Source organism: Triturus cristatus, chromosome 1_2, assembly GCF_964204655.1.
Source record: "Triturus cristatus chromosome 1_2, aTriCri1.1, whole genome shotgun sequence".
Taxonomy (NCBI): domain Eukaryota; kingdom Metazoa; phylum Chordata; class Amphibia; order Caudata; family Salamandridae; genus Triturus; species Triturus cristatus.
This window is the reverse complement of record NC_140580.1, coordinates 387,836,913-387,981,091: the sequence shown is the minus strand read 5'-3', so window position 1 is coordinate 387,981,091 and position 144,179 is coordinate 387,836,913.

Here is a 144,179-nt window from a genome sequence, read left to right as displayed (position 1 = left end):
GGCAAAGATGCCCATATGGATGCAGAAGTTCCACACACGAGATCAACCTAGCAACATCCTCATAGCATTCCTTAGCCCACAGCCACTCAAAAAGTAGCCCAATTTAGCACAACATAGCTGCTGCAAGTAATGAGGGGGCAGGGACAATTTTCAGTGACATTCCAGTAGGATCATGAGTAATGGAATAAGCAACAGGAATGGTGGAGAAGGTAACAGTCACTAGAAAGGGACAATGGCAATTATTGCAGTCAAATCAGTAATAGTCCAGATCCAAGGAGGAACACAATAAGGTATGGGATGAGTCAGAGAGCAAAGTCAGATGATATATTAAGAGAACTACCACTGCCATATAATTACAGGTCAGCCCGCACCCTAAGCAGACATTGAGAGGCTCATACCATACAATGGCAGACCATACCACATAATGACAGGCAATAACATTCATCCCTGTAGAAAACTTCAGACATGAACTGTAAGCTTAAAGGAAGTGGGCATTTGTCTCTTTTGTGTAATGCTGCACTAAATAACCCAATGTAAGTATGTCCTGTACAGCAATAACACTGCCTATCCTGCCACTCCACTTAACTCCTCCAAACCAACACTCCACATCTCCAAATGTAGCACTAAGTAGAAAATCAGGACTCAATGCGAATGTGTCATAAAGAGGCCATCATAAAAAGTGGTGCACATGACCTAAGACCCATGACAAACCTCCTCTTTCTCACACCTGCCTTCCACTCATGTGAAAAAAAATGAGCAATTGACTACATAAAGAGTCAGTGTGCAGATTACAAACCTTAAACTGGTCAGTCTGCATGTCATGATTCACTCTCTGCAAGACTACAAATATTCATGCTTTGCCTCTCCCAAAAACTGTAAGTCACCAACACTGTTAAGAACAAGTAAACTATTCAAAAGTAGAGGGACATGTGCAAGAAATTACTGGAGAAATGAGTGGTAGCATATGTTCATGGAATGTAAGAGGTCTCACATATGAGACTACACTTAGGACATCAATTAATCCATGTGTGGCACAGCGATTCTAATTGAATGATATCCTCAGTGCAGTATCACTGTGATACAGCAATGCAAGTAAGCCATTGGCCCAGAATGAGACCACTTGTCATTAGGCATCCAGTGATCAGCACAATATTTGTCGTAACTAATCTGTCATGTGTATGCCACTGGCACACTACTCATGCCTCACTGTGTCCTTCCCTGTCAGATAAACTTAAAAATACCTTTCACACACACATCCACCACCTTCCCTGCTCAACACCCGGCAAAATCGCTGATACAGGTGCCGATCTACTCCTACAAGTTCCCTTCTTCACAAGGCTTCACACTGGTGTGTACCACAAAATCTCTGAGCCCATGTCAAGGATGTCTGATGTAATCCAGTACTCAAGGCAATTACTAAAGACCTTTTTCACAGACCACACCAAAAGAAGTCCAACAAGCATAGGCATGTGCAGCAAGAGAGGAGATAGGAGCAAGAGAGGAGATAGCCCAATTGTCATGGTTCGAGATGGGCAGGCATGCCTGACGTGTGGATGCGGATATGTGCTTCTGAGTGGTCATTAGCGCTCGGTGACATCAGGACGTATGATGCTGGTTGGAGGTCTAGCTTCCAATTACCGGAAACTGACGCCAGTGCTACTATCAGCGCTTCCGGGGGACACCGCATAACTGCCTGCGGATCCTGCTGGACAAGCGCTTTGGATTATTGCCTTTGCCTTGGAGTCTGTCCTTTCTGTTCCAGCTGCTTCTCCCTTTCAGGTTTTTCGTATGCGCTGGAGCGCAGGTTTTCTTCTTGCCATTGTACCTTGCTGGTACACTTTCTTACTCTATACTTCGGAGCAGGAGCGCGTGTTCATTAACCTTCCAGCAATCCAGTACTGGCGCATTTTTAGCCGTTCTTGCTGTCGTAAGATATTGCAGGAGCGTTTATCTTTTCCTTGTTGTGAGACCAGTAGAGCAAGTGAGCTCTACTACTTTTTTTCTTGGCCGCACACGCAGGAGCTCCTTACATTTAGTTTGCATCACTCGCAGGAGCACTAGACATTTCTTTTGTATCACGCACAGGAGCGCTTGACTTTTCCATAACCTCAAGCGCAGGAGTGGTAGACATTTCTTTTGCCTTACGCGCAGGAGCGCTAGTCATTTCCTTTGCACCCCGCACAGGAGCGTCTCTTCATTTATCCATCCTTGCTGAAGACATTTGTTCTACCTTCATGGTGCCACATATAAGGTGACTACACAGTTCGCTGAGCATTGATGTGTATGTTGTATGAGCCCGTTTGTATGTTTCAGTGGTTATAGTGTTTCCCACGTTTCTCCTTCTAGACGGTAGTTCCGAGATATTCCGGGAACACAGTCAGTAAGGTCACTATTCTTTTCTTTAGGAGGATATCTTTTATACCACTAGCTTTCTACCCCGGTCCTATCTTCATCTTGGTCAGTACACACGCATTTACTAGGGTAAGGTGGGAGACGGTGGTGGTTGTTCATGTCATCTCTGTGAGATTGCTTAACAAGTAGAACGTAAGACTTGTGGGGTCCTGACACCAATCTGCTCCCAGCTCTCCCTGGAACAGATATAGGCTCTCATGTGGATAACTGCACAGACTGAACAAACCACCCAAAGCAAATTTTACATGACCAACTGACACATATAACTCCAAAATGTGCTGCATCCAGACCAATCTGGCAACACTGCCATACATATTCCACTGGTCCCAAAGGGATAATTGTGTCATTGTACCTCCCTAGCATTCCCAGACACAATTTTAACAAGTTATCGCTCGCAGATAGGGGGCCAAAGCACAATTGGGCACGCTAAACCAGCAAATCAACAAGACTCCACATTGCCTGATGTGACATGCCCACAAAAATGTACAGTACTAAAGCAACACCCATCTCAGTGCATTCAAAGACACACACTTCTTACATACATTCTTCTGCAATAACAACATAACACACACATGCACTTGTCTGTAGGAAGAGGCAATACAGCTATAAATCTGCATCCTACCCAAACAAATTCATAACCTATTAACATCCTAATATATCCCACAGCAAACATAGCTTGACATCAGGGGGCCTCACACTTGTCAAGGATAATGTATTGTTGCAGGGATTCTGCACAGATACAGAACTATGTGCAGGAAACCAGGACCTCGGTAGATAGTGGGGTACCAACCTATCACCTCAGTACCCAAAATCCCCAAAACCGACCAGCAATAGTGTCTCATTCATTCTCCGACTAACAGCGAAGCTACCAATGATTAGACAACCCAGAACACGACACTCCCGACTCTCTCAGGAATCGCGGGAGCAAGACAACTCTTTCGCTCACTCACTCATACTTGTCCACAATAAGAGTAATCAGAGTCACGGATATAGTTTAAAATGTTTATTTTAATTAACACGATCTATGGTACAGTACACGTGCCATTACTAGCAGCAAAATGCATAATCACAATATAGTCAGCATTGTCACAATTCCATAGAATACAAATGTGGATATCATTTTATAAAGACAGTGGAAAAGGGCTACAATGCCTAACCACCCTCCCCGTGATAGGAAGAAGTTTATTATAAAAATAAAGACCTCTGGGCTTTGTCGCAGACCCCATACCTCAAGGCCTAGATAAAAGGTTTACTTCTCAGGACAAGCACAGCTCTTCTCTCTGGAAAGGTCTCTCTCCAACTGCCTGAACAACATGCTTTGCATGCAATATTAAAGCATATGATTTTCAGTAGTGCAGCTGTGTGTGATGTTATGTCTAGGTGCGAGGGACTGACCAGAACAGAATAACAAGGGGCATTGTGGATCGACCTTGTACATCGTGTGCAGACTAAAACTCAGAGCACAGCAGAGAACGTGAAAAGCAGACAGTTCTCATGTGAAAAGGCCTCAAACAAAATCTTGCAAAATAAATGCATGTAGTGTTGTGAGCAAAAGCAGCCTAATGGCAGCGATGCTCATATTAACTTAGCGCTGTTGACAATGAGCCCACCTTCCATACTACACCCTCCCCCTGGTAAGTCCATAGTACATAGGCATAGGACGAAAACAGAGTTTAATTTATTACGAGCTGAGTTCAAAAGCGCCTTCACTCGAAAAAAATCAATGTTTTTCACAAAATGGGGTGAGCGAAAAGGGAAGGGAAAAGAAAAACATTGAGGAAGAGAAGAACAAAAATATATTGAGAAATACATGGGAAATGTAAGAACCTGCGATATGCCTGTGATGCATGAGCGAGGTTAATCTATCAGAGTGTGTGAGCAAAAGAATGCAACACCCTCCAAAAGGACATCATTGTCGTTGGTAGAAAAAATGGATGCTATCCAATTCAGCAAGCTGAACGAACAAGCGTGCTCCTCACAGTCGGGTGCCTCCATGAGCATCACCGGATAACTTGTGTGATATTCGATGTAACTTTGAAGTAGGAGATTCTGTGTAGCCTCACAGATATCCCATTGAGCCAAGACTCCAAGTGCAGCCACACGCACCATAAGGCCAATCCCAGAACAGTCCTGCTCATGGGCCACTAAGGGACCCATTAACTGGTCGAAATCTGGGTCTGAACATGACGTATTGAAGAGGCATAAATCCAACGCCCAATTGAACGGACTTCATAAGCATGAAAATACTGGTTGCAGGCAAGTGAAGTACGCAAAGCGAAAGGACAACCCATAAGACACACTGAGAGTAGCCAGTGGTAATGTACCGAAGCATCCATGCATACGGTCATGGAGCAATTGCAGCAGGCCCGGTCTGTGCAGCACTACTAGAGGAGCAGCCATTGCGCAACAGACACAGTAGAAGCAGGAATCCAGCAGCTAATGCCAGTATTAGAGGGAATCCTCCAAAGACACTGGAAAAGATAGAATGAATGAATGCAGGTATCACACCAAATACTGTCTGAAAAGAAGTCACAAGGCCAGAGCCAACAGCTTTAAAAAAATGTGCAAGGCCTTGCATATGAGACGCAGTAAAAATGAGATGTATTAGCCCCCCAAAGTGTAGTGGGAGTTTAGTGTTCAAAAGCATCTGCAGGGTGAAGGTCTCACGTGCTGAAGTAAGGGGGACTTCTTGTTGGAATAAAAGTGCCTTTACTCTGCTCAATTTGTTGAAATCCGTTTTCAAAGTTGGTATGGAAGTCCAAATTGAGCTATCGAGCTTCCCACGCGGGGGGAGGAAAAAGCAAATTGTTACAGCAAATAACGCGCCGAGAAACTGTTACAATGTACGGTATTCCAGCAAGCAAATGGCAGCATTCTTGGTTATTTAAAATAAGATAACTACCGTTGGTAAGCAGAGTGAATGTGGGTGTTATTGCGTGAACCGGATTACCTTTTAAAACCCAAGCAAGGAAACATTACAAGCCCTGTGCAACTTTCTGTTTTTACAAACAAGGGAATTACCGACTGTAGAATCACAATTTTCCCCTGTTAAATACACCTCCTTCTCATCCCATGAACATCCGTATGTGAAAGGCAAAGACCACAATTCATGCAGAAAAGCACTACCCAGGGGTTCAAAGCGTCCTAGCGGGTAATGTTTCATACAGGAGCTGAATTGAAACAAAGAAAAAGGTAAAGATATAACTCCATGGATAAGCCAGACAGCAGAGTCAGTCTCCGCCACAGAGAAAGGCAAAGGATCTATTTGTTCTATGTGTAAAAGAGTGTAAATTGCATTTCATGGACATAAACTGCTGTTTGTCTGTCAGATTAAATGGCAAAAACAAAGCAGCCACATTTAAATAATCCCATGGTACTTTCGCCATTTTTAGTTTGCAAAGTCCACGCAAATTGCATCACAGAACACAATTAATTTTGACTATGATATACCAAAGACACATCTTCTTGCACAATATTAATAACAGAAGAAACAATATTATCCAATGTGTAAATGCAGGAAGACAGTGTGTTAATACTATTATCGACAACAGCTAGAACCTTTTCTAAGTTTGCTTGGTCATTTTCCTGCTTCAATCTGTGAAAGTTTCCATATTTTATTGTAAGCTGCACAAATGAATCTCTTCGTTCTAGGAACACTGGGTCCCAAGACAATGTCGGCCAAATTAATGGTATTGGACATCAATGATAAATGTTGTTTAATGGATGATAGTGTAGAGTGCTGCAACCACTGTTGACATAATATCCCAACCGAATAGGTTGTTACCGAATGTGTATCTGGAAATCTTGGGTCGGGTCTGTCTTGCATATAACCTGAACTAGTGTTATGAAAACGGAGTAGGCAGGCATTAGAAATCATCTGCCAAACTAGCCAACCTAAAGGATCCATTTCAGATACATTAAACGTGTTATTTGGAAACAAAGATTGTAAGGCATCAATGGTATAATTCGTGTATATGCGCCAATTATTATACTCAGCTAAAGAGGGAATGGCAGGGGCGTTTAACTTTTTTGCAGTTGCCAAACCAAAACAAGTTATCTGGTACACTGTTTCATTTAAAACAAAATTTGTGTTGGGATGAGGACGGCACGATGTAATGCTTCAGTGCCTCGCACCTGCCAGGGCTTAGAACCCCAGATCGATTTCAAATCAATAGTGGCCTTCCAGTGATCATAACCCCTGACTGACAGATCATGTCTCAAAGAATTTGAATACATTTATTTCGTATGGGTCAACTTAACTTTGGAATTTGAAGTAACATTTAATTTAAAATAATAGGACTCGGGTTTTGACCTATCAAAATCTGTAAAATCTGTAAACTTATTTCTCAGTGTTCTCGAACTACCTTTTAATGATGTAGGGCAATGTTCCCACTGTGTTTAATTGACAACAGGACGTAATGTATTAGTCCTATTTAGGAAATGATGCCCATAATGTTGATAACAGAATAAATCAGCATGATTGGCAGAATACAAATCTTCAGCATTAAAAGCAGCATAATACTTCAAATCGGAAAACAATGATTGTATTACATGCACATCCCAGTCGTCTGAATGTATATCTTGTGTTACCACATCAACCATGGAGACACGAAAGACGTATGGAACGTTGATAATTTCCGTCGGGCCATGGACCTGAAAATCCACTTTATCCCAGATGATGCCATCTGCAACTGGGAATGCTGAAAGGTTAACATGATTCTGGTCACACTTCATGATGTCGGAAAGATAAGTGAGGGGCCAGAATACTATCAACCAAGTTCACAGCAGAGTGTTCTGGTAAGTAGTGACCATTGATGAGTAGGAAAAACACAGTTACAAAACCAATGGACATGGAGAGAGAAAATCATGATCAGTATTAACCAGATGTATGCCCAAGGAGGGACTAAATAAGTCTGTTTAAACCAGGAGACAAAAAAAGACAATTTGGTAAGGCCAATTGAAGTGGTGGAGGACGAGTCAAAAGAAAAGCTGCCATGGTGTAAAGGACTTTCTGGCAATTCATGCAAAGACTCGCTCATGGTATTAGTATATTCAACTTCCTCATTGCAGGAGGGAGCAGGAGGGACAGGCAAATGGTCAACAATAGGGTCCATCTCGATGACAGTATCATGGGGTGCGTTGAAAGATGTGCCAACCCCAGGATTTCTCAAAATTGTGGGGCACGAAACAGCAGACGCCACACTATTCAGAATGGGCCAGATTTTGTAGCTTGACATTGTCAATTGAGATGTATCTGTTGTCTTTGCGACCAGGAAGCGGTGGTAAAATGACTGTACGAGTACCCTTCAAGCCAAGCACTGGAACCGGTGCATGATAAGAGGCACCAAATTCTTTTTTGTTCTCCAACTTCTCTCGGACCAGATCTCCAACCTTCAGAAGCCAGCCGGCCACCGGAATCAGCAGTGGAGTATCAGTGGCAGAGGGCAAATGTTCAGTTGCAAGACTGTCACAGGTCTCTCGTAGGTCCTGTAACATAGTAGAATGATTATCTACGTCAAAGGTTGCGGCAGCCGCTGCAACGCCACGACCATCAAGGTCTGACACAAACATCTTGATGCCAAAGAGCATCTCGTATGGGGTCCCCCACCCAGAGGGCTTCTAGGGAGATTATTAAGTGCACGTTGGACTCCCTACAAATGTGCTAGCCAGTTCCTGCCAGTACATAAGACTCTAGCTGTCAAAGTTTCCATTAAGTCACGGTTCATTCGTTCCACAACCGAAATGCCCTCAGGCCTGTATGGAGACGAAAACTGCACAAACCCCCCACAAAGACTTTATCACATCCTTGCACGCCTTAGAGACGAACGCTGGACCTTGGTCTGAATGAAATGTGCCACAGGCAAAGATTCCTACAAAGACACACAAATCCCTGATGACATTCTGAGCTTCAGCACTGCGTTGTGGCCATACCCAAAGAAATCTAGTATATGAATCAACTGCAACCAAAATGTATTTAAATGCAGTATCAAAGAAAATGGACCGCAGTGATCAAGATAGACTCATCCAAAAGGACTTTTGGAAATGCATAGCTGAGTTTGTGGTGGGCGTGTCACCCTAGAAGGCTTAATTTGCTGACAGATGTCACAAAAAAGTACAGAATTACGGATGTTTATATAAACCACGCCACAAGTAACGCTGCTGCAAGATAGAAACTGTCGCAGACACGCCGGCATGAGCCGAAGCAAAGCTTCTGTGTGCTGCTTTGATCAATGAATTTCTGCAGTCCACGTTGGGAATCAGCCGATCACCAACGTCTGGTATTCTTTAAAAGGGAACTTGTTTGGAAGTTAACCGATAAGAATATGTTGAAGGAAAACCCTGTGGGTAATTAGCGTCCTTCGTAGTAGCAACTATAGCTGCCAAGATCTCATTATCAATCTTAGTTTTTGACCTTGTAACGGCTGCTACGGAACACGTGGCTACTGCAGATTTGGCTGCTTCATCAGCCAAAGAATTACTGAGAGCGTGTGCTCCCACACACTGATGGCCAAGAGTATATATAACATGTGTGAGGGGCAGATATTGTTTAAGATCTGCCACTCAAACCTAAAGCGTTTTATGCTTAATTGCGCTGCCTTTAGAATCTCGATAATCATTTTGAGACCAAAAGAATAAGTTGTCATTGAAAGACTGAACACAGTAATAAGAATCACACAATGAGAATTGATACATTTGGATCTGCAAACTCAAGAGCAAGAACTAGAGTGCGCAGCTCGGCCAATTGGGCGGTATAGTCTCCCAGTGCCTGTGTATGCACTATATTAGACTTGAACTCTCCGTTTACCATTATACCAGCCACAATGGCACAAGCCGCTGAGTAAGTTTAGAACCCTTGCCCAGTTGCGCCGAGCCATCGGTGTAGATAATACATGTATACTTCTCCAAAGGGAGCAAAGACAGAGGAGGTGGATGAACGTTTTCATACTGCAAGAACTCCTGTGTCTGAAGAGAGGGATCAAGGATAAATGTGACATCAGGAGATGTCAAAGAAGTAGCCCATTGTATCCAACGAGTATGTAATGCTAAGGGCCCGATTCACAGAACTAACTTAAGACAAAATCCTAAACTTACTACCATTTTGGTATTCACAGAAGGCACTTACTCATTTTGGTATTCACAGAAGGCACTTACTCATTTCGGTATTCACAGAAGTTAGGAGTCCTAACTTTAGGACTCCTAAATGCCTTCTGTGAATACCGAAAGTCTTAAAATTAGGATTTTTCTCAGTTTAGTAGTAGTATAGTTAGGACTCCTAACTTTAGGACTCCTAAATGCCTTCTGTGAATACCGAAAGTCTTAAAATTAGGATTTTTCTCAATTTAGTAGTCCTAAGTCTAAACTTAGGACTACTAAATTGAGAAAAATCCTAATTTTAAGACTTTCGGTATTCACAGAAGGCATTTAGGAGTCCTAAAGTTAGGAGTCCTAACTATACTACTACTAAACTGAGAAAAATCCTAATTTTAAGACTTTCGGTATTCACAGAAGGCATTTAGGAGTCCTAAAGTTAGGAGTCCTAAATTTAGGACTACTAAATTGAGAAAAATCCTAATTTTAAGACTTTCGGTATTCACAGAAGGCATTTAGGAGTCCTAAAGTTAGGAGTCCTAACTATACTACTACTAAACTGAGAAAAATCCTAATTTTAAGACTTTCGGTATTCACAGAAGGCATTTAGGAGTCCTAAAGTTAGGAGTCCTAAACTTAGGACTACTAAATTGAGAAAAATCCTAATTTTAAGACTTTCGGTATTCACAGAAGGCATTTAGGAGTCCTAAAGTTAGGAGTCCTAACTATACTATTACTAAACTGAGAAAAATCCTAATTTTAAGACTTTCGGTATTCACAGAAGGCATTTAGGAGTCCTAAAGTTAGGAGTCCTAAACTTAGGACTACTAAATTGAGAAAAATCCTAATTTTAAGACTTTCGGTATTCACAGAAGGCATTTAGGAGTCCTAAAGTTAGGAGTCCTAACTATACTACTACTAAACTGAGAAAAATCCTAATTTTAAGACTTTCGGTATTCACAGAAGGCATTTAGGAGTCCTAAAGTTAGGACTCCTAACTTCTGTGAATACCGAAATGAGTAAGTGCCTTCTGTGAATACCAAAATGAGTAAGTGCCTTCTGTGAATACCAAAATGGTAGTAAGTTTAGGATTTTGTCTTAAGTTAGTTCTGTGAATCGGGCCCCTAGAGTTTGGCACACTCACCTGAATCACTGCTTCTAAGGCAGGGTAAGGAGTAACCACCAAAATGCGTTTCCCCTGTGCCAGTGCGCGTTCCTTCAGGACTGTCATCTGTACAGCTGTTAAATCGTTTTCAACAGTGCAAAACCGCATTTCGGCTGAAGTGTACAAATGTGATTTGTATGCAATAGGAACTGTGTTGCCTTCATTGTACGTCAAGTAAGTGAAATCCACTGCGCCTGGCACGATTTGTATCACAAGGTTTGTGTGGTTGTCACGTGACAACAAGTACTTAGATTCAAGTAGATCAGACTGCAAAGATTGCAGTATTACAGAATGTTCCGGTAGCCAGCTGGCTTTTGAAAAAGTAGGTTGTATAAAAGCCTAAAGAGGCTTGATACACTGGGCTTAATCAGGAATGTAAGTCCGCCAGAAATTTAAAAATCCCAGCAAAGACTGAAGTTTCTTCAGAGTAGTTGGTGAGCGCAGACTTGCACATTTCTCCAGAAAGTGGGGTGCTAAGCCCCTACCTTCATTACTGAGCTCATAGCAAGCGATGTGAAATTCAGCAAAGTTAAATTTGTATCTGTAGTCCGCAAACATAAGAATGATGCAGTCATCACGGCATAGATGCGGCCAAAGTTCGTCGTCTATCAGATAAATATCATCAACGTACGAGTATGCATCAGGGTCAATGCTGTCTAACAAAGAGACAACACGGGCGGTTAAAACCACGGGGCTATTCTTATACCCCATATGAAAACGCCCAAACAATTTTCTGTTTTCCACCAGCTGTGAATGCGGTCCATTGACTGCATTCAGGGGACAGGTTATGGCTATAGAAGCCATTGGAAATGTCAAGTATAATTTTATATTTTTTACGAACAAGACTGTCTATAAGAGCAGAGCTATGGGTATTATTTACCGCAAAAGTACGACAATGGGAGTTCAAATGCCGGTAATCTAAAACTATGCAATAAGACCCATCAGGTTTGGATACAGTAAAAAGAGGATTATTCATCGGTGACACACACGTCTCAATCACACCTTGATATTCCAACTCAGTTAGAACATCAGAAACTGAACCTTTAGCCTCCCATAGGATGGGATATTGGGGTTGAGCTTGTGGCATAGACCTCAATGGATTCTCATGTGGCAGGGAATCTTTATCCCAGCCCACTTGATTACGGAACACTGCCGGTGCAAGGGCTAGAGCCCACTCAGCTGCAAAGGCCTCTGCATGCCCCTCGGGGACATAACGCGAAAAACTCGGAAGTATCACGTCCTCCCCTCTTGCTGTGGCCAGAACAAACGGTGGGGGCCTATCCTCCTCCGCCAACAAAATGTCGTTAGAAGAGGTCAGATTTTCAAAACAAATCCCTGTGATTACAAGCTCTATGTCACCCTCAATTTGGAAAACAACGTTATACAGTCTATCGGGGGGCAACTCTGGTGTCAGCTGTCTCTACTGTAACGAAAGTCTCAGTTGCTGTCGCCTCCAGTCAAGGACACAGTGCCTCCCATACTATGGTAACTTCCACTGCACTGTCGAGCAGAGTCACTGCCCAAGTCCGATCCAGCAGTCGTGTTCGCACCGTCTAAGGCATATCTCGCTGTTAAAGCAGCAACTATTTTCTTTTGAAAAGGAGGTCAAAAACGAGGTAGATCCTCTTGTTTTCCTTTAACGTCAAATTGAAGAGGCTGATCACGTCCCTGTGGCGCAAGATGACTCTTGCCACGATCCTGGCGATCCCCACCATCGACTTGAGAGCCAGATGTGTCCAGTGAAGAACGAGGAGAACGCTGATCAGGGACCTGCAAACTCTCAGCAGTCTTAATTTTCACTCAGTCGCGCAAGTCATAAGTGAGCTCAGAAGAGTCAGGTGTCAGTGAACCAGCACGCGAACCTTGCTTCTGTTGTTGCTGCCCCTGTTTTTTATTTTTCCAGTTCCTTTTAGAAAAGACTGGACGCCTGTTTTTATCAGACTGAGCTTTTTGTTGTGTTTGAGATTGAGTTTGCGTTTGCGTTTGAGTAAAAGGCTTAACTCCCAAACTGTTGCGTCCTATGGTCTTATAAGCTTTTGCAATAACTTTTAGTAATTCACGTGGTTTGTCTTCCTCAGGGATAGCCTCCAAGCTGTTTGCCACTTGAAAGCTTACCGCATCGCCCTTGACATTGGCAAGGATCATCTCAGCAACCACTTTGAACACCCCCACCAGCCGCATCCACAGCTGCTTCGGCTCCTTGTTCATCTTCAATACGTTAAATCATGGAGGGGAGTACAATCATGGAGGGAGTGCCGAAGCACTTCGAATATACCGCTGCGAACACCTTACCCCAGGTGTTACAATCAGCCAATTCAGGAAGTAAGTCTTTAGGCAAACTAATAGTCAAAATCCTGTGTTTCTCCACAGGGGAGGTATTTGGAAAGACAGCCTCATGCTGTCCAAATTTTTCATCAAGCCAATAAGGTAATTCATCCTTATTTGTGGGTTGCTTGCCCATTACCGAATTAACCATAATGGGACTGATAGTCACACCATCAGGACCCGCTGGTTGTGCAGCAGCGCCAGGTGGTCCCACCTGGACGTTATGCGTCACGTCCTGTATAACAGCTCTATGTAGGCGTATCAAAGACTTGTGCAAGACACGAAGGTCTGCAATTTGAAGAGTTAGATAAAGTGGGTGTGGGGTGTACCCAGCCAAAACGGGCCAAGTGACCCCTCAATAGATAAAGGACTTAAACGGACCTGCGATACTGGGTGAGGAAGTGGGCCATTCAACCAAATATGGTGTTGCAAAGCTGTAAGCGGAATTTCTAGAGCCCTGTGAGGCTGATAAATGCGAGAAAGAGCTGTGGAAGTGTATGTATGAAACAGATCATCCATTCCATCCACTGCCGGAAAGGTGACTCAAGAATAAAATACCTCGGAGTGGTAAGCTGGGTTTGCTCCACCGCGAATATAAGGTCTACGCCTTCATTTGGCGCTCCATAATGAGCCAGATATGTATGGAGGCCTGCGTGGATGTGAGGCGGCATATCAACTGCCATCACAGAAAACAAAGAGTAACAACTTAAAAGGCGGCAGCGCAATAAAGGGTTAAGTATATAGAGAGAAACCTTTTTAAAATATCTAGCTTGAAAGAACCTATACAATCATCAATATAGGAGGTTACACCATCACAGCTGTCTCCGGGAACAGAAGTGAGGGGATTGTGGACAAGCAAAAGCACTACTCAACCATCTCGCAGATAAGAACCAGACTAAATGTTGGCGGCACCATGTTGCAGGGATTCTGCACATATACAGAACTATGCGCAGGAAACCAGGGCCTCGGTAGATAGTGGTGTACCAACCTATCACCTCAGTACCCAAAATCCCAAAAGCCGACTAGAAATAGTGTCTCATTCGTTCTCCGACTAACAGCGAAGCTACCAATGATTAGACAACCCAGAACACGAGACTCACGACTCTCTCAGGAATCGCGGGAGAAGGACAACTCTTTCGCTCACTCACTCATACTTGTCCACAATAAGAGTAATCAGAGTCACGGTATAGTTTAAAATGTTTATTTTAACTAACGCGCTCTATTGAACAGTACACGTGCCATTACTAGCAGCAAAATAAATAAACACAATATAATCAGCATTGTCACAATTCCATAGAATACAAACGGGGAAATCATTTTATAAAGAGAGTGGAAAAGGGCTACAATGCCTAACCACCCTCCCTGTGATTGGAAGAAGTTTATTATAAAAAAGAAGACCTCTGGGCTTTGTCAGCAGACCCCATATCTCAAGGCCTAGATGAAAGGTTTACATCTCAGGACAAGCACAGCTCTTCTCTCTGAAAAGGTCGCTCCCCATCTGCCTGCACAACATGCTTAGCTTGCAATATTAAAGCATACGATTTTCAGTAGTGCAGCTGTGTGTCATGTTATGTCTAGGTGCGAGGGACTGACCAGAACAGAATAACAAGGGGCATTGTTGATTGACCTTGTACATCGTATGCAGACTAAACCTCAGAGCACAACAGAGAACATGAAAAGCAGACAGTTCTCACGTGAAAAGGGCACAAAGTCTTGTGAAATAAACGCATGTAGTGTCGTGCGCAAAGGCAGCCTAATGGCAGCGAAGCTCATGCTAACTTAGCGCTGTAGACAATGAGCCCACCATCCATACTATGGAATCTGCCACTGACAGCAGTGCATGTGCAGTAAGCAGTGTGTGAACACCACTACAAACAGGGACACACATATCTGAATTCACCATCATGAACAAGAACATCACTAATCAACACAGCACACAGATCCCTCCCCATTATCCAGGAGTCACTCTTAAGATAGCCCTCATTGCTGTCTCACACTCCTCTCTCCATATACATCCAAATGAAGATCCACATGTACAGCACAGCTGCTACCAAGCGGAAAAATATCAGCAGCACACTCATGACACAGCAGACCACACAGCAAATACATGTACATATCTGTGTTCCAGGTACACACACACTGACAGGTCTTCCACACCCTCTCCTCATCAACACACAAAAGGCTACCTCATCCTTAGCTGAGATAGCATACATACCAACACATAAGCAGGTGCTCATGCGGCATGAAAACTCCACCCTTGAGCATCAACACAGTGGTAAACATATTGAATCACACATTCATCCCCCAAAGAAATCCACTGTGACCCCGTATTCTACATCTCAATCACCAGACCATCACTAACATGTACGTTGGTCACCCTATGTCCACACATGTCACTATGGGCACACCGACACAAATCAACAGAACCACTGTGCCCACACCACAATCCCTTACTGTCCAGAATGCATCCAACAGTCCACATTCATTGGACATTAGCACAAATTAATGATCCTGCATCTTGTCACACAACCTCAAATGCATCTTCACATACGTCACATACTGAACGAGAGCACATATTAGGATGGGTGGCAGTGCCTCAGCAAACAGCTAGACACTTTAGATATCACCAACTTTTCCACAACTCTGGCAACCTCATATGCACAGGACACGCCTAGAGGACTGTAGTGTAAATTCAACTGTACAATACAAGATTACCCATCACTGCAATTCAGTGGACTCAATTAGCACATCTCAAATTGTGAAACAGTGCTGAGGGGCACAATGGCTTTGAACACAAAACATTCTGCCACTGTATAGTGTCACACTATAGAGTGGTGGGGAGTGTCAAACGCTGGCATGGCATAGAGTGGAATGTTGTTGAGTGAATTGGTGTACACAGGAGTACTGTACAGGTGAGGAGTGTACAGAGCAATAGTACATAGGGGAGTATCTCACATTGTGTTGGCCTCAAATGGCCTTCTGTTTACTGTAGTGTCATAAAGTGGTGACAGGTGCACTGTAAAATCACACAGTGGAGTTCTAGAAACTGGACTTGTGTACAGGAGTGGTATGGATTGGAATACCACATAGTGATGATGATGAAATAAGCTTTATTTCGATAAAAAATATCTTAAAAAGCACAAACAAATATAAATTGTACAAACATGTGATACCAAAAGACGAATCATATGAATATAATAACGACATATTCCCAAGATATACAAAGAATAGTGGAGTAGATATAGTGTAATGTGACATCAATACTAGGGTATGTTTACATATCAGGTATGTTTACCAGAGTCAACCAGCACAGTGATTCCAAAGGTAAGCAAGACCTATGCCTGATTCCCAAACTCTCACCTCACACATTGGAGTAACACACCCTGCATGCTCCCAGCTGATGTGGGCAACAAGTGGGTGTACCCTAGGACAGTGAGGTCACGCTGACACACTGCACATTGCACTGGCACCAACTTCCACATGTGCACAAGACTTGTTGCATGTGCCTGAGCTTGCAAACACACAGGGACTCACAACCGTGAGTGTATATGTGTGAAAGGGTCATGCTCAAGTCCACAATCCTCATTAATACACCTGTTTTTGATATAACAATCACACTTCATGAGTAGTCTAGTGCACACATGTATATGTACCCATGTGACTATGAAGCCATACCTATCAAAGATAACTTTACACCTCCCCTGGTGTGTACACATCCAGAAGGATCCCTCACATATGATGCACCGTGTCCACTTGTCAAGTCAGCCTGTAAATCTAAATAGCCGGTGTTGATGTAGACGATCCAAAGATGACGTGTCCAAAAGCAGAGCTCAGACAAATAATTGTAGAGGACAAGAGTAGACCATCACAGATAAGCATCTTGGCCCCATCAACCCTCTGACTCAATAAGCACATTACCTGCCCCAAGCTCTGGGCACACCTGCAACTGCAAATTTAGTACATGCCACTGTGAATGTTGCATTTAGAGCATGGAACAGATGATCATAAACACATACATTGTTATGCATCATTAGCAAGGCCAGCGACAAACCTCTAATCAAAAATATAACTTTAATATATAAGCTCTTTTTGTAAGTAATGTGCCAAACAACAAGACCAATGGCCAGTCCAAATTAGAGTCCACACTTATGTGCATGAAAACTTGCACTACAGTCCACTGTTGTGGGAATCTCCCCAAAATAGGGGCATCAAATGGGCAGTTCAGGCACCACTCAGGGAGGATAGGGGTGGGAAGGAGAGGCTGGGTCAAACTTGGGGAGAACTGGAACTGGGAGGGGGATGACTGTCTGGGATAGTGGTAGGACTGGACCAGGTAGGAGAGAACTGGCTGATGCAGTGGGATCACTGGATGTGTGAGGGCTGTATGGAGTTTTGGCTCGGGGAGGCAGAGGGCGCCGGGGGGAGGGTCAGTGGTTGAAGTGGCATGTAGAGGGCTGTGTTTTACTTGCTTAGGTATACAATACCCATTAAAAGGCTTGGGGCAATGGAGAAATGAGGTGGCCACAACAGCCTCCTTTGGAGAAAGTGGTGCAGGTGGTGGTGATTCTTTCCGGGGACATTTTCCCAGGTTTGGTAGTATGCTCTGGGCGGAGGTTTCCTTTTCCCTTTTCTCCTCTGTTGGGGAGGGACCTCCACCTAGTTTGCCTTGTGGCCACACTTCTCACAAAGGAAGCTTTGGCCAACCCAGCCCTCTTAACTTGGGGGCAGTGGTGGTAGGCCATAGGTCCAGGGCAGCCAGGGTAAGGGTCTTGGAGGTTGTGGGATGAGGTGTGGGGATGGGAGGGCTCTTGGAGGTCAAAGAATCAGAAGTAGGTGATGTGGATGGATGTTTTGTGGCTTTATGTTTCTAGGGGTCCTGTGATGGATTTGTTGGTGTGGTATCATGTGTGATTTGGGTGTGTTTTGGGGATGGTGTGTTGTGTCTGTGTCGTTTTGAGTGGTGTTGATGTGTGCTGTGGATGGATGTCTGGGTGCCTGAGTGCTCCAGTGTGTGTGCTCTGGTCAGATGGGAGCACTGGGAGGGTAGAGGTGGAAGGGACAGGAGCTGGATTTGGGATGTTGGTATTGCAGAATGGCTGCTGTCACTGGGGAGGTAAAAGACTGGACGGTTCTCTGCAGGCCACCCATGTCTGAATGAATGCCCTCCATGAACGCAACAACTTGTGACAACTTGTTGCCTTGATCTTTGAGTGCATTAAGAGGGCAGTCTGACACACAGAGATCTGCAACAGGATGACTATGGCCTACACACTGAGGGCAGCAGGGGAGACAGGGGCAGGGGCAGAGGTGCCTGGGGGAAGAAGACTCTAGCCTACTTAGGGCTGTGAGCCAGATAACAGTTTGGGGAGCAACTGGGAGGGTGGACACAGGAAGTGGTGTGGTGGACGAAGAAGCAGATGTTGAACTTCCTGTGCCCGCCAACACCATGGAGTCACTGCTGGAGTGTGAAGTAGTTGAGCTTGGTGTTTCTGCTCCAGACTTCTCCAAAGCACTTCTGTCCCCGTCCCCGTCTGAGGCACTGGTCCCCTTAGTGCCGCTGAACTCATGTGGACCACTCATGCCAGCATCTTCCCCGATGGTGTTGGGCCCCTCTCCTTCCCTGCCCTCGGTCGATGCTGGAAGAGACATAGACATAGGTTCAGTACAATGGTCTGCTCACAAATATGACATAAAATAGAAACAGAAATAATTTCACTTCAGAACCAGAATTTACTTGTACATGTACTGTCTGCGTAAATACAATCTTTGTCCTGATCACATGATGTATTGACACATGACTTGTATGCATTTATGCACCATGATGCGTTGTCACTTCCAAATTTCTGTACATGTGCCAACATTTTAACATCACATCCAAGTGTGTGTAGCTACACCTACATGCCTCATGAGAGCTACACATCCAATTGTGTAGTGTTTTTCTGACATGATGAAGAAGTTCCCAAAACTCCACACATACACCTACTGGTTATCATTGACTTCTGATTTGTAGACACATCACTGACATGGATGTGCACACCATAAATATCTCATTACTCCCTACCATGATGCTCACTGCTGTTCACTGCCAGTTGATGTCTTTGAGATTTACACTTCTGCGTACGTCACATGGACACATGTTTAGGGATAAACTGCTACGAAGCACCATGTACAAGTGTTGCCAAAAATCAAGGCACATTCGCATAAATAGGGCAATGTGACGCAAGGGCCTTGCATGTGGTGAAATGTCACATACCAGACACTTTTTGATGTGAGGGCAAGCCTGGAATAATCCAAGGCATCAGAAAGACGTTTTAGGTGAAGCTTGGAGTGGCCTCCAGAAGGACAGGGAATGTGTTGTAAAAGTTAGTGTCTGGTGTCAGTCATCCTTACGCTATGGTGATTGCTGACAATCAGGGCACATCAATGAACCAAGAGCTCGCTCACGGAAATCAGTAGCCACAAGTTATCAATGCACTGATGCATATGTACACCCCCCCTCAATGCAAACACAGTAAGTAGTGCCACTCAGAGTGACACTGACAGTTTGTCTCAGATTTTACAGTACAACACTTCAGATACATCACAATTTGCCATACACACTGATCACATACAACCATGTAAAACCCTAGTGCAAACACAAGCTCCTAATAGCCACATTTTGTACCATAGCTGCATGTATCCACGTGCACAAAGAGCAAATGTGGATCATCCAATGCATCACTGTACTCATCACCATCTACACCATCAGTGCATTTGTGCAGTAGCTGTCATTGTGGCAGGGAATGAAATAATGTGATGCCATTCTGATATTAAACAAAATGTTTAGCTGTGATGCTGTCATCTGTATCATTTGACTCTATTCAACACATGGGACAAGTGTAACCTCTGCTAACTCACTGCACCCAGAGTCCTCATTTGTCCATGACTCAATACACTGGCACATCATCACATTAGGCACAATACTCTGGGAGCCACACAGCACACACAAGTCTGACAAGTGTACTGGGCTAGACAATTCACACAATTTCTTTTCATGCGTAGGAATGGGTCAGTTCAGACTTCATTTTCCAAATGGAACAGGCAAACATGTCTAGATGATTTGCCCTCACACTGGTCATATAATTAATACATGAGATTCCAACTGTTGTACACATCCGGCACCTCATGCCATCCCACTGAGGCAATTTTGAACAGATTGCATCACACCTGAGACATCTCTGAGATTCTTGGGTTGCTAATGGTTGGAATTAAGGCAGTCAGTAATGCACAAAGTCACACTCAGCCCAATATTCACTCTCAACCTGCTGCTGTTGGGCCCTTAAGCATCCTCCTACTCTGGCTGGGTCACCACCAGGATGCACGCAATTATTGGGGGTCATGGTCCGGCGTGCCAACCTTCCACTTCAAGGGCCCAGCCCCAGCTGCATTTCCGCAGAGTTCTTGCTGAGGCGGCAGATGTCATCCCTCTTCTTGTGGCAGTAGTTCCTGCACCGGTTGGAGACCCCCAGGGTCCTCACCTTGTGGACAATGGCCCTCCAAATGGCCTTACGCTGATGGAACTTGAGATGTAGGCATTGGAGACAAGAAAAAGAATTTGTGAACAATATGTAGTGGAGCATTGTGTGCTAGTCCTGAAGCATTTATACACATATCACACACATTGATTAATGGAAAGCAGAGTTTGATAGGCCATGTCACATACTAAGCTCTGACCAAGCTTGATGAGTACAATGGCAACATCTATGAGGATAGAGCAACTACCTAGGCATCACGTACACATGCAGAGGGTGTGCACGAACATTAGGTTGAGCAAGGTCCTCATATGTGGTGCATGATGTGAGTGAGCCTGACAGACAGTACACTGTAATTGATACATTTTGGGAATACTCACTGTGTCTGGCACTAGACACACTGTTACGTCCTGGACCATTGCATAGCAACACATGTCATGGAGGACACAGTAAGGTACCTGACACTACATTCACTTACTTATATGACAAAGCAGAGGCCTGTATACTCTTCATACCTTTATATGATTCTTCCAAAATAGGAGGGTGCACTACTCAGATGTCGAAGCAAGTCATTTGTGAGATGTTGACTTTTTACATTGTGCATTCACAGGACATCCCTTTAGCCTATATTGAGTAAGGCTGGGCGTAGTTCGCGTAGCCGCGCTTCGCGAAGCTTCGCGAAGCTTCGCGAAGATGTCATTGCACTACGCGACCTTCGCGAGCTTGCGTAGTTGCTTGTGGCAACCTGTTCGCGATGGCTTTTTCTTGTTCGCGAGCGCGGTAAGCATGTTCGGGGAGCTGTTTGCATGCTCGGGGGATATATCTCGCGATCTTACCCATGCGGTCGCCAATGGGCGCGGCCATCTTGTTTTTCTATTGTCCCGCCCGCTCGCGATGCCTTATTTCCTCTTCCGGGTCGCGGATAGCGTGTTCGCGATGTGCATTGACGTGTTCGGGAGCGCATTTTACTTGTTCGCGATTAATAGTACATGTTCGCGAGAAATATCGCACAAACTTACCCACGCGGTCGCGAATGGGCGCGGCCATCTTGTTTTTCACTCTATGCTATGGTTCTGGGCCTACTTTTGTATCCTCCCTTTATCTTTGCCATCCTTTGTCTTTAAAACATTTTTTCTGACTTTTTTTAATTATTATCTATCTCTCTCTTTGCCTAAGTTTATATTTTCCATTTTATTTCTACTTTTCCTGTGTTTTTGTTACTTTTATAAAGTTCTTTCTATCTTCTTCCCCCTAACTTTTTTTTCCCCTTATAACTTTTCTTTTCCGCCTCCCACCCACCCCAGAGCCATGGCCAAGGGCACAGCAAGTCCCAGTGGCAAGGGCAAGGGACCTGCAGGAGCACAGAAGGCCCGCCTGCCTTGCGGCAGAATGCGTCCTGCAGGGGTGCAGGTCCGGCAACTATTTGGGGAGGAGGAGGTGGCCGCCCTTGTTTTTTTTATCCAGCGCCACCTCCCCTTGACCTTGGCAGCAGGCGGCAGGCCCGGCTCCGGCTACGCTACCCAGGAGCTGCACCGTCGGTGGGCGAAGGTGCGCCGGGCCGTGTTCCTGTGCTCTGGGGTCCGGCGCACCCACAACCAACTAGCCCACCGGTGGTCCGACATCCTGGACCGGTAGCAGGACCTGTTGGACCTGCTAGGTGTCGAGGTCGTCGGGCTTGGTGAGTAACTTATTGTGTATATTAAATTTGATGAACAACAAGATTACTGCTGCGTGCCAGGTGTTGCGGGTAAATTACGTTCCAAAAAGCAAAATGTTCTTTGATTTAAGGACCCAGGTGCTCGGTGGTACTCTCTTACTTGTTTGCAACTTAGTTTGCGCTAGCTTGTGCTGATGCTGATTATATAAGATTTTATTTTACAGAACTGAAGTTAGGTAATGCGATTTGTTAGAGAGACTAGTCCTTCCATTGTCGTACTGTGACATAGTGGTGGATGGATATTGGATACTAGGTTTAGTTTGTTAGTATTAGTTAATAATTGTTTTATGCGGTCTGCGTGATGCCTCCTCTGTCACTGAGTACTGCTTACCCCAGTCCTCCGAACGTTTTGTACTTTGTTTAGTGAGTGGTAGGCTTAGCATGGTCAGTCAGTAGCAGAACTAGATCAGAATCATGCAACCAACCCACAATTTGTTGTATCTTCTATGTATGCACTAATGTATGCATGTGTCCTCCATCTCATCTATGCATTTGATGGCTGAAAAAAATGGAAATGCAGACTTAGTGAACAATTGGCCCGTCTGGAATAGGTGGTGTAGGTCAGGTGGTACTTACTAGGCTTCGTTAGTATTTGTAATCAGAATGATTATGGAACACTGGAGTGTTCATAAATAAGTAGACGATCCGTGAATGCAGGAAGAAGCCAGTAGTTGATCCATCTGATTAGATAGTTCAATTTTATTGCAATAGTTGTTTCCTAAAATCTTGTTTGACTTATTTTTCAAAATGATTTATTATTATTTCTTTCACAGCACTCCTTAATGTTTGTCTCTTTCTTTATTATATTTTACATGATCATTAGCACCACCCAGGGGCAAGAAGACGGGGTCGGAGTCGGCGGGGGACCCACAGGAGAACCGCTCCTCTACCGAGGCTCCTGCTGCTGGCCCCAGTAAGTTCTCCAGTGGTTATATTGACATTTATATTTCCCTAACTTTTACTGCATCTTTTTTTTCGGAACTATAAATTATGGTTCCACTTTCTAATTCTATTTTTACAAAAGCTTACTTCTTTGACCTTGACTATCTGTTTCCAAATTCTGTTTATCCCTGCCTCTTACTAAGTTGCTTCTAACTGCCTCTGCTATGACTCTCTGTACTACTACTACTACTATTACTATTATATTACTCTGTCTGTAGCGAAGCTTGCACAGCTGCCCACTCTTTATAGAAGGTTTTCTTTGGAATAATAAAACTCTGATTGACCAATAGCTCTAGCCACTGTGTCCCCCTGTCCTTTGGGTTGTTCTCTTCAAGTCTTTTCAATGTTGAGGTTTTGACAATTACCACAAACAAAATGGCCAACCAGATATTTGACTAGTATTTTTGATCGGATAGTACATGATACTACTATTGTCTAGTGATTCTGCAGAGCCACATACAGAACTATGCACAACAAAATAGGATGTTGCTGATGGGAGGTTGGACCTTACTGATCACACCTCAAGTCCGAAGAACCCAGGATCCCCTGACCGACTAGCTATAGTGTCTCACATTAGGGTCCCACTCCCGAACCCCCCCACAAAGAAGATACAAAATGTTGATGATGACTGAGACAGACAGCCCAGAACATAATAATACCATTTTGCACACTCACTTGTGTAAGTCCACCCCACCACACCAAATACCACAGAGTCTATGTGTAAGTTCAAAAGGTTTATTTGAAACAAGTATCAAACTCTGTACATCGTTAAGATGAAATTAATTTTACTACAGCCATAGTCAATAAGCCAGCAAAAAGCCTAACATTAAAACAGTAAGGGCCCGATTCACAGAACAAACTTAAGACAAAATCCTAAACTTAGTACCATTTTGGTATTCACAGAATGCACTTACTACTTCTGGTATTCACAGAATGAACTTACTACTTTTGCGATTCACAGAATAAACTTACTACTTTTGGTATTCACAGAATGGATTTACGACTACTAACTTTACGTCCGCACTCGGGCCGGAAATTCTGGCCCGGACGCGGAGCTTCCGGCCCAGAGGCGGGGCTTCCGGGCCGGAGGCGGAGCTTCCGGGCCGGAGGCGGAGCTTCCGGGCCAGAGGTGGAGATTTTGGCCATGGCTAAATCTCCGCCACAGGCCGGAATCCCCACCTCCGGGCCGGAAGCTCCGCCTCCGGCCCGGAAGCCCCGCCTCTGGGCCGGAAGCCCCGCCTCCGGGCCAGAAGCTCCGCCTCCGGGCCGGCACTTCCGGCCCGAGTGCGGACGTAAAGTTAGTAGTCGTAAATCCATTCTGTGAATACCAAAAGTAGTAAGTTTATTCTGTGAATCGCAAAAGTAGCAAGTTCATTCTGTGAATACCAGAAGTAGTAAGTGCATTCTGTGAATGCCAAAATGGTACTAAGTTTAGGATTTTGTCTTAAGTTAATTCTGTGAATCGGGCCCTAAACATTTACAAGTGCATGACAACAAGAACAAGAGCCAAGATCTTTAGAATACTGGAAGACCCCTCACCGTAGAACGTAGAAATACTGGTTACATAATCTTGCATCATAATATGTTCTGTAAATCTCTGGTAGAAGGGAATCATCCGCCTATTATATGAGAAAAATGCTGCGAGTTAGCCGTTAGATAGGATACTGGTGAATGGAAGCATTTTGCAGTCATGGCAAAAATTGTAACATGTATGTGATGGCTAAGTAATATGAACTAAACAAACTCAATTAGTGTGTTTTTTTCCGACCTCGTCACTTGTACGCAACAGTCAAGTGGCCTCAAAGGCATCTACTCTACTGCACATCTCACTAAGCTTGCAGGTATAATTAAATATGCGCCAAAAGAGTAGTAGTGGACATGATGAATCTAAAAGGGTTACACATGGCTCAGGCTAACTTTCAAAAGAGTAGAGTAGGACTAGATGACCCTAGGAAGTGGAACCATATCACCACTAGTGTCTGTCTACTGACTGTACATACTGTCTAGTGCTGATGTATGTTGTATTAACTTTTTTTTCAATGTTCCAAGTGAACAACACTTAAAATAGGGGGAGGTTTCCAGGCATCTAAAAATTTGTGATTTTTTTTATAGGCACACTACCATCCACCAGTGCCGTCGGGGCCAGCGATGCGGCCATTCCGGAGGAGGCAGGCGAAGTGGCGGCACCTGCAGACGAGACAGGGGGGGATGCAGCAGCAGTGGCCGGCGGCGGTAAGTTATATTCATTAATTCTTGACATTACTACTAGATGGAAGTGTGTTCACTATTTCACTGTACTGTGCGACTTATTATTATACAACGGTTGAAGAAGACACCCTTTACTTAGCATTAGCAGCGTGATTAGAGTAACCAATGGCCTCTTCGATTTGACTCCAAAATCAGCTGTGTGAAGGTTTTATGGAGAAGACAAACTCAGATCAGATGACCTTGATGGATGTGTTGAACAAAGAGGGAAAGAACTAAGGGTGGAAGGACGGGCGAGATAAATAATATGACTGACTGGCAGAGAAGGATATGTTGTTGGAAGCATGCATAGGTGGCTGATAGTAATCAGATCAGATGCAAGGGTTGTTGAAGGATGGGTGGAAGGTGGGAGAATGCCTGCCTGGGTGGGCGACAAAGTATGGGTGGATAGTGCTAGATAGCAAAAATCTGTGTTGTTTGGTTCAAATTCAAACTCAAAGCCAAGGCAAGCAAGGAAGGAGCGGAAGCATGGGTGGTTGTTGGTGAAACCAACTAAGTATGAGAGATATAAAAAAGAAGGATAAACGTTTATTCGAATGGATGTATTCCTGGATGTACTATAGACAGAATAGGATTGGAAAGTGTCACTGGAGATTCTTACTTTGAAGAAAATGTAAAAGAAACTGCGCGACAGTAGCAAAGCCTAGAGGAATATAGGTAGTATTATCAGAATACAGTACACTTGCAGTAGTTTGCAAGCACGTCATATATATTTATATATATATACATTATCAAGCGGAAGCCCCTTCCTCCCACTCTGTGGACCACTCCCTACCTATTATTATTAATGTATTTTCGAATTGTGGCAGCCAGCCTGCAAAGGGTGGCCTATCTGTTGTTTATGGTTATTGGTTACACAATCAATGAAAGCAAAGTACCCTCTGCAGTAGCGGTTGGTGGTGGGAGTGTTTGCGGGCGGCGACATGGGGAGGGGACGGGTGGGTGGCACTGGCGAGTAAACTGTGTATTACGGCCAAATACAGGTAATCAACATAAAACTAAATAACATTATTTTCAATGTGCGCGCTGCACCGCCGAATGCGATGCAGTGCGTGCAACAATTTTTTTTTTTTAATGTATTGTTTAATTACCTGTGATTGTCCTTAATCCATAGTTTACTATCCCCACCCTGCACCTTCCCACGTCACCGACTCACCGCCCGGCAGCACTCCAACCACTGACCGCTACTGGCCTGATGTCGTATCGTATTAGCATCTATAATCTGAATTTAAGCAATGATCATTGGATCAGATAAATAATCAGCCTTTTTGTAGAACCCATGGCAAGGTGTAAGTAAAATTGTGCATGCCATTTGCCCCCATGTAACAGAGTATGGCCAGTGCCAACGGCCGTAAGGCGTCATGCAAAAATATGAGCTTCCCCACCTGCAGACAGTAGTAGTAAATAAAACTAACGTGAGTCTGCATCAAGTGGCTCATATCTGTTTCTCTTGGGTGCAAGCTTAGCTGACTGAGCTGGCATGCCGGCTACAACAAGGTTATGTAATTGGGCTAAATTACAGATAACAACAACACGACTGGTGTACCGGAGTACATAGTACGATTATATTTATAATGTCGGAAACTCCCACAAATGTTAGAGTCCAAGGAAGTGGGAATAGAGATACTTACCACCAAATCACAAATGTTATGAACTGTGCTTGCTAGTGATACTGTGACACTATGTGTTGAATGATTTCATTGTTAAGAGTATTGGCTACAACATGTTTTTTCTTTCTTGATTCTAGATACTCCTTCCACACCAACAAAACCATCTTGGAAGGAGTTAACCGCTAGGGCCCGGTGCCGGAAACTGGAGGCCATCTGTGAACATTATCGCCGGCTGGTGGCTCAGGCGGAGGAGGAGGAGGAGGCGGCTGCAGCTGCAGCCTCCTCCAATGCCCCGGGCCCCAGTCAGGCCCTGCCTCCACTTTCACGGCGCCGTGGTCCGGCAGCTGGCCGCCGGCGCCCATTTATTTCAAGCACTGCTGCCCACACCCTGCATGTAACTGCAGGGCATTTCGCCGCCAGCTGCTCCGCCGGGTGGCCCGCTTGGAGGAGAACCTGGAGGAGCGGGTAAAGATCCTGGTGGATAAACACCTCAAGGCCCGCCGACGATAGAGGACCTCGTCATTTGCCCCTTTTTTAATTCCTTTTGTTGGTGGGTGGGTTTGTGGGCGTTGGGGATTTTTCCGGACATTTGGGACTCGCAACTTTCGTTTTGGACATTGGTTGGGGTTAGGGAGTGGGGTGGGTTAGGTCAGAGTGGGCTAGTTTATTTTTGTTAGGGGTATTAAATATATACTATTATTTACTTATACGATGTTAATGTTTTGTGGTGGGTTACAGTTTTCTGAATTCAATCTAAGTTACATGGTTGTTTACTTTGTTTCCGTGCTGCTGCATGCCAACAGCCAGTGTTTGATTTAAAAGATCTGCCGATTTTGTAACACGCAAACCGATAGATGCAGTACCCTTCACTGAGTTATTTTAATCGACATAATAGTACTGTCAGTCTCTCCTCCTAGTCCATACCTCCCACAAAACTTATCTTACCTGCAATTGATGATGAGGTTCGGCACACTGATGGCTGCATGGTTGGTTTCCCAAATTAACGGACAAGATGCCATTATTGTGGTGGTAGTAGTAGACACTGGCAATAGCATTTGAAAAAAGAAAGAGAAAGTCACTTGACTGAGAGACTGTGGGAGGAGTAGTAGAACAGAACACAAAGTAAACTACAGCATGGATGGGCTAGCAGAAGAAGATCCTTGCACAGCCTCAGTTGAAATTCAATTAGTGTTGCTTTCTCCACATCTGCCCCAGCAAGCGTGTGATCAATTGGTGTACATAATGTAGTCATCACATCACACCTCAATATAAATCATACAGCCCGGTGGAAGAGGGTTAAGGATTGATGAATGGATGGGAAGTTGGGTTTTGGGAAAGGTTTGAGAAAGAAAAACAGACAGTATGCATGGACGCAACAAAAGTAAAACACAATCTTGTAAGACGACCATGATCCATTATCAAAGAAATCAAAGTATAAAGTGAGAAAAAGCAAATGCATGCATGCTGAGGAAGAGAACTTGATGGTAATGATAATGAGTTGTACTTACTATACCTATTACCCAATGAGACAGTACAGTCAGGGAAGAAATTGAAATTTGCCTTGCCTGTCTGCCGCCCTCAGAGCTCAGACCGAACCCAATTACATGCTGTACCGGGCTTACTTTTATTTTTCAAGCAAGCAAAGGAAATTAAAAAATAGTTGTAGGGATCAATTACCAAACAAACCACAAGACACAGTTGTAATGATTGAAGAGAAAAAAGCAAACAAATAAATTTAAAGACGAATCATGATTGATACTAAAGTTACTGTATTATCCAGGTCCAAATGTGGAGTTGCATCATTATCGTCATTCCTCTTGGTCCTCCCTTCCATGGACACTCCGCACATCAATCTTGGGTACCACTGCCTGCCTGATGCGGATTGGTATGGTAAGTGTGAGTCGTTTCTCCCACTATAGCACAGGTTAAAGGCCGGCCTGTAAGTGTAGATGGAAAAACAAACGGGGTATTGAAAAATTACTGCATTTAAAACAATAAACTCAATTACAGTGGAGTGCAAGACGAGAAGACAACACTCTGGAGAGAACACTTTCAGACTGAGGCAGCTTGGATAGGATACATAAGTGTCTACTCTACAGCATTAAGGTACAACAACAACGGGACAGGACTCAGGAGCCAGCACAGCCACAGAACAGGAGAACCGCGGCACAGGCCAGGCACCCTACCCCTTAATTACATTTTGAGCGAGCCAGAGAAATGTCATATGCACTGCAGCAACCGAGCTTTTTCCAAACGAAGTGAATAAATCAATGCGCCACTGTCCCTCATGCCACTACACTCTACTCCAGTCCACACCACTACACGGACATCTAGCCTAGGTCTGTGCTGTAGTCCTTGTTCAAACTGTTTACCTTTTAAGTCAGCCCATGAAACGCAGTTATTCCATCAATTTTCTCCGATCCAACTGACTGTGTGCAAAGATAGTATGCTCAGCAGCATCATGATGATGACCGTGTGGTACGTCTTCTCCAACACCAACTCAGTCTGTAGTGACTGATTAAGTTTAGAATATATTCCATATTACTAAATTGCAACGGATATTGGCCGGCACCTGCAATGGTAGGAGTACAATGTGGTTATTATTAAACAACAAGGAAACATTAACTGTCACCACACCTGAGTCACTTTTACTTTGTCGATAAACTAGTCTAGTTCTACTTCATGCACAATTATTCGTAGTCAGCCAGCATCCAATGCAATGCATGCCACCATCATTCACAATAATCACTCATTACCTGTCTTGGTGTTCTCTTTGGCTGTCTGATCTGATGCCTGCCTAGCCTTCTGCCAGTCAGTGATGAGTTTCTTTCGGCTTGGAAACAAAATGGAATATAGCTGGAGTTACGTTTCATTTCTTATGGTGGTACTGTTAGAGGCAACATGTATTGTACTATTTTCCATCTCCATCCAATGTCTGGCTTGCTTGAAATGTACTTAGGGAGAGTAAGGAAGATGGAGCAGGACCCTGAGGAGTGGAGTGGACAGTTATGCACAGACGTGCAATATCAATAGGGAAATAAAAAGTGGAGACTGTTGATAGATTTGTTGTGATAAGATTTTGAACCAGAAAAACAGATACACAGTCACACACAAATAAAGGAAGGGAGAACAATTTGTAAGCCTAGTTGTCAGGGAATAGGAGCTCGTCCTCAAACTCTGGTGGTTCAGACAGAAGTATGTCTAACAACCCACTACTCATGTCATCGAAGTCGCTCTCCTCTTCCTGCTGTAATTCACGTATTTTGTACTCCGGTGGTATAAGGTGTTGATTCATTTTGATCATGGTTAACCTCTCAACGCTTTTGGGCGAGAGACTGGTCCTTTTAACAGTAACAATGGCACCAGCAGCACTGAAAACACACTCTGAAGAGACACTTGCAACAGGGCAAGCCACATACTTTATCGTCAGCCTGCTGAGCACTGGCCATTGGCTTCTTTTCCCATGCCAATACACCAATGGGCTTTGCTCCATGAAGACCTCTGTTGTGTCATCTAGATAGGCCTGAACCATCCGCTCAATGTTCAGGGGTGCTCCGATTTCCTGGGCCTCTTTTGCCTTTGCATCAGTCATGGACGTACAATACCCTTTCCGTAGAAACCAATCACCTGCCGTTTTTTTAAATGTGCCTGATGATCCTGTTGGTTCTGTTGATGTTATTGCTGGCAGTGTTGTTGACTGCTGGGAGGCAAATGCACTGCTCTTGGCCTCTGAAGTAGAACTTGGCTCTGGGTGCCCTGCAGTACTTTTTCTGCCCTGGGAGGGGCGGGCCTTTAATGAAGATCCTTTCGTTTTCAAACTCAGTGGCTTCCTCAGCTATCAAAGTTTTGTACTGGGCAACATTCACTTCTGAAAAAGGAATGACTTCATTACTGCGCAGCAATAATTTGTAACGTGGATCCAAAGTTAAGGCAGTAATGTAATGTGGATGTGACACAATGTTATTTTGAATCCTTGTATTGTGAGATAAGCGAGCGGATAAGGTGTCTGCCAAATAATATGCGTCTACTTTGTCATCCACACCTGCGTACATTTCTGACACCTCCTTCAGCTCTTGCTCTAGCATGTACAACAATGGGATAGCTTGGCCCATAGTACAGTCCTCCCTGCTCACTTCACGCATGAAGACCTCAAAAGGAAGTAGCATCTCTGTCAGGCTTTTGACAAGGTCCCATTGGGCCATCTCAACTCTCATGCCTTTCACAGTAGGATCCCCTGACCTTTTCATGACATAAGCATTAAGTGGTATGTACTGCTCAAACAGACGCTCAAGCATGTAATACGTTGAGTTCCAAGGTGTTGGCACCTCTTGGATGAGTGCTTTGACTGGTATTTTATGGTCACGTTGAATGACCCTCAGCTCCTTCCGGGCTTTAAAAGAATGGTTGAAATGTGTGCATATTCTTCTGCAGGTGGTCAGTAAGCTGCTGACTTTGCTTTCATTTTTCAGAAAGTCTTGAACAACAATGTTAATGCAGTGTGCCAAACATGGCACCCTGAAATAGCCACCATCTTTCATGGCCCTAACTACATTACTGCCATTGTCCGTGGCAACAAAACCAATGGTAAGACCTCTTGGTCGCAGCCACTCAAACACCTTGCTGTTAAACTCATCCAAAATGTTAGCAGCAGTATGAGATTTCTCCATAGCAAACATGGCTACAGTTGCATGTTTGCGAGTGTCTTTAAAAATCTCAGCGGTGTCAACAACACCGTCAGATATCTTATCTTTAACACCCGAAAAAGAGACCCAGTGTGCAGTGATGCACATGTAATCAGTGGCTTGGCAACTGGTCCACATGTCTGTTGTCAGGTGTATACTCTGAACAGCACTCTGTTTTAAGGCTTTTCCAAGCAATTCCAGCACGTGGTGATGTAGTGCTGGAACAGCAACTCTTGCGAAATAGTAGCGGCTGGGAACTTTCCATTTTGGGCAGATGGTGGTCACAAACTCAAGAAAACCCACCCGGTCAACAAAAGAAAAAGGGAGAAGGTCCAGTGCTAACATTATTGCCAGCTTTGCATTGTACAAACGTGCTATTGGGTGGTTGCGTTCGTACTGCCCCTCCGGCCTACTAAACATGCTAAGAATGGTAGGCTGCATGGTATTCCTTCCTGTGGTCAACGTCGCACTTTTTGGGCCAGCAGTACTCCTTGGTGTCTCAGGCTGACTCTTACTCTTGTGCCAATGAGATGTGGCTGAGGATGTGGGCGTTACCACTGCAGTGCTGGGGACAGGGATACTTTGTGTACCACTACCACAGAGAATGTCTCCCTCTTCTTCCTGTTCCACCGGGAGCGGACTTTCTACTCGTTTATGGCCAATGATTCCAGTTTTGAGAGACTAAGGTGCTCCTCCCACTGGATTGCGTGGTGTTTTCTCAGATGGGTCATTTGGCCTCCGGTACCATAGTTTGTACCAAGCTTACCACGACTAACAGAGGTATGACAAACGGAGCATATAGCAATGTTCTCCTCCTTTCCGCTAACCGTAAAGAAGTCCCACTGAGGAGCTTAACTTTTGTCTCCTGCTGGAGGTGCCACTCCCACTTCCAATGCCGGATGAACTGGAGGGTGTGTGTTGAATTTGACTCTGTGTAGGACCACTACCTACTTCTGCTGAGGTGGTGCTTGTTGTGCTGGATGTAGGACGCTGCCGGCCCTTTGCTAATGTAAATATGGAAGCTGGAGGTCGTGTTGGTGTTACCTGTGTTGGAGGTATGCGTGCTACATCCCTCGCATCCATATTGGATAGTGTAAAAATGTTGGTCTCCATCTCCTCAGGCCCGGGAATGATGTTTGTGATGACTGGCTCATCATCATCATCATCATCCTGCTCTTCTACATCAACATCCATAAGTGTAAGGCTTTCTGGAACCTTCCTTTTCCCATGCCTGCTCTTGTGATGTGTTTCCCTCTCAGACTCAGTTTTTGGCTTCCAAGTGGCATCTAGATCATCAGAAGGGGGCTTGGTGAAGAACTTGATGTACTAACCCTCCTTTTCCTTGCTGGGGATTTGGAAGCCAATGGAACTTCTAAAGGAGTGGCTTCCTCTTCTTCCTCTGCATGAGGCTCAATTACCTGAACTGCCCCTACTTCGGGAGGAACAACAGCTACTATTGCGGGCGGTGGCTGTGGCTGTTGACCACTTATCTGCTGTGTTGATGATGTTCCCTCCTGCGTTGATTGTGTACTACTTTGAGATAGCGATAAGTTTAGTTCAGGCTCAGCATCACTGCTTTCCACCATAAGGCTGGCTACCTCTTCCACACTCATCTGCTTGGGCCTGAGTTGGTGGGTTGGACCCACTGATGTGGAGGGGCTGCCCCCAGCTTGGGCCCCCGACACCGCTGATGCAGGCGTCATTTTTGGTGTACCAAAAAAGGTTTTGGGAGGCACACAAGTCTTAAGTAACACTTCCTTCTTCTTCTGTTCCTTCTTCTCCATGGCAACTTTCTTGGTACCGGAGGACCTGCTACCTGCTTTCTTTGGGGGCATCTTCAACAGATGTCACAACAGCACTCAGTTGCACAAGTTGCAGAGATGCCTGGTCAGGTCACTCACACGTCACGTTGTGTACAGCAGCAGGACGTCAGTCAGGCACCACAACAGTGGATGATGATGACACACCTCCTCTGTCTTTTGTGCACCTAAAAGCAAAAAAGCCAGAAGAACATCAGTCAAAAGATCCATAATATAATATATAACTTATTAGTGTCTGGTGGATGGTCATCACAATTATTAAACTAGGCCACAAGCTTGGAGGCCTATGCAAAAAGCACAATGCCTGCCTTCCTAAAATGGCCGCCACACACATGCACAGGCCACCCACCACAAATAACCAAAAAGTGATTACAAAGGACAGGAACAGGAAGTTTTAGTGTCTGGGGAACTTACTTCCTCCCATAAAAATATTTTGAAAAAAATAAAAGCTTCTCCGTGCTCCAAACCTACAGCTCAATGACAGCCCGAGGAGTTTTTTTAGCAGAAATGCACAAAAAAGCGTTTTCGAGAAGGATCTATGTTGCTCGCGAGATATTGTTTGCCAGATTGCAAAAGCTGCGTGTTTGGGATCGCGAACTGTACAAAAAGGCTTTATCGCGTGCGCGAACACGCATATTGCGAGCGCGAAAATGACGAAAACTGTAAGTCCGCGTTGTCGCGCTGTGCAGAGTTACCAAAAGTACACGAGCTGAATCCCTAGGCTTACATACTGCCTAAAAAGCCCTATTTATTTAACACACACCCAAAAAATGCTATTCCACCCCAAAAAACACCTTTTGCAATAAAATCCAAAGCCATCCATGGTGTAAAAGAAAATCAACAGACAACACAAACTGTAAATTTAAATAACGCACCAAAGATTTGAGGATGACTACCTCTGGGCCTACTGGCGGACTAGGCCACAAGCTTGGAACAGAATGGCAAAAGCAAGCACACTGCTTGGATGGCTCCACAAAATGGCCGCCACACACCCACAACAACAAGAAATGGAAGACAGTCAATGTACGCCTATGGCAAAAGCACAATGCCTGCCTTCCTAAAATGGCTGCCACACACATGCACAGGCCACCCACCACAAATAACCAAAAAGTGATTACAAAGGACAGGAACAGGAAGTTTTAGTGTCTGTGGAACTTACTTCCTCCCATAAAAATATTTTGAAAAAAATAAAAGCTTCTCCGTGCTCCAAACCTACAGCTCAATGACAACCCGAGCAGTTTTTTTAGCAGAAATGCACAAAAAAGCGTTTTCGAGAAGGATCTATGTTGCTCGCGAGATATTGTTTGCCAGATTGCAAAAGCTGCGTGTTCGGGATCGCGAACTGTACAAAAAGGCTTTATCGTGTGCGCAAACATGCATATTGCGAGCGCGAAAATGACGAAAACTGTAAGTCCGCGTTGTCGCGCTGTGCAGAGTTACCAAAAGTACGCGAACTGAATCCCTAGGCTTACATACTGCCTAAAAAGCCCTATTTATTTAACACACACCCAAAAAATGCTATTCCACCCCAAAAAACACCTTTTGCAATAAAATCCAAAGCCATCCATGGTGTAAAAGAAAATCAACAGACAACACAAACTGTAAATTTAAATAACGCACCAAAGATTTGAGGCTGACTACCTCTGGGCCTACTGGCGGACTAGGCCACAAGCTTGGAACAGAATGGCAAAAGCAAGCACACTGCTTGGATGGCTCCACAAAATGGCCGCCACACACCCACAACAACAAGAAATGGAAGGCAGTCAATGTACGCCTATGGCAAAAGCACAATGCCTGCCTTCCTAAAATGGCCGCCACACACATGCACAGGCCACCCACCACAAATAACCAAAAAGTGATTACAAAGGACAGGAACAGGAAGTTTTAGTGTCTGTGGAACTTACTTCCTCCCATAAAAATATTTTGAAAAAAATAAAAGCTTCTCCGTGCTCCAAACCTACAGCTCAATGACAACCCGAGGAGTTTTTTTAGCAGAAATGCACAAAAAAGCGTTTTCGAGAAGGATCTATGTTGCTCGCGAGATATTGTTTGCCAGATTGCAAAAGCTGCGTGTTCGGGATCGCGAACTGTACAAAAAGGCTTTACCGCGTGCGCGAACACGCATATTGCAAGCGCGAAAATGACGAAAACTGTAAGTCCGCGTTGTCGTGCTGTGCAGAGTTACCAAAAGTACGCGAGCTGAATCCCTAGGCTTACATACTGCCTAAAAAGCCCTATTTATTTAACACACACCCAAAAAATGCTATTCCACCCCAAAAAACACCTTTTGCAATAAAATCCAAAGCCATCCATGGTGTAAAAGAAAATCAACAGACAACACAAACTGTAAATTTAAATAACGCACCAAAGATTTGAGGCTGACTACCTCTGGGCCTACTGGCGGACTAGGCCACAAGCTTGGAACAGAATGGCAAAAGCAAGCACACTGCTTGGATGGCTCCACAAAATGGCCGCCACACACCCACAACAACAAGAAATGGAAGGCAGTCAATGTACGCCTATGGCAAAAGCACAATGCCTGCCTTCCTAAAATGGCCGCCACACACATGCACAGGCCACCCACCACAAATAACCAAAAAGTGATTACAAAGGACAGGAACAGGAAGTTTTAGTGTCTGTGGAACTTACTTCCTCCCATAAAAATATTTTGAAAAAAATAAAAGCTTCTCCGTGCTCCAAACCTACAGCTCAATGACAACCCGAGGAGTTTTTTTAGCAGAAATGCACAAAAAAAGCGTTTTCGAGAAGGATCTATGTTGCTCGCGAGATATTGTTTGCCAGATTGCAAAAGCTGCGTGTTCGGGATCGCGAACTGTACAAAAAGGCTTTACCGCGTGCGCGAACACGCATATTGCAAGCGCGAAAATGACGAAAACTGTAAGTCCGCGTTGTCGTGCTGTGCAGAGTTACCAAAAGTACGCGAGCTGAATCCCTAGGCTTACATACTGCCTAAAAAGCCCTATTTATTTAACACACACCCAAAAAATGCTATTCCACCCCAAAAAACACCTTTTGCAATAAAATCCAAAGCCATCCATGGTGTAAAAGAAAATCAACAGACAACACAAACTGTAAATTTAAATAACGCACCAAAGATTTGAGGCTGACTACCTCTGGGCCTACTGGCGGACTAGGCCACAAGCTTGGAACAGAATGGCAAAAGCAAGCACACTGCTTGGATGGCTCCACAAAATGGCCGCCACACACCCACAACAACAAGAAATGGAAGGCAGTCAATGTACGCCTATGGCAAAAGCACAATGCCTGCCTTCCTAAAATGGCCGCCACACACATGCACAGGCCACCCACCACAAATAACCAAAAAGTGATTACAAAGGACAGGAACAGGAAGTTTTAGTGTCTGTGGAACTTACTTCCTCCCATAAAAATATTTTGAAAAAAATAAAAGCTTCTCCGTGAGAGAAATACACCACAGCCACATTTAGCATTACAAATAATCCTATGCCATCCATGCCCTACATGATGTTGAAAATTCTACAGACACCACGAAACATGAACCCATGGGTACCCTACTGGCTGAAATTTCAGAGAAAAACAACAAGGCCCCTATTGAAAGCACAGGCCACCCGCCACAACAATAATTTTAAAAAACAATGAAAAACCCAGAAAAATGTAGGTAATACAAATACAAGCCCCAATGAAACAAACACATCAATTCTCTAACTTACTTGTAGTAAATTAAATCTCAAATCAAAAAGTCCTCAAATAAATCCAATCCAATGCTATGAGCAGACAGACACAAAAAGTGATCCTTCCAGCTCTAAATCCAAATGAAAGTGAACAGCACATGCACAAAGCACTGGGAGGAGCCTGCTGGACAGGAACAGGAAGTTGTAGACTCAGGGGCACTTCCTTCCTCTTGAAAAAAAGAGTTAAAAAAATTAAAGGACTCCTCCTTACACAAAAGACTACAGCAAAATCACAATCTGAGGAGTTTTATGAGCTAAATGATCATTTTATAGAAGGTTTTATGAAGATCGAGAGATATTCTTTGCCAGATTGTAGTTTTTGCATGTTCGGGATCGCGATCTTACCAAGACAGCCGCCGGAAGTCAGCTTGCGCTCCCGAATGACGTGTTCGCGTTCGCACACTCTCGCGGGATTGGGCAGCCATAGTACAAATCTCGTAGCGCTCGCGAACGGACAGAAAAGCAAGTTGGCGATCGCAGAATCACGGTAAGACGTTACCGCGCGCGCGAGAATGAATATTGAGCGCGCGAGGAAGCAAAACTACTACGCTACACGCTAGATTGCGTAGCAATCTGCAACTTCGCGTTCTATGCGAATCGCGAAGTTGCGAAGTGGGTCGCACACCGCTCGTCATACTAGCAAATAGCCCCATAGGATTCTGGAGAATGTAGTGACAGCGGCGGGTACACCTATGCCACGAGTAAAAAGTTTAAAATGCCATCCCTGGACACGTGTTTCGAGGTAATTGCCTCTCGTCAGCAGGGAGCAGGTACGTATGCGGGGTGCTGTAGACTGCCAAAAATTATCAGGTATAGTACCTCTCACGGGCGCGGGTGCGGGATCCGGGCTCGTCAACCCATAGCTCAGGGAGCTTTAAATACAAAATGCGAAGTGGGTCGCACACCGCTCGTCATACTAGCAAATAGCCCCATAGGATTCTGGAGAATGTAGTGACAGCGGCGGGTACACCTATGCCACGAGTAAAAAGTTTAAAATGCCATCCCTGGACACGTGTTTCGAGGTAATTGCCTCTCGTCAGCAAGGAGCAGGTACGTATGCGGGGTGCTGTAGACTGCCAAAAATTATCAGGTATAGTACCTCTCACGGGCGCGGGTGCGGGATCCGGGCTCGTCAACCCATAGCTCAGGGAGCTTTAAATACAAAATGCGAAGTGGGTCGCACACCGCTCGTCATACTAGCAAATAGCCCCATAGGATTCTGGAGAATGTAGTGACAGCGGCGGGTACACCTATGCCACGAGTAAAAAGTTTAAAATGCCATCCCTGGACACGTGTTTCGAGGTAATTGCCTCTCGTCAGCAGGGAGCAGGTACGTATGCGGGGTGCTGTAGACTGCCAAAAATTATCAGGTATAGTACCTCTCACGGCGCGCGGGTGCGGGATCCGGGCTCGTCAACCCATAGCTCAGGGAGCTTTAAATACAAAATGCGAAGTGGGTCGCACACCGCTCGTCATACTAGCAAATAGCCCCATAGGATTCTGGAGAATGTAGTGACAGCGGCGGGTACACCTATGCCACGAGTAAAAAGTTTAAAATGCCATCCCTGGACACGTGTTTCGAGGTAATTGCCTCTCGTCAGCAGGGAGCAGGTACGTATGCGGGGTGCTGTAGACTGCCAAAAATTATCAGGTATAGTACCTCTCACGGGCGCGGGTGCGGGATCCGGGCTCGTCAACCCATAGCTCAGGGAGCTTTAAATACAAAATGCGAAGTGGGTCGCACACCGCTCGTCATACTAGCAAATAGCCCCATAGGATTCTGGAGAATGTAGTGACAGCGGCGGGTACACCTATGCCACGAGTAAAAAGTTTAAAATGCCATCCCTGGACACGTGTTTCGAGGTAATTGCCTCTCGTCAGCAGGGAGCAGGTACGTATGCGGGGTGCTGTAGACTGCCAAAAATTATCAGGTATAGTACCTCTCACGGGCGCGGGTGCGGGATCCGGGCTCGTCAACCCATAGCTCAGGGAGCTTTAAATACAAAATGCGAAGTGGGTCGCACACCGCTCGTCATACTAGCAAATAGCCCCATAGGATTCTGGAGAATGTAGTGACAGCGGCGGGTACACCTATGCCACGAGTAAAAAGTTTAAAATGCCATCCCTGGACACGTGTTTCGAGGTAATTGCCTCTCGTCAGCAGGGAGCAGGTACGTATGCGGGGTGCTGTAGACTGCCAAAAATTATCAGGTATAGTACCTCTCACGGGCGCGGGTGCGGGATCCGGGCTCGTCAACCCATAGCTCAGGGAGCTTTAAATACAAAATGCGAAGTGGGTCGCACACCGCTCGTCATACTAGCAAATAGCCCCATAGGATTCTGGAGAATGTAGTGACAGCGGCGGGTACACCTATGCCACGAGTAAAAAGTTTAAAATGCCATCCCTGGACACGTGTTTCGAGGTAATTGCCTCTCGTCAGCAGGGAGCAGGTACGTATGCGGGGTGCTGTAGACTGCCAAAAATTATCAGGTATAGTACCTCTCACGGGCGCGGGTGCGGGATCCGGGCTCGTCAACCCATAGCTCAGGGAGCTTTAAATACAAAATGCGAAGTGGGTCGCACACCGCTCGTCATACTAGCAAATAGCCCCATAGGATTCTGGAGAATGTAGTGACAGCGGCGGGTACACCTATGCCACGAGTAAAAAGTTTAAAATGCCATCCCTGGACACGTGTTTCGAGGTAATTGCCTCTCGTCAGCAGGGAGCAGGTACGTATGCGGGGTGCTGTAGACTGCCAAAAATTATCAGGTATAGTACCTCTCACGGGTGCGGGTGCGGGATCCGGGCTCGTCAACCCATAGCTCAGGGAGCTTTAAATACAAAATGCGAAGTGGGTCGCACACCGCTCGTCATACTAGCAAATAGCCCCATAGGATTCTGGAGAATGTAGTGACAGCGGCGGGTACACCTATGCCACGAGTAAAAAGTTTAAAATGCCATCCCTGGACACGTGTTTCGAGGTAATTGCCTCTCGTCAGCAGGGAGCAGGTACGTATGCGGGGTGCTGTAGACTGCCAAAAATTATCAGGTATAGTACCTCTCACGGGCGCGGGTGCGGGATCCGGGCTCGTCAACCCATAGCTCAGGGAGCTTTAAATACAAAATGCGAAGTGGGTCGCACACCGCTCGTCATACTAGCAAATAGCCCCATAGGATTCTGGAGAATGTAGTGACAGCGGCGGGTACACCTATGCCACGAGTAAAAAGTTTAAAATGCCATCCCTGGACACGTGTTTCGAGGTAATTGCCTCTCGTCAGCAGGGAGCAGGTACGTATGCGGGGTGCTGTAGACTGCCAAAAATTATCAGGTATAGTACCTCTCACGGGCGCGGGTGCGGGATCCGGGCTCGTCAACCCATAGCTCAGGGAGCTTTAAATACAAAATGCGAAGTGGGTCGCACACCGCTCGTCATACTAGCAAATAGCCCCATAGGATTCTGGAGAATGTAGTGACAGCGGCGGGTACACCTATGCCACGAGTAAAAAGTTTAAAATGCCATCCCTGGACACGTGTTTCGAGGTAATTGCCTCTCGTCAGCAGGGAGCAGGTACGTATGCGGGGTGCTGTAGACTGCCAAAAATTATCAGGTATAGTACCTCTCACGGGCGCGGGTGCGGGATCCGGGCTCGTCAACCCATAGCTCAGGGAGCTTTAAATACAAAATGCGAAGTGGGTCGCACACCGCTCGTCATACTAGCAAATAGCCCCATAGGATTCTGGAGAATGTAGTGACAGCGGCGGGTACACCTATGCCACGAGTAAAAAGTTTAAAATGCCATCCCTGGACACGTGTTTCGAGGTAATTGCCTCTCGTCAGCAGGGAGCAGGTACGTATGCGGGGTGCTGTAGACTGCCAAAAATTATCAGGTATAGTACCTCTCACGGGCGCGGGTGCGGGATCCGGGCTCGTCAACCCATAGCTCAGGGAGCTTTAAATACAAAATGCGAAGTGGGTCGCACACCGCTCGTCATACTAGCAAATAGCCCCATAGGATTCTGGAGAATGTAGTGACAGCGGCGGGTACACCTATGCCACGAGTAAAAAGTTTAAAATGCCATCCCTGGACACGTGTTTCGAGGTAATTGCCTCTCGTCAGCAGGGAGCAGGTACGTATGCGGGATGCTGTGGACTGCCAAAAATTATCAGGTATAGTACCTCTCACGGGCGCGGGTGCGGGATCCGGGCTCGTCAACCCATAGCTCAGGGAGCTTTAAATACAAAATGCGAAGTGGGTCGCACACCGCTCGTCATACTAGCAAATAGCCCCATAGGATTCTGGAGAATGTAGTGACAGCGGCGGGTACACCTATGCCACGAGTAAAAAGTTTAAAATGCCATCCCTGGACACGTGTTTCGAGGTAATTGCCTCTCGTCAGCAGGGAGCAGGTACGTATGCGGGGTGCTGTAGACTGCCAAAAATTATCAGGTATAGTACCTCTCACGGGCGCGGGTGCGGGATCCGGGCTCGTCAACCCATAGCTCAGGGAGCTTTAAATACAAAATGCGAAGTGGGTCGCACACCGCTCGTCATACTAGCAAATAGCCCCATAGGATTCTGGAGAATGTAGTGACAGCGGCGGGTACACCTATGCCACGAGTAAAAAGTTTAAAATGCCATCCCTGGACACGTGTTTCGAGGTAATTGCCTCTCGTCAGCAGGGAGCAGGTACGTATGCGGGGTGCTGTAGACTGCCAAAAATTATCAGGTATAGTACCTCTCACGGGCGCGGGTGCGGGATCCGGGCTCGTCAACCCATAGCTCAGGGAGCTTTAAATACAAAATGCGAAGTGGGTCGCACACCGCTCGTCATACTAGCAAATAGCCCCATAGGATTCTGGAGAATGTAGTGACAGCGGCGGGTACACCTATGCCACGAGTAAAAAGTTTAAAATGCCATCCCTGGACACGTGTTTCGAGGTAATTGCCTCTCGTCAGCAGGGAGCAGGTACGTATGCGGGGTGCTGTAGACTGCCAAAAATTATCAGGTATAGTACCTCTCACGGGCGCGGGTGCGGGATCCGGGCTCGTCAACCCATAGCTCAGGGAGCTTTAAATACAAAATGCGAAGTGGGTCGCACACCGCTCGTCATACTAGCAAATAGCCCCATAGGATTCTGGAGAATGTAGTGACAGCGGCGGGTACACCTATGCCATGAGTAAAAAGTTTAAAATGCCATCCCTGGACACGTGTTTCGAGGTAATTGCCTCTCGTCTCGCATTTTGTATTTAAAGCTCCCTGAGCTATGGGTTGACGAGCCCGGATCCCGCACCCGCGCGCCGTGAGAGGTACTATACCTGATAATTTTTGGCAGTCTACAGCACCCCGCATACCTACCTGCTCCCTGCTGACGAGAGGCAATTACCTCGAAACACGTGTCCAGGGATGGCATTTTAAACTTTTTACCCGTGGCATAGGTGTACCCGCCGCTGTCACTACATTCTCCAGAATCCTATGGGGCTATTTGCTAGTATGACGAGCGGTGTGCGACCCACTTCGCATTGCGAATCGCGAAGTTGCCTAAACTTCGCAAGCTCCGCGAACGGAGCGTAGTTCAACGCCCAGGCTTAATATTGAGTCCCAAAATATGGGCCAACATAAGATTCACTTGCATGTGGAATGAGAATGATAACACAGTATATACACATGTGAGACAACACATTTTGGCACCAAACCAAGGGTGACATGTCCACTGTAGATGATGCAGATGTATAAGATGTGAGTTTCCACTAATCTAGACACATTCTAGATACATTCTTTGGAGTCTTGGGCAGACCGGACTCATCTCCATAGTGTCACTGTTACCTCTTTAATCCACTTATCTGTACCCTCTGCCAATTGACATGTACCCTCTCCCTAATGTTTTGAAGTTGACTTACTGGTGTGTTTGCGTGAAATTTCACAGGCTAAAGTTGCACAAAGTGACAATTGCTTCAGTCATCAGTGTGACTGTACAATTGCTAAACATCGTTATGTACAAATCATCATTGCATGCAGTCAGGGATCAGGGCAAATAATGCTCTACACACCATTAGTGTAAAGTCATTCTGCAAGTCTGAGACTCACACATTAATCTTGGACAGACATAAACCAATATCTGTAATTGAAGTGTCCAAGAGAGCTGCAGTAGTGACAATGGTGCCATCCTCCCCACCATACTAAAGTGTAACAACTTTAACATCATGTATGTGCCATGCAGAGGTCCAAATGTAAAGGTATATGCATTGGCTTGCACTCTGACGCACATACAAGTGTACAGTCACATATGGTGGGCATACTAATCACTCCAAAGAAGTTATGAATTCACTTACCAGTACCTCTGGAGCACCATATAGTTGCCCGTACTAGCCATGGACCTCGTCCACCAGGAGCTCCAGCTCAGCTGGCGTGAAGGGACAGACTCTGATGTTCTCAGTACGAGCCATGAGTGGTCCCAGAGATGAAGAAAATCATCAGGTGATGGGGAGGAATAGCAGGCAGCAGTGTCTGTAGGTAAGTGACAAGTGTAGCCATTTCTCACCCATTTATAGGTTCCTAGGGTTGTGTCAGGATTATTCTGCAACTGCAATTGGTCTGCCTCAGTCGCATTTGTCAATTGTGTCCAATGCAGTGCTTAATTTGTGCCGGTGCTTGCCGGGGCTTAGCACCAGCACTTATTTATCAGGGCCGGGTCTAGATCAGATTGCCACTGCCATCTCACATCAACAGCGTGCATCAAAAAATTAATAAAATCGACAGTTCACAAGATCCGCACTCTCACGTTGTCCCTCTGTGAAGAGCTGAGACAATTGTAAATCAATGCCTTGATTTTGTGTTGCCGGTGGCCGGGCCTCTGATTGGCTGGATTTGGTCATGTGTGGCTGCGGCAGGCGAGGCGGCAGCGTGAGTGCGTAACCTTTTTACAATTACACACTGCCAGCCCGCCTTATGATCATGAAGCACACACGCACCGGCAGTCTGCCACTATTATTTGTAGCAGGAGCATATTGCGAACTGTGCAGCACCAGGTCTCGGGTAGGTATTTCTCCAATGTCCAGTTTTACTGGCAGTTAGACACAACTTTTCAGAATAAGAAAGCAGACATATTTGGTGTAACAGATATGCTTTCTCAGCAGCAAAGTTTACAGAGGTCAATTTACTTAATGATTTAGGCACATTTAAATGTATTCCGTGTACATGCTCTGTCCTTCCTCCCGCTCTTAAACTCCGGTACGTCTCCATGGACGTAACAAAGACCGCTGAAGCCCCCGCAGTGTGGTGGGTCTCCGAGCTCCAGGTGGCCCCCTCAGCAGCGTGTGCTGTGCTCACTGACTGGATTTGGGACCAGTTCGTTTTACAGTTATTCTCCTGCGCACATGTACCAGCGATGTGCATCACAACATTCACATAAGCCATTACACAGGGTGCACTGCAAGCTACGCAGTGTGCACCGGTGCGTGGTCTTCAGGGCTGGGCGCAGGTTGTGACTATATAGTGTCAGGCTCGATGTAAACTGCACATGTGCGGGGTCCCGTGGACCATAATTTGGCCGCAGTCTGTTCCCGCTACAGAAGCTGCAGGTCACAGGTGAGACTAGTAAAATCAACTAAGTCATCACAATCACGTCTAGCGGTGGGGGGTGCTGTATTTACAGACCCCAGGGTAGCGAGACTCGAGCCATTGCGATATTGCTACTGTGAGCCTGAGCCCCACGATTGGCTTATTGGTAATGCCCGCGCTCGTGGGTATGGATCGCTTCCAGCAAGCTTTCCGTTTACTGGCATACACGTGGCATACACGTGAAAATCTCTGCCACTTCTGAGATTTGGAGCCCATTAAAAGAACACCTCATTAGCTGCATCACTGCATTAACCACTGCTCGGGTTTCACACCAACTACTCGGTGGAACTTCAGGTGTTTTACTGCCAAAGGAGGTGTTAAAACCCGTCCACCCAAAGAGCAACAATGCTTGGGTTAGCTCCATTTGTAAACTGAATATCAAGAATCATATTTGCTGATCTACGCAGCCCTTCTTTCAACTCCATGTCCTTGCCCATGTATGTTAGCAGTTTTAGAGGCCACTATGTCGGTCTGTGTAAATAGTTTTCGTATTGGATTTATGATATTATGAGGACAGTTTGAAATCCTTCTCCAGCCCCTCTGTAATGTAAATAGAGAAGCATGCAGAATTATTTACATGCATACAACTAATTTAAGCAGTCTGATGTTAAATGGGTGGTTAAATCTGCATGAGACGTAGTGGTTGGTTGTGCATGAGGCATGGGTGTCAGTCATTGGAGGGTGGCAATTTCTGGTTTGAGAAAATGAATAGTCAGTTATTGTGTATTCAATTTTGTGCATCTGACTATGCACTTGCCTGTACTGTGCTCCGCAAGCACCCCGGCCGCCTCTTCATTTGCTTTGTAGCCACTTACAATGCATGACGCCTATTACAGCATAGCTTCCAGTATCTTAATGGAACCATAGCAGGCAGTTTTTATCTTGGGCAAGAAATGAAAATGTCAACTGCAGCCCCAAGAATTATGAGCCCGTTTTGGATAAGATGTATTTAAATAAGGCAGCTGTTCTTTATTTTAAGAAAGTTATGCGGTGTAACGATGGGACCTGCGTGGCATTGGGAAGCACATCTAGCGACGTGCAGAACAGAGTCAAAGACTAGCCTGGAGTTAGGCATGGGGTATGCGGGGCACTCGGGATTGTATGTGGGAGGGTTCTGGCTTGGAGAAGTGGGGTGGGGGCTTCAAGCCTTAAACAGAAGTGCATTGACAGAGCTCAGTGTGAATTTTAGCATGGCAATAGTAGAGGGTTCAGGAAGCCAGGTTAGGCCACATGAAATACCAAGGCCTCAAGCTTCTGTACATGGCCTTAGCCAGGAGTGTAGGTTTTGGGGAGCACAGCCGCCAGCAACTTCAAATTAAAAGGGGGGTCAAGAGGAGATGGAAGGGTGATTCTCAGCTTGGATTTTTTAAAACCGTTAACAATGTAGAAAGATAATACATATGTAAAGCATTTTATTGTTATTTTTGACAGTCATGTTAATATTTTACTTATTTGGTGGAAATGGCACAATTGGCCAGTGTGTTTGGTCAAAACTGGATGGAGCTTAAACAACGTTGCAGACGATTTTGGGTCTTGCTGTCCCTCAGTGGCATTCTAAGGACATCTGCGGCAATCTCAAATACTTTTTTAGGTGCATAATAAAACTGCTAAATTTGTGAAAAGAAATAGGATTTAATCAATGTTTTTAAGTAAGGTTTGGGGTTCTCCCAAGATTGTTAGAGGCAAAGTAGAATCAAACACTGCATTTTGAAGCACTTTGCACCAGAAACATTGGTAAATCTAGAAGATTTGTGGTATGCCCCAAGGGATTTTGAGAAACAATATGTGGCAAAAATACCACATTACAAGGAACCCTGATCTAAAGCATTTATGAAAATCAATGATATTAAAGGTGGATCTGAAATACGTGCCTCTGTCTCTGTGCAGTGGCATAACATTAGCCCCCGTGGGGCTGCCTCCTCCGGCACTGTGCGTGGGCGGCAGACCCATGGCTTGAGAGCTCCTGACTGGGTTCAGACTGTGGGCCCCACATGTACTTTGCAGGGGGCCCCCTCAAGCTACGTTACGCCACTGTACGTCTCAGTATGTAGCCTCCTTCTGAATGGGAGCCTTCAATCATGTGCTTGTCAGAAAGATAGGTTCGGCTCTGGCTCTGTGTTTAAAATCGTACTAAAATATTTCCATTTGAAGTATTTTGCATACTGGAGCAGTTCTCACTTGTTAAAGAAGCTAATGTGCATTTTTTAATTGCTATACTTGCTTTGCAATTGGAAGTGTTCTCTTCCTTAGTTTGCTAATGCTTGATTGAGGAAGTCTTTATTTAAATTTGTGGACTCAGAGCTGTAAGCATTAACTATAGTGTTATGGCAACACATTTCTTTGCGAGCTGGAGGTAACTTGTGGTACGATCAGTGCTGAATCTACTCATATGATAGCAGGTGGTGGTGGACTCAGGCACTCAATTTCGCCAACCAGGGCCAGTAATGTGTACTGAGTACACTGCGCTGTGGTGCACCTTTGCGTAACATAGGTGACAATGTGCAAAATATAATCCCTCAGGGGAAATAATCATGCCTTACTCATTTCCTAGATGTGTTGAAACAGAATGTTTGTAAATGTTCATCACTGAATGATGCTGTGATAGAATTCATGACTATCAGGGCAGAGGAATATGGTCCGAGAAACATATTTTGATTTGTGTGCCTACCTACCAGTTATTTTAGAGGAACCAACAGTTGGCTGAGGCTATAGATTTGTGTGTGACAGTGTTTAGTGCTTAGAATGTTTACTAATGCCTGTGGGTTTGAACATTATACTATGCAACATACAGAGAATGGCATTGATGTATTATACAGTAAAAATAATGTCATATTGTTTGTTAACATGCATGAATCTGCCACTCCAGGAAATAGTTGTTCTTTCAAAGAGCATTCATTGCCAGAGAGAAAAGGCTGTGAAGACATTTGCTTCATCTAAATAAGCATTCAATGTGGCATGATACGAAATTTCCAGATGGGAAGGCAATTTGCATTTTTTGTGGCATGTTGGAACATTTTGAAAACGTGTCCAAGAGTGGTAGTATGTGTGCAGGTTTAAATTCCATGTGTGAGAAATAAGCAAAAGAGCAGTTGGACAATTGGTGCTGCTAGTGCTTTGTTGAGAGGACCCTTATACTGAGGTTATGAATTCTGGAATGCATCTTGATTTCAGATTCAGGATTCAAATCGCCATTAATTTAGTCAAAATATTTCAAGAGGAGCTGGATAATCTAGAAATGTCTGGGGACGTCTAACATTGGAAACATTGAGGTTCAAAAATGCGGACGCCTCCCAACACCGCGAGGACGCCAACAACGCTGACAGCGTGGTTGCCGAGCAACCTGCAATCCCGCTTGTCAGCTCAACAGAGGAGGCATTCGCACAGCCAAGAGCGGACGATCCAGAGATGCTGGGGGTAAGCGACTCTACGAGGCCAAGGGCTACTGCTACTGCTACTGCTAAACAAGGTGTGGGGGCCGTCGAGACTGAGGAGCTAACAGGGGAAACAGGGAGCATAAGAAGTAAGGGCAACACCGAAATGATGGACGCTCTGCTGCAGGTGGAAGCGGGGTTAAACCACGATGTACTGACAATACTGCATAAGGGCGGGGGGGAAAAAACCCCTAAAAGCCCTAGAATTCATCTGGCAGGTCTCCGCCCAAATACGGATAATAAGGGAGCAGGCTCCCCAGAGGGAGATCGTTTTTTTTCACTAAACGATGATTCTGAGGCAGATGTCTCTAGTGACGCTAGTTCATATGGGGGTTCTGGCACTGAGTCCTCCTCAACAGATGGACAAGGAACTCAGAAAAAATTATCTAAGATAGGAATACAGAACTCCCCGACGAGCACAAGTAAGAAATTACTATGGGATTACTCGGCTACTTCAAGTTTATACCAGGAAGACACTCAGGGATCGACGCAGCAAACACCACTGGATTTGATACTTACTACCCTGAAACAAATGCAAGGGGAGGCAAGGGCAGTGAGTCGGAGGGCTAGACAAGACACTAAAAAAATACAATCTTCCCTCAAAAAAATGAATAAGTTGTATGAGGAGGTCGCAGACAGAGTGGCACAGGTTGAAGAAAGGACTGGGAAATTAGAAGATGATATGGCTGTACTGCGGTCCTCCAAATCTAATCAAGAGAAACTAGTAGAAGATATGCAGTGGAAGCTAGAAGACTTTGAAAATCGACAACGTCGTAACAATGTTAGACTTTTGGGTCTGGCTGAAGGGGTGGAGGGGCAGGACCCGAGAGGGTTTGTTGTTAATCTACTTAAGGGGGCTTTTCCTGAGGCCCACTGGCAATGGGAGCTGGAGATACAGCGGGCGCACAGGTTCCCTCTTACACAAAGGAAAATAGGGCAAGGGACCCTACCCAGAGCTATGCTAGTGTACATAGGGAACTATCTGCTGAGACAGGAGATAATTGATAAGGCCAGACCAGACTCAAGAAAATCCTTCAATGGTTCCTCATTCTTTGCAAGACCCGATTTCTGTCACGTGACGGTGGAGAGGAGATGGAAGCTAAGGCAATTAATATCTCCATTCCAAAAGTTAGGCTCAGAAGCATACCTACTCTTCCCTGCTAGGCTGAAAGTAATTACAGGAGGCCACGTAAGAATGTTTTTTTCGGAAAATAAGGCAAATCAATTCCTAGAAGAGTTAAAAGTTCAAAAGGGGTCAGCTGAGTAAAAAGGTAGAGGGAAAGGGAAAAAGACCCAGCTCTGGGTAGAAGTGGGGCCTAACAAGAAGTATTACCAAAGGTAGTTATTCGGGAGTTTAGTGGTGAGAGAGGCGACAACTACAGCTCACATGCAGTCACATATAGGTCATTGTTGACCTATTTGCCTGTACTAGGGGGGGGGGAGGGTAGGGTGGGGAGGTTGGGTGGTACGGGTGGCTCGGGAAGTGGGAGGGGGGGTAGGGGGGGGTGGGGAGGCGGGTGTTAATGGTCAAGCACTTGGTACACTTAGATTAGTTCAGCACATTATAATGTATTGCAAAATAATTTCATTGTTCAACTGGCAGCATGTTCATGACTGTATGGTTATCCTTTTTGAATTACAAACATCGGAGGTACTCATAGTCAGGTCACTTGTTCCTAAAAATGACTTGTAGAATTGCTACAATGAATGTCTGTGGGCTTAATGACTCCAATAAAAGAGTTAGAGTTGCTGCTTTACTAAAGACATTCCGTTTAGATCTGGTGTGCCTCCAGGAGACACATATAGAAGGATCAAGAGGGTACATTCTCGAGCAGCTCGGTTTTTCACTCTTGGCTAAAACTAAACAAGGGACAAGAACGAGAGGGGTGGCAATATTAGGGAGAACTGGAGTTGGGACGGTGGGGAGGAAACTGGAAGATCAGTGGGGGCGCTGGGTCATAATGGAGGTAACTGTCAAGGGGGTATTGTTTACCATAGTCAGCATTTACGGCTCAACAGAGGATGACCCTGACGTCTTCCAATACTTAGATATAGAGCTGGCACAGTGGCCAGAGCCAATTGTTTGCTGTGGCGATTTTAATATTCATGATCATAACAGCTCATTTTTGAAGCCAGGTGGACAATATAATGGGAGGAAGAAGAAGACACATAGGGCTCTTAAAGATATGGTTCAACACAATTCCCTGGATGACCCCTGGATTGCATTACATCCATATATAAACGGCAGTACATTTTACTCAGCCCCCCACAAGGTTCTGGTTAGGCTGGATTATTTTTTAATTTCCAGGTCCTTGATGCAGGGTTCACAGATCGATAGATATCCTCGGGCTGTTTCCGATCACAATCCATTGGTTTTAACAATTAGAATAGGGAAGCAACAAAGTAGGTTGTCCCACTGGACGTTCGAAAGGAAATTATTAAAAGATGAGGTGTACCGAGGGTTCATGGAAGTCTGGATTAGAAACTATTGGGATATTAACAGGGGATCAGCTCCTCCAGGCGTGGTTTGGGATTCCTTTAAGGCTGGGGTTAGGGGCGAAACCCTGAGCTTCGTTTTAGCCAGGAATAAAAAGGAGAGACTTATGGCTGAAGAAGCCCTAAATAGTTTACGGAACGAGGAAGACGCACTGGCCCTTGCTATACAACATCATCGCCCATTAGAGCAGCACTTGCTTAAAATTACTGTACTTAGAGCTGAAATCTCCAAATCCATTTCCAGGAAGGCTGCTGAAAATTTTCTCATTAGAAAAGAAAATGCATACGAACTGAGTGAGAGAGTTGGCCATATTTTAGCTGTTCGAACTAGGCAGAGGTTAGCATTTTCAGATGTACAAGAGATCATTAATAGTCAAGGTACTACAGTTACCGAATCCGTGGAAGTGAGGGATGTTTTCAGGCAATTCTATGCAGATCTGTATACCGCGGATTTGGGAGATCGGACAAAAGAGATAGAGAGCTACCTGGGAGACATTCCTTCCCCTTCACTAACAGTGGAAGCTAAGGAGATGCTAGATGCCCCATTCCAAGGGGAAGAAATTATGACAGCCCTCTCTACGTTACCTTCGGGGAAAGCAGCTGGACCGGATCAGATCCCAGTAGAATTCTATAAAATCTTTCAAAGGGTACTCGGAAAGGATATGATTGATATAATGTTGCAAGCTCAGAAAGGTGAGGCTATCCCCGAGTCATGGGGAGGGGCAGACATTATTGTGATTTTAAAAAAAGGTAAGACCCCGTCACTACCAGGCTCGTATAGGCCAATCACGTTAATGAACTCGGACGTGAAAATCTACTCAAAAACGCTGGCAACTAGACTGGCCGGCATTATTGAAACTATGGTAAGCCCCGCACAGCATGGCTTTATCCCTGGGAAGGGAACTACGCTACATGTCAGACAGGTTATTACAGCGTTCGATGCAGCGAACACTCTAGGAGATCCAATGGCAGCCCTTTTTTTAGATGCAGAGAAGGCGTTCGATCGGGTCTCCTGGGGCTACCTGTGGTTGGTTCTGAAATGGATTGGTATAGGGGCGAGATATATGGTAGCTATCCAAACGCTATATAAAGATCCGACAGCTAGTGTAAGAGTCAATAGGGGAGCTTCGCACCCAGTTAAGATCACTAGGGGGACTAGACAGGGGTGCCCTCTGTCCCCCCTTCTCTTTGCTCTATATATAGATCCCCTATTAAGAAGGATAGAAGCTAATCACAACATCCCTCCTATGAAGTACAACACTGTCGAGGTTAAAACCCTGGCATACGCTGACGACGTGGCCATTCTGACATCTAATCCCATGCTGGCTATAACGGAGGTGGAAGCAATGACTCAAACGTTTGGTCAACTATCAGGATATAAATTGAATAGACCGAAGACACAAATAGTGGAGAATAGGTATTCTGATTGCCATGATTCTAGAGTGGTTAGTTCAGCAGTATACCTCGGGGTAACAATTACAGCTGACTTAGACAAGCTGGTAGAGGGAAACATGACCCCACTTTTAACCAAGGTAAAAAAAGATTTGGAGAGGCTGAACAATCTACACCTATCCCTGGTTGGCTGCACGAACGTTATTAAAATGCTAATTTTACCCAGATTCCTGTATTTTTTTAGGACCATTCCTTTATCATTTGAAATTATGTGGTTCAATATGCTGGAGGCAACATTAAATAGATTCATCTGGGCCCAAGGCAAGACACGGAGGGCATATAGGTTTATTTCTCTCCCTAGGGAAAGGGGTGGTTGGGGTGCACCGGACTTTAGGTTATATTATTGGGCGGCAACATTACAATATATACAAGGGTTGATAGGAGGGAGTGGAACTGATTCAATATCGATCTTAAATTCCACTAAAATTTATGCCACTGTACTAGGGGATGAGCTGGAAAATTGTTTTTTGAACTGTATCGACTATGGGTATTATAAAAGAACGAGGTTCAAGACTGTCTGTGCGGCTCTTAAAGTGTGGAAAGCCTTCCTAAAGAATGCTGGGTTGGGAAGATACAACAGATATACTAAGTTATATAGGAATAAGTCTTTCCCTGCTGCAATATTTGCTGACAGGACAATGGCAGGCTGGGCAGACAAGGGAATTACTCAGATAGGAGATATTTTTGATTCTAACGGTGTGTTGCAGTTTACAGATCTATTAAAGAAGTTTGGTATTGATAGACAAGACTTTTTTAAATATCTCCAAGTAAGAAGTTTTTTGAAGAACAAAGAAGGGGGACCAGCAGGATTTGCAGAGAATGAAATATTAGAGAAAATTAAGATGCTGGGGGACTGCACAATTAGTAGTTTATATGCAAGTCTTATTAAGAGGAAATCAGACGACATTGAGAAGTTTAGTAAGAAGTGGGCTGTGACCCTCAATGGTGTAGAGCACTGGTTTCAGGATTCACTCGATTTGGGTCGCACAATTCTTTGTTCAGCCCCTTTGCAATCGCAACATTATAAGACTTTATACTGTTTATATTTTACGCCTGCCAGGATCCTCAAATGGGGGGGTACTGCAGGAACTTTGTGTCCTCGTTGCAACCTGGTAGGTGCAGATATTGTACATATTTTTGCGTCTTGTCCCCAACTGTATACTGTAATAAGAGACATAGAGGCGTTTATAATTAGATCTCTAGGCATACAAATTACACTGACGCCATTGTGGATATTATTGGGGATTAACCCAGATGCTGATACATCGCAGAGGGAATTTATGTTTATGGCTATGGCAATTTATAGACTTATGATAGCTAGGGCTTGGCTGGATAAGAATCCCCCAGATTGGCAAATATGGTTGGCTAACCTCTTGGCAGCATATAATTTAGAAAAACCTATATATGAAAGAAAGGGTAAGAGAAAAAGACTGCTTGGGCTTAAAATATGGGAACCTTTAATTAGGTGGAAGACAGGTTATAGTCAACACTAATTAGTTGAAATTGACCATATTATATGTTATAAATATAATGGTGGCTAATCTGTTTTATTGATAATTTGAAGTATTAATGCATTTTTCTTCAATGTTATGAATCTAAGGATTATATATCATATTGTACTGTCGCTGCCTAAGAACTTAATGAACTTGATAACAAAATGTATTATATGTGCTAAAATGGTAAAACAATAAAGAGAATTAAAAAAAAAAAAAAAAGGAAACATTGAGGTTCAAAAATGTTTCCTCCAATATTTTTTTGACCAAGTGAATTTTAAGAAACACAGTGCATATAGAAAATATGTGCCTCTTTTGTAATCTCTGTCTTGTCTGTGATACCGAACTACATTTGGAAACTCCAGTTAAGTTCTATGTTTTTTACTATTTGAATTTTAATAAATGCAGATATATTGCTCCGGGTGAGTGAGTAATAGTAACAAGCACAATTGGTAAATTAATCGCTTTCACAGAATACTGAATTATTTATGATCCAAACGCCTTTGGCCACTAGAAGTGATAAATGGCTCAATCAAGTGTACTATATGATTTTATTTTCGCAGGGCGGGGAAACTCCGGTCAAAAACTTACTTGAGCAAGGCTCCCTTGCTGAAATTCAGATCCGGTATTACATCTGGCTTTCAGCAGTGCCAGTTGAGTTTATGGGTGGAGCCAATAGAACAAGTGGGTGGAGCAGTGGAGAAGTGGGTGGAGTCAGGAAAGTGGGTGTGGCCTCCAACAAACATTTGAGCACCTGGACTTCATATTTTACAAATTAAGCACTGGTCCAATGGCTGTGACTGCAGGGGCTGAGCACGCCTACTGCGATGTTCAAAATCTCCAAACCCAACCCCGACGACCGGTCCCATTGGCTGCCATGGTATTCGCATAGGCGGTGTCACTCTGCGGGGCTCAGTATCGCTCCACTGCAAGCCTGCATTTTTCAATTGGGGACAAAGAATGGGACCGCAGGGGCTGAGCACACCTAACGCGATGTTCAAAATCTCCAAACCCGACCGCAATGACAGGTCCCGTTGACTGCCATGTTATTCACATAGGTGGTGTCACACCGCGGGGCTCTGAATCGCTCCACCGCAAACCTGCTTTTTTCAATTGGAGCCAATGACTGGGACCGCAGGGGCTGAGCACGCCTACCATGATGTTCATAATATACAAACCTGACCGCGACGACATGTTCAATTGGCTGCCATGTTATTCGCATAGTCAGTGTCACACCGCAGGGCTCTGAATCGCTCCACCGCAACCCTGCATTTTTCTATTTGGGCCAATGGCTGGGACTGCAGTGGCGGACACCTACCTCATGAGTAACCACATTTTGCTTTTGCGGTTCTCGAGTTGAAAATTTGATGCACTAATCTCCACACAATTTTCTACATGCAGTGCACCTTATGAAGGGATTAGAGAGTGTGACATTTATCTGTTCTCTTCCCACACATGGAATGGCATTACACATGGGATAAAAAACATAGATTTGCCCGACCTCACAGGTCATTGACATCCATGAGGGCATGTACACACATTTCCAGTGGATTTGTGTTTCATTGTGATTATGGAAATGTGTGTAATGAAGACTCCTCGCACAGGCATGATGGTCTGCCCACAAAATGTGCATATATGCGCTACAAAGTGCTGTGAATTAATTAAGTCTTGTCCAGCTTCCAGTCACTGGCAGCATATTGGTATGATGTTGTTCTTTTTTTGCCTCAAGGTGGGTCTGGTTAAGTGACAGCAGCTATTTACAACTCTGCGTTTATGCTGTTTGCCACCTGTGATGTGTCATCTACCCACAGGGCTGTGTACACATGATTTAGCAATGTACCATATGTCTGACACCTAGGCAATTTTTTGAATTTTTTGTAGTTAGTATGTACACCCTAGCTACCTAAAATACTACAGGGTGCCAAAGTGTGTATCCATGTCACTTTTGCATTACACTGATTCAACAGGTCTGTTAATGTTGTGCTTTTCTGAGTCATTCTGTACGCTGTTACCAACATCTCATCTTTGCCGGTTTCCACACAGGTGTCCCCTGCCGGAGTGCAAAGGAGAAAATCACCTTTCTATCAGCCTTTCCCAGACCTTTTGACAATGTTGCATAGGGACGTGATCAAGAAGTTCTGTCTAAATCGCCTTACTCCTCAAGAGTTATGTGGTCAGCTGGAGCCCCATTTAAGGCCACACCAAACCTATCCAACAGCTTTAACACCAACAGTGAAGTTGATGGCCACCCTGCATTACTTTGCCACTGGCAATTTTCAATACACGGTGTCCATTGCAGGTGAAATGTCTCAGCCTATGTTCAGCATGGTGTTGTGTGATGTCCTGTCTGCATTGTCAACATACATGGACAGCTATATCCTGCTTCCAAGGAGAGATGAATTGCCAGATGTGAGGGGTTAGTTTTATGAACTTGGTTGCATCCCAAATGTTGTAGGAGCCATTTACGGAACACACATTGACTTGTTTCACCTCAGGCCCGTGAGCATATCTACCGACTATTCTATTGATGTGCAAGTGGTATGCCTAGCTGATTTGACCATATCCCACGTCAAATTTCCTGGCTCTGCACATGACTCCTATATAATGCTGAATAACAACATACCACAGTTGATGGAAAATCTTCACCCACAGGTGGCCTGGCTTGTTGGTGAGTGAGATGTGGCAATATTTTGGTGGTATGTGTGACATGCTGGCCTCCTCCTCCTCAAATACTTCAATTAGATTGTGCCTCTGTGTCTCTCACAACTAGGAGACTCAGCAAATCCAACCCAGCCTTGGCTGCTGACCCCACTGAGGAATACAGGGATGCCAGGAGAGGTCCGCTTCAATGATGCCCATGGGAGGGCACGTCGGGTAGTGGAGCAGGTTTTTGGGCTCGTGAAGGCAAGATTCAAGTGTTTGGACAAGAGCGCTGGCACACTCCTCTACTCCCCCCTAGAAGGTGTGTGAGATCACAGTCGCATGCTGCATGCTCCACCACCTTGCCTTGCACAAGGAGATCCCCCTAGTTCAGGACAATGATGACCAGCTGGAGGCCCCGCCTGCAAATCCTCACATGTCCAGTGAAGATGATAGTGGCGAGGAGGAAGGTCTTGACCTGCATTAACGGCTCATCAACAACTACTTCCCTTGTGTGTAAGTATACATTGAGATTGTATGACTGTGACGTTTTGCTTTGTTGTTGAGGCAGAAGCATTGATGATGTATTGGGATGCTGGCTGTTTTTAGTACACTACTGTGGGGTACTTTGTGCCACGCTGTATTTCCACATAACTGATGTCTATGTTGATGCTGTTGTTTAGTGTTATCTGATATGAATCTTGTACAGTGTTGAACAGTAGTGTTCTGCTGCTGTAGTCACATCATATGACGACTCAATGTTATCTTCTTGTTGTATCGTTCTAGGTCCCGCCACCCTATCAATGGATTGTCACAATATCATCTGGTGGTATATTCACATTTAAGTTTACATTGTACTTACTCTGATGAACATACAACTTACTCAAAGGCAGGGGTGATATTTGTGTTTATTTTCATGCATATGGTGTTTAAAGAAAAAGTGGATAACATATTGATTGTGAATACAGAGTGGTTCAGTTGTCAGTGATGGTAACAGAGAAAATTAGAGTAGTAACCACAATAGTGGAATCCCAAAGTCCACTGGACTCCTGCCATTAATATGGCAATGTGGAACAGGATGGTCAAAAAAGTCAATGTTCTGTGCAACCGTCTTGACATTATGGACGGCTCAGCTTCCTGGCTTGGCTTGATTCTTTGACAGTAGATCCTCCTGTGGTGTTTCTTGGACGTCCCCGACGGTGTTTGGTGGGGGGACACTGCTGGAGGCTCGGAGGTGTCTGAGGACACATCGTGTGGATGCGCCTCCCTCCCTGTGGCCGTCGCAGAGGTGCCTGAAGTAGCAGCAGGCTGGCCACTAGATGAAGCGGAGGCGTTGCTTGAGCTGCATGTATTACGTTAGAACACCCATGAACTGGCCCATCAGATCAACTAATTGTCCTAAACGGGTGTCGATGGACCTCTGCAGCAGCAGGATCTCACTGAGTTCCTCTACAACCTGGCCCATCTGCCCCTGGTTCTGCTGATACGCCCCAAGGAGTCTGGCGATGGTGGCCAGGGCTTAAATCTCTGTGTCTTCCTGTGATTGTCCCCCAGTTGCCCTCCCACTTGTCCTGCACACCCGGACCTATGGCCTTGGCTGAACAGACACCTGTACACTGTCCCCAGCTACCTCAGTAAGGGTGGTGGTATTGGTAACCTCTGCAACAGGGACAGTAGTGCAGGCAGCGTTGGTGGTGGTGCTGGTTGATCTACAGGTATTTAGTGCAGGGCTCTGCATTGTTGTTGCAGCTGTGGTGGGAGTTGTGATGGTGGTGGGGCCAGGGAGGCCCTCTGATTGAGTGCACCCTGGCAGGTCAGAAGGGCCAGGTTGGTCCTCCATGTCCGAGAATCGTGGAAATTCTGCATCAGAGAGTTCCTTTTCCAAGGGGGGGGGGGGGATACTGGCTCTGCCAGTTGTTGGTGGTCTTGCCAGCTGTTGATAGCGATCCGCCTAGTGGACAAAGGTTACATTGTCAGGATGTTGAGTGCATTACCCAACATTGGTGACACAGTATTTGATGTATTGGAGGAGAAAAGCACATTTTTGGTATTGAACATACTAATAGTTTTTAGTAGTCTTTGAGCAGTATGACATGGAGTAGGGGTACATCCATTACTTGTTGGCAAGATGACATGGAGATGTCAAACAGTTGACATGTTTTTATTGGCTGTTTCCAAGGACATGTAATCAGTTAGCAAGTTTGTGCTCACCCACTATATTTTAGGCAAGTTTATTGTTGATTTTGCAAAACCATGTTATACATATGCAGGCATTTTCTAATTTGTGTTCTGCATTTTGCATTGACATCATGTGGGCTGTGTTTTTTGAATGAGTGTCCATGCATGTACTGTGGCCATATCAGCTTTCATGCTTTACCAAATTATGACTTACACATGGCATTGTGCGCATCTTGTGATTGGGCTATGCATTTCTTTACATGGGCCTTTGTGATTGGATGTGTGAGTTTTCTGACATATAGGCAAGCATTGCTGTGTTCGCAGTGGAGGTGACATGTGGAGCATTGTAGACTTGGCTAACAAGTGAGAAATGTGGTGAGCGGATTGTCCCACCCTGTTCAGAGGTGAGGCAAGAGAGCATAATATGACTACCTACCTGTAGGTGAAGCAGAGGAGCGAAATGGCTGCCACATGGTTCTGGGGTGGTAGGGTGTTTCCATTCTGTTCAGCTGTGAGGCAAGAGGGCCTGGTGGGAGTTGGAATGCTGGCTGCTCCCATCCCTTGGAAAGATGTCTACCTTCTTGTGAGGAGGTACTGAGTAGTGAAATGGCTGCCAAATGGTTCTGGGGTGGAGGGATCATTCCATCCATTTCAGAGATGAGACAAGAGATCATAAGATGGCTACCTACCTGTAAGGTGAAACAGAGAAGTGAAATTACTCAAACATGGCTCTGGGGTGGGGGAGTGTTCCATGCTGTTCAGAGGTTAGGCAAGAGGGCCTGGTGGGAGTTGTAGTGCAGGCTATACCCATACCCCCTGGAGAGATGGCTACCTACCTGTAAGGTGAAGCAGAGGAGTAAAATCGCTACCACATGATTCTGGGGTTGGAGGAGTGTTCCATCCTGTTCAGCTGTGTGGCAAGAGGGCCTTGTGGGAGTTGGAGTGATGGCTGTCCCCACCACCCCAGGAAAGATACCTACCAACCTGTGAGAAGGTACTGAGGAGTAAAATGGCAGCGACATAGTTCTGGGGTGGGGGGATTGTTCCATCCTGTTCAGAGGTGAGGCAAGAGAGCACAAGATGGCTACCTTCCCGTAAGGTGAAGCAGAGGCGTGAAATGTGACCGTTGGATATTCCACGGAACCTGCAGGCATTTTTTTCCAGGATCCACAGCAGTCGGAGGGCTTTACCATCCGTCATCGTAATCAGCCCCTAAGTATTCAATAAAATAATTTTTCATAAATTAATTATTACTTAAATAACGTTCCAGCCTATTCACCTACAAACCGAGCCACCCACACCTAAAATATACCTAAAAAATATAATAATTACACAATTTACAGAATTATCAATTAAATAATTAATAATATTTAAAAATTAAATATTATTCAATTTGTACTCATCTTCCTACACCTTACCCCAACAAACTCAACCACCCAGACCTAAAATATACCCTAAAAATATAATTACACAATTTACACAATTAATAATCAATTAAATAATTAATACTAAATAAAAATTCATTATTAAATAATTATATTAATTAACTTCCCACCCTGTACCCTGTAAACCTCACAACAAGCTACAACTCTATCATTTACTGTTAACAATCAAATTACAAATTATAAATACCTTAAAATTACAATCCATATTTAAAAATATTCACAACAATTATACAAACAATATATAACATATGCAATTAAAACTAGAACTAAAACACATAAAGATAATTTAAAAAAAAACAGTATTTCTGGCAATTATATTATTGTAAAAATGAAAAATACAGGTATTTTTAAAAACAAAATTAATACATGGATATTCTTGTAAACGATAATCCGTACCTAAAAATCGATACTTTTGCCCGCAATATTTCTGCAGCACGATATTAATGTGTCCAATATAAAAAAACGTGATATTTGTGTAGCTTGATTAATGTTCCGATATTATGTCCAAATACCATGTAGAGTTAAGGCTACAATCTTGGAAGGGACCCTCTTCCCTTTTGCGAAACAAAGACTACAAATATCCATGGAAATTACAATAAACATTATGAAGGGCTTCTCACAAAAGAAACCTACTTTATACATACTTCATGTATTGTACTGCAGTAGAGATCATAATTTATATAATTTTCCATGTTAAACAAAATATTTAAGAAACTATATTTTGGATGAAGGATGTGATAGCGTGGAAAGAGTCCACATTTACTCTCCAGTACTGATTCAACCTTCAACATACAAGAATGGACTCCAACTCCATGCTATATCCTCTTCAGTAAGGTGACAGATCTTTGCCGCTGTATATGAATGGAAGCTAAATCAAATAAAATCAATCATCAACCTAATTTAAAGTTTGAGTTCAGCCAATGATGAGAATTTTGAGAATGTTTTCAAAAGTTTATTCTCATTAAGAGATTAGTAGTTATTGTTATTTATCTTTTTATTCAATTAGTAAATCAGGTAATTTGATTACAGGAACTATCAAGAAACAATATGGTTAGAGTCATCAATAATGCCAATTAACACTCATGTTCCATAAAGGAATACATCCCTATTCTATCTAAAAGCAACCTAACCTAATAGCACCCATAAAGATATTTTGGAAAAGAGCAAGATCAAAGGCGCATCAAAATCCAATTCAGAATTACACAGTCAAAGTTCCCATTAAGAGTAGTTCTTGAAACCCAGCCGAGTCTCATCTTTACAAATGCATTAGCATACAGTTGCAGCAGAAAACTGTACAGAAAAAAACCCAATCAGGAGATCATGAAACAGATGCATCAGTAGCTACACCTATCATGGTAAAAGGATAATAATTATCGCCTACAAAGTGTCAGGCAACAGCAATTGCAGTCAGCAGTAGCTTACAGCAAGTAGCTTTGGGTGAAAGGGAAAGTAAGGGTCTCCATCAAAAGGTAGAAGCTAATGGCGCTAACTAACTAGAAACACGCACTAATATAAAAGAAATGAGAACATGCAAACAACAAAGTTGTGGATCTGGTCACTCTGGTCCAGTGAGAAGACATCTTTCCATGGTGAGCAGCTTTGTTCTTCCTTTCCCACGGTAAACATGGAGTTCATGGTCCACTATTCATTTTTATCCGACAATACTAAACATTTGTATAACTGGGAATGTGTAATCTTGGTTCCGAAGTAAGACTGCTACAGAGCCTATTCTATCATTTATTTAGTGTTTCACTGAAGAACAATGAACTACACTAAAGACACAATCATTTCCTTACAAATTTCTAGTCAAACATGGCATTCATATTTCTTATAAGCATAAGTTTTTTGTTCAATGCGCAATTCTCTGTTTAGTACTATATGAACATGAGATAGGAAGCTAAGCATGGTTCATCAAGAATATGTAGCCTAAGAAAGGAACACATTTTGTAAACTCAGCATATTCTGCATTTATGGCAAAATCCAAGCAAGTCGCATCGAGGTGAAGCTATTGAAAACATTTGTGCATGGTTCAGCACTTCCTAAAAACATCTATTCATTAAAGGAAAAGCCTAGTTGAGGCCAACCTGTAAAAATTAATGCCTGGTGCATTTTGCACATTTTGCCTACGTGTCTGCTTAAAATGTGTTTTTTCTTATCTTATCTTAATATCGAAGGCAAGTTAGCATTGTCATTTATTAATTCAATGTGCACATTTTCTACTCTAACAAGTACTTGATTTCCTGTAGAAGTCTGGACATATGCCATGTCCAATCGACTTTCTCCTCTGTGCATACTGCACCTTCAACACCACTTTGCAATAGTGGCAGCAGTGCTATGGCACTGTCCTCTATTGTGTAAATCCTTCTTTAGCTCTTCAGTTCCTAGTTTCTGAGACTTGCCATGAAGCACTCCATCTGCTGTGCAGGGATGCTTTGCAGGATACTTCGCAGGGGCGCGTGACACTGTGTTGGGCTAGGGGGCATAATTTCTGGTGTCAGTGACAGTACCAGTGCCAACGAGGGCTGAAGTGAGGCATGATCCATGCGTAGCACAGTTAACCTGGGAGTCACAGGCCAACTATTGATCGAGAGAGAGGGTAGGTAGATGGGTGACAGTGACTAGTGAAGAAACCCTCTCTACTCTAGAAGTTGCATAACTAGTCCATGTGTCCAGCCTACTTTGCCCACTCATCATATCCCCATTATGCATCTATAGCACCAGCCGATTTTCAGGGTACAAGTATAGTAAGGTATAAGGAACAGTAAAAAGGATGCATTCCCCATCACCATTTGCTAAACATATAACCCCCAGTAGTCCTCCATCATGAAGTTTCATCCCAGAAGCATTACACAGGCAGAGCACAAGCACCAATTGACAAGGATGCCATTCTCATGGATGTTGGTTCACCAAAATGCCAGGAGTAGTGGAAGTGACATCACACACCCATTGTCATCCCAAGAAGTTAAATCATAAGACCCATTGCCCTGAATCATTCAGAGGAAATGATGTCACATAGCCTTACCCTCTGTTGGTATCACAATAATTAACAAATGTCTATTATAGATACCACGTCAATTGGGGTACTAACATTATCTTTGAAAGTGAAATGGTTGTAATTCTTGCCTTGAATTGTAGCAAGCAAGTGAGCCAGGCTTTGTGATCCTCCACCCAGTCCGACCAGCAGTCTCCTCCACCCTAGCACCTTGATACCCTCAAGGGTGAGCCTTCACGATTTACAATTCCCTGATTGATGGATTGATTGATTGAGAAGGGCTCAGAATGTTCTCTCACTGAGAAAACCTTGAAAGATTTGAGTCAAAGAGACCATTTTAAAAAGTGCAATGTTCATATCAATTTGCTAAAATGTGACTCATTCATTATTCTAGTCTTGTCATAGTGTCCCAAGCCAATGAAACTAGACCTTAGTGACATTTTAGTTATGCTGGAGCAATCAGAGTCATTTCAGTAATTATGCATTTCTATTGTGATGCATAATTACTGAAATTACATGATTACAATAATTTGGGGCACATATCCTACCACAGGAGCACAGGAACAGTTAACTAAGAAAGAGTGAGTGGCTGCTGGCTACTACTGTCTGTCTCCTGTAGCATTTTGAGCTATTTTCTTAGCGCAAAAAGCATCTTGTGGCCCATTTTGGATGCAAGGGTGCATTTTGCACTAAGAAAATAGAGCTAAATGCTGATTTAAACCTCTCACATAATTATGCATACCTACAGGTAATTTTGCAGTGATTACTCTGGAGAGAATTGCACCAGTTATGCCCACCCCTAAATGAAACCTGACACTCTGCCGGAAGAGATGACCCTGTTTTTTTGAAACATGCTATGAGTGCCCCCTTCTGTCAAAAATTATCTCCATTACGCCAGGTCAAGCTTTTTATCATGGGTGTCTCCCTGCTGCATAGGGCCACAAATATACATAAACTATGCCAGTGCCAAACGTTTGCTATTAATGCTGTCCATATACCAAGGGTGACCCTTCCATTAAAAATTACTGCTAATATATCAGGGCTAGCATTTTTTCATGGTTCCTCCCTCCCCTATACGTCACAGTTGTCCTGCCTTACGAAACCAACTAGTAAACTATGGATTTAAGAAGTCTTTCTTTTGAGCTGTGCGTGAACTCCCTTACTGTCAAAAAAGAAAGACCAAAAGAGGTCTTTTGTTCTGTATGAGGTACCTCAGGGGTCAGGATTCTCAACTACCATGTTTAATGTCTACGTGGAACTGCTGGTGGGTCTGATTTCAGAGAAGAATAGAGCCATTGACCAATATGTTGACAACAGCCTGATATTCTCCGGATGATATTGTGAGACTGAATTCACTGCTGGTCATGCTGGGACACTTCATGACCTATTTTCCAGTGTAAGAGAACAAAGCAAAACCACCTCATGAGGAAGCAAGACCATCCATCAACACAAATGGTTGAAAATTGCAAAAAGCTCCAGGACTGTCTCACACTAATGCTTACAGCCAAATCACTTGAATCTCTCTTGGACCAATATCAGGATTTTGATGACAATATATGAGAAAATCCAATAATATGGAGTACCGATTGCACCTTTCAATAAAATTAGAGCTAACGATTCCCTGTGAAGACTTGAAGTAAGTGGTTCAGCTATGGTCTTGTCACAGCTATACAGAGAAAGGAAAGACTCTGGCTAAGCAAAGAAAATGAGTCGTCCCAAGATTTCCTTCAGAAGAGCCTTGAAGGATCATCTCTTTAAGAGCTTCCTTGCTCCTAACTGTTAACTGCCTAACTCCACACACCACAAGATGCCCATTCTTCAGATTCTATGTACTTCTAAGACAGTATTTGTTGGTGCTAATTTTTAGACTGTAGCTGGTTGTACTGTATTGTGTTGCATTTAACAATGTAAAGACTCCAATCACTTTGCCTGATGCCCCAAATAAACAAATATAACTATTAATACCTAAATCAATAAATAGAGAATTAAATAATTGCATCATTGGCTCATATTTAATACATTGGCCTGACTAGTAAATTAATCCACAAACAAAATTGCATGAGATGTGTGTGTAACAACCAAACAAATGTTATAACAGTGAAATGTGATTTTAACATTAATACCCTTGCCAAGTTTAAGCAAAAATGATGCGTGTCACAATAGAAATATCATAAAAAGAAAAAGAAATCTTATAATGGCTCAAAAGTAACTGTAAAAGGAACATGTTTAAAAAAAAAAATCATATTATCTGTTGCAATTTAAACAATAGACAATAAATAAATATTGTAAAAGATTCTGTCCAATTGTCCTCTAAAATGTATATTAGGACCAAGGCACCCATGTGGCTGAACTTCACATGCAAGATGTGAAATACAAACAATGAAAGTTTCTGCACTTGTCTGTTTTCATAGCCAACCATACACATAGTAATATGTTGGTTAATTATAGACCTGGGGAAAGTGGAATGGGATAAGAGAGAAAAGGCAGACACTGGATAGGCTCAGCGGCATGTTTGGGCACTTATGCCTGTGTAGTTAATATCTAAAGGCAAGATGAACATATTTATACAACAATCTATCTCTTGCAATGATACACCTTTAGAGTACCTCTAAGTCTCGGACTCTGTGTTAGTAGAAATGCTGCTATTCTTGAAATGTCGCCTTTCTGACTACTCTCTGTGTGAATATGTTATACATGCATAAGCTTAACTATATTATGTGCACAGTAAAACTAACAACAGCCTTTGGAGGGAAAAAGGATGCTGTCGATTTCTTCACAAAGTTTAGATCTGAGAACGTGGATCAATAATATATAGTTCTCAATATTTCTTCAGTGTTTCTCAGAATCAATACTTCAAGTTATTTAGGTTCATAGCAAAACATGGTTTAAATTCATAAATTACATCTCTGTGTTAAAACTTTTCAAATTCACTCCCAAGGAAAGATGAACAAACTACAAGGCTTCTGTAAGTTTTGACACGAAGGTTCTAAGTGCTCCAACAAAGTATCCAGACTGCCTAGCAAAGATGCCATGAATAACAAGTGGTAGGAAAGTTGTATGCTACATCTATGAATGAAATATTCTTGGCAAACGCTCTGTTAGCTGGTCCTTGGCTGAGATAAGCAAATCCGTATTAGCCCCACTACTGAAATGTGGTCATAGCTCTAGCCCCCATTCTGAACTTGGATCAAGCAAGTCTTAGAGCAGGACTAGTAGCATGAGCTACCTGGATTTAGCAACAGCCCACAGAATGTAATTATCTCTGTAATTCGACTCTGAAAGAAACAAATATTTGAACTTCAAATAGCTCAAAGTGTAAAACAGACAGACAGGCACTATTATTAGATTTGTGCATTTGAAACAAGCCTCCTTTATTCTTTCAATTGTACTTTAATTACTTCCATGTGAGTCTAGTTAGTTTGAGAGTTTGTCTAGTTCAAGTTCTGCTAAAAAGTGCAACACTGACATCTAACTATTTGCAATTTTAACATAATTCTCATCTGCCAAACAACAGTCACATTTTTCACAGGTCAATATTCCATTTTAAGGAGCGTCTGTAATATTTCAGACATTAAACTACAAGTTCAAAGAGATTATGCAGCTGCAGTAGAAAATATGTAAGGGTTTTCATCCAACAAGAATACCAACCCACATCTTGACAAATAACTTAAATTTCAGGTGCATTTTCTTCAACATAAAGCCTTTCTGCATATCTGTGACTCACTTTGGTGCAGTTTAATATCTATTGATGACATCCATTCTTCTGTTCCATAACTCAGTAGTTTAATTGTCTCTAAAAATCTAAACATTCTTGAGCCTACAATTACAGGCTTGCACAAAGTAGCTCTGAAGCATGCTATGATTTTCAAGACCTCAGTTTATAGAGCTCAGGGTAATGATTGCATTGTGAATAAATAGACATTGGCCCTGATTACTCATGTCGGCGGTTTTGACATCGCAATTATGATGCAACGACACATGGGGCCTCATTATGATGTTGGGCGGAAACTTTCTGCCCGACACCGGTTCGGATTCGGAAACCGACCGACCTATGGGAGCCCGTGTTCAGCCCGACAACACAGGCTTCTATGGGGAAATAGGGTGAGTGTAAACCCTGCACCCTGTGGCAGACACCCCATTATGCCTGCCACACAGTCCAGGGTTTTATAGGGGTTCCCTTAGGTACCCCCTCGGCCCCCAACTGGAGGCCGCAGGATGAAGGGGGCCCTGCTAGGGTTCCCCAAAGTCACTCTCCGACAGCCTTTTTCGTGTCGGACAGGCCGACTCGGAAAGGCTGTTGGAAATTGACATCATAATCGGTCGGTCAGAAACGTTGTTCGTAGAGGTGCACAATGCGGTGCCGACCGACACGGATACACCGAGAGCCAGTCGTAACCGATTCGGAATGGCCTCGCAGTTTACTTTTCGACAGCAAACTTTGTTATTGGTCGGGCGGATTGTAAGGCGACCGAGTCGGTCGGAGGGTATTCCGACTGTCGGGCAAAGGCTTTCCGCCCGACATGGTAATGAGGCCCGTGGTACGGTCGCAAACTGCCCGCAGCACAAACTCCAACTGTAAAATGGAAGTTTTAAAACATCCTTGCACCGTGTGGCAGACACCTCACAGTGCCTGTCACAAGGTGTGGGGATGTGTGCCCCCCATGACCACATGCGGAGGTCCAGGGGGAAGGGGGCCCAGCAAGGGCCCCTAAAAACACTTTCCGACAGCAGTTTCATGTCGGAAAGGCCTACAAGGAATTGCTGTCAGAAAGTGCTATCATAATCCTGACAGCGGAAACGCCATTCTCAAGGGATTATGAGGCCTTTCTGACTGCCAGACGGGCTCCTTGAGACCATCGGAACTGAGTCTGGTTCCCCGTCCGATTTAAACACTGACCACTATCATTGTAATTCAGCGGTCGGAGTTTAAACCTAAAATGGCAGTCAAAAAGCCTCCGACCAGCGGGTGGAAGCTTTCTGACCGACATTGTATTTAGGCCCTTTGTGTTCAAATCAAATGGTAAATTTGCAACTAGATATCAAACACCCTGCTAAGGGCATTTGGTAGCTAAAGAAGTGAACTGATCATCAGAAAAATGTAAAGAACTTGTAGGGATTTCCTAGGTGGGACATGTCCAAAATGTGGTGGACTGATGGGGCTCTCTGAATTTGGAAATGTTTCATAGTGGTTTTAGTTATGAAATATGTTTTAGAAAAGATTTCCTTTTAATATTTTGACTTATGATATTAAAGATGTGGTCTATGGCATTATATCTTAAATTAAGAACCAAGAGCCGAGCCACTCTTCAGAGGAAACCTCAGACCCGAAGACCATATGGACCATAAAGAAGTGCCAACCTTTTGGTTGATTTGAAATCTGTGAAATTGATTAGTAAAAGCCAAAATACAAAAATACTGGAGCTCGCCATCTATTCCTAGAACAGCATACCTATTTCCTACCCAGATACCCCGTATGAATATATTAGCAACCAAGGGTTGGACAAACTTTAGTATAGTATAGTGTGGTTTGCTCGTTAGGTGAAAGTTTGGTTACGGTACAGCATGATCTGTAAGTGGCATAGTCAATGGGCTGGGCCTGTCTTTCAAATTTCACAGTGGGTTGGGCTTTGACTGCAAAGGTCAATCCTTTTGTTTAGTCTTTTATTACAGTGCATGGTTACCCACAGGTTTCCTGGCAGGGCAGGATTTACACTCAGAGTGGGTATGGCCAGCTGCCACTTTTACTTTGGATGAATGATGTTCTCTGTGCTCACTTTAGCAGTTCTTTATGTGCCAAAAGATACATTCGTTTCTTTTCTCACACCAAGTCTATAGCTAATGACATATTTTGGTGGAATGTGCCTCGATTGCTCTTATGGCCATCATTCATTCAATGGTGGTAGTATTTCGAGGTCAGTAATCATTTGGTCAATCAAATGTCAGTTTCTCGTAGTCTCGTAGAATTGTGAGTGCAATTTCTATAAAGCAATCTATCATTAGAAATTGCTATATTATTGTAATGAAGCAACCTATGATTGCTGACCAATAAATGTGTTTTCCTAAAAGTTGTAAAGCGTTCACGTTATCCAAGCTTAGAGAAAAGGGCATTTCCATGTTTTTATGACCTATTGCACTGGATCACACTGAACTTTCCACCGGATGGGGCCAAGGTTCATCACGGGATCACGAAATATGACACTGGGTTGTGGCATCTACTGTGGTCGGTGCATGGTAACAGGAGATCGTGGCGTCTGGGTCTAGCTTGGCATTTGGTAGGATGAAGGAGAGAAGTTGGTCTGAGATGGACACTGTTGGCAGAATTAGACCCAATTCAGGATGGAAGTAAGGCTGTGTGCAGTGTCTAGAATATTGTATATGCCTGTCCAAGATGGCGCTTGTTTGTCAGTTCCCTTAAGTACGTATGCTTCTGGTCATGCATAGCAAAGCAATGTAAATACAGCTCTAAGTGACAACTAATTCTTTCCTGGCAACATTACACATTGATGGGATCTCCCGTCTCTGTGTAGTTTGCAGACAGCCTTTACAGCTCTCTTTTTAGGTTTCTTGCATTTATTTCTCTTCTTGTGTTTTGTTCTTTCCATCGCTGAATATTGACCCTATTTCCTGTTGTATTATCTGGTTGCATCATTTCTGAACTGCCAAAATCCAGCAGCACTCGCGACACACCTGTATGTACTGTGACTTACATCAACTTCCTAATTGCAGGACCTGCATATTCATCTTTTGCAACCCTCTCCTCTCGATTCCTGGTTCCACACAGGCAGACTTCCACTTTCTTTGTATCCAGAATATTGAGAGACTGGGGTTGTTTGGAGGAGCGGGTTGGTCTATGTCTAAATAGAGCCTATGGTTGACACATTCCCTGGTGAAATCAAATATCCACCCCTGGCGTATTCACACACATTTCTACAAAGCGCCTCCAAGAAGTGCACATTTCTAAGTACCTCAGAATGAATCGTGAATAGTGATGAGGTTTCCATTCCTTTGTCTTTGGTGACTAAAGCATGGAAAAACAATTAGAATAAAAATTTACTGAAATTCTCCTCGGCGGGAACTTGCATTTGTAATAACATTAGATGTTCTACAATTAGATAATAACATATTTGAACATATATTTTAGTTTATCTAGTTTCCACAAAATCCACTTTTAGGCATATAGCCTAATAAAGAGTTTGTAGCATTGTCCTTCGATGTGTTAATGCCTCCTCTCACAAAAGATCTTTTATGTGCTCCCTTCAGCAGAGCTATAATGAGCCTCTTAGAAAGACCCATTAACGCAGAAGTCTGCTTCATGAAAATTTGCATAAAAGGAACACATTTCAAATCATCAGGATAAACAATGCATCAAAGGATCGTGAAAGTCTCTATATGCTGCCCTTTTTTGTCTTCCTGGTACTTCAACAGTCTCAAGAGTTATATTTAATTTTAGAACACTAGGTCTGTAAAATCTACTAAATGGTACATGAGAAAAGATGGAAGCCTGCGAAGCTCCCCCTGAAAATTAGATAGAACACGTTTACTAACGGAGTAAATTGTTTGAAATCATAATCATTGGGAAAATATTAAGGCCCTCAGTATAAGTTGTGCAGAGTGCGGGTGCAGGTATGTACCACACAGTAAATATCATTACCCCCGGGGGTTCATTAAATTACCAGGTGTGGTAAATACCTTCAATTCTCCCCAGCTGGAAATGAGGCATAACATGGAGGTTCTTCGTAGATCATCCTAGATACTTTCTTTGGTCCTCCCCATGGTGAGTTGGAGAGGTAGGAAGTAGTGCAGAGGTCCAGACTCTGGTCATCTGTCATAGTGTCGGTCCACAGTGGTGCCCAGGGCAGCCCCTCTCCTCTGCCGACGATCCCAATCAGCTCAGGCATCTTGCTTGGTGCCGGTAGCTTGCTCTGGCATACAAGGTCACTGTCTCTCTACTGCACACAGGCTCCGACCAGAACAACACAGTAGTTTTCCTGACAGCAGCCACTTCTGGCAATGGGGTCACCAGCTCACCACTACCACACAAGGGCTACAGCCTTCTCAGTATGGCAATCTCTTCACTGTAGAATACCTTGAAAATGGGTCGCCGGTTTTCCACCGGGCACACAGTCTCTTCACGGCGGCCCCTCATGGTATACTTGATTGCTGGTTCCTCACTGCTTATGGGTGATGACCCATTCAGCACAGCGATGATCATGGTTCACTTCAGGGCGGCCCTCCTCTGGCATACAATGGTTGCTAACTTTCCCTGCACAAGGGCAACAACCTGAACCGTGCAGCAGCCATCTCCTCACAACTCACTACAGGAATCCATTCAACAGGATTTCGGCATTGGACCCGTTTCCCTCATTAACCTTGCCTTCCTCACAGAGTCTACTAGTTTTGACAAGCAGGCAGGCGCTGGTGCTCCAGAGAAGGTGTGCTTGGAGGCTCAGTGACATCCCCTTGCCCAGAAGGGAGACAAGCTGACCTTGGACCCCAGTCCTGATCTCAGGCTGAAGTTTTGCAGTGCTTACCCTCCTCACACAGCCCGCTAATGAATATGCCACATTGCCCCACATGCTTTTGTAACGCATGCCATTGCAATGTAGTCATTATAATGACTGTGTTGTAACAGCGCATGCCACTGCAAAGCAAGTCGAAACAAAGACTTGCTCTATGAGGGACGCTGGATGTTGGAACAATATAATTTACTATTCCAACTCCAGTCTGTGCAACAGTAGGGAAGGTGTTGGATGTTCTGTCCAACACCTTCTGACCCCTAGAACAAGTCTAGGTCCGACTTGCGGAGTAATGGCATGCATTGTACAACACGGTCATTGTAACAACCGCGTTGTAATGGCATGCGGTGTTCCAGAATCGTGGTAAACGATGTTTACCCCCGCTAATTGCTTGACAGATGACAATTTTGGGGTTCTCAAGCTGCCCTTCTAATAGTCCATTTCCAGACACCAAAGGTAATTTAAAGTCTGAATCTTTTAAATTTATATTGCGGTTCTGTTCCCTTATGCATCATCCACTCCTCTACACTTTCTTTCTCCAGAAAGCAGACATAGTAGGAGCAACTCCAATGTCGATAGTCCCACAACACAGCCACAGGAGTGACTAAGAGTTCACACCTGGATGTCAGCCCCATCTCCTTCCTGAGATGTTCACAGGCCTCTTCCTTGTGACCTCTCTCTGAATCAAAGAGCACCCTTTGGAGTGTACTCTCTGTAGTGAATCCCAACCAACTTATAGGAATGAAGTCATTCACAAATCTGTCAGGGGGGATTCCTCTACTTCCTCATGTATCACCATGCAGCCCTGGGTCTCTCAAAATGGAACCCAGTGTCAGCCATGTACTGTACCACTCACAGGCACACATACATCCAGCACATGCATGCACTTCACAGTACTGTATTATCGGTGTGCAGACAAAATCTAGAGTTGGAAATTTCGAACTACAGGAATATCGAGTCATAAATATCGTCAGTGAGAAATATTGACAGCAAGAATACCGTGGTCAAGAATATCGATTTGAAGGTAAGAAATATCGGGCCGGATTCACAAAAGTAATCTGATACAAATCCTAACTTTACTACTTTCGGTATTCACGAATTGCATTTAGGAGTAGTAAAGTTAGGAATCCTAACTTTACTACTCCTAAATGCCCTTTGTGAATACTGACTGTTGTAAAGTTAGGATTTTGTCCCAGTTAAACTTAAGTTTTGGTCTTCTTAAGACCAAAACTTCAGTTAAATTGAGACAAAATCCTCAAGGCAAAATCCCCAGGCAAGTAAGAAAGAGGGTCACTGCATTCCTCAACTTCCTCTGCCGTAGTCATGCTAATCACTATGTAATCTCTCTGGAGGTAAGGCTTCAGCCTGTTCTCATGGACCACCCTCCTGGATTCCCTTGTGGCACCTGTGTCCGCTAAGTAGTTAACCTCAGAATTCTTTTGAACTGCCTTGTATGGCCCATACCATTTGTCCTCCAAATCCCTGGACAAAAAGACTTTAGCACCAACACCTCCTGGCCTTCCTGATACCCAGCCAGTGGTGCTTAGTTGTACTACCATTCTTTTATCACCACTTGGCTGGCCTAAAGGTTTTTCTTTTTCTGACTCGCATTGGGCCGTCAACTTCTGGAAGCAAATCACATAGTCCACCACATCCTTTTGTTGAGAGTCTGGGGTTCCTTCTCTCCCTTCTATGACTAAGGTGAGTGGACCCCACACAGAAGCTCAAAGAGAGAGAATCCCCTTCTGCAGAATCTCTCAGAAGACAAACAAGAGACATGGCAGGAGAAAATACCACTTCCGTCTGAGATTCTCTGGCAGAGTTCCCATGGTACTTTCAGTGTTTAGGTAAACCGCTCCCCCAACCCATTGGTTTGTTGGTGGTATGCTATGGAGAGGTGGTATGCTACACCAGCTTGATCCCATATCTCTCTCATGTAAGATGAGATGAAGTTGGAGCCCCAGTCCTAAATGACCATCCTTGGAACTCTGAATCTAGAAAAGATCCCCAAAGAGAGCTGTTTTTACAACCCATGTAGTCATGCTTCTCAGAGATATGGCGTCTAAGTACCTGGTGGCATGATGCACCAAAACCAATATTGACTTGTTACCAGACTGTTTGGGGGGGATCAAATGGACCAATTATGTCTATTCCCACCTGCTAAAATAGAATACTTCCAGCTGGTAGAGATACAAACAGTGCCTTGGTCCTTCTTGCTGTCTTACCACTCATCTGGCAAGTGAGAACAGTTCTACATAACTTCTATGTATCTGTGTGCATCCATGGCCAATAGAAAAGAGGGTCCAACCTATACTTGGTTTTTCTAATCCCTAAGTGTTTTGCTAAGGGCATTTCGTAGGCCAGTGACTGAGGACGTTCATTTGCACTAATGGGGCCACTAGCCACTTGCTAGTTCCTGGCTTATAATTTACCAACTCATTTTAAAGTAGGCCATTCTCCCAGTCAATATAGTGTTTCCCAACCACTCCTTGGCTGATCTGTTCCTGGGCATCCTTCTAAATCCCACCTGTGAGGGGCACTCCGTCTGTGCCTTGATGAAATCTTCCATGGTAGGCCCTCCAGCAGCTAAGAAATCCCGCAGCTGAAGTGACCAAGACTCCAGCAACTGGTCCACTCGGGAGCCTTATCCCCGTCCCTCTGGAGCAGAAGCGATGAACCCCATGGCCTTTTCCTTCCTGGAGTCTGCCCTTTCCTGCAAACTACCTTTTCCTGGTCGCTGCGAAACAGGAATGTTCCCAGTTTGACTCTAAGTCTGATGTGCAACCTGTGCTCTGGTAAACACAGCTGCTGTTATATAAAACATAAAGGCTTCTGGTCCTGGTACCTAGCCAGTCGCAATCAAATCGCCTTGCTTTTCTCCTACCCCAACTTCGGCCACAAATACCTCACCATTTAGCTCAATCTCAACCCTGGAAAGCGGATACTCCATTCCGTCACTACTTTCGACAAAATCTATATCCTTGGTCCCAGAGAGTATTTCCTCAGGCTTAAGGTACTTCCTCTCAACCATATTGCAGAAGGCTCCAGTATCCCTTGGGGTGGGCACTTTCCTCCCCATCTGGGTCTTTTTCCCAGCTGTCCATAGCTACTATGTTGATTGCAACTAGACCCTCTCAGGTTGTTCACCTGCTAATAACATGTTAACCGTCCCAAGTTCTACTGGATCAGGGTCTTTTGCCTGACAATCTCTCATGCAGTGTCTCACCTTGTGGCCCTTGAAGCAAGTCACCACCTTGAATTTAGAAGGACTTCCCTGTCCTCCCTTTTCATGATTCTCCTTTGCTGACACATGTTCCCATTTGCATTTTTTCAGGGCCCTCTCAAGTCCCATGGGAAATACTCTTACCCTTACTCTTCGGTTTGGAATCAGTCTGTGGAGTGTTCTTCTTCCACTTTGGCTTAGAACCATACTGCTCTATTACTTTGTGAACCCTGTTAGCTAACCACCTGACAACTAACACTGCAGGTTTCTTTGGATCCCTCTCTGTCAAATGAAACTGGTATTGCCTTGAAGTGCTTTGTCACAATTAAGTGTTTGAGGGACTGAAAGTCCTTGGCCTCCATCCCCCTTGACCACTCATTTCAATCATGCAATACATCATGAATTAAAGTTTGAAACAGAACACCATCCGCTCTTTTGCAGTCCCAGAATCTCTAAAGACACATGCGCTTGCTTTAACCCAAACCACCTAATCAGATCTTCCTTCAATCAGTTATAGACTATCCTGCCTGCCACAAGCATCTTTCTAATGACGGCTGTCCCTTCCAGTGGCATGTACCCCATTAGGACAGCTGCCTTAGACACCTGCACTTTACAAGTGACCTTAAAACCCATAAACTATTCTAAAATGTCCTGACCTTCCACATACACATCAATGAGATCTTTTGGAAGCTTGGCAACAACCTGGCATGAACTGCATGTGGAATTACCCATCCCTGATGGAGTTGACGATGCTGCCATCCTAAGTTTCTGTCTCTCCAGGGCTATCTTTTCCCTCTCCAGCCCTCTTTCCTTTTTATTATGTTTCTCATCCCACTCAGCCATGTGCTGTACCATTCACAGGCACACATTCACCCAGCACATATATGCAGCATACACGCAGTACACTGCATTACATACTTCATTTATTGTTCCACTCGCAGGCACACATACACCTAGCACAAGCATAGAACATACATGCACTGCACAGTACTGCATTATCCCTGTATTGTACTATTCACAGTCATACATACACCCAGCACATGTATACCACACATGCACTGCATAGCACTACGCACCAAACTGATATAGACCAAGGATGAGTTAAGCACACAGCAGTTGAACATTAATGGAGTGAGACTGTAGGCCTCAATCCAATTACACAGGTAAAAAGGACCTGTTAACTCCTACTGATCAGTCTATGGTATGCTACCACCAGTGTGCTCATGCTACCTAACTCCTGGTAAAGGCAGTAGCCTTTCACCACAAAGGGGCATATCATCAACAACCGGCAATAATTATCGCTAAGCGCACATAGCGCTAGGATAATTATCGCCGGCTAGTGTGGATTTTTATCGCTGAGATAGTGTGCTATTAGCAACGCTTATCTCAAAAGCGATAAAAATCCTCACGCTAACTGCAATGTGGCGTTAGCTTGATGATAGGGACTCACAAACTTAGCCATGATATCCACCTTCCATAGGATATATCATCGTCAGTCCTGAAGCAGGTGTAAGGAAAGTAGCGATAACAGGGGTTATCGCTACTTTTCTTGCCGCTATGCTTCATAGGGTGCGGCTTGATGATAGGAGAAATGTCGCTTAGCGACATTTCTCCTGTCATGTCAGGTCAGGAACGCCCACTTTGCATCTCATTAGAGATGCAAAGCTGGGCGTTAGGAATTCGGCCGCAAAAGCAGCGATAATTCTATCGCCTCGCCTGCTGATATGCCCCTATGAGAGTAAATCTTTGGGCACCACTCTCGGTTTAACAAGACTGCAATCTGAAGACAGGACCATGTCATAACACACATGCATGATCTGTGTTTACCTCTGACCACATAAATCAGCATAAGGGATTCAGATATCAGTACAGTGGGACACTCAGGGCATGGGTGCACATCCATTGCCGTGCGGGGGAGGACTTTTCCTTCCCAACAACATGTTATAGTATGTGACAGTCAAAAAATTCGAAAAAAATGTCCTTCGGCTACAGATTCCTTTCTAGATGTTTGTGCACACATTTGGAACATTGCATATTGCACTGGCACTTACCCGGGTCATTGATTAATGTAAGAAAATAGATTATACCAATGCCTTAATGAAGGGGCTCCCAAATAACAGAAAATACAGGCTGCAATATGAATAAAGTACGAAAGATTGATTTGCTCTCAAAGCAAGTAAACATGACCATGTTTCAGCAGACTGACATCGCTACAATAGCTACCTACACAAAAATGCTTTTTCTTCAAAGAATTGACGAGTAAGTGTGCCTACAAGGGATTTCCTTATTTAAACACTATTAGGCATTCAATATGCAAACAATGGTGACAAGCTCTATCTAGTAGCTCACATTTAATCAATTAGAAGTTAAATTGACTTATTTCAATTAGAATAAATCTACTACAAAATGTCTTACACAGGTATATATATTTCAATAAAGTGAATTTATATTAGGAAAATATTTCAAAGGGTACAAAAGACTAGTACAAAAATCTACATAAATCAACGCATATCAACTAGGGATTTCCACTGATTTTGATGTTAAAGACACCTCATTGTTGCAACTGAGAGCACCTCTTTCAAATAATATCAGGAAAATGTAACTGATTTCACAGAGAACATACCCTTAAGTCAAATGATTCAGAATGAAAGTAGGCGCGATTGCTTTGTTTTCACCACATCACACATCAATAGAATAGGGAGTTTCATGCAGGATAATGTGAAATTTTATTTCACAAAATGTAATGACTTAGTGAATCTCACAATTTTACCCAGGCCTAAATTTCGAAAAGGAAGAAATGTTTCCTTTTGCCAAATTTCACGCAGATTCGTGAAACAAGGCAGAAGTAGTGGTGTGCGAAATTCATGTAATTCGCTTTCTTGGTATTACAAAATTATGCAACATTTATAATAATTATGCAAAATACAAATCTGTTATTTTGCTCTATATTTTTGCACTTAGTTTCTCCTTGCATGAATTTTTGTTACGAGGACACAGTTAAACAAATACACAACAAACAACAGCCGCTCAAGTTCTGTTGTTTGCATGTGTTCGTAGTAAATTTTCAGTATGAATTTCACATTTGCTGTACATTTTTACTGCAAATGCTGCCTAGTTACGCAAAGTGGCTTAGAGACGTAATTTCAGGATTTTTTCATAACAAACCCAACACCAAATTTCCGAAATTATGTGAATTCCGCACATGCCATTTACATTTCGTCCAGGCCTAGTCAGAAGGTTTTTACCATATTAAAACGGTTCATGTTTTAGTACAACTCAACCATAGCTACAGATTTGTATTGATGACTCTATCTTTCTACCTACCTACCCGCCTTTCATTTCTTTCTTAGTCTAACCCGAGCAATTTGTAAAGAAAAGAAGAGATTGCTGTAGTAAACAACGTCATGTTGTTATTTTAATTATAAATTGTAAAGTTCACAAAAGCTTCTTATCACTACAGGACACCTAACAAAAGTAAGAGATAAGTTTTGACTAACTCCTTACATTTAGTCCTGTAAAGAAATATCCAACTACAATTAGTAAAGATGGTTTTATCTTATGTTAGATCCCCCCAAAAAATCAGTAGCCAATGCAAGAACCCAGATTTACTAATCGACAAAATATGCCTTTCTTATGCCTTTTTGGCACTCAGAAAGGGATTACTGGCAGGCATGAAGGCATTTTACTACGGTTGATTTCTCAGCTAGAAATGGGAAGAAATTTGAAAAAGTAAATGTAATTCAAGAGGTCGGAGGTAGCTCCAACGTGTGGTTTGCCATGGAGGTTTGGGAACACCCTTGAACATGTATATTAGTGGGTATTCTCCTCTCTGACCTATTGCCACCATGAAAGTGGCCAGAGATTTACTCCAGCCAAATTTTCAAACAACTGGCAGTTTTGTATAGACCCTTTGGTTTGTCCATGCCATGATGGGGAGAGTTGCCACTCTCCACATTCCTCAAAGAAAAACAAGGGAATGCACAATCTGCTACAGCAGGAACCTTCAGCAATAACATATATTCTACAACAATGGTCTGCTGTAGACTAATTTTCTCAAACAATATTTTTAGAATAGATGAATATCCAGCTATACACACTGACAACACTACTCATTCAGAATTATCTGAAATATATGCACCAACCATATAATAGGTGTGCCTGTGAGAAATTGGGTTACTGGTTGAGGGAGGTGAAGCCCTTCTCAAGCAACAACCGCAAGTCTTCTCAAGGTGAAGTCACAAGCAATCCCCAAACTTACCTGCGATCAACCCTCAGGTAGCTTGGCACAGAGCAGTCAGACACTGACACAATCAAAACACATCACAAAAGGAACCCACAATAGAGTTAATCAAATCAGTGGAACCAGAGCTATTCAATTTTAAAGATTTTGGTAAGAATAGCTCCAAATGGGGTAAAGTGATAACTGTGGATATCTTGACATGCTGGACGGGAACAAAGTCACAAGTTCAGGCCGACCACGATGGAGCATGGGCCAAATACAGGGACCCAGTTTTGCCCGCTGAACGCGGTGAAGCATTGTGAGGATCCGCAACGTGCAGCTGAAGCGATGCATGGTTCCGAGATGCGACGAGTCTGAAATTTGAGGTCCTGCTGTGTCATGACTGAAGATCCCCTCAACGAGGGCTTGCAAAGCGAAGTCCGGAGTCGAAGATGCATCACGCAGTCGAGGAGATGCATTGGTTATGAGGAGCTATGAGGCTACAATACAGAGTCTGTTGTTGTCGTCGAGGCTGCCGTTGACGAGGGATGCGAGCGCCTGCACCAAGGCTTCATCAGTGCCACAGCAGTTCCAATGCGGTGACAGCCTGCGATGCGTGTCTTTCCGGTGGTTTAGATAAACGAGCATTGGCAATGTGTCGGTTCTGCTTGGGGTTGAGCCATGCAGCAAGGAGATAAGTTGGTGTCTGAAGTCCAATATTTATACCCAGTTGTGTCTTTAAAGTGGGGGAGCTTCTAGACGGCACCCCTTGGAAGTCTGCAGGAATCCTGCCTTCCCTGTCCTGCAGTGGCAGCTGGTGACATTTGAAAGTGGTGGGGTGTAAAATTATTGCCGTACTGCACTATGGCGAACGAGCGTAGCAAGTGTGCCCGAACAACATAAGGGGGACTCGGGGGGGTTCTTCCCCCGAGAAACTTTTGAAAAAAAGAGTGGACAAATGGTGCATTTTGAAGCAAACTTAAGGAATCAGGAAGGCTAATAAAGCAATACAATTGAAATATTTATCATTTAAGAAATTGCCAATTTTTATGAGTTATAGAGGACAATCTTTGCGTATTTTACCAGCGGAGTGCCCGTGCTTTTACTAAATGGCCTGTTAGAACTAAAATGGGTTTCTTCCTGTAAACGCTTTTCAATAAAGAATCTTCAGTCTGTTCTTGTTTTCCTCAGAAGATCCCTCAGCATTCTGGTCTGTTTTAATGCAATTTCTAAACCATTTTAATATGCAAAGCGAGAGTTTCCCAATATTTATCTTATTTTATGGTTATAACTGCTGTATTCAATTCACAATAAAGGGTCAGTCAAAGTCTCACACATATGGCCTTAAAATGTCACAGATAAGCAAACCCAATCACTGGAAATGTCACATGTAAGCAAACTGGAAACTTGGCAGCTATGAGGAGGCAAGGGGGGGTTTCAATAGAAAGACGGAGAGAAAGAGAGGGGGATAGAGAGAAGACCATCAGAGGGAGAGAGAATGAATGGATGGAGAGAGAGGCAGTTTGAAGGTCCTTGATATGTTCTTCCCTCTCACAGAGGGAAGAACATATTGCCAGGTGGAAGCACCAAACATATTGCCAGGTGGAAGCACCAAAACTAGCGAAGAGTATAGTAAGGGCACCTTCAGGGAATGTAGCGTTCAGGGATCCTTCATGCGTGCCTTTGTGTACAGGAGGGAGGATGGATTGCTGGATACAGCGAGAGCAGGTCCTGTTGAAAGTAAAGTGAGGTGCTGGGAGCTGCCCGGGACTCTCGCCATATCGCACCCTTCTTAGACTTTCAGAGTGAGAGCTGCACTATTTTATGAGTGTCGCAGGCTTGTCCTTCAGAGCCAGTCATGGTCAAGAGACAGGAGCCTCCAGTTATGGCACGCTGCGGGTATCGGTGCCACTTTGGCGTGTGTGGAGTAAAGATGTGGCTGCCCAGGTGCACACTCACGCATGCAACATACACACAAGGCAGTGAACAGCGCTGGCGGCACCTGTGAGTTCTGAGGTGCACTGGGAGGTGACACTGGTATAGTCCCATTAAGTGCTGAGAAGCACATTGGGGAGCCATGCTGACAGGGTAAAGCACTCCCTACACACAGATGAGGAATGTCACAGGCATGGCGCACAGATGTGGGCAGACCGGGCCAGACCCCATAGACGTTCCTGTGCTGTGTACGGAGGCACAGTGAGAACAATCACCCCCCCTCATTGCTCTTTTGTTGGTGTTGTTATAGCAGTAATTTCGGAAGGGGCCCCCTTTGCCCCATTGATCTCTGGCCTTCACGTCTGGTGATGGGAGGGGCATTGGGAGTTTCGGTGCCTGGTACTAGATGGGCTACATCCAGGTGGGTGGGGTTCGGTAATTTTGGCTGCTGGGGGAGCCTAGATTATCAAATAGCTGCCCTGTACTTTGCTGCACCACACATTTGTGCCCGGCACTGGTAGTGGGCCGGATTGCAACAGGCAGCGCTGACATGGGAAAAGAAGCCCTAGCCCCAGGTGGAACATTCTGCTTCTCTTTGCAGCCGCACTGAACTGTACTCTGTTTGCACATGAGTTGGGCTTGTGGGAGCCTTAAAGCTATCTACACATCCGGAGAATGTCACCACAGGCTGCACCAGCAGCGGCATCACGCTCTTATGCAGTGGTATCCCCGGGCTGGCACTCTTCTTGTCCATACATAGCCTGGTGGGTGCTTCTCGGGGGAGTGTGTTAGAGGGAGGAATCCTCTGGCCTCCAGAGCATTGATAGGCAACTAGCAGAAAATCGAAGACTTCAGGAAAGAAAAACATTTTTGGAAATTCTTTCCAGGAAAGATGTGCATTAAATGTCAAGCACATTGAAAAAAAAAATATTTTCTGGTTGAAAGATATCAAACATATTAATGAATAACTGTGGAACCCTTTCTGTGTTGAGTCTCAGATGTCTGCTGAGTGACAGGGATGCTGCTCCTGTGTGAGCCTCTCTGCACCTCCCTGAGAAATCAAGTGACAGAGTAGAAGGGGAAATGAGCACTTAGAGGCAGTGGACAAACAGGGCTGGGCACCGTACACACAGCCCTCTGTGCGGGCACGTTCTAGGACATTGTGTGTTATGTTATGCTATGATGTCACACCTTCCTGTCTTATACTATGTTGTATTACGATGAATGCTATTTTGTGTTATGCTATGCGCTTATTTTATGCTGATCTGTTATGTTATGTTATGTAATGTATCGTTATGATGTCATATATGCGTGCCATTTTATGTTCGGCTATTTTCTTACATTATGCTGTTATGCTATGTTAGGCTAAGCACTCTTGGCCATACTACAAAGTGTTTCTATATATTGTAGCGTCTTTCCGGTCACTTGGCCTCTTGGCGCTTGTATGTGTTCTCAATGTTGTGCAGCGGGCTGCTGTGTTTTGGGACCTGAGTCCAAGCCCTGGCTCCTATAACGTCTGCAGTCATTGCGGGATGCTCGATATTTCTGATTTCTAATGAATGTTTGCACTCACAGCTGCTTAAGACATCCGTACCAGCAGTCCACTGAGATGCCTGAGAGCCAAACATGTGCTCCTTTTCTCATCTATCTAAAGACAGGTTGCAAGGCCTGTGGTGAATTGGACCCCAGTGAGAAACGACAGAAGGCTGTCATGGATCACATGGAGAGCCCATATTAACCAGTCCTACGTCATAGTAGCCGATATAATGGTGTTGGAATCAGTTGCGGGTCGCAATACTCGCGGGAGGAATCAGTCGCGGGTCGCAATACTCGTAGGGGGGTAGCACGGGGGTGGGGGAGGCCAAAATAAAATATCTCTCGACTTGAAAAAGAAAAAGAAAAGAAAACTTACCTGACCGGGTCTGCACCGCTTCTGCTCCTGGGCCGTGGTCCCGGGGGAATTAACTTCTGAACAGGAACAGGCATGCTGCAGCTCCCTCCCCTCCTGTAAGCCAATCACAATGCTGCAATGGCAGCGTTGTGATTGGTGGGGAGTCCCGGACGGCACCCATCCGGGCACCAGTAGGGACGCCATTTTCTCTATGTAGACTGCATGCAGCCTACATGGAGAAAATGTAGAGAGCGCATAACGGCTTAGGTCAGTCAGGGCACTCAGAGTGGTGCAAGCCACTCCTCCCTGACCCGCCCACCCACCTGCCCCAACCAGGCATACGCTCCCGCCCGCCCCCAACCAGGCATACCCCGGCAGTCTGCATTATCGCAGCGCGAAAAATAGAAAATAAAATAGTATTTAAAATACCATTTTATTTTCTGCTTCTTGCACTGTGAGAAAGCAGTGGGGCAGCGCACCAATGCCCTAATGGAGTGGCCGCTACTGCTGTCCTGGCTACAAACTAACTGTAGTCCTTTGTGCGGAGGCAGGGCACAGCCTATGCAGTTGTAAGCTAGGTTGTGCTCAGCTCCTCCCTCCCACCCTGCCAGTAATGACTCATCCAGGCACACCTACGCTCCCTATTGTGTGTGGTTAAGAGGAATAAACAAAGCCCACATGTCAATTACACCTATTCATGTGACCCAGGCTACAGGCTAAAGTGCTAAGGCAGAAAATTGACAATTGTCTAAAAGTGGTATTTTCAAAAACGTAATTTTAAAAAAAATCCGATTTCACCATATGTTAGGATTGAACATGAACTGATTACCTTCTCCCATTAGGAAATTACATCTTATTAAATGTAATAAGGTAACTATAATATTATTCTATGGGGGGCATAGACTTTGCAGTAGTGAAAAACAAATGTAAGAGTTTTTCACTACCAAGACAGGTAAAAACGTAACATTACATGTCCCACTTTTTAAGTACCCTGCACAATTTTCTCTGGGCTGTCCAGGGCCTACCCTTGTGGTGACTTATGTATCAAACAGGACAGTTTGAGCTTGGAAAAGAGTTAGTTTTCTACGTCAAAATGGCAGGCTCCAATACTAGATTTGAGACATGTTTGAAAGGTCTAGTTAACTGGGTGGCACAATTAGTGCTGCAGGCCTACTAGTAGTGTTTAATTTACGGGTCCTGGGCTTGTGTAGTCTCACTTATTAGGGACTTACAAGTAAATTAAAGATGTCAGTTGGGTATAAGCCAATGTTACCATGTTGTGAGGAGTGAGTGCATGCACTTTAGCACTGATTAGCAGCAGTAAAGTGTGCAGAGTCCTAAGGCCAGCAAAAACAGGTTCTGCAAAAATGGAGGCAGGAGGCAAAACGTTTGGAGGAAAACTACTCTAAGGTTGACAGGTCTTAAAAGTCCTTAATGCAATGTAACTACTAGCTGATAATCATCAAAAGGAATTTGATTACGAGAAAAGAAGTGCTCAAATGGTGAAAATGCGCAAGGTGGATAGAGAAGTGACAAGTGCACTAAAAAGGGAAAAAATAAACATATGACTCTTGACTCTGCGGTAACTACAGGAGTAGGGTCAATCAGTCTATAATGAATCTGCAGTACATGGTGTTTTGACCTCTCCTTAGTCTAAGGTCATCATCAGGACTGCGGTGAGGGTATTGAGCACAATTATGTGGGGTAGATCACCCTGGTGAGTAGCGATTGCTCAATGGTCAGCTTGATGGACCAAGGATTAGGGGTGGGCGGAATTCGCGTAGCCGCGTTACGCAAATCTTCGCGAAATGGTTTAAAATCTCCGCGAACACGCAGAAATTCCACGAACTCGCGGAATTTTTTGTTCGCAATACTTTTTTCCTGTTCGAGACCGCTGTTTGCGTGCTCGGGGGGAAATATCTCGCAGACACGAATTTTGAGATCGCGAACAAGCAAAAATTCCGCAAAGCCACGGAAATTTTGGGCAATTCCGCGTTCTCCGCGGAACGCGAAATTACCTAAATTCCGCAAATTCCGCGAGCGGAAAGGAATTTACCGCCCAGGCCTACCAAGGATATACATTTTGCAGAACCATGTAGGAAGTTCCTGGTAGGCTGTGTAAGCCTAGAGTACCCGACCAGATCGGTAAAATGTAAGGCTGTCAGCAGATCTCCAATAACCGAGACAGGACTTAGTAAATACAAAGAAGCACTTCTTGTTTCTGGGAAATGACCTCAAAACCAGCAAGTGCTTCTCATTTCAATCCTGAAAAGCAGACAGAGAGGAGGTGGTGCACAGCTTCCAGTGCAATTTGCAAATTTGAGGAGCAAGCCACAGTTTACTACACCAGCTATGGCAAGCCAAGTACCTGAGAAGGAGGCGGGGGCAGAAAAAGAAAAGTCAAGTTCTCTGAAAAAGAACTTTAAATTTTTAACAGAATAGTGCTGAAACAAGCATGACCTCCTGTTTGGGAGATCTTACATGACTGTCCTGGAGGCGCATATACAAAACTATGGCAGGAGGTGCAGCAAAAAATGAATGTTGTTAAAGTAATTCAGTTCTCCATTATTAAAAATGAAATAGATTGTATGACATCAGGTCACAAACAAAAGTAAAGTTTACGACTCAGCTGAGTAAGTCCTGGGCAACAGGGTGTAGCCCCTCTACTGTCCCCCCACCCACTGCACTCGAGGCATTGGTGGAGACTACCATTGAGTCAAAAGCTGTTGTTGGCATTAGCAAAGATTGATACATCTGCTCCGGATCATCTCAAAGTGTAATATTTTTTATTTACAATTGTGTTGCCTTAAAACTGTCTTCTACGTGCATTAATTATGTAACATAATACAGCACGTAAACTTTACACAACTGTCATAGTGCATTATGGGACATGTAGTCAATAATTCACTCACTATTGTCAGTCTCAGAAATGCATTAAATACATTTCTGCTAATGGTAAGAAGTGCTTTTCACTCATGCAGAAATAAAATTTAAGTCCATTCTTTAAACAGATCAAACCGAGGAAAAAATTATGGCCCAATGTTATGGGACAGGATGACTCACACGTGGTGATTTAAGATCCCATTGACATAGACCGTCATCCAACCATACCTCATGGCCACCTTAGCAGTGCACCACTCTCCCCACAGCCACCATCATTGGATGAGGCTGATGTCCAACAGTCTCATAGTCCAATTATTCAGCCAGTTGTGAGGTCATGACACCAGTATGTCACAATGCATGCTCAGACACGTCATCGGGAGGCATCTCATGACAACCAATCATTGTTGGCACAACATAGAGCTGCAAATACCCAGTTGTTTAGTGTGCTCGAGGGTTACATTTTTCCAGTTCAACATCTGCAACATCAGCAAATAAAATTTGGTAGCAAAATACTGCAACACATGCAGCAATGCATTTCATTTAGCCTCAATAATGCGGTCTCCAATTGGCAAAAAACAAGAAATAATAGACACAGAAATGGACAGCCTCACCAATACTCTTGAGAAATTATCTTTACAACTGACAGACGATAACACGGATAACACCAGTCAAAGGCGTAGACAGAGAAGCACTGCAGCATACATTGATGGATTGGTTAACCCATTCCATTGGGATATCGGTACATGCCCCTTATTGGGGCGGACAGTCAATCTCCAGGTGGAAATAGGCCACTTTAGTGGGGACATCTCAAGAGGCTTAGGGAATGTTTCCTCTTCAGTCGAGGGACCAGTAGGGTACCAATGTTTGATGTGAACATAACATATCATTTAAATGTTCAACTAAACAATTTCATAAAACAATTTAAAAAACTGACAATAAAAGTTGCTATACTTTGAAACATTAAACAAACATTGTAAAATTGATCTTATTTGTACTTTCACATATCACTTACCTTGAAAAGTAATTGTTGGCAATGTGGTCCTGTTGCCGTCTCCCCACCACTGCTCTACTCTCCTCTGTTAGCTCTTCAAGATGTTCATCCTTGGAATCTGAGTCAACCTTGGTGATATATAGGCCTCTCCTGGTTGCAATGTTATGTGGAAGGGCACATATCGCTTCTATTTTACTTGCAGTTTCCAGAGCTTATTGTAAGACACCACCACTGTTATGTAAGCACCAGAAAAGACTTTTCAGCAAACCAAATGACCTCTCAATCATACTCCTGGTGCGAAGATGTGCTATGTTGTATCACCTTTCATTTTGGTTGGTGGAGAATAGGTATGGCACCAAAATCAATGGACGTAGGGCATATGTACTATCAGCTAAAATAAAGAATAACTTACGTTTTCTTTCATTGTGCATTTGATAAGCTCAAACATATGTGCCATTATTTGCTACTCAGATGGGGTGAATTAATTCAAGGAGAAATCTGGCGCTAACATTAGACGTCCTAATCAGTTTTCACATTAATATTTATGCGGTGCTACAGAGGAGGGGAATCACCCTGACCACTTCAAAACCAAGTCAATCAGGTCCTTACAACATAAATTCAATCCTTAGCACATGCTTAATTAAATAATCGTTTCATTAGTAATGATCACACAACGAGATTTTTTCTGGTCTTTGTCTTAAATTTTCTGTGCCCAGCCAACACGTGTCTCGTCGATAGGGGAATACCCCGCGACTTCTTCAGAGCTATAGAGATGTAATAAGACCAATTTCAATTTACAGCAACGTACAATGTATTATACAATATATTCAGAATGTGGTGTAAAACATATCACCACTGTGAAGTACCACTCCAGAAACCATATCAAACTGAATAAAACTTTCTCAAAGTGGAAACCCATGCACAATGTAATCCTTTGTGTGTATACACTTTATCTTTTCAGAAAACTTTCATAATTATTTGAACCATCTGTACTCTCTCCGCCCGTGTGCTTGAGAGGGCAGTGCCCAATCTCTCTAAGTTCCAAGTCTATCTGGTATTTATTGTGACGTGAGCTAGAAACCACTAAGGGACATGCCCCTTCATATCCCATTTGTATTATAAATGAGCCTACCTGTTAAACTCACAAGTTATACTTTCTTGTCCCACTTGTAATGGAAAGCAATTAAAAACAAAACCAACTGTTTGAGTCTATTCATAAAATTTCCCATTTAAATATATAACCCACATATCCACATCCTCCTGTTAAATCTATCTCATTACCTCTCCGCCGGTTCTACTTCCGTCCCGGCTGTCTGAATATTTATCCTCTATCGCGTGCCGTAGTCACATAAGTAAAGTATTCTATTGTCAATAAAATGTAATATATCACTCTCCTTGTTCATCCATCCTACTTAACTGCTATTAGCATCCAGATACTACAGTTTGACTTATCAAATCTTCCCTGTTATAAGGGTGACGTTGCAACAATATTCGAAAAGGTTATTTGTTTAGAATCCTGATCTCATATATGTCCATATCTTTCTCCTGCAAATACCACAAATAGCCCTATTATTACCCGCTAACCTCACTTTGCCGTCCCAAGCCCTGTTTCAGCTCCCCTCACATACTTGTCTGCGAGTGCGCTAACAGTATGTCTCCCGGCGGTCGTGTTGCCGTGGGTGTTGACCCAGAAGTACAGTATACTTCCTGATCCGGTCTGTTTGAATTCTCACCTCTCTCAATACCTAGACCAACTTACCCTTGTCCGTTTTGTTATTGTTCTTGCATAAACGCAATAGCTCCCAATGTGAAGGTGTCCACGGACTTAACCTTTGTCTTCCATTGATGCGCTACATATCCATGTATAAATCCCTGCCATCTTTTGGGCACCACGTTTCTACCTCTTTCCATGTGTGCTGCTAAACTCCCGCTTGCCAAACTGTCACAAGTGTCGTATATTGAGTTTGTCACGACCTTAAGCGTATCATTACATTTCCGATCAGACATCCTCATTGTGAACGTATGTATCAGATATCATTACACATGTCCCACATTGCGGATCTCATTAACACCAGTGTATTATGAATATATGCATCAGCTATTATTATATACATTTTTCCCACATTTCGGATCCCATTATCACCAGTTTCTAGAGTGGTACTTCACAGTGGTGATATGTTTTCCACCACATTTGTGAATGTACTTTATAATACATTGTACAATGATGTAAATTAAAATTGGTTTTATTACATCCCTATGGCCCTGAAGAAGTCGTGGGGTATCACCTTATCAACGAAACACTTGTTGTCTGGGCACAGAAAATTAAAGACAAAGACCAGAAAAAATCTTGTTGTGTGATCATTGCTAATGAAACGATAATTTAATTAAGTGTGTGCTAAGGATTGAATTTATATATGTGCCATTATATTTAGTATTGTTACCTAACAAATAGTGATCAAATTTGGCTCTTTCCAGCTGTCTGTATATTCCACTGTGCCTAAACATGGAGTCATGGGTGCTTTCTGGGTATTGTGACACAATATCAGTTATTATATTGTTTTCATCACACACCTCTTGAACATTGAGAGAATGTGTGTTTTTTCATGTTTCTACACAAATATTCTAGATGAGATGGAGGACAAATAGGAACTTGTGTTGCATCTATATACCCTATGACATGGGGACATTTAGCAAACCTGTCAAATTTAAATTTAGTGGATTGAATTTCCTGTGCATTTGTGGGTAAGTAAATGTAGCGATTGATATAGAGCAGTATGGTGTTTAGCCAAAATATCGAGTTTTAAATTTCGACCTACAATAATATCGTGTTTTTAATATCGTAGGTACAGAATATCGAAGTCAAGAATATCGATGGACAGAATATCGATCCCAAGGTAAGTAATATCGAAGTTAATAATATCGAAGTAATTAATATCGATGTAAGTAATATCGTAAGTAAAAATTTCGATGTCAATAATATCGATATTTATTTAGTGTAATGTCATTTAATATGTATTTTATTTGTATGTTAAAGATTATTGTAATGTATTTTAATACATTTAAAAATAAATGTTTAGAGATTTATAATTATTTTACATTTAATTTAGCGTTTTAGTATCAGAGCGGGTTGTGGGTTTATAGGGGAATAGGGTGGGAAGTAATTTAATTATAATTAATGAATTAATATGTATTGTTTAATTGGTATTTATGATTAATTAATTGGTAATTAATTAATAATTGGTAATTAATTGATTAATTAATTGTTAATTAATTATTGATTGTAAAATTATTTTATTAATTGGTTAATTATATACATTATAATTAGTTTATTATTAATATTTATTTATTGTTATTGTTAATTAATTAATTGTTAATTAGTAATTAATTGGTGATTTAATTTTATTAAGTGATTAATTGATAATTAAATTATGTGAATTTTTATGTGTATTGGGTTGTGGGTTTATAGGGGAATAGGGTGGGAAGTAATGTAATTATAATTAATTAATTAATATGTATTGTTTAATTGGTATTTATGATTAATTAATTGGTAATCAATTAATAATTGGTAATTAATTTGATTAATAGATTAATTAATTTTTAATTAATTATTAATTGTAAAATTAATTTATTATTTGGTTAATTATATAAATTATAATTAGTTTATTAATAATATTTCTTTATTGTTATAGTTAATTAATTAATTGTTAATTAGTAATTAATTGGTGATTTAATTTTATTAAGTGATTAATTGATAATTAAATTAATTATGTGAATTTTTATGTGTAGTGGGTTGTGGGTTTATAGGGGAATAGGGTTGGATGTAATTAAAATAAAATAAATAATGATATATTTTATTTATTTGTAATTATTATTAATTAATTGTTATTAGTTAGTTAAATATAGTAAATATAAATAATTGATTATTGTATTTTATTTGTTGTTATTGCTAATTAATGTATTGTTAATTAATAATTAATAGGTGAATATTTGTAATTTCGTAGTTAATATGTATTAATTAGTGAATTAATAACTATATTAATTATAAAGAATGTATTATTAATTGTAAATAAGAGATAAATTGATATTTAAATCTATTGTGTATTTTGTATGTGTAGTGTGTTGTGTGTTAAAGGGGGAATAGTGTGGGATGTAATTTAAATTTATTTATTTAAATATTTATTTTACATAATTGGTATTTAATAATAATTATTTTTTTAAAACATTGTTAACATGCAATTTTTTTATAACAAATTATTGAATTGGTTATAATGTTCATAGAATCACTATGCTATCTAGTGCTTTCCCAACTGTTTTACTATCTGGAGTGGGAATAGTAATTTTTACCCCTACGCTATCCAGCGCTTTCCCTACTGTTGCACTCTCTGGAGTTGGAATAGTAATTTTTACCCCTACGCTATCCAGCGCTTTCCCTACTGTTGCACTCTTTGGAGTTGGAATAGTAATTTTTACCCCTACGCTATCCAACCTTTTCTCTACTGTTGCACTGTCTGGAGTGGGAATAGTGAATTTTACCCTTACGCTATCCAACACTTTCCCTACTATTGCACTCTCTGGAGTTGGAATAGTAATTTTTACCCTTACGCTATCCAACACTTTCCCTACTATTGCATTCTCTGGAGTGGGAATAGTAAATTTTACCCTTACGCTATCCAACACTTTCCCTACTATTGCACTCTCTGGAGTTGGAATAGTAATTTTTACCCCTACGCTATCCAACGTTTTCCCTACTGTTGCACTCTTTGGAGTTGGAATAGTTATTTTTACCCCTACGCTATCCAACGTTTTCTATACTGTTGCACTCTCTGGAGTGGGAATAGTAAATTTTACCCTTACGCTATCCAACACTTTCCCTACTATTGCACTCTCTGGAGTGGGAATAGTAAATTTTACCCTTACGCTATCCAACACTTTCCCTACTATTGCACTCTCTGGAGTTGGAATAGTAATTTTTACCCCTACGCTATCCAACGTTTTCCCTACTGTTGCACTCTTTGGAGTTGGAATAGTTATTTGTACCCCTACGCTATCCAACGTTTTCCCTACTGTTGCACTGTCTGGAGTGGGAATAGTAATTTTTACCCTTACGCTATCCAGCACTTTCCCTACTATTGCACTCTCTGGAGTGGGAATAGTAATTTTTACCATTACGCTATCCAACACTTTCCCTACTATTGCACACTCTGGAGTTGGAATAGTAATTTTTACCCCTACGCTATCCAACGCTTTCCCTACTGTTGCACTCTTTGGAGTTGGAATAGTAATTTTTACCCCTACGCTATCCAATGTTTTCCCTACTGTTGCACTCTCGGGAGTTGGAATAGTTATTTTTACCCCTACGCTATCCAACATTTTCCTTACTGTTGTTTTTGTTGAAGTTGGACTAGTAGTTTTATTGTGTCTGATATTAAATATGTTTTGTAATATTTTAGCTATTGTAATATATAATTAATAATAAAAATTATTCAAATTAAAATTATTGATTATTATTTGCTATATGTAATTATTTAATATTTATTAATGTTATTGTTTTATGTGTATAGATGTATTGGTAATATAAATAAATATTTAATAATGTATATGTTACAGAAATTATTATTAAAAGTAATTATTAAGTAAGTGAATATATTATATATTATATATATATGTTTCATTAAAGTTTCATTTAATTATATATATTTATTATACATTTTACATATTATACAATATATTTAATTTTGTTTCTTTGATTTATAAGTATTATTTGGTTTATTTTACATATATTTTTAAACTAAAAAAACCCCGATATTTTTGAATTACGATATTTTTGACATCGATATTAAATTATCGATATTTTTGTACTTACCATGTTGTAGATAGGATGTCGATATTCTTGACCACGATATTTTTGTTGCGATATTTTTGTAGGTCGAATTTTTGTCTTTCGAAATTATGTCATACAATCGAGCAGTATGATATCTAGAAATCTGTGGAAAAAAATGCAAAATCTCACTTTGGAAATCCCCCACAAGGATCAGCAATCACACTTTAGTACCTGCCGGAGGCCAAAAGGTGTTAAGAGTACAACACCTGAACATGGGTGGGAAAAGTAATTGCTGCACAGAGTAATGCTTTCTAGATGTGGCTTTAAAAGTACAATAATCTCTAATATTACAGTGCTACTTAGCTTGTGTTTGTCATAAATCTTATCCTCAGTTTGTTGGAAAATGGTCAGCCTCACTCTGAAAATCCTCTACCGTCTCTACCTCCTCCTTATAAGAGCAGTCAGTATTCACATCCTCCTCGCCATCAAATCCAAAGCAGCCATTGTGAAAACCACTGATGCATTCTGCGACAGCTTTTATAGTTTGTACACCATTACCAACTGGAATGAGTTGACAGTAAATTGCATGTGCATATGGGCTTTTTGTGACTAGTTGCTAATTGTGTGACAGCCTTTAACAACAGGTTTGTGAGTCGCAATTATATCATCTATAAGTATAATTCTCAAAATTGGGTCACAAAAAATAGCAATTACCAAAATGGCTGCATCCCAAAATAAAATTGCTTTCGTACATCTCAAAGCACCACCTTTTCTGTTCCAAAGCCATTTGCAACCAAATTGCAGTTTGCAAATGGTTCTCATAACTGGCCCCCAGTAGTGTAAATGTTGTATGTGTTTGTTATTATAATTTTTATCTTGGTAGTTGTATTTTAAATTCGAATTATTGCTTGACTAGTGGTGTGTAAAGGACCACCTATTTGTGAAGCCTTTGTGTGTGGGTCATCTGGTCTTTGTTCTCCATGCCTTCATCTTACCAGCCATGAGGCAACCACCATTTTTCAGAGAAAGTGTGTGTTTCCAATTTCTAATCATTTATTTGCCTTTTAAAAGCTTTAAACGAAGGCATTGATTGGTATGGCCCTTTATTATCCCATATTACTTTTCTTACTTTTTATATTTTTATAATATATTTTTCTTGTTATGTTTATTTCTGCCTGTGGTTGATTGTTTTAGTCTGCAGAACACAGTTGTTTTTTAAACTATTTTGATTTGTTAATTCCTACCTTCCCTGGCCACCCATGTGGGTCCTATTGGCCCTGGTGGGAAACCAGTCATTTATTAAATACTTTTATTAATTTTGCCTGCCTCTCGCTCTCCCATAGTGGCCCCATAGGTCCTGGGGAGACACAAGGTATTCCATTATTGTATTATTCATTTATTTAATTTTTGGCTGACCCCACCTCCCAATGGGCAGTGAAGGGACACCAGCCATTTATTAAATAATGTAATTGAATTTCCAAAGGCGCCCCATGGGCTCTTGAGGAACCAGGGATTTTCTTATTAGTTGGATCAATCAATATAATGTTGTGTTGGTGATGATGCGATGACTTGTGTTTGCAAGAATTGCAAGTCTCACTCTCTTCCTTCTTATTTGTTATTGCCTGCAGGTACACAGTGACAAAACCATACTGAGCCAGAAAGAAGTCTGTGAATTTGTTGATACCAATTCCAGAGACCCCTCTGCTTAGTGCTTCTATTTGTGCTTCTGGCCAACAGTAGAACTATAGAATGTGGCCTCAAAAAAGCAGGCGTCTGCTAAGAAAGTGGTCAGTGAGGAGAAGTTTGTTGCCATCACTGAAATGAATCCCTCATCATTTTTCATGGAATGCTGCATACCTGCATACCTCTTCTGAGGAGGAACATGCTGGGAGGAGGATCCTCATGTGATCAACAAAGGTGCCACCACAAAACCCAAGTAGATGTCTTTCAGTGCTTCAGTGACTGCACTCACAGCTGAGAACAGAAAATCAAAAATTCAATTGTCCCAGAAGCAACCCTAACCTGCATTGGAATATCAACAACAACTATAGTCTGCTATACCTGATCTTTCGAACGTAAGAGAAGAGCAGGAAGTTGAGCTTTCTGCACAGCTGGCTGTTGTGACTGCTCTTAGATTGGAGACCTTGTCTTAACTACCACATCCAAGGAAAGTAAAGAGAAATCCCCCATCTTCTCTAACACCAACATCAGGTCAGCGTGGCATGAACTGGAACTCAGACTCCCCCATAAAAGAGAAAGGAAAAGGAAGATTTCCAAAAACCTTGAGGTCAAGGAAGATGAACCAGTCATGTAGGAAGTGACACAGAGTAAGTGCATATCACTTCTATTCAATCTCCTCCAACTCATGTAGTATCACCAACCCCACCTACTTCCATCTTCTTAAGAACCCAAAGACCTGCAGCACCCACCATCCTTAATGCAGCCAGAAGCTGCCCAATAGAAACGCAAACAATACTTACTAGCACTACCACAACAATTTCTTCTGAATTTGGCTGTATGAAGAAGCTCTCCAATGTGATATGGGATTTCTTTACACTTAGACCTCATGAGGACTACATCACAGATTGCATAACTTACCACAAACTATGCATTGTGGAAAGCCAGATGAGTATTACTGTACTGGGAGGCCAACTTTCCCATCTGAAAAACAAACAAGAAATCGTTCAGCAACATTGGTATGGCACAAGGAAAAGGATATAGTTACCACATAGGGTTCAAGCAGCCTACATCTTCCATGTAGGCAACTTGAAGTGGTATCCTCACAAAGAAACAATTGCCACAACAGCCCACTATCAAGTATACGTTATTCAAAGAGTCATCGTTCCTCCAAACAATAATTTATCCCATTTATATGATAGGAAGCTGGCCAAAATGACCTCCTCTTTATTTCTTTGTTGGAAAGGGGAGGAGTTTCTTGAATTTGTGGAGACTCTCTGATCAAAAAGGAAAGTCCCCAGCAGGGCCTATTTTTCAAGTGTTACTGCACCAGGAAGTGCTGGAATTGGTTAAAGAAGCAATGAAAAAGAGCCCTGGTCAGTCTATCCACTTCTTTAAAGACATGTGAGCCAATTGTCAATCCACAGATTACATGTGCATCACAAGACACTTGATTGCCTTCAAGCATGTCCACTGCTCTATCCATTGCTAAGGGTCTTCAAGGCATGACAAGCAACCATTGCAATGTTCTCCAAGGAGATATTTTATAAAGCGTCCAACTTCTTGGGCTCTTTACGGCCATGAACAGGACAGTTTGTGCTGAGACTAGACCACCCACGACAACCGCCAATGCGAAGCTCTAATGAACCTGACTCTTTGACCTATAGTGACTACCAACGACAATCAGCAACGCAAGATGTGCACTTCGTGCTTCAGTAACATGAGCCTGCAGTGTCTATTAAAGTGAAGCTGCATAAATGACTGTCCACGACACCCGACTGGATCCTCGCACTTCGGTGACAACCATCAATGACACCTGACCAGCTCCTTGCAGTACAGTGACAACCATCCACAACACTCTCCCTGCTCCTCGTGACCTACTCCACCACAAACTGATGTTTTTGTGCCGGACTTTGAGAAAGATAACTTTTTCAGCAGGAAACTTACACTATTTTACGAAATTGGTTTGGGATTTTTCTTGTGTTGCGTTTTCACTTTGCTACTGTCTGTGTGCTGTATTATAACTTTACACATTGCTACTAATTTTAGCCTGACAGCTTTTATGCCAAGCTTCTGGAGGGTTAAGTACGTATTAATTTAGTGCCTTTCGTGGATCACCCTGACAAGGATTGTCCTAGTTGCTTGAGTGGGGCTCCCCCTCCAACCAATAACACCATTTATTACACATAGTGATAGCAACCCAGGCTGTATGATGTATGCATGATCACCTTTAAGAAAATAAATGCCAAAAACAAATACCATTAGATGCTAGGATATATATTGTTCAGGGTGCACAGTGGTTTATTCTACATAACAAACACCCATCTCTGAGTTCTTATAATTCCTAAAGGTTGTTCAGGGCATAATAATGGAACATGAATGAAGCATGAGTACTTCCAGGGTATCATGCTACATGGTCTGTGATTAGTCAGTCTGAATTACATAGGGGCATATTATCAAGCACGGTGTTAAAATTATTGCCGCTTTAGCGGCAGAAAACCGCTGCTAAAGCGGCGATAATGGGCTTGATAATATGCCGCAGAGAATTCCAATAGAAGCCCATGTTGACACCAGAACATGGGCTTCTATTGGCATTCTCAAGGGCATATTATCAAGTCCATTATCGCCGCTTTAGTGGTTAGTTTTCTGCCGCTAAAGCGGCGATAATTTTAACGCCGTTTCTTGATAATATGCCCGATAGTGCTTGTAGTGTCCTTACCAATGACCACAGACACTATATGTACTTTTGTTACGAGCTTTATTCTCTGACTTCTTGCTCGGTCCCCGTCCCTGCTCTAACTAACTCGCCTCCGGCTGTAACCCCGCCTCTTCCTCCTGGCCCCCTTGGCTCCGCCCCCACAACTACTATACCGCTCACTTCTACATCTCCCCCTTTGTTAACAAAACAAAATAACTGACTTGTTCATAGTTCTTCAATTAGTCGTTTTGGCCGTCGAATGTCTCGTCGAGGTCAGAGAAGTACGCTTCCCGATTCAGACTCAGGCTCTACGTGAGTATCATGTTGCTGAACCGCAACTGCCGGTTCAGGCCGCTCTCTCTCCTCACTCTCTGGTCATCCCATCATCTTCTGGAGCGACTCTCTCATGCCTGGGGTGCATTTTTGAAAATGTGATACATTCCTGGTGATTCTCCTGCTGTCAGACTCTGCGGTCATCATGGTACCCTTTTGCTGGGTAATCGTCAAGGGCTCAGCTCTGAACTTGCAGTCCGTTTTCCTTTGCTGCTCCTGTTTAACTATGACACAGTCCCCTTCATGTATGGATGGTGATTTTGCTCTCCGTTTGGCGTCCGCATATGACTTCATTTTGTCTTTTCCAATTCGGTCTGCTGTTGCTACCTCCTGATGAACCCGGGCAGGTGAGACCGCTCTCAGCGCACCTTCCCAGGTAGGTATCCGAGTTCTGATTGGTCGCCCAAGCATTAGTTGGCAGGGCACTTTCCTGTGGTGGCATGCGGTGTTGTTCTGTAAGCCCTTAGAACTTCGTTGAGAGCCACTTGAAGATCCCTTTTCTCGACTGTAGCCTGTTGAAAGGTCTTTTTGAGAGTGGCCATGAACCTTTCAATAGTCCCGTTGGCCTGCGGCCACAAGGGCGTGACTTTACGGTGCCTGAAATTCAAATGCATTGCGAATTCACTAAATTCATGTCCATTAAAAGGAGGGCCATTATCTGTCTTGAGTTCTTTGGGAATACCCCATGCCGCAAACACTTCGTCTAACACCGCAATGGTGCTTGATGCACTGGTGGATGATACGAACTGGGCGAGTGGAAATCTTGAATATTCATCCATTATTGCCAGGACATATTTTCCCGACTGAAGAGGTCCATAAAAGTCCATGGCAAGTTCTTGCCACACTCCACTGGGCAGTTTTGTCATTTGCAGAGGAGCTGGGGGAGCTCCTTGACTGACAAGTTGACACTGGGGACAGTCTTTGAGGGTGAGTTCCACCATTTGATCCAAAAGCGGAAACCACACCCGCTCCCGGAGAGCTCTTTTTGTCGCGACCACTCCCCGGTGACCTTCATGGGCGAGATTGATGATGCCCTGGCGCAATTGTGTCGGAATGATGATCCGTTGGTCTCTCAGCAACAGACCTTCTGAGGTGGCAGAGAGTTCATCACTCACATGTCGGAATGCTTGCATTTCTTGTCGAATTGTGGGATCATTCCCTTCTTCTTCACTGTAATGTCTCCACCGATTAGTCTGCAGTCGGCGTAATACTTTCTGCAGGACGACGTCTTGCGCAGTGGCTTCTTGAATGGCTTCCAGAGGAACTGCGGGCGGCCGAGCTTGGCCCACCACAAAGTGGATGTATTCCTCGGCCATCGATGGTCGTGATGCCGGTGATGATAGAGGGTGTCGTGACATGTAGTCAGCCGGATTTGCTGACTTTCCCGGCTTGTGCAGTATTGTGTAGGAATATTCTTGTAGACGCAAACCCCACCGCTCAATCCGAGGTGGCATCTTTGACCTGGGGTTTCCAAAGATGGTGACAAGCGCCTGATGATCAGTCACCATGGTAAAATGTTTGCCATAGATAAAGACATGGAAATGTTCGCAGGCCCATACAACTGCCAGACTTTCCTTCTCTGGTTGAGAATATGCCTTCTCCGTGTCCGACAAACTGCGACTGGCGTAGGCCACAATGTGCCGTTGATCGATGTCATTGTCATACTGAGCCAGAATTGCACCCAGGCCCACAGGGCTAGCATCCACGGTTATCTCCGTCTTTCTCTTAGGACTGAAATAAGCTAAGTTGTCGGCAGACTCAACTGCACGTTTGATGTCTTGAAACGCCCGCTCACACTGAGGAGTCCAGACAAAAGGCTGTCCTTGCTTCATAAGCGTTCGGAGGGGATGACTAATTGTGGCATAGTCCTTTATGTATCTGGCACAATAACTGGCCATGCCCAGAAACGATCGAATGTCACTGACATTCTGGGGACTCTTGGTGTCATTGAGCGCCATCACTTTTTCAGGGTCAGGCTTCATCCCAGCTCCAGAGAACACTTGTCCAAAGAATTTGAGAATGGTTTGATGAAATTCACACTTGTCCTTGTTTAGGGTTAGATTAGCTTCCAAGAGAGCATGACATTCCCGATCTAGAGCTTTATCATGTTCCTGAACATTTGACCCATACACGAGAATATCATCGCTGTAGTTCAACGTGTTGGGTATATGGTGTATAGTCTGACAGATAGCCTCTTGAAAGATCTCCGTAGCTGAGGAAATACCAAAACTTAACCGTTTGTATCGGAACAGCCCCAAGTGAGTTGCAAATGTTGTTATGTATCTCGACTTTTCATGCAACTCCAACTGATGGTATCCCTTATTCAAGTCGAGTTTTGAAAATACCCTGGCACCATTTAATGCAGAGATCATGTCACTCAGATGGGGCCCGGGGTGACGTTCCCTTTCGATGGCAGTGTTAGGAAGCCGCATGTCAACACATAGGCGCACCTTCCCTGGAGTGCCTTTCTTCGGCACGATAACTACCGGCGATACCCATGGTGTGGGCCCGTCGGTCCATTCAATCATGTCAGTTGCTAATAATTCCTGAGGTTCATCCTCTACTGCTTGCTGAAGGTGGACCGGCACTCGCCTGGGATGTTGTGCTACCGGTCTTATCTGTTCATTAAAGTGATGTCGAATTTGACATCTGTTCATCTTTCCCAGCCCGGTGAATAGCTTGGGAAATTTGTGTAAAATGTCCGGGTCATCCCTAACCCTATACAGAATCTCAACTAGACGAAGGCGCTCTGCAGTGGGTAAGCTGAGAAGACAATCAGCCTCCGGGCCATCAATTACATGTATGAATGCCGGTACAGACATGGTCTGGTGCCTGAGTGTTGTTGGGAATTTTCCCAGACAGGGAAGAGGCTTCTTCGACATCCAGGTAAATACCTTGATGTATGCTGGACTCAAAGGCGACGGTGGCTTCATTTTCTTGTATTCCGTCACGGGGATATAGTTCAGTGACGCTCCACTGTCCAGAACAAATTTCGTGGCGTGATTCCCTACACTTATATTTAGTCTCTGGTATTTCTTGAGCTGGTCAGGATCCGCGACCATACTTGCATATTCAATAGTGTATTCCGATTCCCGCGACCCTGATCGGGAATCCCTGGACAACGACCTCCTCGACCATTGGGTTCTCTTTGATTCTCTGCTGGAATGCGAAGAGCCAGAGGACGACTCCGGTCGATCTTGTACGGCTTTCGCATGGTGTCGTCTGGTGTCAGAGCGGGTAGGCCTTGTCCTTTCACTCCTTCTTTCCCTGCGATAGTCTCCACACATTGCTTCAAAATGATTCATCCGTCCATATTTCCTACATTGCTGGCCCATGGCTGGACAGGCATCCCTGTGCAGGAAGTCGTGGCCGCACCGATAACATTTCCTCAAGCTGTTTTGTTTCTTGTCTCTCCAGCCTGACTCATGACTTCTACGCTCAGTGTATCGCTGGCAAGAGGACGGTCGCGATCTGTGTTGTCGCTCTTTCGAGTGCCAGCGACTACGACTGGCCTGCACTCGGCATACCTGCTCCCTTCTATCAGTGCGCCCGGTCTCCATGCTCTTGGCGTGTTCCTCTGCTTGATCGTAAGCTCGGGTCATTTCCTCAATCTCCTCCAGATTATGACTCTTTCTTAATAGTCTTCTCCTAAGCGTCTCGGATTGACAACCATCGATTATTTGTGATCTGATGGCATTGCTGGAGCAGAGTTTTCTTTTAGAAAATTCTGGGGCTTTTGAAGCTCTGGCATGTCTATGCGTTTTATTAATTTATTAATAATTAACAATTAATTATTTGTCTTGTGCAAGTGTGTTTTACTAATCAACCCGTTTGTCCTAACACAAGAGAAAGTTACATGATGGTTAGCTTATTTGTGCTGTTCTTGTATTTACAATAACGTGCAAGTTTTCATGTTTAAACGTTGCTGTGTGCTATTTATTTTGAGCACAAACGCTGTCTGAATTAATGCTTTTTATGTCGCAAAGCTAGATAAATGCATACACATAAGGGTATTAGTGGGGTTTACACTGTTTAATCATTATGCTGTAGTAACGTTTATTTTGTCTCTTTAATTAAGATGGTCTATTGTGGCCTATGAAGGCCTTAGCCGAGCTGACAGTATTTCGAAGCCTGGCTGTGGTATATTTCTGTGATGTGGCAAGAGAGACCCCTGCTGGAAAAAGGTCGAAGATAACTGACCATGGTCCTTCTATGAAATTTTCCATGAGGACGGCAGCAGCTTTGGGTGTTCTCCAAGAAAAGTGAAAGTGTCCTTGGCAATCTCGAAAGACAAAGGAGCCTTAGAGGGAAACTCTGAACTGTGGCTCGATGGCCGAGGAGAAACCGGATTAAATGTGGTACATGTTTTATTTTCTTGGTTCCTGTTCCGTAGTTCACGTCTTGTGACTTTTCCTGAGCGGAGATTTCCAGATGTAGCAATGTTACATTTCTTCCTTCTTGTTCTGCTCAGTGATACAGTTTATCCTGCCAACTTTATGTGTGTCTCTATTGTATTTTTCACTATAAAAACTGTTAGTTTAGGGAGGGCTCTCCCCACTCTTTTGGCCACCCTTTCGCCACTTGCCATTTTACCTTTGCCGCGTGAACTTGCGTTGCTGAGGATCGATGCTGAGGACTCTGTCCTGAGAGACTTTACCGAGAGACTGGTCCTGACCCGTTCTGACACTTAGTTAGAATAGGTAACTATGAGAAATGATTTATTCTGATTTACTTTGACTAATTTTAGATAAAGCAATATAACTTTTAAACATGGTGTTGAATATTCTTTCTTGTCAATTATTGAGTACATTTTGATCATTGTTGTATAGATTGTATAGAGTATGATTAAGGATAACCACTATAATTAGGTCCTATCGTCCTAGATATAGATGCAGGGTTTTCTTCCCACAGGTCTTATGCTGGTAGAGTATTTGAGCGTATGTTAGTGAAATGGGCCCTAGCGTATGATGAATGTATGTGCGTGTAACTGTGAAATTACTCTATCCGTGGTAGTGGGTTTATTTTAGGTACCCTGATCTCTATCAATTTCTCTGGTAGCAGAGGATGGTTATAGATGGTTGTCTTGATCTGATAAGATAAGATTGCTTGTATATTGGCTTATTGATTATTGATTTTATTTTGATGATGTTGGTATATGTACTAATATTAAATGCTGGAGTTGTCATGTTGAGTTATATGTAGTGCTTCTGGAATTTGGAAGCTGGTAGCAGTTCCGTAGTAGAGCAGAGGAAGGTGTACATGCTGCTCTCGGGAAAGACGGGATTGTAAGGAATAACGTGTGACAATTGAAGTTGCGCGTTCACATTGTCTGGGTTCGGAATCAGTGACATCGTCGTATGTTACTATTAGATATTTCTGGTATATAAGGAGTGTGTATCGTAGTGAAGGTTATCTGTGAAACTCTGGTCTTAAGTCCCAGGGATCCGTAAGGATTTCCGTTAAAGCTTATCGCGGGAGGAGTAATAGGTATTCTCTGAGCTTGTTTGAGGAACTGGGCGAAGTTGCTTAGTTAATGTATGTTATAATTCTGTAGTGGGACAGATTGTGCGCTGCTTCCCGAAAACAGGATTCTGTGTGCATGTACTATATTTTTCTCGTGTGAATGTGCGTGAATGCATATACATTTATTGACTGTAAGACTCTTTGGATAAGTCCTAGAGGAAACAGTTATGCGATGTATGAAAGTTGTTGATTCTTGAGAAATAGACTCTCTTATACTATTCTGTGGTTAGCGAAGCAGACAATGGAGATGTTTTTATGTTGTAACTAATAGATTTTGTAGAAATTTTGACACACGAAGTCTACTGAGAGTTTTTTGTAAAGGAGGGGTAGACGAGTGACAGAGACAGGAGACAGAGACTGCAGCGACTGTTGACGTCAGAAGGTCCGCGCACTGATTGGATAGTGAATCAGAATAGGGTTCACGCTAGGATTGGTGCGTTAGTGTGAGTCGCGCAGGGATTGGAAGAGCTGTTTAGTGACGTAGACGCTCCAGGATTGGTGCGTTAGTGTGAGTCGCGCTGCTATTGGTTGAAAAGCTCGTATTGTATATTTATAATACGGAGAGAGTAGAGAGTTTTAGTAAGCGCTAAAATGTATTACCAAGAAGAGAAAAAGAAAAAGACGTTCTTTGGGAAAGTTAAAAAGTGGTTTAGCAAGGATAAAGAGGTTAAAACGAGAGAGGGTGAGTTGCTACCTCCAGCGAAAACACCTGCATCCTTCATGGTTGCGAAATATGGATTACATACCTGTATTTGGTTGCAGAATTGGGTTAGGTATACTAAAGAAGATGGTGTTCTAGCATTTCCAGAACATGGTTCATTTAATTTGGCCGTGTTGAGAAACTTACGGGAAAAGATGTTATGCTTAGACCCGAAGCCGAGACCTACACAGTTTGAGGCTTTAGTGGAATGGGAAGAGGAAGTTCATGACCGAGAAAAGCAAAGATCTGGAGGGTATTACAGGTACATGTTTGGGAGGAGACATGATCGTGAAACACATCATGATCGAATGAAAAGATGGCGAGATGCTAGTATGACAGAGGGATTATATCCAATGAGAACAGTTGAAGTTTCTGCTCCTTCAACAGAAAGGGTTCCTGAGTCAGATATGAGAAGATATGGAGAGTATGAGGATGAGGTCTTAAATGACATGATTTACAAGAGACCACCTCCGTATAGACCAGAACCAGATGAGAGTACACCAGTTGTTTCTCCGATAAGAGATACAGTTGAGAAAGAAAAAATGACACCTGAATCAAGAGGTAGTAGTTCTTTCAGGGAGAGAGAGAATCGAGGTAGTGAGGAAAATGCCAGAAAATTAGCAAAAACGACAACAGAACTGACTGAGAAAATTAGGGAGTTAACGAAGAATCTGGAAGCTGTTACGGTGCCTGTAACAATAGGTCCAGTTATGCCTGTGTTTGATAAACAGAGAGCAGGTGAGAAAGGACTGGTAATTCCATATATTGCAAATGAATCGACAAATTCAGTTGGTCCTTCAGGAGATTCAGATAAAAGAACAGGGAGAAGTGACCTGAGACAAACCAGACATGATACATGTAGTGAACTATTGGAAGTTAGTGAACCTAGTTGTTCAGGGATGCCAATTTTAGAACCGCAGAAAAAAGTGATTCCAGTGAGAAAAACTGCTGAAATAACAGTTGATGATTTGAATGATTGGATGAAGGTTCTTCAGAAAAAGGATAAGGATTCACAAGTTATTGATGGTTAAGTTACGTATAGAATTAGAAGAGCTTGTGACAGGAACAGTTCCAACAGAAATCCTGAAGAGTCTTCATGATGGTGAGCTAATGTTCATGTGCAAGAACATAACATGGAGAGCAAGAAATACACATGATAGACTAAGAGCAATAGCAAATGAGCAAGGAGTTGACATTGATAGAGTAAAGGCTTTGCAGAAAACGTACAGGATGGATTTCACAGAGAAAGACATTGAAAATTTGAATACTTCTGGTAGAACAGGACAGATTAAAGAAATGGTGGCATTATTGAGAAGATGGGGTGATGTAGAAAAGTGGAAGGATAGGTGGTATAAGAAAAGAGAGGAATCTGAGGATAGAACAACTTATTCAGCATTTCCAGTGAGAGAAAAGGAGAAACCAGTGGAGAATTATCCCATGAGAGAAATACCTGGAGGAGGATATGTACATGTTCCATGGACCAGACAGGATATTTTATCATTTACGAATGATTTCCCTCGATTGAGAGAAAAGCCCGTCGAGTGGTATAGGCAGGTAGATAGGTTTGTGAAATTGTCAAAAGTGCTGTGGGTTGACCTGAATAGTCTGTTTGATATAATTGTTCCAGCAGACTTGTGGACTGAGTGTAAAATAGTTGTGAGTTGGCCTACTGAGGAATATCCAAGAGATCCAAGAACAGGGGCACCAGATCCAGAAGTAATGAGGAAGTATGATCAGGTGATGGTATACCTGAAGAGTAAAGTTCCTCCGAAAGAGACAGACTGGGTTAAAATAGATCGAACACAACAGGAAGCAAAAGAATCAGTTCATGCTTTTTACGAGAGGCTGATACTGGCTTTTAAACAATTCAGTGGAGACGAACACCTGGGTGACAAAGATTTGAGTCATTTTGTATACAGATTTGTATATGGTTTAAGACCTGAAATTGGTGAGAGAATTCGTGAACACACAGTGGATTGGCAGAGTAAAAAAGTAGATGAGATTCTGAGACATGCAAAATACTTTAGTGATGAAATTGAAGCAAAACAAAGAAAGCTGAAAGAGAAAGCAATGTGGGCACAAGTGAAAGTTGCAGAAAGACAGGAAGCACAGTTGGTGGAACAGGCAAATAATCCAGGAAATAATGGAGGAAATAGACCGAGATTTGCAGGAAAAGGGAAAGGAAGTCTTGAGGAAGCCAAAAAGAGGTTCCCGTGTCACAACTGTGGCCAACTGGGACATTGGAGATCGGAATGTCCTAATCCACCATTAAATGAGGGTAAATCCTTAAATCAACAGGTGCAGAATGATGGGAATATCCAGCAGCAACAACAGCAGAAAGTTGTGAGACAGCAGAGTCAAGAGCCAAAACCGCCCTTACCGCAGAATAGAGGGGTACAAAAGTACAATCAGGACTCAGGATTCTTCAATGATGAGCAGGTAAACAAACCGAGACGTACTAACAAAGTACAACAGTACTTGTTAAAGAGTGAAGGGAGTGAATCTGAGGGTGATTATTGACGGTGCCGAGGAGAGGAAGAAGAGTGCATACTTGGTGCAACTCTAGAAATAGACCAGGCAGGACCATTTGTGGATGGGAAAATAAATGAGGAGGGTGTTACTTTTTTGGTAGACACAGGTGCGACAAGATCAACTGTCAGGTCAACAGATGTTAGAAATCTTCCTCTCTCGGATGAAGTAATCCAAGTAGTTGGTGTAGCCAATACACAAATCAGAACACGTCTTACTGAACCAGTAAGAGTACAGATAGGGAAATTTTCAGACATGCACAGATTTATTGTCTGTGACACGAGTCCAGTGAACCTGTTAGGTAGGGACTTATTGTGTAAAATGAATTGCACAATTTTTTGTACACCAGATGGAATAGCTTTTGAGACACCAGATGATGATGTTTTCTACCGAATGACTCTAGAGAATAGAGAAAGTGAGTTAATTGGTGCATTTGCAGTGTTTAATCCGGAGGATTTGCCTCAAGAGCTGAGAGACACAGTGAAAAGAGCAGTTTGGGATTTTACAGGAGAGGATGTGGGATTGATGAATAATGTAGATCCAGTGAAAATTGCAGTGAAAGAGGGAATTACATATCCTAACATTCCTCAGTACAAAATGACACCAGAAATAATTGAAGGGATAACTCCTATAATTGAGAAAATGATTCAGCAAGGAGTCCTAAGAGAACTATTGAGTAGTCCGTGTAATTCACCGATAATGGGACTGAAAAAGCCCAATGGCAAGTTCAGGATCGTGCAAGACCTGAGAAAAGTTAAGCAAATTGTGGTGGCATGTTGTCCCATTGTGCCAAATCCATCAGTGATTCTGTATCAAATTCCACATGATGCTGAGTGGTATACAGTGATTGATTTGTGTCATGCGTTCTTTTCAATTCCATTGCATCATGACAGCCAGCCGATTTTTGCATTTAGGTTTGGCCAGCGTATTTTAGCATGGTGTCGTATCCCACAGGGGTATACGGAGAGTCCTTCGATATTCAATCAGTTATTGAAAAAATCGTTGGAAAGTCTAATCATGCCTGAGAGCTCAGTGTTAGTGCAGTACATTGATGACCTACTGGTGGCATCAAAGACACGTGAAGCTTGTGAAGTGGATACCATAGCTTTACTGAATCATCTGGCAGATGGAGGGTTAAAGGTATCTCCAGCCAAATTGCAATTTTGCAAGAAAGAGGTTCATTATCTTGGACACAATATTGAAAAAGGTCTGAGAAAAGTGACTACTGACAGGATCAGAATAATCAGAGAAATGAAAGCTCCAAAAACCCAGAGAGAAGTGAGAATGTTTCTGGGTATGGTGGGTTATTGTCGTCAGTGGATAATTAATTTTTCCCTGATAGCAAAGCCACTGATTAAGCTGACGAAAAGTGAAATGACAGATCCATTAGATTTGGATGCAGAACAATTGGCAGCATTTGAAGAGCTCAAAAGTAAAATGTGTGAGGCTCCAGCTTTGGGTATGCCTGACTATGAGAAAGAATTTGAATTGTACTGCAGTGAAAGAAATGGATGTGCACTTTCAGTGTTAATCCAGAAACATGGGCAATTGAGAAGGCCTATTGCATACTTCTCATCGACACTTGACACTGTAGCCGTGGGGTTACCAGGTTGTCTGAAAGCTGTGGCTGCGACATGCAGAAGCCTGGAACAGAGTGAGGGGATCATAATGGGGTATCCTGTAAGGGTATTCGTACCTCACAATGTGGCAATTCTTTTGACAAGAAGCAGAACTCAGCATATGTCACATAGTCGGCTGACTAAGTACGAAAAAGTGATTCTGGGAGCATCAAATGTGACTCTTGAGAGATGTGTGAATGTGAATCCAGCGACACTCTTGCCGGATATTGAAAATGTGGGTATAAAGATGGAAGATGATCATGATTGTTTGGATGTGCTTGAGTACTGTACAAAACCGAGACCAGACATAAGGGATCTTCCCTTACCTGAGAATGACCATGTGTTGTTTGTGGACGGATCATGCTTGAGAAATGATAATGGTGTGTTATGTGCAGCATATGCAGTGTGCAAAGTTTCAGAGGTCATGGAAGCATCACCATTGAAAGGAGTGAGATCTGCGCAAGTTGCTGAACTAGTGGCATTGACAAAAGCTTGTGAGATTGGGAAAGACTTGAGAACAACCGTGTTGACTGATAGTCAATATGGATTTGGAGTGGTGCATGACTTTGGCCAACTGTGGCTACAAAGAGGTTTCTTGACATCGGGTGGAACTCCGATAAAGAATGCTGAGTTGATTGGAAAATTGCTTGAGGCGATACAGCTGCCTAAGGAGTTAGCGGTTGTAAAATGTGCTGCACATGGTTCAGGGGACGATTTTATCACTGTTGGTAACAGATACGCAAACGATGTGGCACAGTATTGTGCCAAAACAAACCAGTCGATTAACAGGGATAGGATGGAAGAAATGTCTTTTCTTTCTGTGATGTTTACTAATGTCCTAGAAACGTGGGATGAAGTAAAGCAGTTACAAGATGAGGCAGGAGAGGAAGAGAAACAAGATTGGGTTAAAGCAGGATGTGCTCCAAGAGAAACAGACCATGTTTGGGTCTACAGAGATGGCAGACCAGTAATGCCAAACTCAATTTTGTCGTCAATGGCAAGGATGTATCATGGCCAGGGACATCTGGGGAGGGACGCGATGGTAAGGTCCTTTAAACAAACCTGGTACAATGCAAAGTTTAGGACAATTGCGGAGAGCATCTGTCAAAGGTGTTTGATTTGTCAGCAATTCAACACAGGGAAAAAGACAGTGGTGAGTCTAGGGACTATTGGCAGAGAAGGAGGTCCTTTTACAAGAATGCAAATTGATTTCATTGAAATGCCCCAAGTGAACAGATTGAGGTATGTTCTAGTGGTAGTCTGTTTGTTTTCAAGGTGGGTGGAAGCTTACCCGACTAGAAGAAATGATGGATTAACAGTGGCAAAATTACTGTTGAGAGAGTTGATTCCTAGGTACGGGTTTCCAGTTACAGTTGAGTCTGACAGAGGTAGACACTTTCAAAATGAACTCATTGGTTTAATTTGTGAAGCATTGAAAATACAGCAGAAGCTACATTGTGCATACCGACCAGAGGCTTCTGGTGTGGTTGAGCAGATCAATGGCACAATCAAGAATAGAATTGGAAAAATGTGTTTAGCCACTGGCATGAAATGGCCAGATGTGTTACCTCTAGTCCTGATGACAATGAGATCTACTCCAGATAGAACTACAGGTTTGAGCCCGCATGAAATAATTATGGGACGTGCAATGCGCCATGCATTCGTGCCTGTAAATAAATTGGTGGCAATAACTGATGACATGATTTTGGATTACTGTAAAGGCCTGGCTGACGCAGTTCATTCTGTGTTTCACCAGGTTGGAGAAGAAGCTACCACACTTGAGAAGAAGCAAGCCCATGATCTGAGTCCAGGTGACTGGGTGAGGATTAAGGTGCACAGAAGAAGAAATTGCTTGATTCCAAGGTGGGGAAGGCCGAGACAAGTCATTCTGACTACAACGACTGCAGTAAAGTGTGCTGGAGTAAGGCACTGGGTACATGCAAGTCATACTCTGAGAGTTCCAAGCCCGAGAGAGGGAACTGGTGAAGAGTATTTTAAAGAGTCAGATTCCAGTGATGGTGAAGATCCTGAAGATACGGAATCAGTGAGAAAAGAAGCAGAGAGAGCTTCAAAAGAATCACTGCGAGTATCGGAGGGAAGATCAGATTCTGATAAAGAGCCTGAAGTTTCAAGTAGCAGTGGGGGTAAAAGAAAAGAAAAGAGAAAACACACAGAACCCACTCCTGAATCAGAAGAGGAGGAGATTGAAGAACCACTTGAGATTATTCTTGAAAAAACAGGGTCAGAAGAAGATAGAGAGGGACAGATTGCGGAAGACCCCCGAGGAGGTGTAGGGAACATTCATGAGGAGCTAGGTGAAGGGACAAGTAGACAGCAAGAAGATTGCGTGTCGGAGACCCGAGGAGGGACAGAAATAGGGAAGTCTCAAACAGTGGTGAAAAAATCTGTGGAGAAAAGAAAAGCTACTGGGAAACGGAAACAAGAGGCACTTGAAACAGATGATGAAGATGAACAAACAGAAGGTCGAGTTCTGAGAAAGAGAACTTCGATTGGAGAGAAGAGTGTTAAAGAATTGAGGCCGAAAAAGGTTGTGAAAGGAGATCGTTGGCCTAACAACCGAGTGAAAAGGGTGAGATACAGAGTAATAAGAGCAAATTCATCAAAAGCTGAACAAGTGAATGAAGTATCAAGCCAAACTTCGAGAGCTGAAGAAGAAGAATCAAAGAAATCAAAAGAACCAGTAGAAATAAGAAGAGTTAAAAGACCCAACCAAAAGTACAGATCACCGGAATGGTCTTATGTGACACTGTCTGAAGAAGGAAAAGAAGAAACAGTGACTCGAGATAATCCGGAAGTGGTCTTGAGAAAAGTGGTTGAGGAAGATACTGGTGAAATTCTGAAAGTACTTTTGACTGACATTGGAGAAGAGTCGAGTACTGAGGATTCCGACGTTGGAGATCTGATACAATTTGATGTTGAAGAAATTGAAGTGAAGAATGACAAGTATCCAAACTGAGTGAAAGAAGGATTCACTTGGATCAAGTGAACGAGAAGATCATTTGGATAAACTGAAAGCTGAAGAATTGCTGAAGAATTGAAGAAGTTCAAACAGTAGTGGAGTAGTAGAGGCTAAACTAAAATGGCTAACATAGAGGAAAATAGAAATAGATGTGCCTTTTTTAAGAGGTGGTGCAGAATGTGCTGCTGTTGTACTGGATTATTAATGCTTCTATGGGGTGTTTTAATTTTATTAGTAACTTTTAAGGTTGAATTTGGAATGGACACAGAAAACATGACTAATATAGAGAGGAATTCACAAAAAGTAGTTCCAATTAGAAGTAGTAGTTACATACACAAAGATAGGTCAATTAATAATTTTTCTAGTAATGTTTTTTCTAAACTGTTATATGAATATGTGAAGACAATGGAAGTAAGGGATTGCTATGTCTGCATGCAATTACCTGCATCCGTCTCAGAGGGTGTTACTTATCACCATTTGCCAGCTACATATGGTATTTCTTGTAGTATTTTAAGTAGTGTTTTTTATTTCTTAGGGAAAATAGATTATAAGATGTCTAACAGAGATAGTATTTTTGGGCACTTGCCAATGAACAAAGAGCTGAATCCAGCTAAAGAAGCTAACACTTTTGGTGAGATTTTTATTGAAGAAAAAGGACTAACATTAGATTACATTTTTAAGAATAATTTAACTTGCAGTCTGAAAGAAGAGGAGAAAGCTTTCCTGGATATGGTTGAGGAAAGGAGAGTGAACATGCATGGAAAAGGGGGAAAATATGAAGTGAGTGAGACAATTTGGGACATTGAGATGGGAAAAGAGTTGAGGAATGGGGCTAGTCCAACTTTGGCTCTAGATGCACCGCAGAAGGGTAAACTATGCATTACCAGAAGGAAATCCCAATATGATACATATTTTGTGGGAACTAGTGAGTGCCATGATACATACTTCATTGCGACAGGTTGGGGTTTCAGAGGTGGAGAAGATACGATTTTTCCAGGAGTGTACTATGTGTGTGGGAACAAGGCTTATTACAAGTTGCCTGACCATTGGTATGGCACGTGTTATGTGGGCCTGGTTTTTCCTAAGATTTTTCATACAGATAAAATAAAAGATGTAGAAGATATTAACTTATTAACACGTTTTAAGAGAGAAACTTGGTCTGAAATTGTGGGTGATATTTTTGGGGTTTTGATTCCAGCAGTGGGAATTTCTTTAAATGCTTATGGAATTCGGAAACTGTCCACAGTGGTTGATCGCTTATCGACAAATACCGCAGGAGGGTTTCTTTTGGTGAATACGGAATTAAGTGCCGTACGTGCCATGTCTATGCAAAATCGACTTGCCCTTGATATTCTTTTGGCCAAGGAAGGTGGAGTCTGTGGAATTTTGAAAGTTCAACATTGTTGCACTTACATTCCTGACGAAAGTAAAGACCTAAAGGTCTATATCAAAAATATTACTGATTTACATGAAGAATTAGTACCACTTGAAACTGGGAGTTTATGGACTAAAATAGCTAATAAGATGATAGCTGTTAAGGATTTTATTGCAAAAATAGGTAGTACTATTATAGGTAGAATATTGTTTCCTTTGTCTTGTATAATTGTTGCTTTACTGATACTAAGATTGGTGTGTGTGTGTTGTAAAAACAGGAGAGGGAAAGAGAAATTGAAAAATGGAAAGAAAAACAAGAATTCGAAAATTTCGAAAAGAGAACCAGAAGAGATTGAACTAGAAGAATTGAGGGAGAGTGTTTATTTAGAGACAAAGAGAGATGATGAAAGGGTGACTGGTGTTTAATGTTGTCTAAGGGGAAAAGACATTTCTGATTTCCTAAAATGGGACTACATTTTCACTAATTTTTTTTTGGGGTTTATTTGGTGATAAAATCACCAAAGGGGGGATTGCTGGAGCAGAGTTTTCTTTTAGAAAATTCTGGGGCTTTTGAAGCTCTGGCATGTCTTTGCGTTTTATTAATTTATTAATAATTAACAATTAATTATTTGTCTTGTGCAAGTGTGTTTTACTAATCAACCCGTTTGTCCTAACACAAGAGAAAGTTACATGAGGGTTAGCTTATTTGTGCTGTTCTTGTATTTACAATAACGTGCAAGTTTTCATGTTTAAACGTTGCTGTGTGCTATTTATTTTGAGCACAAAACGCTGTCTGAATTAATGCTTTTTATGTCGCAAAGCTAGATAAATGCATACACATAAGGGTATTAGTGGGGTTTACACTGTTTAATCATTATGCTGTAGTAACGTTTATTTTGTCTCTTTAATTAAGATGGTCTATTGTGGCCTATGAAGGCCTTAGCCGAGCTGACAGTATTTCGAAGCCTGGCTGTGGTATATTTCTGTGATGTGGCAAGAGAGACCCCTGCTGGAAAAAGGTCGAAGATAACTGACCATGGTCCTTCTATGAAATTTTCCATGAGGACGGCAGCAGCTTTGGGTGTTCTCCAAGAAAAGTGAAAGTGTCCTTGGCAATCTCGAAAGACAAAGGAGCCTTAGAGGGAAACTCTGAACTGTGGCTCGATGGCCGAGGAGAAACCGGATTAAATGTGTTACATGTTTTATTTTCTTGGTTCCTGTTCCGTAGTTCACGTCTTGTGACTTTTCCTGAGCGGAGATTTCCAGATGTAGCAATGTTACATTTCTTCCTTCTTGTTCTGCTCAGTGATACAGTTTATCCTGCCAACTTTATGTGTGTCTCTATTGTATTTTTCACTATAAAAACTGTTAGTTTAGGGAGGGCTCTCCCCACTCTTTTGGCCACCCTTTCGCCACTTGCCATTTTACCTTTGCCGCGTGAACTTGCGTTGCTGAGGATCGATGCTGAGGACTCTGTCCTGAGAGACTTTACCGAGAGACTGGTCCTGACCCATTCTGACACTTAGTTAGAATAGGTAACTATGAGAAATGATTTATTCTGATTTACTTTGACTAATTTTAGATAAAGCAATATAACTTTTAAACATGGTGTTGAATATTCTTTCTTGTCAATTATTGAGTACATTTTGATCATTGTTGTATAGATTGTATAGAGTATGATTAAGGATAACCACTATAATTAGGTCCTATCGTCCTAGATATAGATGCCGGGTTTTCTTCCCACAGGTCTTATGCTGGTAGAGTATTTGAGCGTATGTTAGTGAAATGGGCCCTAGCGTATGATGAATGTATGTGCGTGTAACTGTGAAATTACTCTATCCGTGGTAGTGGGTTTATTTTAGGTACCCTGATCTCTATCAGCATCATCTGTTGAGAACGCGTCAAATTTGCAGTACCTGGACAGTCGACGTAGTCTTGTTATGAATGTGCTCATCACTTCTTCCTTCCCTTGACGGGCTTGATGAAAAGCATATCTCTCGTAATCCACATTTCTCTTAGGTAGGAACTTTTTATTCAGAGCGTCTCGCACCTTATCATAGGTTCCTGTATCTGCCGTCGGCAGTTCTTTGATTACCTTGCTAATTTCTTTACCCACGAGATTTCTCAGTGCAATCAGTTTGTCTTCATCCTCTGTCACTTTTGATCCCTTTATATAATCTTCAAAGTCCTCGAGCCATTCCTGCCATCAGGGACCCATGCTCCCTCCGGTCGTCAGCGTAAGGGGTTCCGGGGGCCGCAGGTGTGACACCCCCGTCAGGAGTGGTTTGACTTCATTTCTTTGTGGAGAGTTGTGGTTCGACATCTTGACAGTACGCTTTCGTTTCTCTCGTCTATGCACGTGCTTGTTTGTTGCTTCCCGTTTGCTTTGTCTCGGGCTTATTTGTTATTTCCCCTCTGCATTAGCTTGTGCTTGTTTACTTGTTCAGGCCTTTTCCTCAGTCAATGCTTGTTTGTTTGTCCTTGCCTGACTTCGAAATGGCCGCCCAAGAACTTCATAGGGGTGTCTTTCAAGGACGCCTGACTCCAAGATGGCTGCCAAACAGAAACTCTCACACCCCTGAGATTTTGGCTGCAGTCTTTCTTCAGGCTCACCAAGCTTCATTTGGCACTCACCCGCGGCCACTTCCACAGGTGCCAGGACATCAGCAGTGTCTCACACAGTTGTTGGACACTTCACCCATCCAGGTAGGCTCGGGGTAGGCTCCCGACTTTTTCTTTGTGCGCGTGCCGTTCCTCACGCATCGGGGTGAGCTTTTCTGTTTGTTCTTGGCGCGCAACAGCGCTCTTTATTCCGATCCCTTCCACGAGGCTTCAACAGTGCCTCAAACACCTCCTGATCACCGGAGCAGCAAGGCAGGCTTGGGGTGGGCTCCCGATTTATCCTCTTCACTCGCGTGCTAACTCGCACGCATCAGGGGTGAATCAGAATTTGGCGCGAACCGGCGTTCTGCTTCAGACGCCGTTTTCTTTCTTCACGCTACCGGGGACGGGACGCTCTTCTTGAGGTTCGATGGGTGGTGGGCTGCAGCATCCCACCCTCGTCGCCAGTTGTAGTGTCCTTACCAATGACCACAGATACTATATGTACTTTTGTTACGAGCTTTATTCTCTGACTTCTTGCTCGGCGCCCGTCCCTGCTCTAACTAACTCGCCTCCGGCTGTAACCCCGCCTCTTCCTCCTGGCCCCCTTGGCTCCGCCCGCACAACTACTGTACCGCTCACTTCTACAGTGCTCAAATGTTGAGCAAATCCTATCTTTTATGGTTTCTGTATAGGCATTCAGTGCCTGACGGTGGGCACATAAATACATGTGGCCCATCTATGCAACCGCTTACTACTTGGAATTGTGCTAGTTGGTTAAATCTAACCAGGGTGTCCTGCAATTTTGATTGTGTGGTTGCGAAAGTAATCTGGGCAATACGGCTACATTGTTATTGACTTACACAAAAAGTGCTGACCATGCTCCAATAGGAACAGCCCAGCCCCAACTACCAAGCTAGGTCCTCCCTGAACCTGAACACAACCCAGGACCAGTTTCGCCTAAATGATGGACGCGTCAGCAGGGTACAGCTTAGTTCCAGTAACACAGTGTGCACAGGACCCACGTCTGGCAACACCCGTCCCACGTAGGGCAACATATGAAGCACAAAAAAAGTGATGGATGTAATTATTGAATTATTCTCAGCCGCTGTTAATTACTCGGGCTGCATTCCAGTCCATCCTTATTTAGCAGTAGAGTGAATAACAAGGCATCAATAAAAGATCGAAATATATCAGAAAGTGCACTTTGTGAAATTCTCTCGGCTGACACTCCTCTGAATGCCGTCTACTGGCAAAAACACAAATATTCACACAAGTTTTTGCTATATTTTTCAAACAATCTGACAACAGCTGCAACTAGAAAGGACTGTGTATCTGAAGCATCATGCATTTATGCACAATCGCCTACTATAAAGAAATGATTTGAAGTTCAGAGGATAAAAAAGAATATTTGTGAAAATGTAAAAATTATCTATTTAAAGTATAGCTTACTTTGCATTAATGCCAGCATACAAAATACTGATCCACATAGTAACCCGTAATATCCCTCAAGCCGTATAAGTGATTTCGAACAGGCCATGGAGAATTCATAACAAAGAAGACAAAACCTGTGAACTTCGTTCACACTCTAAATAGTTCCTTTCTTGAATTTCAAATTAAAACCTCAATGTTTATTGATGGTTTCCTAACACGGTTTTATAACTGTAGATAGGCAAAACAACTCTGAGATGAAGCTGTTTATCCATGAAAATTGACAGATGCAAGAAGATAAAATCTGATCAACATTATTTTCGAAAGAAACAGTTTTGTGGAAAACATTCGGAAGGAAATCCTTTCAATGGGAAACGCTGTAATTAAGTCTGGCAAGCTTTACAGAATGCAGCGTTAGTTGTGAGCCTTGTTCATTTGTCCTGCTTAAATTACATGTATTAGAATCATAAAGGCCCAGATTTTGAGCTTTGGGTTAATTGGGAAGCAATAGTTACCAGGTAAATGCTGGCACAGCCATGCATGGAATTTACCAAGTGCAGCCTTCCTCCCCCCTGGAGTGGAAAATGAGGTGAAACTGCCTATGTATTCCACTGCTGATTCGCAGTTCTCTGAGTTTAGGGTGTCCTGCCATGTTATGACTTGCTCTGGTTCCGCTGCGGTCTGTGCCCATCTCGCTGCTCATACCTCTGCTGCCCTTGCCAGAACAAGCTCCTTCGTCTCCACTTCCTGGCCCCTCCAGGGCAGGCAGCATCAACCATGCGGCAAGAGGCATCAGCAGATTGATGCAGTTTTGGGACACGGCTGGTTTCAGGTAAACCTCAGTGAAGAGAAGGCGAGAAGGAGCAGCGACATTCCAGATCTTTCCCACTACATGGGACAAGAGTCCGGTGATGCTCCCAGTTCACAGGTAGGAAGAACGTGCTTGTTTCTTGGGTTACTTTTGATGATGTTTGGGAGCTCGAGTGCCAGGTAAATACTTGAGGCTCATTTCGAAAGACTACCAGTTTGATATGTCCCTAAAAAGGTTGTGGCCAAACACAAAGAGTTTTGATTGGACATTTTTTATTATTAAAAATAAAGACAATTGGTGAAATCATTGCTAGTGTGATCAAGTTGGCCCAAACAGGGATTAGTTTACGTGAACATAACAGGAGCAAGACCTCTGCTCAGAGTCCTCCTCTCTCCCCCAGCAGCTCTGCTGGTGTGCCACTGCCGCTGCCCTGCTAAGGTAGGTATTCGAGGCCCACCTCCAACCGCAGGCTGCGGCCTGCGACACATCCCTGGTGGTCCAGTTGGAGATCCTTTCTGGTCTGCTTTTGCCTGTCATGTGTTTTGTGCCCTGTTTCTGTTTTTCTGTCTTTTGTTTCTGTTTTCAGTCTCTTGTTATTGGGCCTTATATTGTATTATTGTAATTGTACCTGTATTTTCTCTTCTTGTTCCTGTGTCCTCCCTGCCTGTTTTTGCCGCCCTTTTCCCGCCGCTGCTGCCCCCGTGGCCCATCCCCCCTGCCGTTTCCCGCTCCCGCCTCCCAGCTGCGCTTCCCTCCCCTCCCCTATTTAATGGGGCGGCCCCTGCTCGGGTGTCCGAGCAAGACCTCTAACTTCCTGGTCAGAGACCTGCTCTCTTACCCAGCAGCTCAGCTGGTGTGCCGCTGCTACTGCCCTACTGAGGTAGGTGTTCAAGGCCCTCCTCCACCCGCAGGCTCCTGCCTGCACCTCATCCCTGGTGGTCCAGTGGGAGAGCCTTGCTCTTCTGCTGGTTCACTGTTGTCTGTCTTGTGTTTTGTGCCCTGTTTCTGTTTTTCTGTCTTTTGTTTCTGTTTTCTGTCTCTTGTTATTGTGCCTTATATTGTATTATTGTAATTGTACCTGTATGTTTTCTTCTTGTTCCTGTGTACTCCCTGCCTGTTTTCGGGACCCTTTTCCTGCCGCTGCTGCCCCCCGTGACCCGTCCCCCCTGCCGTTTCCCGCTCCCAGCTGCACTTCCCTCCCCCTTCTCTATTTAATGGCGGCCCCTGCTCGGGTGTCCGAGCAAGACCTCTGACCTCCTGCTCAGAGACCTACTCTCTCCCCCCGCAGCTCCGCTGGTGTATCACTGCCGCTGCCCTGCTAAGGTAGGTGTTAAAGGCCCTCCTCCAGGAACCTGCACCTCATTCCTGGTGGTCCAGTGGGAGAGCCTTGCTCTTCGGCTGGTCCGCTGTTGTCTGTCTTGTGTTTTGTGCCGTTTCTGTTTTTCTGTCTTTTGTTTCTGTTTTCAGCCTCTTGTTATTGTGCTCTATATTGTATTATTGTAATTGTACCTGTATTTTCTCTTCTTGTTCCTGTGTACTCCCTGCCTGTTTTCGGGACCCTCTTCCTGCCGCTGATGCCCCTTCAGCCACTCCCCCCTGTCGTTTCCCGCTCGCGCCTCCCAGCTGCACTTCCCTCCCCCTTCCCTATTTAATGGCCGCCACTGTGCACCAAGGGCAAGCTTGTCTGCGCCAGTCTGTGACCAGCACCATGGACCCTGGTTCACCAACCACACACCGCTACGACTCAGCTGACCTCCTGACACTCAACCCTGGAAGGAACAACAACTGCCAGCTGTCCATGCCAAACTCCACCCATGGCCAGTTCTCCTGCTGAAACTGCCACCAACCATACACCCCCCTCTGCACACACGTCTGGCAAACCTTCACCACCCTCTGCACCCCCACGGCCGCCGCCCCCATGACAAACGCCAGCACCACTGAAGCCCTGAGGCGCATCCTCCTCAATGTGAGCTCCCTGCACAGACACGCTGTGGAGATCTGGGACCTCCTCGACTCCCTCTCACCAGATGTTGCCTTCTTCACAGAAACTTGGACCAACTCCACCTCTGCACCGAAATCGCCACTGCCATCCTGGAGGACACAACATCCAGAGGAAGGACCACCCCAACCGCCCGGTAGGACTTGCCATCGCACAAAAGAACTCCCTCCAAATCACCCCCTCCAACACGAGCGACAGCCCACCCACCACCGAACACCTACATTTCCAGATCCAGACCAGCCCCAGAATGGCCCTACAAGGCACTCTTGCCCACAGACCTCCTGGACCTCGAACCACGTTCACCACTACCATCGCTAACCTTATGGAGCCCCACGCCATCGCCTCAATGGACTACATACTCATCTGAGACCTCACCTTCCACCTTGACACCCTCAGCGACACCAACCCTGCCACCCTCCTGGACAACCTCACCAACCTCATACTGAAACAACTCGTCACCACCCCCACCCACAAGGCAGGACACACCCTCAACCCCATCTTCGCAGGAGGTAACAACATCCACTTCAGTCACACCATACAACCCCCCTGGATGGGCCACCACTGCGTACACTTCCACCTCGACAAGTCCTCCACCCCCAAACCTGCACCCCGCCCTCCATGATGGAACTGAAGCAAATTCACCGAGGAGCAGCTCAACTCCACCCTCAACTGCGATGCCCCCTCCACCTCGACCGACACCCACCTCGCAGCCAAAGAACGTCACAGATGGGGGGCGTGGCCAAGCGGTCCAACATGGCAGACGTACCTTGGCCTTAATAATCCTACCGGCAAGCAACAAATTTTTCCACAGGCTGACTCACCGGGCAGCCGACTGGAGTCCCGGAACACTTTCTGATGATCTCGGCACCACGGGGCATCTGGGCCAAAACGATTCAAAGGATCCAAGGCGGCACGGCCTAGGAGATTCAGTGAAGCCACATGCCCGGCAGTGTGTGCGATCGCAGACGGCTGGGTTCTCCGTGGATTTGGGCCCTGGTCTTGCTTCCTGAGCTTGAGAGAGTGGCGGTCATCTCCCCAGCGAACAGGGAACAAACACCGGAGCATCATTCTGACCTGGACGTGCCCACCATAGCGGCTGCGCGCTCGGCAGGTTTCCTGAATTGCTGCGTGTGGGCCCCAAAGATCTGCCCCCCCTCCCCCCCCCCCCCGGCTTGAGACCAGTGTTAGAAATGGGATTTCTGGTTGGCTAAGGCTTGCGCCAAAGCCAGGCAGAAACCACCACTCTAGTCAGGTTAAGGGAGTTACACGCCAAAGATAACCCCTGCTCACCCCCTTGGTAGCTTGGCACGAGCAGTCAGGCTTATCCCGGAGGCAATGTGTAAAGCGTTTGCGCACGCACACAGCAACAACACCCCAGGCACACAACAAAAGGGACTCCACACAAGGTTATATATAAATTTAGCCTTTGTATTATCATAAATACATTAGAAACATAATCACATAATATACATTGTGCCAACTGGCACTAGGTAATATTCACAGGGGACTATTTACACACGACAGGGCCAACGGGGCCACTGTCAAGACCATCACAAATCACCACTTGTAAATGTAGCACTAATATTAAATGTGGCGCACAACCAGTATCTATTGGTAAAAGTAGGAACTTAGCAAGAGATCCTGCAATGTAAAACAGAGGATGCATACACCACTTTGGGAAATAAATTGACATAAAACCAGTGTGCCCCAATCGGGGCACAACGCATTGAATCTGGCCCCAGGCCAACTGGCCTCTCACAGGGACTGAAATGCCCAATGTCCAGAATGTCTGGGCTGGCTGCGCATGCAGCAAAGCAAAAGCGCGCAGGGGCACAACCTAAACGTTGCAGCTGCCCACTAAGTGCAGGGCAGCTGTGGCAATGAGCCTGGGCACCAGGGTACCCCCTGAGCCCCTGTCTGGGACTCAGAATGAAAATGCCCCTGAGGAAAAGAATGGGGCTGGCACCACTGTTTCCGGTGAGTCCCCCACTGGGATTTCTAAACACAAAGGTGGAGCCCCACTAGTACTCCTGACTACAGTAGCTCCCACATTGCAGCTGCCCGCCACTGCGGTGCAGCTGGAGACAGAACCGGCACTGGTACTCGCTGTACCACGTAAGCCCCCACTTAGGGATTTCTGAACACAAATGCCCCAAAGTTGGAGCGACCTCCCTATCAGGCAGGGGTCGCTTAGGAAGTAGGCCGGACTTGGACGGGCACCAACAACGCACACACACGGAGTCCCTCAGCCCTTTCCAACTCATCGGGCTGCTCTCTGGGGACTCCGCTGCTCTTCGCCAGTCTGTGTGATCCCGCAGCTTCCTCCCATGGGCCTCAGAGCTTCAGGGCCGACGGCCGGCACGGGTGAGTCTCCGGGGCTTCCCTCACTCTCGGGGGCACCGCTGTACATGCGCTTGGCTTCATCCGGTCCCCCTGTCTCGGGATCGGGACTTTTGTTCTGCAGACCACGAGGCTCCCGTCTAGTCTTCTGGAGGCAGGCGGGGTAGGCTCCCGCCTGGATTTCTTCTTCTGGGCCGCTCTTGGACGTGGAGCCTGCCAAGCTCCAGACCTCTGCTGCAGCACGTCCCTGTGCGGGGTGGGTTCCCGCCGGGGTCTTTGAACGTGGCGCTTCCTGCGGCATGGCCCTTCCGCTTCCGTCCGCGATGCCCCGCCCACAACCAGGCGGGCCACGGATCGCGGGTTCTTCTCCATTTGGGCTGTGATGAGGGTTGGCTCCCTCTTGATTAAAAGGACATGAAAACATGGTGGGCTCCCGCTCTCTATAAAATAAATTCAGTAGCGGGGTAGGCTCCCGCTAAAAGCGCATAAGTGTGGGGTGGGCACCCGCTTGTAGGACTTAACACATTGTCCAGCACACAGATGCAGGGTGGGCACCTGCTTGATGAATAGCAATGGCGGGGGGATCCCTGTGTTGATGAGAAAAGGTCAAGGCAAGAAATGGAGCGCTTTTTCCAGCAAATGAAGAGCAACGCGTCTTTCCAGCTACAAGGCAAAGTTCAGAGGGGGGGGGGGGCACAAGGCTGGACTCAGGCAAGCCAACACACAGAGCCCTCCAGCAGGGAGGCAGTCCCTTGTGGCGGTTCCTCCTGGCACCCAGCAGCAGCAGCAGGCCCCCCTTTAGTCAAGAACAAGAGAGAACACTTTACATGGGGTCATAGCCCCTTTTTAACCACAGGTTTCCTTTGTCACCAAGGTGCAGGGCAAGGGGAAAACCAGATGCAACTGGTTCTGGAGCACTTTGTTTTGCTCAGCCCCTCTCCCTATTCACAGGACAGGCTAGGGACATCAGACGCACCACAGGGGGAGGAGCCAGCATTGTGGAGGGAATGCACAGCCCTATTCAGGTCCCTGTTGCAACTCCTCCCTCCCATCTAGCTGCTGATCTCCCTATTCACCACTGGGCGGACTCACCCTGGCTCCTGGAATTCCCCACACCATCCAGCACCTGTCAATCACAAGCCAGACATGCACTCCACGTCAGGCAGGCAGACACACAGCACACAGAAATGCCAACTTCTAGAAGTGGCACTTCTCCTATAGTTATAATAAATCCGGGCACATCATTGCACAGCATTTATTCTTACGAGTTCGCATATACTAAACTTGAACCTGTACTCCTCTCACATCAGGAATTACCATGGACCCACATATCCCTCATGCATTTCCTATGGGAGGGCAGGCCAATCTCACCACACGCACTCAGAGTGCGCAGACACTTTACACCGGGCCACAGTGCTAAATTGCACAGAGGCCAAAAACAACTAATATTAGGTCAAATTAAAAGGCAAAAAGTTTAGGGGTGAACCTGCCAGAAGGGCCAAGTCCAACAACCAGGCATCTGCACCAGCCGAAAACCTCCCCATTGAAGGCACCATTACTGAGGGGGCAGGTGAGGAGCTGGGGGCTTTGCACACCCAGGCCTGCTGCGGCGAGGCCGCAACCGGAGTGGAGTGGAAGAAATCAACCTTCCATGCTGACTGCCCAATCCCAAGACGCGGCCCGCTCAGCCTTACCTCCACTATCAGGTCTCCATTATATTGTCTCTCAGCCATAGAACACGGCTTCAGTGGCAAGATAGGTGCTATTTAGATTAATTGTGGGGGATAGCGGTCATATTCAAAGGGTGCAGCAGCAGAGGGGAATGTGCTCGCCATCTTGCTCACACCGAGCAGAGATACAAAAGGGCGGCCCTGGCAAGACTCAAGAGGCGAATACTGTGGAGCCAACCTGCGAGTTTACCAGCAGAGATACCTCAGCCTACTCCCAAATATTATATATAGTCAGACTAAGGCCACCAGGATAATCTCCCCCTCGACAGCACCAACGCAGGTAGAGAATACCGGGAGTGCCCGTTAGAGGTGGGGAGGCGCCTTGACTGCGGAGGTGGCCGGGTTAGGCCCCAGCGCGGCTTATGGTTGAGGGGCAGACCTCCATTGTGCTAAGATCCCGGCACGCGACTATAAGATCCTGGCATACACAGGCACAAGATACCTTCCCCCCATCATCGGTCCAATAGCCATTCCCACAATCACACAACCATTATGTCAAAAAGACAATCAGCCGGGCCTGCTACAATGCAGAGTACACTGGACAAATACACTAGAAGCAGCGCCAGCCCTCCTACTACTAACGACATGCCCGCTACAACACCGGACACCTCTGCGATCCTGACTGTGATCGCTCAATCAAGAGACATGCTCGACGCCAAAATATGTGCGGTCAGAGCAGACGTTATGTTAATGTGGCAAGATTTGCACAATGCTGTGGAACGCGTAACTCAGGCTGAGTCCAGGATCCCAGGGGAGGAAAATGCCATTACTACACTGAAAGAGAAGGTCGCAACCTTCGAGACGCCTTACATGGGGCACAGTCCAACAATCTACGATTCATCAGATTTCCAGAGGGATGCGAAGGCACCGACATGTGTGCCCTCCTAGACCAGTCGCTCAGGTCCTGGATCCCAGATGGGAATCTGTCACCTTGCTTTATACTGGAGAGAGCCCACTGAGCCCTCTCCGTCAGGCCCCCGCCGGGTGCCCGCCCATGGCCGGTGATTGCGCGAATCCCAAATTATCATGACAGAGATACCATTCTTAGGCAGGCCCTGGCGCAGAAGCCTCTTACCTTTGCATCTCAACCAATTATGATATTTCCGGACTATACCAAGCTGGTGCAGCAGCAGAGGCAATCCTTCACAGCCACACCTGCAGGAGTTACAAATTCCATACATGCTGCTCTTCCCGGCGCACCTTCGTTTCAGTTATAAAGACAGTACATTATTCTTCGATACCCCTGAGGAGGTTTTCCACTGGGCAGAGAAATGCTGTCCAGTAAAGCCCCATACGCCACCACCTCGGGACTCGGATTCGTCCTCTGGGGACCTGCGTCTTCTCCTGGGCAATAAAAAAGGACAAACTGAGGCACCAATCGAGATCATCCTGGTGCTCCCTCTCTCAGGGAGACAAGCAGGCAGAGAGACCGGACAATTGATACCTACGCCATCTGATACTGGCTTGCCAGGTTATGGAGTGAGCGGGGGTCGAGACATGTTAAGTGAGGTCTCAGATCACCGGCATCTTTTATTTTTTTATTTTAATTTTAATATAAACTTTATTTTTCTCTTTTTTTTTCTCACTGGCATCTTTAAGGGCTTCCCTATTCGAACTGCCGAGTTAGAACCCAAGGAAACCAGTTTGGGATGGGATCTCTGGGGAACTATGGGATTTTTTCAGTCACTACCCCCTGTTGGGTTGGGATATCTTTACAAACCGTGACAGATACTTTAATGTTCCTTGAGGTAATGAGGAGGGATGGGGGGGGGGGAGGGAGGAGGGTCCAGTTGTTCAAGTTGTTAGATTTAGAGATTCAACAATGCCAGTACTGTGCTTTATACTCTTGTTATGTATATCCCATAGCTAGTCATCTGCTTTGCAGCATAATATGACAATGTACCTAAATAGAAAAAATCCAACCAGGGAAATTAAGGTAGTCACCTGGAATGTCAGGGGCCTTCAAACGGGGGCTGTACTGAGACATGCGAAGCGCCTGGGGGTGGACGTCTTGATGCTGCAAGAAACACATTTGATGGGGACCAAAGCTTCATGTTTGGCCCGATTTGGCTACTTACAAGTCTTCCACGCAGGTTTTGCAAGAGGCTCCAGGGATGTAGCTATCCTAATCCACTGTAGACTTGCATTTACACATACATGTACTTGGGCTGATGGGTTAGGCAGATACTTATTTATCCACACACGATTGTGGGGGAGCCTACGATATTGGGTATCGTGTATGTTCCTCCCACCTCTGCCAGGCAGTCACTGAGTGCGTTGCCGATATCTGGGGATCTATGCCAGATTCCCTAGCTCTAATTGAGGGTGATTAGAACAATGTTATCCATCCGGACCAAGATAGATGCCGCCCCACAGCTGTACAACATACTCAGAGGGAATCATGACTGGGACCACTATTAGAGGCTTTGGGATGGTCAGTCACATGGAGGACGCTTCACCCAACGGCTGCTGGTTTCACGTACTTCTCAGCGGTCCATGGGTCATTTTCCAGACTAGACTACATCTTCATCACGAGACCACAAACATGCCAACTGAAAGGGGTAGAAATCTTACCTAGAGGTATATCTGACTACTCTCCAGTCCAACTACAGTTAGAGATGGGTCCAAGACTGTCAGTGCTCTGCTGGTGGTTATAGCTTCCGGTAGATCACCAGGACCCAATGGATTCACTAGTGAATTCTTCAAAATGTATATAACGATACTGGGCCCGCAGTATCTTGCAACTTTGAATGAGGCCCTTGGGGCATATTTGTCTACCTCCGGATTGGAAACAAGCAGACAGAGTGTTTTTTATAAAACCGGGTCGCCCACCTGAATGTGCATCCTACCAGCCGATATCTTTACCAAATATTAAAGCCTAGATACTCGCTACAATATTGGCGGAACGGGTGATGTCACACCTCTCAGCCTTTATCCACCCAGACTAGGCCGGCTTCATGCCACAGTGGGCGACTCGACATAATATACGGAGAGCTTATAATGCAGTAGCTGCTGTGGATAGACTAGATGGACCAGCAGCCTTGCTAGTAGTGCATATGGACAAGGCATTTGACTCAGTCAGCTGGACCTATATGATCATGCTACTGCGACATCTAAACATGGGGCCTAGACATATAGCATTAATTGGACTGTTTTACACTGCCCTCACTGTCTCAGTCTGGTTGGCGGGGGTGGCACCGGCCCGGTTCCCGATTCAGCGGGTAACTAGACACAGGTGTCCTTTTGCCCCCTGCTCTTAGCTCTGATCATTGAACCCCTTGCAGTCTGGGTGAGAAAGGATGCTCTCTACTGGGGCTTTGAGTGGGCCATTGGGATTTCTGACCTTCTCGCATTATATGCGGACGACATCCTGTTTTTCATGACTGATCCTCATCGATCTGTCCCCAGAATACTACAGATCATGCGTGTATTTGGGGAAACTTTGGGTCTGTATATGAATGTATCTAAATCACTGCTGTGGCCGTTGAGAGGTTCGATGGGGAACAGTCCGTGGGCAGACAAACTTACTACGGTTGCACATGGTTTCAAGTATCTGGGAGAATATGTGTCAGATAAACAAACCCTTTCCTCGGAACACAACCTTGTGGCAGCAACCGAAAAGGTGAAGACTGAGGTCAAAAATTGGACGACACTCCCTGTGTCACTATATGGAAGATCAGCCATCTTTAAGATGGCCTCTCTGCCCAAATTATTGTACCAACTACAATCTTACCCTTATCCAGTCCCCTTTAAATGGTTTTGTCAAGTCAACGCAATACTGGAACACTTCCTGTGGGGGGGCGGTACGGCCAGGGTGTCCTTACGTATGTGTACACAATCCACCTATTGTGGGGATATCGCTGCTACAGACATAATAATAATAATAAAGACATTTGTAGAGCACACAGCTACCACGATTGTGGTGTCCCAGCGCGAACGCGGATAACAACAGAGCAGAGCCGCAGAAGAGCTAGTCTCTACGCCTGAACAGCCAGGTCTTCAAGGCCTTTCTGAACTCCTATTCAGAGTGCAGCACACATAGCTGAAGAGGCAAGTCATTCCAGCATTTGGAGGTTTCCACCTCGAACGTTCTGCCCTCCGCCCTTGCCTGAACAAAGCGGGGTATGGAGGGGTAGCATTTATAGTTGGACCTCAACGTTCTGCCCAGCTGGTAAGGGCAAAGTCCCTTCCTCAGATAGTTAGGGCCTCTGCCCTGGTAGGCCCGGAAAGCGAACATGAGGGCCTTGAATTAAATTCTCTTGTTCACCGGGAGCCAATGAAGTTGTCTGAGGTGGGGGAGATATGCTGGCGGAGTGGAACCTTACAGACCAGCCTAGCGGCCGCATTTTGCACTATCTGCAGCCTTCGGACACACAGTCTTACCACGCTGCTGCACATCTGCAAATACTAAACGAATGGTGGTATGGGTCCAAAAACAATCTGGCGTACAGGCTCGAACAGTGGATCGTGGGAGTGCCCTCTGTACATCCGTTGTTATATAGTAGGGTGACCCAAAAGATCTCCCCCCAGTCATGAGGGTGGTGATTGTGACCTGGCGACAGACCCTTCATAGTATCAGCTGGTGGGGCCGCCTAATACAAGCCACTCCGCTTTGGCAAAATCCTCTGCTTTCGCAACAAGCAGACCTCCGGGATTCAGAAACTGGGACTGAATCAGAATCTCTACCCTTGGAGACATCATGAAGGGAAAGGTACTCACCTCCTCAGAGAGCCTCTGTAAAGACCTTCTCCCTGCACCATACGCAATTCTAGAAATTCTTGCAACTGCGACATGCCCTCCACCCATATAGCAAAGACCTGACTACCATACCAGAATTTAGCCCATTAGAGGGCAAACTGTTGATGGGGGATCTAGGAGATCCCAACATTTCCAAAATTTACCAAACTCTCCTCACTAATAGTTCCACAAACCTAGAACCCTTAAGAGCTAAATGGGATACGGATATTGGCCAGATTAATGACGATGACTGGGCAGAGGCGCTCCAGTCACCGCACGAAGCAGCGATCTCCACCCGACTTCACCTTATCCAGTTCAAATATTTAAACAAGGTTTACTACACCAGACATAGGCTATGGAAGGTGGGACTAATTGTGTCCCCGCTCTGTCTTTGATGTCATGCAGAGAAGGGTACATTAATACACCCAACATGGTCTTGTTCAGTTTTAGATCATTTCTGGCACAGGGTATTACATTGTCTGACTGAAGTGCTTCCATGGGACACACCGAGATCTCCAAAATTAACACTACTGCATAGCTCAGACACCATAGGGGGAAATGGGTGCAAAAGACATTTGTTGTTCCTAGGTCACACCATAGCAAAATGGTACATTGCCAAACACTAGTAAGGGTAGAACCCACCCCGAGTGAAAATTTGGAAGGTGGGTGTGGATTTTATAATGGAATTGGAACTCCCTGTCTTCATAGCTCGAGGATGCCCACAGAAACACACCAAAATGTGGGCAAGATGGGCCACCTATAGAAATATACCCCGGAAAACGTATAGCGAGGCAGAGGCTCAACTAGCAATAGAGGTGATAACTTAGATGCAAGAACAGAGAATCTATTGACTCACATATTGAATGACCAAGTAGATTCCCAACCGAGACCATAACATCATGCAGGTACAAGTCATAGTTCGAGTTACGTTGATGTTTTGTATTAGCGTCCCAGTATGGGGAAATCTCATTGATCCAGAATGCACATGGGGACCGAGAAATAATGTATATACTTGATGCTTACTGCTAAAGATGTGTTGTCATATAATGCTCAGAACCAAAGGAAACAGAATACCTGCCACAGATTGATAATATATACGGCCCTAAACAGGGTCCAGAAAGTTAAGAACCACAACCAATAGGCAAAACCCAAAAGGAACAACAAGACAAAGTCTAAAGGGATTTGAATATTTTTAGAAAAGAGTCTTTTTATTTCATCATTTTTCTTTATATTGATGTGAAGGTCATTTTTTTGGAAGGTTTAACAAGGTGGATTAAAGAAAGTAATAAAGAAGAATATCAAGAGAATACAATTTCTGAATAACAAATAACTAGCAGTCCCATAACCACTCCTTCAGACAAACATACACTCATACTCTCTCACATCCGACAGCAGCATCAAACAACATATGACATAAATGTATGCTAATAAAAACAAGTGCAAATTGAAATGGTCATTTAACAAATCCAATTAGAAGAAATGGACTTAGAACAGCCCATACGGCTAAAAAGCACCAATAGGCACGTTAACAGTAGCCAGAGATGCGGTAACAGAGTGCCGACGCGCGTTTCGGTGAACAGGCCCCAACAGGGGCTGCACCTTCATCAGGGCGAAGGAGGGCAGAGATGATGGGACAAGCGCACCTGTAAACAAACAAAATGTTAACAATAATAGAAAAAGTGCAGTAAAGGTAAACAATATATAAGTATATACATGTAAGGCTCCAGGTACAAATATATTCGAAACTACAACAATAAATAAATAATACAGTCTTAGACTCTAATTAGGGGTCTATTAGGAATTAACCCTAGTAGTTGTGTCTGAATAGAGTAAATCATAAGACATAAACAGGTTTGCCAAAAGGTTGAAACAATAGTATGAACATTTGAGCAATATATAATAGTCAAGGAATTGGAATAAAGTGCAGTCAGGGAGATCAAACCTCTAACCAGTAGTATAGGTTTGAAAGAAAAAATTATTAGACATTTTGTACATATAGCTCAGCATACAGTAAATACAAAGACAGATAAAGAATTGCTCTCTGAATAGGCAGAGAATGAATACGTGTTGGGACAGCAATAAAGAAACGTGAGCCATAAAGTGTAGTCTAATATCCCTTCAGGTCCATCGGGGTTAGCAGGACCAATAGAGAGGGGGCAGGGTGGAATAGTGCTCTCCTTATATCCCATCAGGTCTGTGAGGGTCAGAAATGCCAGCAGTGGGTGAGGGAGAAAAAATGGGTGCCTTCCACAAGGGAGGGTGAGCCAATACCTAGCGGTCAGTAGTTCTCAGGATACAGAATTCAGCCAAAACCTGGCGGTCAGAAGATCGAGCGACGACCAACGGTGACAGTATTTCTTCAGGGGAACGGCAGGCGTTTATTAACAAATGGAAGCCTAAAATATATAATGCTCAGAACCCAGTACTGTATATCTAAAACCAATATAATATGTTTCCAAAAAAAGGAACTCCACAGATGGATCACCAACTGCGCCGATGAGATTGTTCCCCTACGTAACCCCGACAGACAGTGCCCCAGAAAGGCCACCTGGTTCACTGCTGACCTGCAAGAATCCAGACACACCTGAAGGCGTCTCGAGAAGAATAGGAGAAACAGCAAATCCTCGGAACACCGCACCACATACAAGAACGCCATGACAGGATACTGTCAGATCCACCAAAAGGACCTTCATCCAGAACAAGATCCGCGCCAACTCCAGCAACTCAAAGGGACTCTTCGGCATCATCCAGGAATTCACCAAACTCCCCAGCGAAACCACAGACATCACCCCCTCCCTGGGCCTCTGCAACAAGTTTGGCTCCTAATTCCATCTGAAAATCAAGTCCCTCTATGACAACTTCAACGAGCAGATGCCTGACTCCGAAACCACTCCCTCCTCCAGCAATGCCAGCCAGCCCACCATCTCCTCCTGGACCCCAGACACCACCAAAGACACCGAATCGACCATGAGAGGCATTCACTCAGGTGATCCCACAGACCCCTGCGTTCTGCACATCTTCCATAGAGCCACCACCACCATCGCACCAGAAATACGATGCACCATCAACGCCACCTTCGAAACCAGCACATTCCCTGATGACTGGAAACGCGCAGAAGTCAAGCCCCTACTCAAGAAGCCCTCAGCAGATCCAACGGACCTCAAGAACTACTGACCCATCTCCCTCCTCCCCTTCGCAGCCAAGTTCACCGAGAAGACCGCCAACATCTAACTAACGAAATGCATCGAAGAGAACTCCATCCTCCACCCCTCCAAATCCAGATTCTGCAGCAACCACAGCACTGAGACCGCTCTACTCGCCACTACAGATGACATTCGCACCCTCCTCGACCAAGGAGACACAGTGGCCCTGATCCTCCTCAACCTCTCTACAGCCTGCGACACCGTCTCCCATCGCACACTCACCTTCAGACTCCACGACGCTGGCATACAGGGAACTGCCCTCAACTGGCTCTGCTCCTTCTTCACCGGCAGAACCCAAAGAATCAGACTATCACCCTTCCTCTCCGAACCCACAGAGATCAACTGCAGAGGACCCCAAGGATCATTGCTCAGCCCTACGCTCTTTAATATCTACAGGCCCCCCCTTGCCGCCATCGTCAGACAGCACGGACTCAGCATAGTATCCTACACTGACGACACTCAGCTCATCCTCTCCCTCACCAAGACCTCATCACCACCAGACTCAGCTTCCAGGAAGGGATGAAGGACGTCGCATCCTGGATGGGCAGCAGTTTCCTGAAACTCAACTCAGAGAAGACAGAGGTCCTCTTCCTTGGAATCTCCACCTCTTCATGGGACAACACCTGGTGGCCTACCGCCCTCGGCAGCCCCCGACCGCCACGGGCCATGCCCGGAACCTCAGCATCGTACGTGACTCCTCCCACTCCATGACATGACAGATCAACGCCATCGCCTCCACTTGTTTCAACACCCTCCACATCCTTCGGAAGACCTTAAAATGGATCCCCCTTGAATCACGAAAGACTGTCACCCACGTACTCATAACCAGCAGACTGGACTATGGAAACGCTCTCTACACCGGGATCAAGAAGTCTCTGCTCCACAAACTCCAGACCATATAGAACACCACAGCCAGACTCGTCCTTGGCATCCCTCAACACGAACACATCACCCAAGACCTGCAAAACCTCCACTCGTTCCCCGTCAAGAATAGAGTAACTTTCAAGATACCCACGCCTACAAATGCCTCCACAACACCGAACCCCGATATCTCAACAAAAGAATCTCCTTCCACATATCCAAGAGAAACCTTCAATCCGCCGACCTCGCTGAATCCCCTCGCATCTGCAGAGCAAGAACGGGTGGAAAACCTTCTCCTACATCGCATCTAAGACCAGAAATGAGCCTCCAGTCAACATCAGGCGTGCCCCCACTCTGCACATCTTCAGGAAGACCCTCAATACCTGACTCTTTGACTGACCAGAGCTGCCCCACAGCGCTTTGAGACCCTCACAGGTGAATAGCGTGCTTTAAAATTCCTTGATTGATTGATTGATTGATTGATTGATTGATTGATTGATTGAATGATAATAGACTATGTGGGATAATTATTCGTGAGTGAAATATAATTTAGTATACCACGATTTGTTAATCCTAATCCTGGAAAAAATCCTGTAACTTCTGGGGGAGGCTCATGGACTATCTTTGAGGGGTATTATTTTATGCCTGAAACAGTCTGTTGCAACAAGCTGAATTGCTGTTAACAGTTACCCAAATCCTGTTGAATTCTCCATGCAGCCAGCATGGAGAAGGGGAAAGTGCGCATGACTGGTTTTGGTGGCCCGAGACTGCCGACCGCACAGTCATTGCACAGTCAGGAATGGGCAAGCCACTCCTCCCCTGCCCAGCTCAAAGAGCAGAGCAGCCCCGCCCACCCGCTTGCCGCAAAGCAGCAGGACATGAAACATAAAATTACAATCACTCTAAGTTATTGTCATTTGCTGTTTCTTACTTCTTAAAAGCAGTGGAGCGACGCTCTTCCGCCATAGCGGAGGACCCGCCCCAGAGCAGGTCCATAGTTTGCTCTCTGGGCTGAAATGTGATGCTCCACCTGCCATTCATCCCTCTAGTCCTGTATCATTGATTATGGATCATTCAGTTCACAAGGTCAACCATGCTCATACACTTACCCCTATAAACCTAATTGCAATGTGACACATGTTGCTGTAAATTCAGCACAAACAGGAGAGGTGGCAAAGGTTATATAATGGAGTGACTCTGAGCTCTGGATCTGTTATGTACAACATAATCTGTGAGGCCTCAAGTGATGCACAGCCAGCAATACATTTGTGTTGTTGAGACACATATTCGCTCTCTGTACTCAAACATGTAGAGGAGAACCAGGTTTATATTACTCAATTTCAGAATCATCTTCACAGGAGGTCACCTACACTGCTTGGACTGTGACCTCATGTAAGATTGCCATGGAGTGGACGTATTGCCATTTTCCATGTCATGTTATTTTTAAATTAACTACAGTAATCTATTAATATATCTCCATTAACACATTGGGCAATAGCAATTGTGTAGTTACAGTTAAGTCCCAGTTTCCATTGTTAAGGTGTTTTTTGGTCTGCTTATAGCTTTGGTACTATTCGACAAACCTGCATAATACAATTAAATCAAATAGCAAATGTAGCTACGTTTCCTAATGTCCTAATGTCATGTTTCTTGTTGATCCATTCGGGGGAGAGATATTATATGGGAAATCTACAAAATCTGTGAGTAGCTGGTCCAGTAGCACCGATAATGGCTAAGATTTGGAAGGAGGCCCTGCCACCCGGAGTGTGCTGTGCAGCTGGTATAGTGATGTGGGATCTGGTGCACAGCTTGTGCCTAAATCATGATATGAATAGCTGATAACAATCACATCAATTATGCAGCATAAATTGGTTTAGGTACATCGAAGGTTGGGTATGGGATCTGCGATCAAACTGCTTTGGCTGTGTGAAGCATGTTTGGGTGTGCAGGATGCTAAATGTAGGACCTCTTCTAATACCAAGCGCTGCTGACAACCACTGCTGCACAAGTGTAAAGGTATAACACAGTAGTACATGGTTCAAATGAAGGTTGGGGACAAGTCCTTGGCATAGGCCGGACCCTCTGCCAACCCCTGCACCACACAGCTTGGGACCATGAGCAGCTGGAGTTGTTTGTGAAGGAGCCTTGGCATAGGGCATGGCCGAAAGCTCTGTGAAGTACACAGACTTTACTACACAAGGGGGTGGTTGTCCCACAGGACTCCCATACAACTTGCATATGGTGGCAGCCATCTTGGATGCCTGAAGTAAAAATTCATCACTGTCCGTAGTGTCCTGTCCTTGCTGAGTAATCATGATACATAGTTACAGCAACAAGGCCCTGGCATTTGGAAGTTGGAATCCTAGAAATCTGTTCCCCTGAGGAGTCAAGAAAAGACATCCTTGGAATGAGAGAAGTATTCCCATACAACACTTATCCAAGGTTAAAGTCTTGTATTTGCTTACAACCACAAGGTGTCATCCATAGAATTACAAACTCATATTTTGCACTTTGTTAGTTTTCTCAAGTAGTCTTCCATTAGCAGTCCCGAACTCATGATGGCACTGTAATAATTTTCTCAAAGAGCTCTCTGTAGCATTACAAACTTATAATTTGTACTTGTTGGCATTCATAAAGAGTCGTCTTCCATTAGGATTAAGAACTCTCTGTACACGTTTGTATTTCCACAAGGTGTTGTCCATTCAGATTAAAACCCAGAAGTAATTGACTGGTTCTACAAAAGGAGGTACCGGGACTGTTTTTGCACAGACTAATTTAATTCGTAGAACAAATATGATAACAAGGGATTCTTTATGGCGGGTATATGATTGCTGAGCGTGTAATGAATCGCATCATATTAATTAATGCTTTACATATTCCACTTATCAACCAGTTACCCTGAAAGTAATTAAAAGCCACAGAGAGCTATCGCATGATACTGTGGGTCTCTCTCTTGAGCAATCAACCTATAGTTATTCAGCGTGTTGTTCACAGTTATATCGACTTTCATCATACTTCAGCTCAAGAAAAATATTGAGCTTCATTCCAAAACACAGAAGGGGAAACAGAAATTGTCAAAAAGTATATCATCTACAATATCAGTAGCTAGGTTTCCGAGTTGCTATCGAAGCCATACTAAAGGCCTTCTCTTGTATTTACATATCAACATTCTTGCAGTGCAGTTGAAGCCCAGCTGTGCAGCTAAGCAGTGTGATGTTATCCAGTGTCTCTGTTTCTCTTTCTTTTCCCTTCCTCTGTTGCCAGGTAATGTAAGGTTGGCAGTGGGTTCAGAGAAGCGTGGAAGCTCACATCACTCCTGTTAAATCTAGATTGTGAGGTTAGTGCCTCTTGATAGGTTTCTTCTGCTTATAAAACACTAAGTTTTGTTTAAAAGCATGTTAGATATGTCCTTAAAAACACAGTTAAAGTGGCTCAGAACCGGATAATGCCTGAAATTGGACAGGTGTGGTTAATGGCGCAAAACACATTTCATACCCAGAATGTAATACTTGTTATGTAAGTGTTGTGGAAATAAGGTTATCCAAGCCTGAGGATGACGCACACTTGAATGAATGAATGAATGAAAGAAATCTTATAATGCGCGTCTAAGCCCAAAGGCATCAAGGCGCCTAACCAAAAAAAACATCAAACAGACCAGGAAACCAAATTACGAATATGCCTTGGCAAAGAGCCACATCTTTAATGCCTTCCTGAACGTCAGGATAGCATGTTGGGTTTTGATTTCAGTGGGAAGGGTGTTCCACAATTTAGGGGCCAAAGTCGAAAACGCCCTTCCACCCCATTTAACTCTTCGAAATGCATAGAGAGCTATGGATTGGTATCAACAGTTCCACACCATGCTCTGCAACATAGAAAATCACTCCAATACCAAAACATGTGCTTAATGGGGTTTGCCAAGAACACAGTTGGTGACAAAATGTACATTTACAATTAGTGTCTAATCAAATAGCAGTTTAGGGAACACACCAAACTTTAAACCTATAGTGATGGTCATTACCCACAGGATGGTAGGAGAAAGACACCCTTCAAGAGTGGTTTTAGGACTAATTACATTTTATACAGGCCACATCTGTTAGCTAGGTAGAATGAAGCAGAGAAGGGTAATGGGAGGTTAAAATGTTGAGTTCCTATTACCTATTCTGGCGTGTAGTTTCACGGATGACAGGGGCTTGGGCACACCTGGAGAACATATTTATGTAGTACGTTTCCTTTGATCACTTATTACATCTGAATATCGATTTAAGAATATCTTAGAAGGTGCAGTCACATACATATATTCTCTCTAGATGCCTCCAAACCCATATGATCTCACTCATCTGTTATCCTGGCCTTCTCTAGCTGTGAAACTGATTTCTGACCTGAAACCAAACCACGTGATGATGATCAAAAACTCAGAGACAATGCAATCAGGCGCAGAGGTGTTGACACTGCACAACTGTAGAAAACTGGAAGAAAAAAATCATAAATCCTGCGTAGGCCTTGATAGTCTAGAAAATGAGACATCGGGGTAATATTTGAGGAGGGGAAGGCTGAGATGCATAACTCAGCGTTTGCTCCATGGAGCAAGTGTGAACTTGGCGGATCCTGCAGTTTCCAATAATGTCTCTATTTTCTCAAGTGACATCACATGCAGTTCCTGATTTTGACACTATTGCTGTTGCCAAACCTTTACTCTGCACATTATTGAAATGTAATAATACTTGGGAGAACCTATTCTTCCTAAAGCATTATTTGTATTTAATATAAAGTAAGCATTAATATCCTGCAGTGGGTCATGCGATACTCTCTGGATGTTCCTGTCTCGATGAATGCACCTCTCACCTCCAATAAAGTATTACAATTCACAGAAGCAATGAGTTTTTGCCTACTTAATGGATTCAACGCCGATTGAAACAGTTGAAATGCAACGCAACATTAGATTTTACAGATTAATGTATATTATTTTTAAATATACCATCGGCACTGTAGTCTCATATTATAGAGAAACGTTTTCCAATAGAGGTTCTGCCGGGTAAGCTTTTAATTATTACTGTGTAATTGCTTTTCTAAGTAATCCGTGTCCACTTAGGGATGCAAACTTACGATTTCACAGTGCCAGCAGTTTTCAGAAAATGGGTACACTCTTCACTGACACATGCGCATCGGTTTTAGATGCTAACAAAAGTAAATTAAGGTGGAAATCTTTTCCTTGTAGGTTCACTACCTAGATCTGAGCACGTTTCCCACTTTATAAGCATTCAGAAAAAAATTACCGGGAGCGCTCACAGAAATTAGGGGTGGGGGCAATTACGTTAATTTTCCAACCCTAATACCTACAATTATCAACTTAGTTTTCAGTTGTACGTGAATTATGTATGTGCAGACTGCATGTAAATTTTAGGGTCCCGATTAACAAAGGTAAAATGAGACGAAAGTCTAACTTTACGACTTTCGGTATTCACAAAGGGCATGTACTACTCGTAAATGCCCTTTCTGAATACCGAAAGTCGTAAAGTTCAACTTTTGGTATTCACAAAAGGCATTTACGAGAAGTTTAACTTTATGACTTTCGGTATTCAGAAAGGTTAATTACTACTCGTAAATGTCCTTTGTGTATACCAAAAGCCATGAAGTTAGACTTTAGTCTCAGTTTACTTTTGTGAATAGGGCCCTATGTGAGGGATGCCCTCACGCACAATAGCAGAAGATATCAGCGGTATGTATTCCCCCAACCCCCACCCCCGCAGTTTGTAAAGTCACATAGTGAGGGTTGGAAGCTCAGAAAATGTGGCCGTGGCACACAAAAAAATTCACAGCTCCCATGACACATCTTCTGGTCCCTCAAGTGAAAACGACACACTCACCATCAATTTAAGGAAGCTAGAAATTAAGCATAAGCATTTCCCCCAAAATTTGCATTATGGGAGATTATGTTTATGTAAAAAATAAAATTATTCACAGATCTAACTTAAATCCATGTAAATCAGAGGTTGTCATAAGGTTTTAGAATTGGAGGACATGTGCAAGACTGGACACAATATGCATTGTGGAAATTTACATCTGTAAGAGAATATTTTATTGGTTGAGGGGGTAATTACCCACCTGAAGAGATAATCACAATCCTTGTCAGGATGAGCCACTAAAATCACAAAAGAATCCTGAGTTCTACCCTCTGGTAGGTATGGCACAGAGCAGACAAGCTCTACTTAGAGGCAATGTGTAAAGTATTTATGCAGTATTCAAACAGTAATAAAGTAGAAATGCAACATAATCCCAAACCAATTTAGAAAAATAGAGAATATTTAAATAAATAAAATGGCACCACAATGACAAAAATCCAGAGATATGAATTCTGAAAGCTTAAATTAAAATTAGCGCAAAAAGCATCAACCACCAACACCAGTCATCTTGGTGCGTTTGACCAGTTTCGTCCCAGTCAAATGTTTTAGCTTCACATTTGAAACGTTTATGAAAGTTGTAAGTCTTCAGTGGGACCAGTCAACATGCCGTAACCGAAGAGGAGCTTGTCAACGGCTGATTGGTGAAGCTGATGATTTAGGCAGGAAAAGCTCCTAGCGGGAAAAGTTTAGATTTCCTGCCCAGGACTGGAAGCCCTCAATTTCAATCAGATACCTTCAGTAGCTTTGCCAAGCAAAGCAATCTATGTCTGGACTTAGAAACTTTTCCTCAGCAGGGCAAGGCTGCTTAGAGCCAAAAGTTGATAAAATAATTTGAGGTTAAGCAGGAGAACTACAATTTGATACTCATCAAGTGTCCAGGACCATGGGGACAGCGCTTGAGGGTCAAGACCTATTCATGCAGAGGACAACTGAAGGGTCCAGGGCAGATCGTGTTGGAGCTGGTCAGCTAGGAATGCAGTAAAGAGGCCTCTGGAAGTGTGTAGTATTCCTGCTGCTCAAACTGGAGGTCTGCCTTGGAGTCACTTCTGGGCTCCTGGGTAAAAGGAAAGTAATTCGAGTCTACTCAGGTCTTCATGCAGAAGGGTAGCCCTCTTCTCAACATTCCTCAAGTCCAGCAGTGTTCTGAGGAGGATACTGAGTATGTCGCATTAAAACTCAGTTGCAACTTTGGGGTGCCAATCTCAAACCAATAAAGTTAAAGTTCCCAGGGATAATCCTAAACACTTTTGCAGTACTTCCTGTTTTTATTGTAAGCAATCCCACAGTGTCCCTCTCTCCCTAAATCAAACATGTCAGAACCTTCCTTACCCTGGTCAGAGTTCCTTGTGTTCAACCAGGGGTGGTGCTATTAAGGCAGTCTGTACCTGGCATTTATAGATCTGCGGACTGCCTTTGACCTGGTTCCTCGTAGCCATCTCTGGAGGGTGCTATCTGGGCTGGGTTTGCCCCCATATTTATTGTCCCTGTTAATTAAGATGCACGCTGAAAATTTTGCGCAGATTAGGTGGGGAAACCAGGGTCAAAAGACATCACGAATACCTGTAAACAGAGGTGTCCGTCAGGGATGCGTTCTTTCCCCCACTCTGTTTTCATTGTATGTTAACGGAGTGGTGGACCACCTTTTACAAATCCCTTCAGATGCCCCTTCATTGGCAGGCAGGAGGGTACTGTTGCAGACGATACCTTACTGATTTCTAATACCCCGGTAGGGCTACAGAACCTTTTGACTAGTTTTCAGTCTTTCTGTGATATGAAGGGATTGGAAATCAATACTGGTAAGACCAAGTACCTAGTCTTGAATCCCCCAAAGAAGATTGGTAGGCCACCCACACTAAAATCAGTTTCCCTAGAAAGTGTTAAAGAATTTGACTATTTAGGAATTTTCCTCTGTGACACTATGAGATGGAATTGCCACCTCCATAAGATGTTGTTGAACCATAAGAGGGTGGCGGGGGCATTACTTAAAGAACAACGGGCCTCCTCCCTCAAGCCAATTGCCCTGGTACTTGACATCTATAGGGCAAGAGGTGTGAGTACGGCGCTCTATGGGGCGGAACTTTGGGGTGTGCAAAACGTGGACCAGCTGTCCTGCTCTGAAAATAAATTTCTCAAGGACCTAATGGGGCTCCCATACAGCACCCCAACCTTACCTTTATTGCTTGACATGGGTAGTTGTCCCATTAGTGATCAGGCAAGGATGCGTCCTCTTCTTCTTTGGGCTCGCATTTGGAGAGTCCCCGAACTGGCCAGCTACGCAGACGGTTTAAAAGAGATCTTATCGATGCCTGGCTGGCCCAAAATTAGTTGGTTGAGGGAAGTTAAGTGACTACTGATAGAATTGGGTCCAGAAGAAGCTTGGCAGTCAAGAACTGCTCCCCCTAAGTCTGTCTTGAAGAAAATGTATTGGAGATGGGTGATAGACGGGCGAAACACTAATCCTAAGCAATGCAGGTCCACTGCTGAATTCCTATTGGTGAAGGAGGTCCCATTCCGCGAGCCCTATCTCGATATTATATCAAAACCCAGAGATTGGGCATTGTATTTTAAATTTAGAGTAGGAATACTTCCTGTGGGTGAACTAACTGCTAGGTGGAAGGCCCCAGCCCAGACTACTCCTTTGTGTCCGCATTGTATGTCAAGGATAGAGTCAGTTCCCCACTTCCTATTCGAATGCCCTGCTTATGAAGCTCCTCGTCGCAGGTGGTTGAAACCTCTTTGTAGAGAGTTAGGCACCAGACACCATAGGGAGGCCTTGCGAATTTTGAAAACGGACTCGCGGCCCCTTTTTGCCTGTGGCCTGGCGAAGTTTCTAAGCTGGGCATGGTCGATTAGATCAAATAGGCTTTTGTATCTTGTTTAATCCTGGTTTTACAATGTATTCCTTTTATGTAATTTATTGGCGCCTTCGTATTATGAATTGTTTGTATCTTTTGATATGAATTGGCTCCTTTTATCGTTTTTATAAAATGTGTGTGTATATGTATTTCTTTTCAAGACATGCTATTTGTCGAAATAAAGCCTTTCAAATTGGAATCGCTATTATTATGGGCAGCCCCCTCCCCTGAGGTTACTCTAAATCAGTTATGGGACAGCTCGCCCTCCCGCTGGGACAGTCAGCATGGGCTCTGCAGTTGGACTTTGTAATCAATTGCTCAGATGCTTCAGTAAGTGGATAACAGTGGTGGCCTTTATTCTAAGGTGCTTTAAGTGGACAGCCGGTTTGGCACTTTCAGAAGCCATACTCCAAGATAGTTATAGGTTGAAATGTGAAGGTTGCCCATCTGCCCTTGAAGTTGTTTTTTGTGGGAATTTCCAAAATATGACAACTTTAGTTTTGCCCTGGTTCACCTGAAGATTACTAGCTTGGTTGTAACAATGAAGAGCTTTGAGGGCTCTCTGCAGGCCGACTCTGGTGTAATCCAGAATGGCAGTATTGTCAGTGTACTGGAGGATGGGAAGGTGCAGCATTCCCAGCATTATTGTTACTAGTACTGAACCTTCCAGAGCTGCTCCCATATCTGCAGTATATAACCTGAAAAGGAGGGGAGCCAGCACGCAGCCCTGCTTAAGCCTATTATTGGTATGGATACAGGCAGTGACAGTGGTGGGGCTTGTTTTAACCCGGACCCATGTTTCCTGGTACAGTGTTATAATTGCCCTGAGAAGTGGGAGCGAGATCCTCCAAGCAGCTAGCTTCCCCCGTAGCCTGTCCGGTCTACCCTGTCAAAGGCAGTGCTGTAGTCTATGAAACAGCAGAACAAGGGTGGGTGCTTTCTCCTGGCCGCATGTGTTGATAAGTGATCCAGAGCGAAGATGTTATCCATTGTTGAGCTCTTGGCCCTAAACCCAGATTGATAAAGCGGTAAGATACTCTTTTCCTCTGCCCATGTTTTTTGTTCTTTGAGAAGAATACGGGCATAGACCATTGTTTCCAGGTCAAGTAGAGCTATAAGCCTATAATTGGCTGGGTTACAGCTAATTCCCTTTTTATGAATGGGAAAAAGAATGAAACACCTCCAGGAATCGGGGATTGATGCAGTAGCAAAAGCATTATTGAATAGTGGCGTTAGGATGGGCTGCCAAAAGTCCTGCGCTGTTTTGTACACAGAGGCTGGAATCACATTTGGCCCTGGGACCCTGTCTTTCCTCATTTTTTTGATTGTGGCAGCTTCTGTGTCTGCTGTGGTTATCGGCCCGTTTTGGGTCCCAGAATCTAAAGTTGTAATGGGCAGATAAGAAACTGCTGCTTTTGCTTGGCCGGGTGAATATAACCGTTCCAAGTGGCTAATCCAATCCTTTTCTGCCACTCCATATTCCCTTGTAGGCCCTGGATTGCACAGCCAGTTCATGTGCCTCAGCAATCTAGTGTGGCGTTTATCTTTTAGTGTCATGAAAACTCTGAGTCACTCCGCATCATTGTGCTCTCTTTTAGGCTGCCATATTTCATGCCTGTAAATTGCCCTAAGATGGGAGATAGTTTGATCTTTACCTGGTGTATTGCTTCTTCTTCTAGTAGACAGGGATCTCTGGAGGGACCGTTTGCAGGCAGAGAGCGCCTTGGAATAGCGTTGGGCCTGTGTTGGAAATTAACAACTAAAGGGTTTCTGTTGCCCCTTCCCCATTGCCTGCAGAAGGTCTAATACGAGGTCCTCCCAGTGCTCGGAAGGTGTTTTTGATCTTTCTAGTATAGTGGGCAGTTTTCTTCCCTCTATCCAGGCTTGGAGCTTCACCCCTAATTTAGCAAACCATTTCATTCTATATAAGACTTTGTGGTGCTCTTGCCCTGTTTGTTCTCCAATCAGAGGTATTGAAGGTGAGTCCGCGTAAACTTGTTGGAGAGTTATGCGCAGAGGTCTATGATCGCTCTCCTCCCTATTGTCAATTTAAAAATCTTGAAACATAGAGTCCAGCCCCGCTGATGAATATGTTTTCTATTTTGGAGATATTCCTAAACGTGGGGGTGGGGCGCCAGTGGGGTGAGCGAGCTTCCTTTATAACTTGCGACGAGCTAAGGTTATTGTTGGGGAGGAGTGCATGTAGAGATGCTACCCTACCTGACGACTTGTGCAAATTTAGAGACTTTCCTAATTCTCTGAGATTAAAATCCCCAGCTATAATTGCCTGCTGGGACTCATATTTGGTCAGCAGGTCAGCAGGTCATCAACCGTATTTACTAAGAGGACCATGGCCTGTTTGTTTAGGAGCGGTGCGAAATTCAAATAACAATTTACCAACAGCAGACAGCAGGGGTTGAAAGTTTAACTTTATATCTTTAATTAGGAGAACTTGAATGGCTTGCGACTCAGTTGGTATTTCAGTAGCCACTATTTTACGGGTGTGTTTAATGAAGATGGAAAGATCAAATGATGATTACCCAAATATGTTGCCTATTGAGGTCGCACGATGAACTTCGTACTAGCCTGCCAGCGGCGTAGTTGTCGTGGACCATACCTCCTGTAGACACAAGATATCACCATGAAAGAGGTAATCAAGAGTGTCTTTTCTTCAAGAATGTTTTTATTCCGTGCTACATTCCATTAAATTATTGTTAATTCTTATACGCAGACTTCTGCCTAGGGGCATTTCGGTTCTGCTTGTCAGAGCTTATTGCTAGGAATGACGCATGTGATGGCTTCCATCCTCCACTAGTGCCCTTTTTGGGGTCCGAAGGGGTGCTGCCTGTTGGTTGTTACTGAAAATTCTTTGGAGATGCTTTGGGGTCTTGGGAAAAGCGTTGGAGTTTCTCCCACTGTGGTTGTTGCGATTTGTGCCACGCAAGACCAAGTAGATCTACATGCCCTGCGTGGGGGGTGCAAGACATGCAGATATTTCTCCAGGCATGGGGGTTGAATGTCCATTCCCCAATCCGTGAGCTGTGATGTTTCCTTGAGTGCTGCGAGTAAATGACCCTGTTGTCGAAATCCCAGCAGGCTAGATTCACCATGAGTGTTGCCTTGCAGATTCTGGAATCTTACCCACTCGAGGTCGTCTGATTGGATTGTGGCCAAAGATGGAATATGGCTAAATAGATGTAAAATATTGCTGAAGGTAACAGGAGGGGTAGTTGGCCCACAAGGACGTCCTTGGGGGTAACTACCCCTCCTGTTACCTCCAGTAAGTCCCACACAGGAGGATTGCTGAGAACCCCCTTTTTCCACCACTCTGCAAATGCACCTCCTGGCGCAGTAATAGTTGGGTGATGCAGTCTCCTTGGCTCTTGAGGGTCCTTGGGGACCAGCTACCCCTCCTGTTACCTCCAGTAAGTTCCACACAGCTGGATTGCTAAGAGGTTGTCGGTGGCCGTGCCCCCTTTTCCTTCCACTCTACAAAGGCGCCTCCTGGAGCACTACTCTTTGGAGGACGAAGTCTATTTTAGTCATGAGGTCCTCAGGAGGCAAGAGGACTATATCCCCCAACCAGCAGCACACTAGGAAGCATTTTTGCAGAGTGTTGGAGAAAGGGGACGTGGCCTCTAAAAACCTCTCAGCATCCCGCTGTGTGAGACTTACTGGAGGTAACAGGAGGGCTTGTTTGGCCCCAATGACGTAGCGCTGGGGGTACGGCGCGTACATACGGGGCTGGGGTGGGGGTATGACGCGTACATACGGGGCTGG